General features: G+C 33.8%; 10 protein-coding genes and 1 long non-coding RNA gene across 23 annotated transcripts in view; 7 read left to right on the top strand and 4 right to left on the bottom strand.

Annotated features, from left to right (window-relative positions):
* The window catches only part of LOC142609483 (eukaryotic translation initiation factor-like), a 5423-nt gene extending 3649 nt beyond the window's left edge, over positions 1 to 1774 (top strand). The window contains exons 5-8 of the mRNA XM_075781079.1: positions 17 to 104; positions 208 to 558; positions 682 to 903; positions 1037 to 1774. Coding sequence (XP_075637194.1) covers positions 17 to 104; positions 208 to 558; positions 682 to 903; positions 1037 to 1588 — 1213 coding nt within the window. The 3' untranslated portion in view covers positions 1589 to 1774. The remainder of the gene's footprint in view (positions 1 to 16; positions 105 to 207; positions 559 to 681; positions 904 to 1036) is intronic.
* Positions 1775 to 2395: 621 nt separating this feature from the next.
* Positions 2396 to 21975, top strand: LOC142635499 (uncharacterized). Its single transcript, XM_075809645.1, has 15 exons — positions 2396 to 2605; positions 2984 to 3147; positions 3625 to 3711; positions 4376 to 4467; positions 13086 to 13170; positions 13320 to 13670; positions 13794 to 14018; positions 14146 to 14695; positions 16877 to 17034; positions 17682 to 17750; positions 18631 to 18722; positions 19861 to 19948; positions 20066 to 20416; positions 20899 to 21144; positions 21264 to 21975. The coding sequence occupies exons 1-15, from the start codon at positions 2587 to 2589 to the stop codon at positions 21837 to 21839; spliced, it is 3153 nt and encodes a 1050-aa protein (XP_075665760.1). The 5' UTR covers positions 2396 to 2586; the 3' UTR covers positions 21840 to 21975.
* Positions 21976 to 27630: 5655 nt separating this feature from the next.
* Positions 27631 to 54316, top strand: LOC142615529 (eukaryotic translation initiation factor-like). Its single transcript, XM_075788268.1, has 9 exons — positions 27631 to 27927; positions 30671 to 31071; positions 48833 to 49222; positions 49863 to 49931; positions 50815 to 50906; positions 51845 to 51932; positions 52049 to 52399; positions 53169 to 53411; positions 53524 to 54316. Exons 1-9 carry the CDS (start codon positions 27825 to 27827, stop codon positions 54085 to 54087), a joined length of 2301 nt encoding a protein of 766 aa, XP_075644383.1. The 5' UTR covers positions 27631 to 27824; the 3' UTR covers positions 54088 to 54316.
* A 4082-nt stretch (positions 54317 to 58398) lies between these two features.
* LOC142615538 (uncharacterized) lies at positions 58399 to 70280 on the top strand. The gene is made up of 3 exons (XM_075788278.1): positions 58399 to 58715; positions 59353 to 59753; positions 69234 to 70280. The coding sequence occupies exons 1-3, from the start codon at positions 58613 to 58615 to the stop codon at positions 70038 to 70040; spliced, it is 1311 nt and encodes a 436-aa protein (XP_075644393.1). The 5' UTR covers positions 58399 to 58612; the 3' UTR covers positions 70041 to 70280.
* Positions 70281 to 72688: 2408 nt separating this feature from the next.
* On the bottom strand, positions 72689 to 75621 carry LOC142619896 (uncharacterized). The gene is made up of 4 exons (XM_075793258.1): positions 74791 to 75621; positions 73707 to 73777; positions 73209 to 73602; positions 72689 to 73112 (listed from the first exon to the last, which is right to left on the bottom strand). Exons 1-4 carry the CDS (start codon positions 74917 to 74919, stop codon positions 72918 to 72920), a joined length of 789 nt encoding a protein of 262 aa, XP_075649373.1. The 5' UTR covers positions 74920 to 75621; the 3' UTR covers positions 72689 to 72917.
* Positions 75622 to 82701: 7080 nt separating this feature from the next.
* LOC142621630 (nucleoid-associated protein At4g30620, chloroplastic-like) lies at positions 82702 to 90108 on the top strand. The gene is made up of 7 exons (XM_075794940.1): positions 82702 to 82865; positions 84895 to 85049; positions 87375 to 87475; positions 87563 to 87602; positions 88233 to 88304; positions 89661 to 89717; positions 89808 to 90108. The coding sequence occupies exons 1-7, from the start codon at positions 82775 to 82777 to the stop codon at positions 89880 to 89882; spliced, it is 591 nt and encodes a 196-aa protein (XP_075651055.1). The 5' UTR covers positions 82702 to 82774; the 3' UTR covers positions 89883 to 90108.
* Positions 90109 to 92380: 2272 nt separating this feature from the next.
* LOC142622462 (serine carboxypeptidase 24-like) lies at positions 92381 to 95577 on the bottom strand. 3 transcript variants are annotated; one of them, XM_075795927.1, is made up of 9 exons: positions 95333 to 95577; positions 94664 to 94771; positions 94462 to 94557; positions 94278 to 94370; positions 94092 to 94177; positions 93609 to 94009; positions 93277 to 93372; positions 92656 to 92761; positions 92381 to 92524 (listed from the first exon to the last, which is right to left on the bottom strand). In XM_075795927.1, exons 1-9 carry the CDS (start codon positions 95562 to 95564, stop codon positions 92381 to 92383), a joined length of 1362 nt encoding a protein of 453 aa, XP_075652042.1. In that variant the 5' UTR covers positions 95565 to 95577. The 3 variants fall into 3 exon arrangements, with proteins under 3 accessions (XP_075652042.1, XP_075652043.1, XP_075652044.1); XM_075795928.1 differs by having other exon boundaries at positions 93277 to 93381; positions 93618 to 94009; XM_075795929.1 differs by lacking the exons at positions 94278 to 94370; positions 94462 to 94557.
* Positions 95578 to 98940: 3363 nt separating this feature from the next.
* LOC142635488 (serine carboxypeptidase 24-like) lies at positions 98941 to 103755 on the bottom strand. The gene is made up of 10 exons (XM_075809636.1): positions 103737 to 103755; positions 102710 to 102997; positions 102015 to 102122; positions 101814 to 101909; positions 101593 to 101685; positions 101406 to 101491; positions 100923 to 101323; positions 100597 to 100692; positions 99214 to 99319; positions 98941 to 99084 (listed from the first exon to the last, which is right to left on the bottom strand). Exons 1-10 carry the CDS (start codon positions 103753 to 103755, stop codon positions 98941 to 98943), a joined length of 1437 nt encoding a protein of 478 aa, XP_075665751.1.
* A 6268-nt stretch (positions 103756 to 110023) lies between these two features.
* Positions 110024 to 112393, top strand: LOC142621808 (uncharacterized). Its single transcript, XR_012841838.1, has 3 exons — positions 110024 to 110206; positions 111134 to 111201; positions 112053 to 112393. It is a non-coding gene; the product is annotated as an uncharacterized LOC142621808 (long non-coding RNA).
* Positions 112394 to 128231: 15838 nt separating this feature from the next.
* LOC142622192 (uncharacterized) lies at positions 128232 to 135566 on the top strand. Of its 11 annotated transcripts, none has more exons than XR_012841874.1 (11): positions 128232 to 128333; positions 128431 to 128504; positions 130019 to 130281; positions 131906 to 131990; positions 132383 to 132842; positions 132947 to 133176; positions 133254 to 133457; positions 133546 to 133638; positions 133805 to 133906; positions 134467 to 134849; positions 135215 to 135566. XR_012841874.1 is itself a non-coding variant. In XM_075795631.1 (11 exons), the coding sequence occupies exons 6-11, from the start codon at positions 132617 to 132619 to the stop codon at positions 134695 to 134697; spliced, it is 1086 nt and encodes a 361-aa protein (XP_075651746.1). In that variant the 5' UTR covers positions 128232 to 128333; positions 128431 to 128504; positions 130019 to 130090; positions 130172 to 130232; positions 131906 to 131990; positions 132383 to 132616; the 3' UTR covers positions 134698 to 134856. The 11 variants fall into 11 exon arrangements, 10 of the variants coding, with proteins under 10 accessions (XP_075651746.1, XP_075651743.1, XP_075651744.1 ...); XM_075795631.1 differs by lacking the exon at positions 135215 to 135566 and having other exon boundaries at positions 130019 to 130090; positions 130172 to 130232; positions 134467 to 134856; XM_075795628.1 differs by lacking the exon at positions 135215 to 135566 and having other exon boundaries at positions 130019 to 130090; positions 130172 to 130281; positions 134467 to 134856.
* A 1274-nt stretch (positions 135567 to 136840) lies between these two features.
* On the bottom strand, positions 136841 to 142285 carry LOC142635479 (serine carboxypeptidase 24-like). Its single transcript, XM_075809626.1, has 10 exons — positions 142271 to 142285; positions 141164 to 141452; positions 140522 to 140629; positions 140320 to 140415; positions 140135 to 140227; positions 139948 to 140033; positions 139465 to 139865; positions 139141 to 139236; positions 137114 to 137219; positions 136841 to 136984 (listed from the first exon to the last, which is right to left on the bottom strand). The coding sequence occupies exons 1-10, from the start codon at positions 142283 to 142285 to the stop codon at positions 136841 to 136843; spliced, it is 1434 nt and encodes a 477-aa protein (XP_075665741.1).
* Between the last annotated feature and the right edge of the window lie 1894 nt (positions 142286 to 144179).

Genomic DNA, 144179 nt, shown 5'->3' with positions numbered 1-144179 from the left:
TTCTATTCCAATGCAGGATAATGAACAAGCATACCCCAACTATGTTTGATCTGCGACAAGATCACCCAATTTACAGTGGAATTAAATCAGCTGAAACCTTAGTGGTTAAACAGCCCCCTCCCTTGTTTATTTTTTATTTTTAAGTTTCATTAATTTACACATTCATTGCCAAATTTAGAAACATGGTTCCTTTGACTTGCAATACAGGGGACTGTTTCACTGATATATAACAAGGCTGTGATGGAACCAGCATATTGTCACGTGTACGCTCTTCTGTGCCGCGATCTTAGTCTACAGCTCCCGCCTTTCCCATCCGATGAACCTGATGGTGAAGTAATTACTTTGAAGAAAGTCCTACTGAATAAATGCCAGGAGACATTTGAGCGTGCTGACGAACTGGGGGAAGAATTAAGCCATATGACTGCTCCGGAGCAAAAGATGGAGCGCCGGGTTAGAGAAAGAATGCTCAAGCTTCGTTTTCTTGGAAACATCCGTTTACTTGGAGAGCTTTATAAGCAGAAGATGGTATCTAAAAAAATCGTTCATCACATTGTTCAGGTTCCATTTGAACTTCCTTTCTCTGTTCTGTGGTTGGAGCCATTCACTGTTCATATATAGCTTTAGTTTAGAATATCTTGCTTGTTATTTATATTGCTCATGTCACTTGTATACGTGAAACAGAAGCTACTAGAACCACCTGAGGAAAATGTGGAAGCTGTATGTCAGTTACTTAACACTATTGGTAAGAAGCTTGACCGCCAAAAATCGCGGGCTTTAACTGATATATACTTTAGCCGATTGAAGGAATTGAGCACAAACCCGCAATTGGCCCCTCGACTGAGTTTCATGATTCGTGACATTCTTGATTTGAGAGAAAACAACTGGGTTCCCAGAGGTGAAGAGGTACAGATACGAATGTCATCTTTGTTTATGAAAGAAAACATTGTGTGATATCATATGTCTGTGCAATGTGCATGCATGGGTTAAGGTTTGGCTTGGATTATCTAACCATCTCTTTACTACCTTGCTTTTCCAGGTGAAACCCAAATTCATCCCTGAAATACACTCAGAATCGCAGAATCAAGGGAACACCAGCCAAGGGAAATTCATCCCCACGATCAAAAAAGCTGCAATGTTGAGTAATCTTCAGAGAAAAACAGTATCTCTTATTGAGGAATATTTCACTATCAGACTTTTGGACGAAGCACTACAGTGCGTCAAGGAACTAAATTTTCCAGATTACCACCCGGAGGTTGTCAAGGAAGCTATTTCCCTCGGACTAGAGAAAAGTCCACCCTGTGTTGAACCAGTTGTGAAGCTTCTTGAGTATCTGTTTGCCGAGAAAGTTCTTGCAGATAGAGACATAGAGCTTGGATGTTTACTTTATGGCTCAATGTTGGATGATGTTAGTCTTGATGTACCCAAAGCACCAAATGGTTTTGGTGAAATTATTGGGAAACTAGTTCTGGCTGGGGTCTTTGATTTTACAGTGGTGAATAAGGTGGTAAAGAAGGTGGAAGATGAGCGGTTGCAGAAAGCTATATTTGATGGAGCAGAGCTGATTGTTAATTCAACTTCGACTGGATAGAGTGTTTTGGAATCACAATTATGCATCTGATGATTACTGATATTTTGTAGAATTGTAAATGAATTGAACCGTTATAAACACAGGTTGAACTTGGTAAAAGTTTGCTTATCTAGATTTTATATAGGCTTTGAGATTGGATTGTGTGAGTTTGTAAAAAAAACTCATCAAATATCAACTTTTATTATTTGTTATTTATCGATAATATAAATTGACAAAATTGATGTACATTACCAAAAAGTACTGTTCCTTAAATTCTCCTCTTAAGAATTGAAAAAGAACAGATTCAGAAGATCTAAAGAAGAGAAAAAGAACAGATCAGGAGAACGCAGGAACTCAAGTGTTAAATACTCTAGTTCTACTTGAATTTTTTTCCACGTCAAATTGCCAACACTTGCAACTTGAGTTGAGGCTCAAGTTCCATATTTGAATTTGAGTTTTAGAATCTCAAGATACTAGGGGTCCGTTTGGTAATGTTATTCTAGAAATGTCGTTTGTATTTTTTGAAAATATATGTGAGTAAAAAAATTTGTAAAAATATATACAATATTGTTTAAATACTGAAAACTGTTATTTAAAATATATTACCAAAGCCTCTAGTCCGTCAAATAGTTTTGCAAAGATAAAACTAAAATGTTACAAAAATAATGTTAAATGCAAAAAAAAATTATCCCAAACCTTGTTACCTAAGTTTATTGTCCCCACTCCTTTATGTCACGAAGTCTGTCGACTGACTCTACTTTAGTCTCTATCATAGGCTATTCGTAATTGTTAAGGTTGCAACGCTTATTATCTGCCCACTTTATTTACTTTCCCATTACTCACACATCCAGTTACAACTTACATGCCCTTCCTCCATAGCCAGACCTCAAGATCCTAAAATTTCAATTCCTCTCTCTCTCTCTCTCTGCAATTTCGTGGAGTTCGTGTTCCTAGCCGTTGATAATTGACTTCCAACGTATATACCTCTCCAATATATTCTTCCAAACATCAGCTACTTCATGGAGCAAGCAATGATCGGTCCGTACACATATCAATCCTTTTTACCATATGTTCTGTTTTTTGGTTGCTGAGAAAACAAAATGAAAAGTACACAAAGCTTTTTTATTTACGTTTGTGCTGTTTTTCTAGTTTCGAAGCATGAAATGAATTTTTTTTTTTTTTTGTCAGTTTCAGCTCAGACAGGAGAGCAAGAATTCTTTCCTTTTTTAAAATAATGTGGTAATTTCTATGAGGTTCAGTTTCTTAAAAAAAAAAAGTCAGGGTTTTAACTTTACAACATAAATGGTTTCATTTGATTTTTATTTTTTCAACTTTTTCCCGGGAACCAAACAGATCATCATTACCTACCACCTCACAAATTTATTGATTTTGAGCTGCTCCTATATATGTTGTCAGCTGGTCTTTCAAGCATCAGTCTCCGACCAAACTCAGGGCTAAAGCAAAATCCAAACGACATCCGAGAAGCGACAACGCAGCAGCGAGAGCTTGATATGTTTCCGGAAGCAGTAGTGGAATCTGATGATGTTACGCCTCAGTTGGATGTTACTAAGAATAAGATGGTATTACATGTTATTTGTGAGTTTTTTCAGATTCTATACACTTTATTAGTATTTAGTGGAACTCTGCATGATTTTTATGCGTTCAGGATAAATCTAGGAAACACACTTTCATACCCAATTCCACTATCGATGGTTGACTATAAAATATAAATGCTGGATACTTTATGCCAACCACTCTTTATATGGACCTACAATATTTTTTTGGTTTTCGGGATTTGTGTACTGAACCTAATACAATGCGCCACATGTTTAACATTTTGTATCGGGTCAATGAACATGACACACTTCACCCAAACGAATGACTTGTTTAGCAAGTTATAAAATTTAAGTGTGAAATTAAATGGTGTATCGGTTGGTTGGGTCCCTAAAGTATATCAACCTGACCGTTATACGTTCTAGGAATCTGTTTTGTTAATGAGTTTGCTGTCAGGTTTGGGATACTCACCATTGTACTTATATATATTCTCATATTTTTAGGCACAATTTGATCAACCTTTGACAAATAATCCGGAAATCAGTCAGGTGCCCAGAAGCCAATTGTTGCCCCCGTTTAGAAGAAAAAAAGTAAATAAACTTTCAGCACTTTACATTACTTCGATGAATTTACTACATTCATATCTTGAAGTCAAATGTTTAACATTGGGCATCCTCTCAGGAATTAAAGAATGGATATATTATCATAGATTCACCTTCTCTTCTTTGATTTCCTGAATTAAGTATTATTAACAAGTATGTGTGTAGGTGATGCTTGAATGTAAACATGCATGAATATAATCATGATTGTATCATTTTATATGTGTGTATAACGCACACTTATGATAGGAAATAAGTTGATATTGATGCCAAGAATATGGGAAACAGGTCAAAATAAGTTGATATTGAATTATTGATGCCAATAATAAGCTAGTGTTTTAATTTCTTTGTTTACATCCATGATCCATCCCTTACTTCTGATAGGAAATAAACTTTGTTATACTATGTATTAAACAGCTTTAGAATGGGTATTTTTGGTCTCGTGTCTGAATTAAATTTCAACCTTTAATTTTGAGCTTATGAATGTGACAGAATTAGTTGGATGTGCGTCGGAGGGCATACAGTTTATCTTTTGCCTCTATTTTTGGATGTTTTTTACATCAAAATTATGCCTTTGTGTATTTGCAGCTTTCCCACGGCATTACTTCAAACACAGGGTTGAGTTTAATTGTTGCTGTTGTTTTTAAATTATCAGGGAGGACCTCTAGTCAAATCTAACTTACCATGGTCAGCTAGAAGGGGAAATCTCTCTGAACACGATCGTGTCTTGAAAACAGCAGCAGATAGGTAATATATTAAAATATCATAGTTGTGATGCTTCTGCAAGATTTATGATTCTTGCCTCATGTGCTGTTTAGTGCTCGGATTTTCGTTTGTTATATGAAGTTATGAATAGATCATTAGTTAACATGGATTGTTGACTCTGAGCTTTGTTAGCCTATTATTAAGTTTTAACAATCCAAATCTTGAAATTTTAAGACGCTATCAGAAAAATGCTCTATGTTCCTGAGACTGAAAACATTCTTTTGTAACAAGGTAAATGCGTAAATTGAAATGATTAGTGAATACTTGTAATGCTTGTTCTCTGCACAGACGTATTTAAATTGCTAATTTCCTCACTAAACAAAATTATGTCTTCCAACTCTCTCACACATAATAAGGGCTAAACCATCACTCTATTTTTACGGATTATACTACCTCTCTACTTTTTTATTATCAACATAGGAGTAACACTCTTAATACATAGGAATATTGCACTTCCTTATTATATTCTTCTAATCAATGTGGGATTCCAAACCCAACTAGAAAACCTCCGAACTTAATCCTTTAATGGACTAGATTTAACGAATCTCCACCTCTAGCCTTGAGAGCTGTCTTTGCTAGTATCCTTTGAGTACCCTCTTTACATCTTCTTTGTCAGTAGGAATGCTCTACCACACGTCCTTAACAAGAGATGATATATATTGAGTTCACACAATGCCTAAACTTCTCATTCAAACTCATTTGCACAACCATTTCATTCATATTGACCACAAATCTTACCCTTTTACATCCATGGTTATTTTTCCTTTGCTGTGTTTTACTCAAAGACTCATCTTTGCATTTTGCTCCACCTTTAACTGTCTCACCAATCAACTTGCTCTAACGGATTTGAACATTTGCTAACTTACAACTCCACCTTTTGTATAATATCCATAGTTCATAGAATACGGCCGATCCAAAGAAATCAAATTTCTTTCATGCCCAGGTACATGTTTCACATTACACAAAATTTTCACTATCCCATCAAACATCTTAACTTTTATATGTGGTCCCTATTCATGCAACATTACATTCTCTTCTATTAGTCAACATTAAAACTTTCATCACAAGTCCAGCACGTGTCAATCCAAACTTTATTCTAACACATATGAAGCAACAAGCAGAATCCAAAACTCCTGATTTTTTAAACTAAATCTATACTTTTACTAACCATCAGAACAGCGCCACAATCTTCATTCTCGCTATTAGTTATAGAATTCATTGCATATGCAAACTTCTTACAATCACAACTTTTCTTGAGCTCTTCTAACTTAGATCTTAGCTTCTTGCATAGATACTAATATTGTCTAATCTCATATATATATATATATATCTCTAAAAACTTAAGAGTAGCATTTATTGTTGCTACACTCTAGTTGAGCTACATCAGCGTTCATGTTATTATTATTTTTCTTTCCAATTTTCCTATAATTTTTATTAACATTTACTTTTTTTTTTTAATATTTACATTTTCTCTAACTTTTCTCTATCCCTTACTTTTTTATCTCTCCACTACCCTCTACCTTAATATCACTTTTCATATCCCCACTACCCTCTACCTTATCTTTTCATCTTCCCACTATCCTTTACCTTAATATCACTCTTCATCTTTCCTTTCATCTTCATTTTTTTTTGTCTTTTCTTATTCACACACTCTTACTATAGATTTGTCATTCTCTCTTCCATTATTTACAAACTTTTCCCTTACAAAAAAGGCTCTCTCTCTCTCTCTCTCTCTCTCTCTCTCTCAATTTTTTGGTGAATTTTTTATTTTTCTTCCATCTTTGCTTTAGGTTGATAATTGTTGTGTTCTTTAATTTTTAATTTTATTACATGTGTTTTTCTTTTATTCTTAGTTTAGGTTGCTTTGAATTCACCTATTTAGTTGTTCTATATATGTTATTTTTGAACCACATGACATTTGTTCTATGAAATTCCTTTTAGACTTGATACTTTATCTTTTCATATGTTTTTTTTTCCTCATGTGCAGTAATTGACTTCTAACAAAAACTATTCTATTTATATATTTAGAAATTTATTTCTTCTTAATTCCAACCATTTAAATTTTGTATGGGCCATGGATTCTGTAACGCCACAAAAATCATAAGCAATAAAATTCTATTTAATCTGAAAAATTCATAAAAATATTAAATAAAATAATCCAGTAACCTAAAAATTTCATCACAAATGTCAGAGCTCTAATCCACCAAAAATTAAAACATCCTCAAAAAAATTCTCCAGTACAATGTTTAATATCATAAAAGTAAAAATAAAATCTTCAGTCCCACAAAATAATTTGTAACTACTGACTTCTAGGAATCTCTACTCCAATAATCCATCTAATGTATCTGTGGGGAGTAAAAGGACTCAAGCAGGCATTTGGACTTTTGGGCTCTAACAAGGAGGGCCAACATGTTCTTGATAAAAGGCCTGTTAAAATTACAAATCGGCCCATGTGCCGAGAGTCCGAGGATACATCCGAGGATGAGTTTCTCCTCGGATAAACCCTAGAGGACTGGGAGTCTCACTAGAATGATCAAGACAAAGCTCCAGGAAGACTGTTGGTTAAAGGGGGGATCCCTGTACCCTTTAGAGGCGCCGGTGGTAGAAAAATATCTTAGGAAAAGGATGTTATCTCCACATTAAAGACCCTGCAACCACTTCCCAAGCCGCATTAATGGGGAAATGACCCTGAACAGTAGGACTGAAACTTCTAGTTACTATTCAAAAGCACTAAGAGAAGAAATATCTAGGGGAAGGGATTTGAGCAACACGTGGATAAAACATCAAGAGAAGAAGTATTTAAAGGGGGTGAAGGCCAAAGAAGAGGGGATCGGTCGGTGACCAAGAAAGAAATTAAGAATTGTAACCTTTAAGAGAGAAAGAGAAATAATACAGAAGTAGTCCTCGGCTTACGTCCGAGGAGGTCCCTTTGCAATTATCATCTACTATTTACAAGTATCTTCACACCTTAGCCTGTTATTAAGTTCTCAGTGCCTCTAAAGTAGATTTTAAACCCACACTCTACAAAATTTCATTGTTTAGGGCTCGTTGGGCCTGAGCCCATAATTGTCTTTGGGTCCAGGTGCAATTGTGCACTTACAGTATCTGTAAGGGGAAATAAAGGGGGTGAGATACCTCAATAAGTGGATTTCACTAACATTGGGGTGTGGGAATAATCTTTAAAAAAAATAATTCTTACAAACAATTCATTACTCATACCTCATCAATATTTTATCATTAAATATTTCATATAAAAGAAATAATAATCTTTATATAGTGAGTCATCATAGTGTATATATATATCGATACCATCACAAACACAATTTCCTAAGCTCTACTCGTGGTCAACGTTTACGCCTCGTTGACAAGGTTGTGTTATCCCCTTTTCTGGGACTGGAACCTCCTTTTCATTCTCTTTCTTGAGGATGATTCCTTTGGAACCTAAAGGTGCACTTCCTTGCTAATGAGCTTTTTTTTTGGATCCTCAATAGTATACTCCCTTGCTAAGGAGCTACCAAATGTGCACTATCCCCTTTTCTGAGACCGTCCCTTGCTAAAGACTAGCTGCAGTATGATTGTCCCTTACTAAGGACTAACACAATACTGAGCTTTTTAATCACGACTTGCCATAGGTTTTCAAAACATATTCAAGATGCTCACATAAATAATTCATTCATAATTCTTAAAATATCAATATATATTCACACATACAAGTTTAAATAAATTTAGGTTGTCTCACATGTTTTTCGTAAAATGAATATTCAACGTGCACATCAAGCATTTATAAAGTATCAATTTATATATAATATCAACATATTTATTTGATATAGAATAGTTTAATAATCAAACACTGTTTTGGAAAAACCCCAAAAATTAGCAAACACCACTTACCTCTTAGTTGCAAAAATAAAGGAAATCAACCTCCCTTGAATCACAACAAATCTGTAGAATTAGGACCTAGCAACACCAAAAATAGGTTCATCAATACACAATTTTTCACTTAAAAATCTATTTTCACGCTTAAACGGTTTTATCTTAGACAAAATTGTTATATCCAAAATCCTCTATTTATTTACTTAACTATCCAATTTAATATTGGAAGCCACGTATAGCCTTAATTTATCCGTCTAGTTGCTTAGCATTCTCATTTGATGCTGCTGGGTATTGACTCTAATATTATATATATACATCAAGTGGGATATCTATTGACTCTAACATTATATATATATATATATATATATATATATATATATATATATATATATTTATATATGTATATATATTCAATCTAACATGGCTCTCATGTACAAGCCTTAATTCATTCATCTAGTTGTCTATTCCCCCATTAAAGCTGCTAGACAAGTTTTAGAAAATAATAAAAGGGTGATAGTTGATTTGGTCAACAATGGAGGGTATATGTGAATACATATTAATACAAACACCCTTATCCCTTTAACATAGTCACAAAGTCCAAGCCTATCACTTTATTTGTTCAATTTCAAAGTCTATGGTGACCATACGACTATATAAACAATTCCTACTGCAATAATCATCATGGTCTGCTAGAGAAGCCAAAACTCCCTTTTAAAAGCTTTAAATCTTCATAGTAAAAAAATTATTATACATATATCTATTCAATCAAATATAGGAAGCCATGTAGAAGCCTTAACTATCAATCTAGTAGCCTATAATTCCCATGATGCCGTTGGACTTGTTTTAGCCAATAACAAAAATGTGATGGTTGATTCGGTCAATAATGGAGGCTGCACTCTTTTCTATTAGTATAGAGATAGTCTAGGTTCATAACAATTTATACATATGACTATTCCAACTTCTTAAATCTAGAGCATTAGAAAATCATACCTGTAGACTCCAACTCAATGCCACAGTGAAAAAAGCAGAGTGCAATAGTCGGCTGAAGCAAAATGAAATACACGTATAACCAAAGAGGAAGAAAGCTAGGGTTTTATTTATTTAATTTTTTTTTAAAGCTTAACAAGGCCCATATATATATATACTTATGTCACCTCACTTGGGCTTCATATTCCAAAGTATATATCTCACTTTTAATATCTTAGGCCCAGATCAATTTAATCAATTTAATTGTAGGCCTCTTTTATAATTTAAGTATAATAATGAAATTGGTATAAAAAAAATACGGGGTGTTACAGATTCTATTGAGCAATTAATATAAAAAATAAAATAAAAGTAAAATAAATTCTATAATAATTTGCTTTATAGGAATCAACTCCTCTAAATTATACATTGTTCCATAAAATTAGTGTGAGAGAAACTAATGTTTGGTCTGTTTATGTAACTAATGTTTCTAATCTTTTGAAAATTTGTGGAGCATATACCCTACTAATTAGGCCATCTAAATCATTTGAATTAAAAATCAACTGTAACATTAGGAACAAAGGGTTCATGATGCATTTATGTTCTCCTCATAGCGTAATAAATCTAAATAGTTGAATAGTATTGTTGTTTAATTTACCACTACTTCATATTTTTTCCTGAAAGGTACATACTATCGATCGTAACACTGATGGTCTGTTTGAATACCGCTTATTGCTAAAAACTGAAAAATTGAAAACATTGTAGCAAAATAATTTTTAAATGTGTGAATAGTACCGTAGAACCCAATTTTAAAGTAAAATTTGCTGAATTCCGTACTTGTGGGTCCCATGAACAGTGAACGGGACCCACACCAAAAACGTAGATGCGCGTTTGCTTTCCTTTTCAGTTCAATCCAAACCCATCCCAAATGGATATTTCAAAGTTCATTTTCATGATTACTTTGCTATGTGGTGAGTTAAAACACTGTTAGGTAATGATGTACGTTAGATTGTATATGTAGCCTCTTGACTTGCAAATGGTAAGTACTGATTTATGTTAAGTTTTTGTTATTGGTATTCTTTAGAGCTATAATGGTTTATAGGTCTAATGAGACTTCATTAATTTATGCGAGACTTCAATTTCACCCGAATGACAAATAATAAAATAAGACAATTCATGTTTAGCTTTCAGGCTTATTCTTTTTTATTATTTTAAAAATGCTTAACTTATTGGTAATCACCAATTCATTTTGTTAACTCAAGATCATAAAGTAACTTTAATTTAGTTATATGGATAGGGTTTATCATTTTTCTTGTTGCAAAAAAAAAAAAAAATCAAGCTAATATCAATAACACTACTATAATTGGCCATTTAGATTTAGCCATATCCTCGATATCATTAAATTATTAATATTTTCTGTTTAATTTTAAAAAAATTAAACATATGATGTTTTAATCAAATACAAATAAATAAAAATTTCCTTATAAAATCATACTAATTTTTTTTAACATTTACATATTCTTCAACATTTCTCATTCCTTTCACATTTTCATCCCTCTACTACCATCTACCTTAATATCACTCTTCATCTTTCCTTTTATCTTCATTTATTTTGTTTCTTCTTATTCTTATCCTCTTACTATAAATTTTTCATTATCTTTTCTATTCTATATTTCCATGCATAATTTTCCCTCACAAGAAAAAGGTTATGTCTCTCTCTCAATTTTTTGGTGATTTTTTTTTCTTGCATCTCTGCTTTAGGTTATTAATTTTTTGTATTTTTAAGAACTCTATTTTGAGTTGATGCAATTTAGCTGTGTTTTAATTTTTTTTTTTTCTTTTTTGTTCTCTCTGATTGTTGAATGTTATCCTATTGCATTATAAAGAATATAATATTATTTTATTACATAACATGATTTGAATAATTTTACCATATAAGAATTTTACATAAGTTACATAGACAAAAGTAAAACAATAATATATATATATATATATGAGATAGCTCTAAAAAAATTATCACGCACAATGCGTGGGTATGCGACTAATAATAATAATAAAATATTATACATCATCTATATCATTCTTCAGTCTAGAATTTGATATTTGCTTCTCCCTATAAGTCTTCCCGCATGACATACTACTATCATGACTTGAATAAGATTTCACCATAAATGCCTCATAGTCAAAATTGTTTATTCTTATTGAGCATCTTGATCTATAAAGAACTATTGTAACCTCTTCTAACTTTAGTGTTTCCTTGCCAACCAACAGTATAGTCACTAGGCAATCATAAGAAGGAGAGAGTGAAGTTAGAAGTAACAAGGCCAGATCTTGCTCCTCAATTTCCATGCTTGAAAATTGAGTAGTCAATCTACGAAAAGCATTCAAGTGATCCCTAATATTGGTATCTTACTCCATATTAAATTGATACAACTCTTTTTTCAAGTTTCCTTGCTTGGAGTCAGCACCAAGGAAACTACAAGGAGCCAGCACCTAGGATGGATCTGGAGTCATCACCAGACCAAAGAGAGACCAAACATCCATTTTTCTCATTCATCAAAATATCAACTATCCCTTCAATGAGTACAAGTGATTGCTTATAAAGGATTGCCAAGCTCTAGTTCTAATTGGCGTAGGAAACCTAATTGCCTTATTACAAAAATAACCCTGCTTCCAAATCAAATACTAATAGCTTAGTATACTACTAAGACCTAAAACATAAAAATACAATTAACTTGCCCACATAAATAATACTAAATAAAAATCTTCTTGCGCCTCTAGCATAAACTAACTATTTGTAAGCAACTTTGAAACATATATCTTCTCTAATTTTTCCATAATTAGTGGGAAAGAAGTCTCGGTCAATATGTTATAGCTTATCTCTAGAGCTTCTCAAACAGATAGTACCTATTACCTTCTTCTCAATCTCTTCTCCTTCATCATAGAAAGATTTCTTTGCTTTCCATATAATTCGTTATTTAATTAATCCTTATTGTGCTAGGATGTCTTCTCCAATCTCAAAACTTTGTGCTTGCAATCTCCTAAATGCCTAAGTAATAGCTCTTATCCCAATTTGTAGTGAAGACACGCAAAACAATATGAAGGCAAGTAGCAAAAGAAAGAAAAATTTATATGGTTTGGCAAACCAATTTATTGTGAAAACACACAAAACAATAAGAGGCAAGTAAGAGAGGATACAAAATTTGACAAACGCCAACCAAAAAATCCACCAAACAATCTTGTTGATTTCACGTTAGCACACCAGACAAAACTCAGTCTCTGATTTTCTCAATAGACAGTTTTCTCTTCTAACTCCTACATACATAGAAAAGGCTACATCACCAGTTTACAAAGACTATCGCACCCCCTACTTCATTTTCTTATCAATATGGGAGTAGCACTCTTCATATATAGTAATATTGCGCCTCCTTATTTTTCTTTTAACTAATGTAGGATTTAAAGTCAATTAGGACATCTCTCAAATTTATTCATCTCGTGGGCTAGACTAAACAAAATCATGTTTAAAATATTACTGCAGCATAGTTTAAGTTTATCATAGAGTGCGACCATATTGGTGTACTTCTTTTGTCTTTTTATATAAGTGATTGAACTGGGTTAGTTTCAAATGGTTGTAACCTTTCCTAAGATAAAGAGAATTAATGAGGATGATGCATTTGCTATATGATTAAATGTATCATTGCATTTAATTATAAAAGATGCAGGTGAATAGGCGATGCTGAATACAATTTTCTAATCCAATGCAGGATAATGAACAAGCAGACCCCAACTAAGTTTGATCTGCGACATCACCCAATTTACAGTCGAATTAAATCAGTTGAAACCTTGAAGGTTAAACATCCCCTCAATCTTCTCTTCTTTTTTCTTTTTTCTTTTTTCTTTTTTCTTTTTTCTTTTTTCTTTTTTCTTTTTTAAGTTTCATTAATTTGCACATCCATAAGCCAAATTTAGAAACATTGTTCCTTTGACTTGCAATACAGTGGACTATTTCACTAATACATAACAAAGCTGTGATGGAACCGGCATATTGTCCCATGTACGCTCTTCTGTGTAGTGATCTCAATGAACAGCTCCCACCTTTTGCATCTGATAAACCTGATGGTAGTCTAATTACTTTCAAGAGAGTCCTACTGAATTTCTGCCAGGTGACATTTGAGTGTGCTGACAAACTGAGTGAAGAATTAAGGCATATGACTGCTCCGGAGCAAAAGATAGAGCGTAGGGTTAGAGAAAGAATGCTCAAGCTTCATTTTCTTGGAAACATCCGTTTACTTGGAGAGCTTTATAAGCAGAAGATGGTACCTGAAAAAATCATTCATCACATTGTTCAGGTTCCATTTGAACTTCCTTTCTCTGTTCTGTGGTTCAAGCAATTCACTGTTCATATATAGCTCTAGTTTAGAATATCTTGCTTGTTATTCATATTGCTCATGTCACTTGTATACGTGAAACAGAAGCTTCTAGATACACCTGAGGAAAACGAGGAAGCTATATGTCAGTTACTTAACACTGTTGGTAAGGAGCTTGATCTCCAAAATAAATCGCGGGCTTTAACTGATATATACTTTAGCCGATTGAAGGAACTGAGCACAAACCCGCAATTGGCCCCTCGACTGAGTTTCATGATTCGTAACATTCTTGATTTGAGAGAAAACAACTGGGTTCCCAGAGGTGAAGAGGTACAGATACAAATGTCATCTTTGTTTATGAAAGAAAACATTGTGTGATATCATATGTCTGTGCAATGTGCATGCAGGGGTTTGGCTTGGATTATCTAACCATCTCTTTACTACCTTGCTTTTCCAGGTGAAACCCAAATTCATCCCTGAAATACACTCAGAATCGCAGAATCAAGGGAACACCAGCCAAGGGAAATTCATCCCCACGATCAAAAAAGCTGCAATGTTGAGTAATCTTCAGAGAAGAACAGTCTCTCTTATTGAGGAATATTTCACTATCAGACTTTTGGACGAAGCGCTACAGTGCGTCAAGGAACTAAATTTTCCAGATTACCACCCGGAGGTTGTCAAGGAAGCTATTTCCCTCGGACTAGAGAAAAGTCCACCCTGTGTTGAACCAGTTGTGAAGCTTCTTGAGTATCTGTTTGCCGAGAAAGTTCTTGCAGATAGAGACATAGAGCTTGGATGTTTACTTTATGGTTCAATGTTGGATGATGTTAGTCTTGATGTACCCAAAGCACCAAATGGTTTTGGTGAAATTATTGGGAAACTAGTTCTGGCTGGGGTCTTTGATTTTACAGTGGTGAATAAGGTGGTAAAGAAGGTGGAAGATGAGCGGTTGCAAAAAGCTATATTTGATGGAGCAGAGCTGATTGTTAATTCAACTTCGACTGGATAGAGTGTTTTGGAATCACAATTATGCATCTGATGATGACTGATATTTTGTAGAATTGTAAATGAGTTTACTGTTATAAACACAGGTTGAACTTGGTAAAAAGTTTGTTTATCTAGATTTTATATAGGCTTTTAAGATTGGATTGTGTGAGTTTGTAAATAAACTCATCAAATATCAACTTTTATTATTTGTTTTTTTTATGGATATTATAAATAGTCTATATTGTGCTAAAAAATAATATATAATTTTTAATAATAAGTCTATAATAAGAAGACTTAATCTGAAGCAGAGTTTGCAACACTGCCACTAGCAGTAGGGTTAAAAGAATCACCCTTTTTTTAACTTTTGTTTACACACAAGCCGGCAAAGTCTCTAACTATGAGGACAAGAACACAGGTTGGAGATTGATTTATTTGACCCTTTTGATTTCAATTTTGCTTTGGTTTGTTGTCTGTGAGTGGGATAGAGAATGTTTCAGCTGTGGGAGATATTTATTAGCATATAATATTTTATGATAAAATTTGTAGTAGTTATAGTATTTTTAATTTTTATTTGGACTTATTTATAGCCTAAATTTGGGGCTTTCTTGAAACCCTGGGGGCCAAAATGGCCAATTAGCCATAGATGCTGAAGAATATAGTTAGTAGTTAAGGTTTACAAACTATATTTTTTACTAGCATCTCGAGTCTTAGAGGGTCGATTTTGGGGCTATAAATCGAGTCTTTAATGCTCGATTTTTATGGTCTGATTCTGTCCGATGTGGCATTTTTTCCACGTGGCGACTACTTGAAAATCGAGTCTCTAAGACTCGATTTACAAGCCAAAAAAAATTTTCTCTAAGTCCATCCATTCCCAGAGCAAAACCCACCGCCAAAAAAAAAAAAAAAAAAAAAGCCCACCTGGGTCGCGCTGCCTGGGTGGCAACCCAGGTGGGTTTTTTTTTTTTTTTTTTGTGGTGGGTTTTGCTCTGGTCTGGGAAGGGATGAAGAAAAGTTTTTTTTGCTTGTAAATCGAGTCTTAGAGACTCGATTTCCAAGTAGTCGCCACGTGGAAAAAATGCCACATCAGACAGAATTAGACCATAAAAATCGAGCATTAAAAACTCGATTTATAGACCAAAATCGACTCTCTAAGAGTCGAGATGTTACTATTATATATACTTTCAAACCAATGCCTACTAACTATATTCTTTAGCATCTATGGCTAATTGCCCATTTTGGCCAACCCTGGGCAATCGCTTCACTTACCCCATAGGTAGAGCCGGCGTTGCGAAAGAGGAGTATGACGAAATGAGAGGAGAGATAAATAAAAACCAATAACATATCATCGTAGCTAGGTACTACATTTTTGCTATAACACCTCTGATGTAATCTATTTTTTGGCATTGGGAGTGTTAAAATAGCTATTTAAGTGGGTTTTACAAATTCCAACATTCAATAATGTGAATGTCCTTACTTAAGTTTATTGTCCCCACTCTAAAAACTTTATGTCACGTAGTCTGTTGATTCTGTTCATATGACTTGACTTTGTAAATAGTATCTGTTCTTAAAGACTTTACGTAATGGTGAAGGTTGCAGTGCTTTTTATCTTCTCACTTATTTACTTTCCCATTACTCACACATCCATACCCAGACCTCAAAATCCTAAAATTTCAATTCTGATCTCTCTCATCAATTTAGTGGAGTTCGTGTTTCTAGCCATTGATCACTGACTTCCAACGTATATACCTCTCCCATATATTCTTCCAACATCATCTACTTCATGGAGCAAGCATTGATCGGTCCGTACACATCAATCCTTTTTTACTATATGTTCTATTGTTTGGTTGATGAGAAAATGAGCGAAACGAAAGGAATAGTACGCAAAGCTTTTGCATTTTATTTTATTTTATCTACGGTTTGTGATGTTTTTAATTTCAAAGCATGAAATGAAAATTGTTTTGTCAATTTCAGCTCAGACAGGAGAGCAAGAATTGTTTCCTTTTTTAAATAATGTGGTAATGTCCATGAGGTTCAGTTTCTGAAATAAAATATCTGGGTTTTAACTTTAAGACATTAATTAAATAGTTTCATTCGATTTTTTTTTTTTAAACATTTTCCCGGGAACCAAACATATCATTAATTACCTACTACCTCATAAATTTATTGATTTTTGAGTTTATCCTTCCTATATATGTTGTCAGCTGGTCTTTCAAGCATGAGTCTCCGTCCAAACTCAGAGCTAAAGCAAAATCCAAACGACATCCGAGAAGCAACAACGCAGCAGCGAGAGCTAGATATGTTTCCGGAATTATTGGCATCTGATGTTAAGCCTCACTCGGATGTTACTAAGAATAAGATGGTCAGTACTCATCTTCATCAAATCTCATACTAACTAGTATTACATAACTATTATTAGTGGGTCTTTTAGATTATATACTCTTAAATAGTGAAACTCCGCGGGATTTTGTGATCAGGTCCCTAAGAATACCCTTCAAAAAAACAACCTCCTAGGCTTTCATACCCCATTTCATAAGAGTAAAGCTAAGCTCCAATGCGCTGAAGCCAACACTATGCGAACATATAATAAAAATAGGACACATGTTCGTATTGATGCTTTCTGGTCACTAATTTTGATATGGACCTATTATTATTTTTCTCGTACATGACTTGGATTTAGTATCCAGTATGCTAGACCCAATTATATGACACCACTTGCCATATGTCTCATATTAGATTTCATGAACAGGGCATTTTTTTTCCTCGCCACTTACATGATCCACCAGTTTACCAAGTTATAAAATTTAGTGTTAAATTGGTGTATTGGTTGGTTGGGTCTTTTAAGTAGGAAATTTACGTTCTAGGAATCTTTTACTTTTTGTTAATGAGTTTACTGTCACGATCGGGGTACACACTGTAGTGTCGGTTGGTTGGTTCCGTAACTTTCTTACTTGCACTTCTCAACAAAAGAAAAATCTTATTTACTTACATATATTCTCATTTTTTTAGGTACAATTTAATCAGCATTTGACAAATAATCCGGAGACCAGAAACCGACGGATGCCTAGAAGAAAAAAAGTAAATAAACTTTCATCACTTCACATTACTTTAGTACCAGTTTATTTAGCTTTTTGTTGATTGTTTTTATTGAAAATGTGCTGAGATATACTTGAACTTTGTGAAAAATTAGAAAGAATAAGATTTTAAAAAGTTGTACATAAAAGCTAAAAGTTTATCACTAGAGGCAGACGGATTACCGTGTGATTCTGTGTTGGAGAATTGCTTAAAAAAAAAATTGCCTTTTGTCTAGACATTATTTTTTTTTTGCAAATAATCTAACTTATTTTAACTTTTTTGTGTAACACATTTAACATAAAAATGATCAAAAATTGTATTTTTTGATAAACACTATGCAAATAAGTTGTCGAAAATAAGCAAAATCTAAACACACTCATAAAATTACTACATTTATATCCTGAAGTCAAAAGTTTAATATTGTAGCCGTTACTAAGTCTATACTGAGATTGGGCAACCTCTCAAGTATGAAGATTTAAAGGATAGATATATTATCATAGATTCACTTTCTCTTCTTTGATTGGCTGAATTGAGACTATGCATGTATGTATGTAGGTCATGCTGTAAACATGCATGAATATAAGCATGATTAATTGGATCTTTTTAACTTTGCTTACATCCTTCCCTTACTTCTGATAGGAAATAGACTCTGTTATACTGTATATAAAATAGCTTTAGAATGGATACTTTTGGTCTTGTGTCTAAATGAAATTTCAACATTTAATTTTGAAAGTATGTATGAATGTCAGAATCAGCAATTTATCCTTTGCCTCTTTTTCTGGGCAATTTTTACATCAAAATTATGCCTTTGGGTATTTGTAGCTTTCCCTTGGCTTTACTTTGAATACTTGAGTTTAATTGTTGCTGCTGTTTTAATTATCAGGGAGGACCTCAACAAAAATCTGACTTACCATGGTCAGCTAGAAAGGAAAATCTCTCTGAAAACGAACGTATCTTGAAAACAGCAGCAGATAGGTAATATATTAAAATATCATAGTTGTGCTGCTTCTGCAGGATGTATGATTCTTACATCATGTGCTGATTAGCTCTTTGATTTCCCTTTGTTGTATGAAATTATGAATAGATCAATAGTTAACGTGGATTGTTGACTCTGAGTGTGCGTTTGAATGCCGCTTATTTTGCTAAAAACTGAAAACTTATTGTTGAAAACACTGGAGCAAAATAGTTTTTATTGCTCAAATTTACTGTTCACCTGTTTTTAGCACTTGGCTGGTCCATGAACAGTGTCATGGACCAGCCAAAAAACACGACTTAGAAAAACGCAAACACAATAAGCCTTACACAAACGCACCCTGAGCCTTGTTAGCCTTTTCAAGTTTTAACTTTTAACAATAATCCAACTCTTGAAATTTCTAGATGCTGTCAGAAAATGGCTCTATCAGACTAAACCATCACTCTATTTATAGGGATTATCCAACCTCTCTACCTTATTAGCGTCAATGTGGGATTAATAGTACTCTTAAATTCTTAATATATAGGAATATTGCACCTCCATGTTATTCTTTTAGCTAATGTGGGATTGCAAAACTAACTAGAAAACCTCCAAATTTATTCCTTTCATGGATTAGACTTAACAAACCTCCACCTCCATCCCTTGAATCGTCTTTTGTAAAGACTCTTTACTAGTACTGTCCTTAACAAGAGATGCAATGTACAAGGCAAGTTTTAAATGATTGTAACTGTTAAATTACCAATCGTTCCAAAAGCTCTTAGGATATGATAAATTTGATCATTTAACCGCACAATTTTAACATAACCTTTCCTTAGATAGGATAAAATTGATGTTGATGATGCATTTGCTATTGCCTATATGATTAGAAGAATTGTTGCATTCTTATATCCTTACTTTTTGTTAGCTGCCGCTGTTGACCTTGACACTTGTTTCAAAACAGTAAAGATAACTTATATCATAATAATCTGGAACCTAATGACAGCATTGTTTAATGTCATACGGTGATTCCTTTTTATTATCAGTGACTTGCACATCCCCCACCAAAGAAAAACCCCAACTCAAATGCATAGCCTTGGTTTTAAAGCATTTAGTTATAAAAGATGCAGGTGATGCTGAATACTAATTTCTATTCCGTTGCAGGATACTGAACAAGCATACCCCAGCTAAGTTTGATCGGCTACAGGATCACCCAGTTTACAGTGCAATTAATTCAGCAGAAACCTTAGTGGTTAAGCTTTTTTTTTTTTCCTTAAGTTTCATTAATTAACACATCCAAATGCCACATTTTAGAAACATTGTTCTTGTTTACCTTTAGGTGAAAATTTTCCTTTGACTTGCAATGCAGGGGACTGTCACACTGATATATAACAAGGCTGTGACAGAACCTGCATATTGTCCCATGTACGCTCTCCTGTGTTCTGATCTTAATCAAAAGCTCCCGCGTTTCCCATCTGATGAACCTGATGGTAGAGGCATAACTGTCACGCGAGTCATAGTGAATAAATGCCAGGAGACATTTGAGGGTGTTGACGAACTGACAAAAGAATTACGGCGTATGACTGCTTCAGAGCAAACAATGGGTCGTAGGGTTAGAGAAAGAATGCTCAAGTGTCGTTTTCTTGGAAACATTCAGTTAATTGGAGAGCTCTTGAAGCAGAAGATAATGGTTGAAAGGATTGTTCATAATGTTGTTCAGGTTACTCATTCCGACTCCCTCTATCTTGTTAGAAATAATTGGACCCGATATTAGTCGAGTTCCAAGTCTATTAAGACGTCTAAACCCGATATTAGTCGAGGTCCAATGGTACTCTTAAAAAAGAATTGTCCAAATTGGTAAAATGAAAATTTTAAGGTTCCATTATGGAATTTGATAAAAGATGAATTTTATTTTATGATAAGATAGAATTTTTAAGAGTTTACTATATATACATTTTTTAATATAAACTTTATAGATAAGCAACAAATATATATTAAAAATGTAATTGGTAAAAAAATTCTGTCATGGATGTAGGCTGAACCATGTTAAATCCATTATGTGTTTTCTCTCTGCCTTCTTTATTTTCTTTCTAAATGTAATATTTTTCTATACAATTGGCTTATGCCATATATTGTTGAAATATATTGTAAATATATTGATTGTTATTTATATGGCTCATGGTTACTTGTGTACGTGAACAGGAGCTTCTTGGACCAGCTGATAGCAAGTTTCAACCCAATGAAGAAAATGTTGAAGCCTTATGCCAGTTATTAATCACTGTTGGTAAGCAGTTTGATGAGAGCTCAACATCACGCTGTAAAAATGATGAGTACTTTAGGCAGTTGAATGATATGAGCACCGGCACGCAACTGGCCCCACTACTGAGGTTCATGATTCGTGATCTGCTCGATTTGAGAGCAAACAATTGGGTTGCCAGGCCTGAAGAGGTGCACATAGCTAATTTCTTATATATACAAAACTTGTGTCCATAAACTTCGATTTGCTTCTTGTTGTACTGATTTGTAAATGTATAACAATCCCTTTTCTGTATCTTTATTTTTTGCAGGTAAAAGCCAAAAAAATCACTGAAAAATACTCAGAATCACAGAATCTAGTGGATACCAGCCCAGGTGGCTTCCTCCCCATGACCAAAACAACCGCAAGGTTGAATAAACTTCAGAGAAAAACAGTCTATCTTCTTGAGGAATATTTCATTGTCAGGCTTTTGGACGAAGCGCTTAAGTGTGTGAAGGAACTAAATTCTCCAGCTTACCACCCTGAGGTTGTCAAGGAAGCTATTTCCCTTGGACTAGAGAAAAGTCCGCCATGTGCTGAACCAGTTGCGAAGCTTCTTGAGTATCTGTTTGCTGAGAAAGTTCTTGCAGATGGAGACATAGAGCTTGGATGTTTACTTTATGGCTCAGTGTTGGATGATGTTAGTCTTGATGTACCCAAAGCACCAAATGGTTTTGGTGAAATTATTGGGAAACTAGTTTTGGCTGGGGTCTTGGATTTTACAGTGGTGAATAAGGTGGTCATGAAGGTGGAAGATGAGCGGTTGCAAAAAACTGTATCTGGTGCAGCAGTGCGGATTGCTAATTCCACTCCTGGACAGAGTGTTTTGGAATCACAATATGAGTGATATTTTAGTAGAATGTTAAATGACTCAAGATGTTATATAGACTTAAGATTGAACTGTGTAAACTGTAAGTTTATAATAGGTTGATAAAATATCTACTTATTAATTGTTATTTATAGATAATACAGATAGTTTATTTTATAGTAAAAAATAGTATATATTTTTTAATAATATAAGGTTGATGAATTTAATTTTTATAAATTATTAGTATAGGTTTGTGGGTGAAAAAAAAATGTAGTTGTAGTGTTCATTATATATGAAAAAAATAATAAGTTAATTATGTAGCTCATAAACAAGCTCAAACTAGTTTAGACAAAAAAAAATGAATCAAACTTGAACATGTTATATTTTTATTTTGGTAATTAACTTGAGTTCAACTCATATTCAAAATAAAATTAAATAAGCAATTCTAAACATATAATATATGGTTACACTTAGTTCATTTACAGCCTTACTAGTAAGTAGCCCTAATGTAATACTTATTAGTATATGTACATTGAGGTGACAATTTTGTCTGCCATTGAGGGCTTGACCTCCCTTGCCCCATCCCAAATTACATTGTAGTGGAGAAGGTTGGTGTAATATTATATTTTTATGGATTAATGAACGATGAAAAATGCTTTCCTTTTGAATTCAATGCGTTTTCTTTTAAGATATTTTTGGTACAATAGTTACCATATTAGAACTCACAATCTTACAAATTAGTCTATCCTTATATCTTGCCATTGTGATCTCAATTACCGAATCAAATTGGAAGTGAAAGGGCTACGCGAGTAGGCCTAGACAACCTCATCGACTCTTCCTCCTTGCCTTATTCTGATCTTGTTATTCATGAGCTCATGGAAGCCATCCACTATAACATCGTATATTGGTTCAAATCTGTTTTTAGTTTCAAGGTTGATAATAAAGAGTGATGGTGCCTAAGATAAAATCCTGTGAAGGATTGAAACCTCTAGGGTTTTGATTTGAGGACTTGGCTTGGGTCTAGGTGCTCCAATACACTAGATCCATTTTGATGATGACACAGATTTACTTTTGGCATTGCACTCAATCTTTACTTTTTTTTTTTTTTTTAATTCAAATATCTTTTACTTTGTTTGATATGGTCACAATTAGCATTGTTCATTGGTTAAAACAGTCGGATTTTTTTGGGTTTATGTAGTTGAACCGTTCTAGTTGGTTAGGCCCGAACCGTGCCAATTCCATTAGGTGTCGGCTTGTTGGTCTTGGTCAGGCGAGTTTTTTGGGCGCAAGTCTAAGTAATTGAATCTAAGAAAAAGGGTAGGTGAAGGTAGAAACAGTGGAAGATATGATGACTCTAACTTTTGCTTGAAGATCGAAGACAACATATGAAGTGGTGGTTGGTTTTGTTGTGGGTGTGAGGGAGGAAGTCTCAAATTTGACTTGGGTTGGTGTGGAAATCTCGTAACACAAATTTGAACTTTGGTTTTTGGGTATTTTTTAAAGTATTTTGTAAAATATATAGGTATATATAGTTGACAATTGGTTCAATGATTGTCGAGATCCAAAACATAGGACTAACATACTGGTTGACCAACATTGAAAAGGAGTGCATCAATCACCACCTTCACCCCCTATCAATCACCTCCTTTAGCAATTCGAGCTGTGTGAAACCCGATTGAAATGTTGGTGCAAAATACCTTCTACGCAATCCTAGTCACGAATATGAGATGTACAAATGAGGTTTTTTTAATATTTTTTTCAAATTCAAATTCAAATGTGAGTTTACTAGTATGAACTATACAAGTAAGACGAGGGATTATCAGGAAAAAAAAAAAAAATTACAAGTAAGGTGGAGGTAGAGGCCAGAGGGACAAAGTGAGATTTGTGAATAATGGGCCGTTTGGTAATGTTGTTCTAATAACGTTATTTATATTTTTTGAAAATAAGTATGAGTGAAAAAATTATAAAAATACGTGTAATCTATATTTATATATTACTAAAAGTTGAAGCGTAACATTTAATATTGCTATGTTCACGTTGAGCCACGTTAGCAGCCATGTCATTATGAATTTTTTCCCAATTTTTTAACATTTAAAGTGAATTAAAAAACTCTATTATATTACAATCAAAATATCATATTTAATTTATCTTATTTTTAACTATTCTTATTTATTATTAAATTTTCAATTCCATTTTAACTTTTCATATTTTCACTACTCTCTAACTTAACTTTTTTCAACCCTTCTCATTCCATTTTGACTTTTCATATCCCCACTACTCTCAATATTACTATTATTATTATTTTTTTTTTATCTTCCTTTATTTTTTACTCTTCTTATTCTTATCCTCATACTATAAAATTGTCATTCCCTCTCTTATTCGATGCATAATTTCTATCTTTCCACACACAAAAACCTCTCTCTCTCTCTCTCTCTCTCTCTCTCTCTCTCTCTCTCTCTCTCTCTCTCTCTATATATATATATATAGATTTTCTTTAGTTTTTGGTATATATATTTTTTATTTTAGTGTAACAAGTTGATCTTCAAAACATACTGATGCAGTATTGAAAGCTCCACCAAATGTATCGCAGAAATCGGTTTTAGACTACTAGAAGTCAATCAGTTTGCTAAAATTGGAATTGACTAGTAATCCAGCTTGATACAATTTAGTTTTGTGTTTTATGTTGTTATCTTTTTTATTTTCATTGGTTGTTAACAGTTATATTATTGAATTATAAAGATAGTATATAAAAATATAATATTTAGCATAACTAAAATAATATGGCGTTTATTGCTATGCATTTCATTTTTACTATTTTTCTTCTCATCTTATTTGATTCAACATTTAAATTTAGTAACATCCTCCATATCATAATTATTTATATTTTGTGTCATTTTTTTAAAATTAAACGTATAATATTTTATTTAACTTCAATAAATAAAAATTGTTCTCATAAAGTCTTCCCATGAAATGTTACAATGCATCAATGGAAAAATGAAATACAAAAAAAATATCAATTTAGAAGCACTCAATTAAAAAAATAGATAAAAAAAATTCTTATAATGTATTCCCATAAAACATTACAATGCATCAATAGAAAAAGAGAATACAAAACACATGCTATTTTAATATTGATAATAATAATAATAATAATAATAATAATAATAATATCAAACCAAGCATATCATAAAATAAACTAATAGTTATGGATATACTAACTTCATGGCAGCTGTGAGGATACTTTCCCAATTAATCGGATTTATCCGCTTTGGGGAGCCAGTCCCTCACGGTTTATCGGCTCAAGCGACGAAGGAGCGTACGGATCTTCACCCTCTGGGGGCTTTACACCGCAGTCCCACATCGGCAAGAGTTCCCTCCCACACATGTGTAGTGGTGGTACACACATGGTCGCTCTAGAAGCTTATAAACCATGTGTGGGAGGGAACTCTTGCCGATGTGGGACTGCGGTGTAAAGCCCCCAGAGGGTGAAGATCCGTACGCTCCTTCGTCGCTTGAGCCGATAAACCGTGAGGGACTGGCTCCCCAAAGCGGATAAATCCGATTAATTGGGGAAGTATCCTCACAGCAGCAAAATGGAATAAAATAAAAATAAATGATACAATATGCATATTTAGTACATTAGAATTATCATCAAATTTGGGGAAACAATAGGATGTTAATGAAGAGAGAGTAGTAAAAGAAATCAAATGTCAATTAAATAAATAAATTAGTAATTGTTAATTAGAAAACAAAGAGGCTGATGGCTAAAGGAGAAAAAATTAATTAAAATGGCCTCACGAATGCTATTAAAAACTTTACAATGCAAATAAATAAATCGTTAAATTCACTTAATTAAATCATATTATCAACAATTAAATACAATCATACAAAATTTAAACTTGAAACTAATCAAACTCTAATCTAGAAAATCATATTTATTATCAAAACTAAAAAGGAAGACGTTCTTCAGTAATAATAGAAATATATAAGAAATAAAAATGAAAAATTTCAAAATCCTTTTTTTGACATTTCATTTAACATTACTTATAAATAATAAATTATATAAAAAATTCCTTAAATACTTATATTCTTCATACACCACGACTTTTAAAATCTAATGAAAAGTTCTACGAATTTAACACTCATTTAATGCCTCTATTATGAAAATCACCAGCCAATAAAATATGATAATAGTAAGAAACGTTATAAATGAGATCATGAAAAAACTAATTAGTCACTATTGTTATGGAATTAATGTCTTTTTTTATGCATCTAAGAAAATGAAATGTATAGAGTTTACTAATTAAGGTATGTGTAAAGATTCACATTAAAAAAATATGTAAAGGTTTTTTTGAAAAAAAAAAAAGTATATGTAAGGTTTTTATTTACTTAAAAGATAATGAAAAACCAATTTTAATTACTACAACCGTCGCTACTTTATAAATCACACACAACACTTTATTCATTTTCCTAAACAACAGAGTTAGGTCCTCTAGGATATACACCACCATATTCAACTTATAAATTACAACTCAAATCAATCATACAATTATACAATCAAAGCATGAACATGTAACATGAATCTTCTAAATTATTGATTGGAATTTTCACAATTATTGAAAGAGAATCAACAAATTTAGTTTTTAGAAAACATCAAGACAAGGTGAATTTTAATTTTTTTAGCTTCCATAGAAAACATATTACCCACATTATTTCATCCCTTATGGAAAAGAAGGTTTAAATATAGCATGTAAAACATGTTTAATTGATTTAGAGATGTAAAAATTAGTCAACCGACTATGGTAAAATTAAGATTCCAAATTTTAAACAAAAACAATTCTACAATAATAAAAAATTATTTTATGATAAATATGATTATAAAATACATTAATTTTCATTAAATTAGTTCAAATTACAAAATAATAATAATAATAATAATAATAAAATAACCTTAAAAAATAATCACGCACAACGTGAGTCCGCAACTAGTATTATTTAAAAGTGAGAACATATTATTAAACCACGTAACCAAACGCCCAGTGGAATTTCTCTGCGGTGTAGACTCACCACTAGAACTCTCACTAGTACTCTCACTAGTTCCCGGGTTGGGAGTTGGGACACTCACACACAAGTACAAGCAGTGACGGAACTATAGTTGGACTAAGGGAGGCAGTGGCCCCCCTAAATTTTTTCAAATTTTTTTTAGTGTGTATATATATATATATGCGTGTGTATTAATTTTAGCAATTTGTTTCAATAAATTTGCACTTTGCCCTCTCAACAATATTATTGATATTTTTAAAGGCTATAACAAATTTTATTGATCTAAAATTTGAAATAAATTTAATAAGCTTAACAACAAAATTTACCAATAACAAACTTAACCCCAAACAACATCCCAAAACAAACTCACACAAGTCACAAACAAAAAAAAAAATAAAATAAAAAATTCATAAGCCAATTTAAACTAGTCCAAGTGAACACCCACACACATTTGACAACACACAAGACACCAAAAAAAATGTAAAAAAAAAAAAAACTTAACTTTCTAAATTGAGAAATGCTACGTCTACAACATTTTCACAACAAATCACATGCGGTAAATTATTATTGGTTCTAATTTGAATCCACAACTTAAATTACTTTTTTGCTCACTCATAACAACCAATAATAACCTATCACTTATGATTTATTGTGAAAATATAGTGAAAATATTGTGGACATAACATTTCTCTTCTAAATAAATGCTTACTTGGAGTTTCAAAAAAAAAATTTGTTTATACTTTTACCCTTAGTTTTAAGTCTTAACTCCGTCCCTGAGTGCAAGAGTACAGATTTGACTTCCGACACGACACTATTTCATACATATGTACGGAGATACCGATACGCACATCCTTGGCATCTCCAGTCACGCGCCTACTTTATCTTCCCTACTCCACTACTCACAGTCCCATCCTTCATTGATTCCAGTACTACCCACACACTCAAAATTTCAAATTCTCTCTCTCTCGATCTGTGTCTGTGATGGAGTTCAAGTTTAGAGCTGTTGATGACCGACCACCACCACCACCACCGCATCCCACTGCTCCTTCCACCTCCAACTACGTCTCCAAACAAGCTTTGAGAGGTCTCCTCTTTTCTTTATATGTTCCTCTGTACCTTTTATCTTTTTATCTTTTTTTTTTTTTTTTTCTGTTTTATATTTCAATATCCAAAAAATAATAATAATAAAAAGAATGTTTTTCCAAGTTTAAGCTTCAGAGAATAGCTTTTCCCTGTGAATGGAACTGTTTATTTATTTTTATTTTTTGTTTATTATGAAAAATTTATCAAGTGCTTCTCTCTTTCCGTTTGGTTGCTAAGAAAACCTCGAAAAATAAAGGAACTTAAATACCTGAAATTTAGATGAGGTCCAATTACTGAAAAAGCATTACTTTTTAGCTAACAGAGCATAACTTTAATTGAATGATTTTATTTTTAGCTAATTTTATAAAGCTTTAAGAGAACCTTTTTCCTATAAAATGATCTGTTTTTTGTTTTCTCTTATATGTGTATGTATAATGCTTCAGAGAATAGCTTTTCCCTGTGAATGGAACTGTTTTTTTTTTTTAATTTTTTAATTTTTTGTTTATTATGAAAAATTTATCAAGTGCTTCTCTCTTTCCGTTTGGTTGCTAAGGAAACCTCGGAAAATAAAGGAACTTAAATACCTGAAATTTAGATGAGGTCCAATTACTGAAAAAGCATTACTTTTTAGCCAACAGAGCATAACTTTAATTGAATGATTTTATTTTTAGCTAATTTTATAAAGCTTTAAGAGAACCTTTTTCCTATAAAATGATCTGTTTTTTGTTTTCTCTTATATACATGTGTATGTATAATGTTTGTTTCCAGTGGGGACTCCAAGAATTTTTTCTAGGGTGTTCCTATTCTACTTTGAAAAAATTCGGGTTATTTCGGTCTGTGTTTCGGAAAATACCGGCTGAAATTCAAAATTTGGCCGGCATGAAGTTTGTGCTTAAAAAAAAATATTCTTAAAACCAAAACAAATTTGCATTCTGTACACTGAAAAACCTTAGAAGGAAAAAAAAATGAAAAGAAAAGAAATGAACAAAGGTACCTATACAATAAACTATAAGTTCATTTGAAATAGTAATAAAATTATTAATTATTATTGTTTAGTTGTTTCATTAATTTGTTTGTGTTTTATAAACTATAATTTGTTGTATTATTATTTCATTAATTATTAAATTATTAATTGTTGTTTAGCCTAACATAATTTAATTTGTTTGTCTTTTATAATGTATTGGTTAATTAAATTATTAATTATTATTTATTAGTTGCTTTTCTCAATTAATTATTGGTTAATTAAATTATTGTTTATTAGTTGCACTAGCACACATCTATGTGCACACTATACTAAAAGAGCCAGCCATGTGCACATTACATATCCCATGGGCTGATGTGCACATTACATATCCCATGGGCTGATGTGCACATTACACCGATTTAATTATTGTTTACCCGGCCCTATGTGTTCATCCACCCCCACCCTACTCAATAGACAAGCCAGTCAAGCCTCAAGAAAATTTCCCCAATCACAAGAGCTAGCTGCCAATCAGAAAATTTCACAATCACAAATCACAATACACATTACAAAAAAAACAATTAATAATTTAATATCTCACCAACACAAACACAAACACACACACACCAACAACACCCACCAACACCAACTGACAAGATATTAAGATAAAGCCAAATTCAAAAAATCAAAAAACAGCCAAATATTAATAAAGATAAAGTTAAAGCTTCTGCAGTTCAGCGGCCCAATCACAAAATCAGATAAAGACAAAGTATTAAAATTAGACTTAAAGAATAAAGACAGAGAGAGACTCATAATTTTCATTTCAGTGATTCAAATAGAGAGAGAGAGAGAGAGAAAAAGAGAGAGAAGTTAGTTTAGTAAAATAAAATACCTTGAGGGAGGGAGCACCGCCACACCGGAGCAGCCGAGCAGGGAGGCCTGAAGGCTGAGGCCTCTGAGGCAATGACGAGGCAACGAGCGATCTCCGATGAGGGTAGTGGCGAGCGAGCCGAGCGACGATGATGATCTAGACTAGACCGATCTTCGACGATGAGCAAGCTGCAAACGACGTGACCTATTCGATCTCCATGACTCCGTTTGTTGCCAGTTGGCTTGAGCCTGAGGCGTTGCTCTGAGGGACTGAGGCGTTGCTTGCTCTGTCTTTACTCTTTAGGTTTACTTTAGGCCTTTAGGGATTTCTGATTTAGAAGTGATTTTTGATTTGATTTGCTCTGCAGCTCTGTATTGGGTTTTGGTTTTTTTTTTTTTTTTTGGTTGAGAATCCGTGGGATTGCTACCTGTAATCTGTTGGGCTTGCTTGCCGAGTTGCCAAGCGCTCTGTTACAATTTTTTTTTCTTCAAATTTTAGTTCATATTTATTTTTGGGCTTTCTTTCTTTTTTTTTGCTTGAAAGTATAACAAATAAATTTTTTTTAAATTGAGGGTGTTCCTAATTTTGTGATTGAGGGTGTTCCTAATACAGAGCAAATATAAAAAATTTTGTAATTTTTTTTTTTCTTCAGGTTTTTTTTTGTTTTGTTTTGTTTTGTTTTTTTTTTCAGGTCATGGTGTTCTTGGGAACACCCTGAGTTGCACGTGGCGTCACCACTGCTTGTCTCATCTGTTTGTTTGCTAAGAAAACCAAGGAAAAAGAAATGAAAGGAAATTTATGAAATTTTGATTAGGCCCAATCACGTACTGAAAGCATAACTTTCTTAGCAAACAGAGCACAACTTTCTCCTTAATGTAATTGACTGAATTTTTTTAACAAATCCTATATCAGTATCAGCTGGATTTTCAACCACCAGTCCGAGACCAAACTTGGAGCAAATTCAAATCCCTAATGACACCCAGGAAGCAATAGTACAACGTGAGTTGGAGAAGGCGCAGATTAGAGAGGAAATAATTGCAGCCGAGATAACCCGGCGTAGACTGCTCGAAGCAGAGGTGAGGAGGGAGCTTATGATAGAGCGAGAGATGGCATTGCGGAGGCTCTCAGCCGAGGGCAGGATTTCTTTTGAGTATGGATTGTCAATGCACACGTTTGATGGTGGCTTTGCATTTCCCAGTTGTATCAATGCATTCGATATGTTTCCAATGCTGCCACTACTGAGGTTACCAGAAGCTATGCCAGTTGATGTCAGGCCCCCATCGGAGACCAACAAGGATAAGTTGATCGTACTGGTTAGTTACCAATCTTACATCTCGCCTTATTGTTGATGTTATGTTAGATGTTGTCTTAATGTGTTTACAACTAGTTTCGGTGAAACTACTAGGGTTGAGTTGAAATCCTCCAGAGTTCCCATGTGACTCCACCTTGGAGTTCCTAAAATCTTATCCATTCATTTTAAAAGATTGGATTTTGACACATCATCAAAAGTTTAAATAAACTTTAACTATTCCACTATGGTATCCATTTAAATTATTGATAATGTATCAAAATTCAATCCATTCATTCAAAGTGAATGGATATGATTTTATAAACTTTTTGGTGTAGTTACTCTAAGAACTCAAGGGGATCTTCAATTGAAAGGAAAAAGTTTTCCTCTAACCCACGACATGGCAATTAATAAAACCATCCACATATACTTTTAGTCACATGACTTATTAAATGAGTTGTGTGACTTATTTAAATAAAGTGTGTGATAGTTTTATGAATCACCATGTAATGGATTAAAGGAAATTCCTCCAAGTTGGTATGGAGAAAACTTTTGTACAATTTGAAATTGCTATATTCACCTCTTGAAATTAGAAAGTTTGTCAATGTAGCTGTGACGTAAAGCTTTTCCTAATATGAGGAAAATATTGCTAGATTTAGGTCGTATAAAGAGTGTCAAATTTTCACTTATACATAACGAGGTTCTTGTCAAATAAATGGATCCAAAATTACCTTTTGCTCTAGGTTGACAAACAATCTTTTCAAACTTAATTGTAAAAGGCCTCCACTTCAAAAACATTTTGAGGCCAATAAATGCAAACAAATGCGTACCTAGGGGATATATTCATAGGAAGTTTGTTATAATTTTTTTCTTTACATTTTCCTTGGCTAATATGTACGTAGATGTATCTAAATATATATAAAAGTATACTAACATTACGTAAACATGTGTGTTTGCATGCATGTTTGTGTGCACATTTGCATAATGTATCCATGTTTTAATGCATGCTATATGTACGTGTTTGAGTCTGCAACTGCAGGACAGATAGTTGCACAGATGTAGATCGTTAGTTAGACTTGAATTAGTGGTTATGATCTCGTTTTAGCTAGAGCAGCATCATGTTGTCTTATTTAAGAGTTTTCTGTAGTTGAAAACTTGAAATGGCAACTTGTTCTTGAGAAATGAAAGAATTGTTAGCGAACTTTTGTGGTTTTTCGCTCCCTTTCAATAAGGGATTGAGTTTGGGTGTTCTTGCTAATTTGATAGCTTGAACTAGCTATATGATTTTCCTTTTTTTGTTTGAACTAACTAATTCTAGAGCAATGACATATGTAGCAAGCCTAAATACATGTGATGCGAAACTGAATATGAATGAGAGAAAAAAAAAGAATGGGCTTAAGAGGAAAATAATAGTTTTTTTTTTCTCATTCATATTTAGAATTGCATCACATGTATTTAGGCTTGCTAAATATGCTTCTTGTAGCCCTTCTACTTTGGAACATCACTTTAAAAGTCAGTCCTAAAGGGGCATCGTAGTCATTGATTAGGTAGATTATATTACTAGATCTTTGCATCTATGAATGTTTGCTATAAATTTTTTTTATAAAGATGTTATTGTGATCTAGACACAAAATAATCTAGATTGATGCCTCTGATGATCCTTGGTTATTGATTTTTCATGTGTGGGTTCACTTGGAGTGTTAATGTGTTTTAGTGTTGTGGGCTTTAGGCCCACTTAAATTACTTGTATAGCACACACTTGTACTACACTCTTACTTGTACTGCACACATCTGCCTCCTATATAAAGGCACTCATGTATATTCTTTTACTGTGAATACAATACTATTGAATTTGGTATTTCTAACGAGGTATCAGAGTCATTGCTTTGACCTTTTCTTAGCAGTCTTGTTTTTATTGGTGTTACTCTATTCTTAATATCGCTTCCGCTATCACAGCAACCACCGCAGCCTTTCGCTGTTGAACCTCCTACGTCTTCAAGCTATTGTCCTTGGGTTTTGAACTTGCAGCTACCGCCGTTGAGGAGTTCCACACTGCAAAGACCACTGCTCTTTTCATCACCACTGCGAATATTGCTCCGATTAATTTTCTGCAGGTACCACTAAGATCGTTTTGTGCCGATCTACACACTCGTGGAAGCCTCAAAGCCATCGGAGACTGCATGCGCCGCTCAAAGGATCTAGGTTGCAGCTTAAGCGCCCCACGCACATTCAACTGCTCCAGGCTGACGTCACCCATGAGGTCAGCAGTGCCACGTCAGCCCTAGTTTACGTCAGCATCCAGTCATCTGTTGATGTCTGCACCACGTCATCTTGCTGACATCATCACCTTTGACCGTTGACTGAGGGGACCGTTGACTTTGACTGAACCGTTGACTTTTCTCCAGAGTTGACTTTTTGCAGTTTAGGTTCTCCTTACCCAGTTCTTTGCGTAGATTTCATTTTTGCAGTCTGTTTTTGCATATTATGTCTCTAAATGGATAAAAAGGATATTTTTCATCCTTCCCCCATTAATACTATATTGGAGGAGAATAAGAATTACTTATCTTGGTCTCAAGCTATGCGCAGTTTTCTTAAGGGCCGCATGCTCTGGTAATATTGTACTGGTGCAATCACTATTCCTATCAAGGGGCAAGTGAAGAAGATGCTGACTTCCTCAGTTGTATGATTGAATAGGATAGTCACAACCACATGATCCTCACATGGATTCGGAACACTTCCATTTCCTTCATCTCCAATTTGTTGGGCAGCTTTGATGATGTAAAAATCTGCATGGGATATGTTGGCCAAAAGATACTCCACTAGTCACGGATCCATGAAATATTAGTTAGTGGTTGAATTGCATCAACTCAGGCAAGAACTAGGGCAATCCATAAATGACTATTATGATTAGCTTCGCTTCATTTGGGACCAAATTGACCTTTTTGATCCAACTTGGGCATGCTCAAAGGATGCTCAGCAATATGCCACCGTTAGAGATGAATTTCGTCTCTATGAATTCCTGATGTCACTTCACAAGGACTATGAGCCCATCCGAGGTTAAATTCTTAATCGCAGTCCTCCTCCCTCTCTTGATACTGTTGTAAACGAGTTGGTTGGAGAAGAAGCTCGTCTTGCAACCCTTCAAGCCCTAAATAAGCTTAATGTTCTGGCAATTGCTCCTTCTACTCCACCCATAGTGCAACCTTCGCAATTAGGGTTTGATTCCTCTGGCTCTAGCAATCGTTGTAAGCAAACCAACAAAAAGTTTTGCAACTATTACAAGTGTCTTGGCCACACTTTTGAGACTTGTTACTGTTGCAACAAATCTACTGTTGCTGTTGCTAATACTGAGTCTACTCTGCCGATGCCTTCCATTTCAGCTGAGTCCCAATCTTCTAGATCCATTATCAACCTCTCCCCTACTGAACTACAGGACATCATAGCTTAGGCTGTTCGTATGGCTGGTAATGCATCTCTTTCCACTGCTCTCTCAGTTTTACCTGGTAAATCTCACACTCTAGGTTGCACCGACACACCATTTTTGGCGACGTACTGGTGTCCGATACGTGACACGTGTTAGACACGAATACCGGCACAACTCGTCAGACTCTGGTATCCAAGCGGTGTCCCTTTTTTTCTTTTTTCTTTTTTCTTTTTTCCCCGCTTCTCTGACACAGTAGACACGCTAGCAATGAAAAAAAAAAGAGAAAATCACCGACTTTGACAATTGCCGGTGAAAGTTGAAACCCATAGACAGTCGCTAGTGCTAGATCGGGCCAATTGGTGAGTCAGCGAGCTCCATAGACAGTCGCCGTCGACGTCGTGCCCTCTATCCCTTCCGATCTCTCTCTCTCTCTCGGCGTGGACAGGTCCGAGTCTGACCTCTTCTCCTCTCTCCCTCTGTTTTTTTTTTTCCTTCTTCTTTCTTTCAAATATGCTATCTTTTAGATAACGCGTGTATATTGTTAGTGACTTTTTGGGGCTAAGTCACTGTTAGCCCCAAAAAGACAGTGACTTAGCCCATGATATAAAAAGATAGTGACTTAGTGTATTGTTAGTGACTTAGCAAAATTATATCACTTAAGTTATAGCTTTTTTTTTTTTCTTAATCCCTCTCTCACTACATATATATATATATATATATATATATATATATATATATATATTTTTTTTTTTTTTTAATCCCAAAAGTTTAAAGCTTGTTTTCCTTTTATGTTTTTAGTTTGGTGTTGAATATAGACTATTTAAACTTTTGGTTTGTACTCTAAATATTTTATGTGCATTATTGTACTATTTTGGGTGTTAGTTTATTTATTTGTAATTTTTACATAATTTAAATTCTAGACATAAACGTATTTTGTCTAAAAATATTAAAAAAATATGCCTAAATATAATATTTTAATTAATTATTTAATTGTCGTGTCCACACCGTGTCGTGTCCTTATTTTTCTAAAATTGCTGTATCGGCGTGTCCGTGCATCATAGCTCACACTTGGCTTTTTGATTCTGCTTGTTGCAATCACATTACACCTCACTTTGGCATTCTCATTCTCGTCATGCACCCTCTTCTCGGGTACAACAGTTTGCTTCTAATGGTCTATTAAGTTATGTGTTCAAAGACAATTATGATTGTCTTTCATGCTAGTTAGGAAAACAACCAGTTTTACCTTTCAATAATAGTGAATTTATCTCTAATAGTAATTTTGAGTTAATTCATTTTGATGTTTAGGGACCTTCTCCTGTTGCTAGTATTGGTGGATCTCAATATTTCGTTTTTATTGATTATTATTCTTGTTATAGTTGGATTTTTCCTATAAAATCTCGTTCTGAAATTTTACCAATCTACAGTAACTTTGCAAAAATGGTTGAAACACAATTCTCCAAACATATCAAGATTTTTCGAACTGATAATATTTTTGAATATACTCAATATGTTTTTCAAGTTTTGTTGCATTCCTATGGTACTATACATCAACTAACTTGTCCAAGTACCTCTCAACAAAATGGTCGAGTCGAACAAAAATTTCGTCATATTCTTGACACTGTTCACTCTTCTTCTCTCTGTCAAAGTTCCTACTCCATTTTGGGGTGGAGCTACTCTCCATGTTGTTTATACTATTAATTGCATTTCGAGCACTGTCATCCACAATCAAACTCCATATGAGCGCCTTTTTGGGTCACCGCTTGTTTGTTGAACTCTCTCACTTTCGCTCTTCCCTAGCTACCTCCTCTGTTTTAGAAATCTTTCCAAACGAGTCTCGTGTTCCTTCTACAAATACTCTTGATCCTCCTTTGGACTTCTCTATCTAACCTCCAAATATTTTTTATGCTTCTTCTAAACAGGTGAAAGATGAATAGGTTGATGACGAACTACCCCACTTTGAGCTTAGGTCCCCTATTCCTGCTCCACCTAAAGATCTGCCACAAGACATTCCACCTCGTCACTCAACCCGAGTAAGATTCATTCGTGCACATTTACTTGACTATCATTGTTACACTGCCCTTGCTACACTCCACAAGCCTCACACCTATCGTGAGGCCTCCACTCCACTAACCCGTTATGGCAGATTGCGATGAAAAATGAACTTGATGCATTATCCAAAAACCATACTTGAGATTTGGTTACTCTCCCTCCTAGACAGTTTGTGGTTGGTTGTGAGTGGATCTACAAGATCAGGACTCACTCTGATGGGTCCATTGAGGGCTATAAGGTTCGTCTTGTTGCAAAAGGTTTTACACAGGAGTATGAGATTGATTATGAAGATACCTTTGCTCCGGTTGCTCGTATCTCATCAATTTGTGCTCTCTTAGCTGTTGCCGCTGCTAGTAAAGGGGACATTTTTCAGACAGATGTTAAAAATGCCTTCCTTAATGGGGATTTGAGTGAAGAAGTTTATATGGGGATTTGTGGCCTTCAAAATGCCTTCCTTCGTTGAGTTCTTGGGTTACACTGCCATCTGCCTTAGTTCTTTGTCGCACTGACAAAGGCAACATTTTGCTTCTCCTATATGTGGACGATGTTATCATAACTGGTGATGACCTCAGTAGCATTCAAGAACTCAACGATTTTCTCAGTCAGCAGTTTAAGATGAAAGATCTTGGACATCTCAGCTATTTCTTGGGTCTTGAAATCACTCATTCCACAGATGGTCTTTAAATTACTTAAGCCAAGTATACTCCTGAACTTTTGTCTCAAGCTAGACTCATTGATAGCAAGATTGTTGACACTCCAGTTGAACTTAATGCGCATCTGACTTCCTCGAGGGGGAAACCATTGTCTAATCCCTCTCTTTACAGACGATTGGTTGGCAGCCTAGTTTATCTCACTGTTACTCGTCCAGACATCTCCTATGTTGTTTATCGGGTAAGTCTGTATCTGTCTACTCCATGATCGACTCACTATTTTTGTCTTGCGCATTCATCGATACTAGAAGGGCACTCTCTTCCATGGTCTTTGCTACTCAGCTCAGTCTCCTCTTGTTCTCCGTGCATTCTCTAATGCTGATTGGGCAGGAGATCTCATTGATCACAGGTCCACCACTGGTTATTGCTTTCTACTTAGTTCTTCTTTGATTTCTTAATGAAGTAAGAAACAAACCCTTATGGCCCGCTCCAATATTGAAGCAAAATATCATGCCCTTGCTGATACCACATTTGAGCTCCTTTGGCTACGATGGCTTCTTAAGAACTTAGGTATGTCCACATCATCTGCTACTTCTTTTTATTATGACAGCCAAAGTATCATTCATATTGCTCACAATGATGTCTTCCATGAATGGACTAAACACATCAAGATTGATTGTCATTTTACCCATTATCATCTTATCCATGGTGCTCTCAAGCTCTTCTCTGTCTCCTCGAAAGATCAACTTGCAGATAGCTTTGGTTGACAACCTCAAGTTGGTCTCACACCTACCTTGAGTTTGAGGGGGCTGTTAATGTGTTTTAGTGTTATGGGCTTTAGGCCTACCTAGATTACTTGTATAATACACATACTTGTACTACACTCTTACTTGTATTGCACACATCTGTCTCTTATTTAAAGGCACTCATGTATATTCTTTTACTGTGAAATACAATACTATTGAGTTCAGTATTTCTAACATGGAAAAAGCTACCATGTGCATATGTAGTAGGCTCTATTGGTTGCTGTCCTACCTTCGTCCATACATTTTTAAGTACTTTACTAGGGCTATTCAGGACCTTCAGGTCAGCAAACAAACCAACCGGCATTGACCTTCTTGCAGAACCAAAACTGATCGGCAAACAACAGTTTTCGACAAGTTGGTGGCGGTGATCAGTCACAAATTTTCCAAAACCAACTAGGTCGATGCAGTGGTTGGCAAGAGATCAAGAAAACTGCCTAAAATTTCACTGACCGGCCTTCTCACATATAATTTTTCCCAAGTCCCCTTCTTTTCTGTCAAATCTTGCACTCGGTCTCAATTTTCAACTAGGATAGAGAGAGGTAAATGTGATCTGCCAATCTGGCCTTGTTGTTGTGGTGATGCTGTGCACAGTCGTCGTTGCTTTGCTATCGTTGATTGTTTTCAACATTGCCACCCATAAAAGCCATTTTTGGCAGTGAGCCCTTCGTTCTTGTTTCCTTAGTTTTTTACACCACCATATTTCAAGTGATGTTTGTGAGGTTCTAATTTGCTGGACTTCTGTTTTGTAACTGAGTCAACTGACAAAATCAGTAGAACTATAGAACTGAGTCTGGTGCAGCTTGGCACCCGCCATGCACTGGTGCAGCTCATTTCCCAATTTTGGGAAATCAATGAGGCCGTTGTGGTGAAAAAACCTCGGCAAAATTTGACTGCATTGAACCATGTAGAGGCCTCTTCGAACAAGTCTCTTTTGTACGTAATTAAGTTTAAATTTAGCCTTTCAATTTTCTGTTAAAGTAGAATGCTCCTGTCATTACACTTTCCTAGCTAATCAAAAAGAAAAAACAATCTATCCTTCCTACAAAACACATAAAATGAAAAATTAGTATCTACTCCACTCTCTCTTCTTTCTATCCTCTCTGTCTTTTCCATCATTTCACATTTTCATTCTCCTTACTAAACAGAAAGGTAGAAACTGCAATTTTGTCTTCTTAAAATTTATATATATATATATATATATATATATAAAGCCTTTAATGGTATTCAAAATTCAAGCTAGCTTAAGTTCAAAGAGAAAACTGAAGGATTCTCCTACAACGGATTTATAACTGTTGTTCAAATTATTTTGGCTAAAGTTGAAAGAATTCTTTTTGCAAATCATAAGATTTTGACAAATATGATTATAAAATTATAATTGTCAAAATCCTATGATTTACAAATTGAATCAAATAACTTAACCAAAATTATTAGAATCTTAGTCATGAATCCTTTGGCTCAAGATGAACGCTGGTGGCATGCTTAACACATGCAAGTCGGACGCAAAGAATCTTAGTCATGAATCCTTTCTAATAGAAGTCTGCGGTTGTCGCAAAGATGTTAAGATTTATGATTTGAAATCCTTAATGCTGTCAAAAAAACTGACACCCTCAAATCCTATGTGAACAAGAAGTATGTATAAAAGTAATTGCTTCTTTTTTCTTTCTTTTTTTTTCCCCCTTTTTGTTTTGTTTTGTATATGTAATAAAGACGAAATTCGTAAAATAATATTATTTTAATAATATAAATCTAAATTAACATTGCTTTGAAGTTATTCGGAGACGTAGGTTTTTTTTAATTTATAAAATAATGTTTTCAAAACACATTTTCACTTAAAATTGTCCTCAATTGGATGAGCTTATGTGAAATTGTGTTTCCAAACATGATTTTAGGAAAAAGGCTAAATTCCTAAATAACTTCAAAACAATGGCAATTTAAGTAATTAATATTAAAAAAGTATTATTTTACAAATTTTTCCTAAGAAGTTAATTTGAGGAAGTGTAACTTATTCATTGTTGTGTAATAAATCCCTTATCTTATCAATTCATATGTAAATGTTGTGAGAGTTAGTTTTGGACAGTGTCCAAGCCTAAGCTCGAGCAAGGACCCTGGGGCCCCCTTATTATAATTTGAAGGGACTGGACTTGGTTTACCGCAGCTAAATGGGCTGTTTACAAACCAAGTGGTGCACAGGGTAAGGTTCCTACAATACGTATACGCTGGCAAGCAAGAATATATGTATTGAATGACAAGAAAACAACAAAGGAAGGCAATGTAATAAAGAAACACGTAAAATAAGTTTTAGGAATCCTCAAATCAATAAGAAATACTCCATTAGTTTTCTTAATTATGGATTACAATGCGCTCACTAAAACGTGATACAAGGTCCAAATAAGCTTAAAAATTATAGACTTAGATGGCTGTCTTAGCCTCTAAGATTTGCAAAGTTTGAATTTTTTTGAATCCAAGTATGTACTATAGTGGCTGATTTTGGGATACCAGGAGATATTTCTTTATTTTCTTAGAGTTTTTGACAGAGTTTTGTGATTCTATTATGATTTCACTATTGCTGAATCGTGTCCTTCACTGTTGCTGCTTCTTCCTTTTATAGCGTCACCTTAGGGCTTTGGGGTACCACTGGTTCCCTCTCTTTGCTTTCTTGGATAACAGAGCCTGTAATGTGCCAGCAACTTTGGTTGCCGACCCATTCCTTGTTTCTCATAATTCTCTTCTTTTGGTGCCTTTCCTTCAAAAGCCCCTTGCTGACCTTCCATTCTAAAGTGTCTTCGGGAGAGCTAACCTTCAACTTCGCTTCCTCCAAGGTTTCTCTATCTTCCCTTTTTCAGACCTAGCTTTTTTGGCCACCCTTTTTTTTTGTTATTTTCCCCAGTGAGTCACGTCCTTCTCTGCCAAGTCGAAGGTTTTCCCAGCTACTTCCCTTTATGGCTCTTCCTTCTGGGTTTCCTGAGGTACTGGCCTTTTGCTCATGAGTTGTTGCTCTCCAAGCCCTTTGGCTCCGTGCTGCATCACTGAGTGCTCGAGAAGGACATATCTGTCCTTCATTCCTTATGCCTTTTGGTTCCCCTTTTTGAGCTGTCTTAATCCCACTTTGGCTGTGCTACACGCCCAGAGATCCCAGGCCCTTGGTAGTCTCTGGGATCCCGGCCCAGCTCCTTCTACTGGACTCTCCTTGGTCTTCTGATCCTGACAGGCTGAGCCCCTTTTTTTTTCTTTGTTTCATGGATCCTAAAACTTGCCCCTTCATGGATTTTGGGCCTCAAATCCATCGGGCCTACCATCCTTTTCCTTTTTGTGAGCCTAATCCCTTTTTTTTTTTTTCAATTTTACTTTCTATGGGTTGGCCCAATGCGCTATTTCTTTGGGCCTTGTGTCATGATTTTTTAGATCTCAACAAGTGTCTACTTATAAAAATACATACATACATACATACACACACGCAAGACAACCAGAACAAAATTGAAATAACAATAAAATAAAGGGATATAACTTAGGAGTCAGCACCTAGGGTGAACCTGGAGTCAGCACCATATCAAAAGAAACCAAACGGCTATTTTTTCATTCATCAAAATATCAACTATTTTCTTGAGAAGTATAATAAATTGTTTATAAAGGATTGCTAAACCTTGGTTCTAATCGACTAGGAAACCCTAATTGCCTTATTACAAAAATAACCTTGCATCCAAATTAAAATACTAATAGTTTAATAAACTACTAGGACCTAAAACATAAAAATACAATTGACTTGCAAATATAAATAATACTAAATAAAAATATTCTTGCGTCTCCCGCATCAGTGTGTGCGCTAGCTCCTTAAAAAAAATTCCAAAAAAATTAATTCGCTTATGTGTGTCATGTGTCAAATTCCAAATGTGAGTGACATTTTCAGGCTCTATAGATTATGAAATGAACAAGATATAATATAACTTAATAAATCTTAAGGCTTATTTTAAATTTTAGGGTAATTATATGAATTTAAACAATCAACAATCTATTTTTATGTGCATAATGTTCTATTTTAATAGATTGAACATTTTAAAGTATCCTCCTAACTACAACTTGAATCACAATTTGATTTGAATTCACTTTATGACATTAAAAGTTGATATTGATGGAACTGTTACTGTATTTGCTTCGTAGTACATGGAAGTGATTAATGAAAATTATCTGTTGTCATTTTAGGCCTGACACAGTTATAGTGCTAGATGATAGAGGAACCCACTGTAAGAGTCATTGACATTTTCCATATTCTTTTTCCAAGCAATCCCTCAAATGCATTCCTTAGTTTTAAATGTAGGCAGTCAATGATCATATTTTCTACAATAAAACCTGTGAAATCCACTGTTTCTTCACTTTTACCTGTTATTTTTTATTGGTGATAACTCTGTCTGCATATGTGTTTTGTGTCATATATTTGGTTCACAGTTGGTCTTTAGCTTTAAAAAGGATAAAGGTTGCCATAGGTTGATGTTCGTCATAAAATGTAGTCACTCTATTATGAATGCATTACAGATACATGTTAGGGTGTCTTTTACTGAACCCCGGATGTAGTGAAAAACAAGCAAGGGTTAGTAAAAGACGGGCCAGAGTGACTGCACTTTGATGAATAGATGTGGGTAAGTAATTTAGTCCAAAAAAATAGGATGTATGCACTTATGTTATGTTTGGTTGGGGTGAAAAGGGTGAGGATGGATAAAGGGAAAAGGAAAAAGGAGATAAAAATGTGATTTTCTATTGTTTGGTTAGAGTGAAAAAATGAGAGGAAAGAAAATGGGGTGGATGGACTTTTCCACCTAGGCTCATTTCCTTCCAAATTGGGGGAAAAAGAGCTAGGAAAATGTTGTTGAGAAGAAAAATGGAAAATTATTCCCACTTTCCATCCTTCTACTTTTTATAATGAGGGCATAATAGTAATTTACTCTCAATCTTTCGACTTTTCCATCCTCTCTACCAAACACAAATAATTTTTGTTCTTCCACTTTTCTATCCTTCTAACATTTCCCATTCTCCCTACCAACTAGAGCCTTAGAATATAGGGTCTTTTATAAGGGAAACTAATGGAGATAGTATAAACAATGACTAGGTGGAGAAGAAATATAATGTCTTTTGGAGATTGAATGGGTAGGTGAGAAATCTACAGATTTTGAACATACAAGATAAGGTTGAAAATGTGGTATATATAATCATAGGTAAAAGTCTTAAAAAAGAACTTGTTCAGGTTAGGAGATAAGAGATAGAATTATGTTAATAAAACTTATCCTAGGAGAAGAGACCATGAACCTAATTAGTGCTTATGCTCCTCAAATAAGATTGGAAGAATACATAAAGAACAAATTTGGGGAGGATATGGACGAATTGATTTAAGGTTTACCAAATGTGAAAAAGATTTTTATTGGAGGAGACCTAAATATTTTTGTAACAGTGTATAATTGGATATTAACTAACACTTGGTTCAAGAAGAGGGAATCACATTTAATTATCTTCAAAAATGCGACAATCATTCGTCAAATATATTTCATCATGAGATGTTGTAATGATTTAGGTCTAAGGCTTAGTCCTATAGCCAACTCTAAGAATCTGGAACTAAAGATTGATGTTGTAACAATTGAAAGGTATACCAGAATAGATAATTACTTACCAAAGGTTTGTAGGGAATTTTCAAGAATTCCTAAACTTGTGAGAAACAAAAATAGAGAAAACAAACGCCAAAGAAAAATAATCACACGCACAAGACAGTACATACGTGGTTCGGCAATTTGCTTACGTCCACGGAGTTGCAGGGATTTCACTATTATCAGGAAAAATACAAAGTGCAGTTACAGTCTTTTTCTCTCTCACACATAGCCTGTTGGCCCAAGCCTCTGCTCCATGGACTAAGCCTCAGAAAATCTCCCATTAAAAAATCACACAACATTATTCGGGTCGGGTCGGGTCGGGTCAGGTCGTCAATCGAATCAAAGATAATTAGGCTCCACAAAAGCCCAACAAGGTTGGCGGTAATATTTGCATTAGAAGAAGGAAAACACAAAGAAACCCAAGGATGAGATGGTGGGGTTTGAAGGGGAAGAAACAAAATGTGTTTAAAGATAAGATGATCAAAGAAGGAAAGTGAAATTTAGACAAAGATGATGATAAGATGGAATGACATGTCTAATTGTATTAAAAGAGTGGCTAAAGAAATTTTTGGAGAATCTAAAGGATTTGGGTGAGCAACTAAGGAGACTTTGGGGTGGAGTAAGGAGGTTCAAGCACCAATTAGATTAAAAAGGAGCCATGGAAGCCTACCTAGATGTAGAGAAAATTTGGGTTGTGAAAATAATATAGTGGTGAAGAGTAAAGCAAAAAAAGTTGTCTAAGAGGCTAAGCAAATTATATAGTAAGTTGTATAGCAAGTTGGGGATGAATGATTAAGAAAAGAACATTTATAACCATGCCAAAACAAGGGAAATGAAAAGAAGAGACTTGAATGGTTTCAATTGCATAAAAGAGCTTTTTAAAAAGAGATAAAAAGTTATTGTAATAAACTTTTTAATTGAAGCAATACAAAATATTAGCGCGAATTGAGTAACCCAATTGAGAATATAAATCATAGGTTTGTTCAAAGAATTTTGATGAGCAAGTAGTCTAATGCCTATTTACGAGAGCAAGGAAGATATTCAAAACTTGCAAACTACCGAGGAATTAAACTAATGAGTTATGTTATAAAAATTTGGGGCAGTGATTGAATATAGGTTAAGACACCGAACAACGGAGAATCAATTTGGTTTAATACTAGGGCTATCTACCACGGAAGCAATTTTCGTATTTAAACTCCTAAGGGAAAAATATAAAAAGTAAAGATCTATATATATATATTAAGTTAATTAAAAATGTATGACAAAGCTGTAACTTGTGTGATAACAAAGGGAGGCATCACAAATGAGTTTCCTATGACTTTAGGTTGCACCAAGAATCATCATTAAGTCAATATTTCTTTGCATTAGTGATGGATAAGCTCACTAAATCAATTCAAGAGGAAGTTGCTTGGTGTATATGCCCTTTGTAGATGATGTAGTTTAGTGCATAAAAATAGATGGGAATTAATCTCAAGTTAGAATTTTGGTGAGACACTTTAGAATTTTGGAGCATTGATTTATGGAGCGCTGTCCTAATTGTGTCCTATGGTGTATTTGGTGAGAAGGGAACTCAAGACGTTTCAAAGTGAAGGAACGATCTATTTCAGAATTCACATCTCTTCTTCTTCACACCTTGCTGGAGTGGAGTTCTTCCTTTAATCTCTTTCCTTGTTCTAATTTTTTAGAAATGTTTTATCTTTGTAATTTATGTGTTTGATGTACTGTTATCTATGTAAATGGAGCCTCATAAATACCATTTATAGCACTACTGTAAGGGGGATTGGGGCGGATAAGAGATGTTGGCTACCTTGTAAGAGTAAGGGGTTCATGGTTAGTGCGTTCTACCATCTTCTAGTTGGCCATCATGAGCAGTTTTTCTCTTGGAAAAGCATTTGGAAGCAGAAAATTCCTTCTAGAGTGGCTTTCTTTGTGTGGACTGCTGCCTTGAAGAAATGTCTGACAATTGACAATTTAAGGAAAAGAAAGGTATGCATTTTGGATTGGTGTTACATGTGCAAGTGTAAAAGTGAAACTGTTGACCATCTATTCCTTCATTGTCCGGTTGCTTTGGAGTTGTGGGATATGATTTTTAGTTTATTTGGAGTTTGTTGGGTTATGCCAATGTCTGTTGTTGAGCTACTTGCTTGCTGGCAAGGTCAATTTGGTCGTCATCATAATGGAGATATATGGATGGTTGTTCCTCATTGTTTGATGTGGTGTATTTGGAAGGAAAGAAATAGTAGGTGTTTTGAAGACAATGAGTGTTCTATGTCTAATCTCAAGCTTCTATTTTTCAGAACCTTATTGGACTAGTTATCTGTGTGGAGAAACCAACCATTTTCTTCAATTTTAGATTTACTTGATTTATGTAATTTTTGTATTTGATTTGTACGCTCCTGTATACTCCCTATACTTGGGTGTTTCTCTCTTTTTGATATCGATAAATCTTGATTACTTATCAAAAAAAAAAAGTAGAAAAAAGATGAAGAGGCTGTAAGACTTGATGACCAAGAGATACCTAAGAGCGAAAGATTTTGATATCTTGGATAAATAATTTATAAAGATACAAGGATTTAAGACAATGTGAATTATAGAGTAACAGCAAGGTGGATAAAGTAGAGAAGCATATAGGGAGTATTGTGTAGTAAAAAACCTATTAAGTTGGAAAATTTTTATAAGAATGTTACTAGAATCTAGATAAGCTATGCTCAAGTATATTGAATGTTGGTTGTTAAGAAGTAACATATTCATAAATGAGTGTAGTTGAATTGAAAGTGTTCAGATGATAAGTAAATAAAAGTAAACATATGATTCAAAATGAGGAAATCCACTTACTGCGTATTTGGGCAAGGTATATGTAGCTAGAAGCCTAGAATTTGAGGTTAAGCCAACATTTTAAATTCTGTTAACTGAAAATTCTAAGATTAGCTGTAAAGGTGGAAAATTAAAATTTCCTCAAAAACTTTTGACCAAAATTTGTAAGGCCAAAATCCCAACCACAAATTCCACCTTAGTCAGGGAAATCCCAGCCTAAACACCCACAACAATAAAATCATGATTGTTCAAGGAACAAATTAGAACCACTCATATTACTGACTGTTGTAAGTTTGATTAACAGAACCCATCACAAAACATCACTCATGACCGTTGAATGCGGTTGTGAAAGCCCAAATCCTAGAATAAGCCCTCCCCAACCCAAACCTACTTACAGCTATAGCTAGGAGCTACTGCCAAACCACCCTGTGCCACCACCATCAATCAAGTAAGAGAGAGAGAGAGGTTTTTGGCCATGGAAGTCAAGTGAGAGAGAAGATTAGAAAAAGAGGAAGGGGGAGAAGGAAGATTTGGTGCAGAACAGATTGGAGCACAACCATGAGAGAAGGGTGGTTGTAAAAATGATGGGTTTAAATATGATCAAAGACGATTTGGTTTTTTTCCTTAATGGTGGTTTATGAAAAATGATGGCATGTGCAAAATGATGACTCTGTAGTATATGAAGTATTATTCTCACATAACATCCAAATAATGAAATTTGTAAATGATGGAGACGCAAATCCTGTCATTTGTAAAATTCTGTGTATTTAACAATTCCTTCATTCAAACACAACGTTAAAGATGGGCAATCCCCTGTTAAGGGAGAGTCGCTTGAGATAGTTTGGTTATGTTTAGAGGAGAGTGATTAATGTGACAATGAGAAAGAGTAGGTTAATTTAAGTTGAGGGAACAAAATAGTTATTGAAATACCAAAAGTTCTTTTAAAGTGAGTGAAAATGACATATCAGTTAAGGAAGTAATAGATAGTATAACTCCAAAATAGAATAGAATGCTCAAATGAAAGTGGTAAACTACAACTATTTTTTAAAAAAAATTACAATTGAGCTACAGTGCAGTTCTAAATGTAGAACCGCACTGTAGCTCAAATGGTATAAATTTTAGTCTATTTTATTCATTCTTCTCTCTCTCTTTCTCTCTCCGTCTTCCATCTCTTCTCTCTCCCTTGTTCTTGTTCTTGGTCTGCCCTCTCTAGATTGGCGTGGTGGGTTTCTAGATCGGCGAGATCGGCGGTTATGGTCCATGCGTTTTTCCTTCTCCAGCAACTCTGTCTCTCTTTCATTTTTCCTTCTCCGCGTGGTGGGTTTCTAGATCGGCAAGATCGGCAATGGTGGGTCTCCGCGTTTTTCCTTCTCCGGCAACTCTCTATCTCTTTCATTTTTCCTTCTCCGCGTGGGTCAACAAAATCAACTTCCTTCAAGCTTCCCAGCGGTGAGTCCGCTTCCTTCGAGCTTGAACAAAATCGAGCTACCCAGCGGCAAATTGAGCAATCCGGTTTTCATAAATTTTTGTTGTGTTTGTGGGTGAAGATTGTGTGGCTTTGCAGTGGTTAGCGATGGAGATCGCGGTGGGTTAGTGTTGGGTCGCGTGGGTTGTGTGAGTCTGGTGGTGCAGCAGCATGGGTTTGCTGGTGATGGCTCCGATGGTTTGTTGTGTGTGACTGTGTGTTGCTGTGTTTTTTTTTTTTTGTGGTGTTGATGGTTGGAGAGTGTGGTGTTGATGGTCTGGGTTTTTTTTTTTTTTTTTTTTGGTGTTGACTGTAGATTATGGGTTGCCGGTGGTAGAGGTGGTGTTAGGTGTCTGTGGTGAAGCGGTGGTGGTGATTGTGGTTCTTGAACAGAAAGAAAGAGAATAAATAATGTGTTGTATTGTAAATGAGGGTGATTGTGGGATATATTATTTTATTGTGTAAAAATATTATTTTAATGAGTAGGATAGGAAAATAAAAGTTTGGATGCTGGAAGTATTGTAAAATTGTATTGTATAATTGATAAAGTGGCTTTTTGGAAGGTAAAATAAGATAGAATTAAGAGAAATCAATGTTGATGCTCTTATTGTTGAATTGGGTGTGGTTGATGAAAGTGTTATGGGTAGGACCTGGATTTCCCCCTTGAGAAATGACATATAGCAACATTCCCCAACTCTATAATAAAAAATACTTCATGCTAAATCCTTAGTTCTCCTTTCCAATGTTCAGATCTGGTCAAATTTCCAAAACATTATATTTCTTGTTAAATTACTAAAAATAAGGTAATTGGAAGTTAGATTTATCCTATACTGTTAAATGTGGAGGGTGGGATTTACATGAGAAATGATGCTTGAGGTTTCACTATTCACCGGGTGATTATATACAAGAATTTCCTCTTATGTAATGTGTTTGAGTATTCTATCGCAGGCTAAGCCCACTCCAAATGTTTCTGGAGCAAAGCGGAAAGCTGAAACAGCATCTGCAGGCGGCACTAGTGAGCTCCCACCATTTGGTTTAAAGAAGAGACCCAAGGAGGAGTGGAGTTGTGCTATCTGTCAGGTTAGTGTCTCAAGTGAGAGAGCTTTGAATGAGCACCTTCAAGGTAGAAAGCACAAGGCCAAGGAAGCAGGGCTTAGAGCTCAGAGAACAGGCAGGAGTACCAGCTCTACACCATTGACAAAAAAAACTACAATGCCTTCAAAGCAAAATCCAAACGACATCCAAGAAGCAACAACGCAGCAGCGAGAGCTAGATATGTTTCCAGAATTAGTGGCATCTGATGTTGAGCCTCACTCGGATGTTACTAAGAATAAGATGGTCAGTACTCATCATCAAATCTCATGCTAACTTGTATTATTACATAACTATTATTAGTGAGTCTTTTAGATTATATACTCTTAAATAGTGAAACTCTGCAGGATTTTGTGATCAGGTCCCTAAGAATACCCTTTAAAAAAACAAGCCCCTAAGCTTTCATACCCCATTTCATAAGAGTAAGGCTTAGCTCCAATGCGCTAGAGCCAACACGATGCAGACATGTGATAAAAATAGCACACATGCTCATATTAATGCTTTCTGCCCGCCACTCTTTATATGGACCTATTATTTTTTTTCTCGAACATGGCTTGGATTTAGTATCCAGTATACTAGACCCAATATGAAACCACTTGCCATGTCTTATATTAGATTTCATGAACAGGGCTTTTTTTTTTCCTCACAACTTACATGATCCACCAGTTTACCAAGCTATAAAATTTAGTGTTAAATTGGTGTATTGGTCGGTTGGGTCTTTTAAATAGGAAATTTACGTTCTAGGAATCTGTTACTTTTTGTTAATGGGTTTACTGTCACGATCGGACACACTATAGTGTCGGTTGGTTAATTCCGTAACTTTCTTACTTGCACTTCTCAACAAAAGAAAAATCTTATTGACTTACATATATTCTCATTTTTTTAGGTACAATTTAATCAGCATTTGACAAATAATCCAGAGACCAGAAACCGATTGTTGCCTAGAAGAAAAAAAGTAAATAAACTTTCAGCACTTTACTTTATTATCAGTTTATTTAGTTTTTTGTTGATTGCTTTTATTGAAAATGCGCTAAAATATTCTTGTACTTTGGAAAATTAGAAAGAAAAATATTTTAAAAAGTTGTACATAAAAGCTAAAAGTATGTCACTAGAGGTAAACGGATTAATGTGTGATTGTGTGTTGGGGAATTGCTTTAAAAAAAAAAAAAAAAATTTGCCTTTTGTTAAATTTTATTTTTATTTTTTTTGCAAACAATCTAAATTTTAACTTTTTGTGTAATACATTTAAAATAAAAATTATCAAAAATCATATTTTTTTTTATAAACACTATGCAAATAAGTTGTCGAAAATAAGCAAAATCTAAACACACTCATAAAATTACTACTTTTATACCCTGAAGTCAAAAGTATAACATTGTAGCAGTCACAAAGTCTATTTTGAGATTGGGCAACCTCTCAAGTGCCAAGATTTAAAAGAAAGATATATTATCATAGATTCACTTTCTCTTCTTTGATTGGCTGAATTGAGACTAAGCATGTATGTATGTAGGTAATGCTGTAAACATGCATGAATATAAGCATGATTAATTGGATCTTTTTAACTTTGCTTACATCCTTCCCTTACTTCTGATAGGAAATGGACTCTGTTATACTGTATATAAAATAGCTTTAGAATGGATACTTTTGGTCTTGTGTCTAAATGAAATTTCAACATTTAATTTCGAAAGTATGTATGAATGTCAGAATTAGCAATTTACCCTTTGCCTCTTTTTCTGGGCAATTTTTACATCAAAATTATGCCTTTGTGTATTTGTAGCTTTCCCTTGGCTTTACTTCGAATACTTGAGTTTAATTGTTTCTGTTGTTTTAATTATCAGGGAGGACCTCAACAAAAATCTGACTTACCATGGTCAGCTAGAAGGGAAAATCTCTCTGAAAACGAACGTATCTTGAAAACAGCCGCAGATAGGTAATATATTAAATTATCATAGTTGTGCAGCTTCTGCAGGATATATGATTCTTACCTCATGTGCTGATTAACTCTTTGATTTCCATGTGTTATATGAAATTATGAATAGATCAATAGTTAACATGGATTGTTTACTCTGAACCTTGTTATCCTTTTCAAGTTTTAACAACAATCCAAATCTTGAAATTTCTAGACGTTGTCAGAAAAATGCTCCATCAGACTAAACCATCACTCTATTTATAAGGATTATCCAACCTCTCTACCTTATTATTATCAATGTGGGATTAACAGTACTCTTAAATTCTTAATATATAGGAATATTGCACCTCCATATTATTCTTTTAGCTAATGTGGGGTTGCAAAACTAACTAGAAAACCTCCAAATTTATTCCTTTCATGGATTACACTCAACAAATCTCCACCTCCATCCCTTGAATCGTCTTTTGTAAAGACTCTTTACTAGTACTGTCCTTAACAAAAGATGCGATGTACAGGGTAAGTTTTAAATGATTGTAACTATTAAATTACCAATTGTCCCAAAAGCTCTTGAGATATGGTAAATTTAATCATTTAACCGCACAATTCTAACAGTAACCTTTACTTAGATAGGATAAAATTGATGTTGATGATGCATTTGCTATTGCCTATATGATTAAACGAATCGTTGCATTCTTATATTTTTACTTTTTGTTAGCTGCGACTGTTGACCTTGACACTTGTTTCAAAACAGTAAAGATAACGTATATCATAATAACCTATTAATCTGGAACCTAATGACAGCATTGTTTAATGTCATACGGTAGTTCCTTTTTATTATCAGTGACTTGCACATCACCCACCAAAGAAAAACCCCAACCCAAATGCATAGCCTTGGTTTTAAAGCATTTAGTTATAAAAGATGCAGGTGATGCTGAATACTAATTTCTATTCCTTTGCAGGATACTGAACAAGCATACCCCAGCTAAGTTTGATCGGCCACAGGATCACCCAGTTTACAGTGCAATTAATTCAGCTGAAACCTTAGTGGTTAAGCTTTTTTTTTTTTCTTATGTTTCATTAATTAACACATCCAAATGCCACATTTTAGAAACATTGTTCCTGTTTACCTTTATGTGAAAATTTCCCTGTGACTTGCAATACAGGGGACTGTCTCACTGATATATAACAAGGCTGTAACAGAACCTGCATATTGTCCCATGTACGCTCTCCTGTGTTCTGATCTTAATCAAAAGCTCCCGAGTTTCCCATCTGATGTTCCTGGTGGTAGAAACATAACTGTCACGCGAGTCCTATTGAATAAATGCCAGGAGACATTTGAGGGTGTTGACGAACTGACAAAAGAAATACGGCGTATGACTGCTCCAGAGCAAACAATGGACCTTTGGGTTAGAGAAAGAATGCTCAAGCGTCGTTTTCTTGGAAACATTCAGTTAATCGGAGAGCTCATGAAGCAGAAGATAATGAATGAAAGGATTGTTCATCATGTTGTTCAGGTTCTCATTCCGACTCCCTCTATCTTGTTAGAAATAATTGGACCCGATATTAGTCAAGGTCCAAGTCCATTAAGACTTCTAAACCGGGGGGTGGGGGGGAACATTTTAGTAACATGGCCTACAAAATATATAGGAACCAAATATTTGGATTAGTCCAATGGTACTCTCAAAAAAGAATTGTCCAAATTGGTAAAATGAAAATTTTAAGGTTCCATTATGGAATTTGGAATAATTGGACCCGATATTAGTCAAGATCCAAGTCCATTAAGACGTCTAAACCGGGGGGCAGGAACATTTTAGTAACTTGGCCTACAAAATATATAGGAACCAAATATTTGGATTAGTCCAATGGTACCGTCAAAAAAGAATTGTCCGAATTGGTAAAATGAAAATTTTAAGGTTCCATTATGGAATTTGATAAAGGATGAATTTTATTTTATGATAAGATAGAATTTTCAAGAGTTTACTATATATACATTTTTTAATATAAACTTTATAGATAAGATAAAATTTCAACTTACTTCATGTTGATTGCTCATTATCATCAAGCCAACAAATATATATTAAAAATGTAATTGTTAAAAAAATTGTCATGGATGTAGGCTGAACCATGTTAAATCCATTATGTGTTTTCTCTTTGCCTTCTTTATTTTCTTTCTAAATGTAATATTTTTCTATACAATAGGCTTGTGCCATATATTGTTCAAATATATTGTAAATATATTGATTGTTATTTATATGGCTCGTGGTTACTTGTGTACGTGAACAGGAGCTTCTTGGACCAGCTGATAGCAAGTTTCAACCCAATGAAAATGTTAAAGCCTTATGCCAGTTATTAATCACTGTTGGTAAGCAGTTTGATGAGAGCCCAACATCACGCTGTAAAAATGATGAGTACTTTAGGCAGTTGAATGATATGAGCACCAGCACGCAACTGGCCCCACTTCTGAGGTTCATGATTCGTTATCTGCTCGATTTGAGATCAAACAATTGGGTTGCCAGGCCTGAAGAGGTATACATAGCTAATTTCTTATACAAAAGTTGTGTCCATAAACTTTCGATTTGCTTCTTGTTGTACTGATTTGTAAATGTGTAACTATCCCTTTTCTGTTTATTTTTTGCAGGTAAAAGCCAAAAATATCACTGAAAAATACTCAGAATCACAGAATCTAGGGGATAGCAGCCCAGGTGGCTTCCTCCCCGTGACCAAAACAATTGCCAGGTTGAATAGTCTTCAGAGAAAAACAGTCTCTCTTGTTGAGGAATATTTCATTGTCAGGCTTTTGGACAAAGCGCTTAAGTGTGTGAAGGAACTAAATTCTCCAGCTTACCACCCCGAGGTCGTCAAGGAAGCTATTTCCCTTGGACTGGAGAAAAGTCCACCATGTTCTGAACCAGTTGCGAAGCTTCTTGAGTATTTGTTTGCTGAGAAAGTTCTTGCAGATGGAGACATAGAGCTTGGGTGTTTACTTTATGGCTCAATGTTGGATGATGTTAGTCTTGACGTACCCAAAGCACCAAATGGTTTTGGTAAAATTATTGGGAAACTAGTTTTGGCTGGGGTCTTGGATTTTACGGTGGTGAATAAGGTGGTTATGAAGGTGGAAGATGAGCGGTTGCAAAAAACTATATCTGGTGCAGCAGTGCGGATTGCTAATTCCACTTCTGGACAGAGTGTTTTGGAATAACAAGCATCTGATGATGAATGATATTTAGCAGAATGCTAAATGACTCGAGATGTTATACCAAGCTTGAAGTGTGTAAACTTAAGATTGAACTGTGTAAACTGTAAGTTTATAATAGGTTGATAAACTATCAACTTATTAATTGTTATTTATAGATAATACAGATAGTTTAATTTGTGGTAAAAAATTGTATATAATTTTTAATAATATAAGGTTGATGAATTTAATTTTTATAAATTATTAGTATAGGTTTGTGGAGTGATAAAAAAAATGTAGTTGTAGTGTTCATTTTATATGAAAAAATAATAAGTTAATTATGTAGCTCATAAACAAGCTCAAACTTGTTCCGTCAAAAAAATGAATCAAGCTTAAACATTTTATATATTTAGTTTGGTAATTAACTTGAGTTTAACTCATATTCAAAATAAAATAAAATAAGCAATTCTAAAGGTGTAATATATGGTTACACTTAGTTCCTCCCTACTTGCTCTATCCTTAATAACCGTTTTCCCCTTCATTCTTTGGACTGCCCTTTATGTAATAATGCCAATGAAACATGGGAGCATCTTTTTCTGCATTGTGAGTGGGCTGCCCAGATTTGGCTTATGGCTCCCTGGCCTCTAGTTGCCCACAATTTAGCAAATATTTCGATTGTGGACTGGATTAAATCTATTCTATACCCAAGCTCTAAACTTGGTCTAGATGATGAATTGGCCAAGGATTTTCAGCTGTATGCAGCAATATTTTGTGACCAATTATGGTGGGGCAGAAATAAAGCTAGAATGGAAGGGAATAAGAGTAATCCAACAGAGCTTGCTAGACAGATCCTAAGAGTTTTTCAAGAACACAAGCAAGCTTGGAATGAGCAATCCATAAGGCCGAATAAAGATGTGTCTTGGTCACTGCCTCCTTCTAGTTGGATTAAACTAAACTTTGATGCTGCAATAAGGGAGGAAAAAACCACAATAGCAGTGGTAAGTAGAGATTCTATGGGTAATCCCTTGAAAGCTTGGTCTGACCAGTTTGTTCCTATTAGTCCTTTGGTGGGGGAAGCTAGAACAGCATGAAGTGTCATTAGGCTTGTTGCTAGTGAAGGCTATGAGAACATTATTCTAGAGGGAGATGCTTGGAATGTTATTGAGTCTATTCGTAATGCTGGTGTGGATCTCCACTGGAGTATTAAAAATTTATGTGATGATATTTTTTATTATGTAAAGTACTTTTAAAATGTAACATTTTCTTTTGTTTGTAGAAAAGGCAATGTCTCTGCCCATCTTTTGGCGCATTGGGTAGCTCTTGTAAATTGGACTGGGCCAGTTTCCATCTCAATTCTGTCTTCTTCAATTTTGTAGGCTTTGGATAGAGATGGAATTTGGTCTAGTTCTTTTGTTTCTCCCCTCCTTCGGATTGAGCAATAAAGTACTTATTCAGCAACAAAAAAAAAAAAATGTAAGGATAAAGTTTAGTTACAAAATTAGTTATAGTATAAGGATATAATCTTACTCAATAAAATAAACATTTTTGCATATTTTGAAAATCTAACTGGTGAGTTGCATTTTTTTTACACTCTTAATACATATGTCAACTTTTGTGTTAATCGGATGTTATTTACTATATAATTTACAATTTTATATTTTATGCATAATTTTAAATTACAAAAACTTGCAATTTAAACAATTTATGGATGACATAAATATTGATTTTTAATTTTTTTAGAAATTTTACAAGTATGGGGACATATAAAGAATAACTAATCCAACAGTAGATTTACCAAAATTCATATCTAATAAAAAAATATTAAGTAAGGTTGTAGCCTTAGGTTACAACTAATTTTGTAACTAAACTTTGTTCCTAGTGTAATACTTATTAGCATAAGTACATTGAGGTGACAATTTTGTCTGGCATCGGGCGCCCCTGCCCCATCCCAAATTACATTGTATTGGAGAAGGTTGTTGTAAAATTATATTTTTATGGATTAATGAACAATGAAATATGCATTCCTTTTGAATTCAATGTGTTTCCTTTTAAGATATTCTTGGTACAATAGTTACCATAATAGAACTCACGATCTTACAAATCAGTCAATCCTTATATCTTGCCATTGCGATCTCGATTACCGGATCAAATTGGAAGTGAAAAGGCTATGCGAGTAGGCTTGGGCAACCTCATTTGACTCTTCCTCCTTATCTTCTTCTAATCTTGTTATTCATGAGTTCATGGGAAACCATCCACTATAACATCCAATATTGGTGCCAATCCGTTTTAATTTCAAGGTTGATAATAAAGAGCGACAGTGTGTAAGATAAAATCTTGTGAAGGGTTGAAATCTCTAGGATTTTGATTTGAGGACTTGACTTGACTTGAGTCTAGTGCACTCCAATATACTAGATTCATTTTGATGATGACATGTGCTCACTTTTGATTATGTGTATTATTGCAACTGGTCCAATGCACTTAAGGCATTGTACTCAATCTCTACTTTTTTTCTTCTTCTTTTTTAATCCCTTTTTTTGTATAATTCAAATATCTTTTACTTTGCTTGCTATGGTCATAATTAGCATTGTTCATTGGTTAAAATGGTTAGATTTTTTTGGGTTTATGTAGTTGAACCATTCTAGTTAGTTAGGCTTGAACCGTACTGATCAACCCTATTAGGTGTCGATTTGTTGGTCTTGGTTGAGCGAGTTTTTTGGGCTCGATCCAAGTAATTGAATCTAAGAAAAAGGGTAGGCAAAGGAAGAAATAGTGGAAGATATGACGACTCCAACTTTTGCTTGAAGATCGAAGACAACATATGAAATGGTAGTTGGTTTTGTTGTGGGTGTGAGGGAGGAAGTCTCAAATTTGACTTGGGTTGGTGTGGAAATTTCGTAACACAAATTTGAACTTGGTTTTTGGGTATTTTTTAAAGTATTTTGTAAAATATATAGTTAGAGCATCCACACCAGCTCCTCCATTTTACACATTCACTTTTACACTAAAAACTCACTTTTTCTATTTTACACATTTAATTTTACAAAACCACCATATCAGTTCATCTATCCTACCACCCTTTTTAATTAAATAATTAATTTTCTTTAATATTTTATTATTAAACCCAACTACCTCTTAAATTCCGCTCTCTCTCACTCCCAGCTCATTTCTCACTTTTGCTCTCTCTCTCTCAACTCATCTCTCAGACTCTCCCTCTCCCTCTCCCTCTCCATCAACTCCTTCTCTGATCCCAGCTCAGATCACCATCTGCGAGCTCCGATCGCGATCTGCGAGCTCCGATCGCCATTCGCGAGCTCCGATTGCCGATCTGCGAGCTCCGATTGCGATCCGCGAGCTCCGATAGCCGATCCGCGAGCTCCGATAGCGATCCGCCAGCTCCGATCGCGATCCGCCAGCTCTGATCGCCGATCTGCCAGCTCCGATCCAGCGTCCGCGAGCTCCGATCCACGGCAAGACCCACGAGCTCTGACCAGTCAAGCACCGATCCATGTTTGTTTGTGTATGTCTGTGTTTTTTTTTTTTTAATAAAGTATATCTCTGTATATTCTGTGTTGAGAAAAAGATGAGAGAATGAGTCTGTTGAAAACGGATCAGAGAGAGAAAAAAAGGAGCGAAGGAGAAATGATAAAATATTGTATAAACGAGCTACAGTAACCGTGTAAATATACACGGTACTGTAGCTCGGGGATGGTTTTACACTATTTTATCCAGTTTTAGATACACTGATGTAGCTCAAAATGTGTAAAATTGAAAAAAATTTTTACATTATACATGATTTTAGATACACTGATGTGGATGCTCTTATATATATAAGGTTGACAATCGGTTTGATGATTGTTGAGATCCAAAACATATGATTGACATACTAGCTGACCGACATTGAAAAGGATTACATCAATCACCACCTTCGCCCCTATCAACCGCCTCCTTTAGCAATTTGAGCTATGTGAAACCCGATTGGAATGTTGGTGGGAAATAACTTCTGTGCAATCCTATTCATGGTTATGAGATGTACAGGTGAGGGTTTTTGTAACATTTTTATCAAATTCAAATTCAAGTGAGTTTACTAGTATGAAGTATACAAGTAAGACGAGGGACAATCAAAAAAAAAAAAAAAAATGCAAGTAAGATGAGGTAGAGGGGGCACACGTGAGACTCGTGAATAAGTGGCGGAATTTGTTATCACGCTTCTCTGTGGTGTGGACGCACCCACTAGAACTCAAACTAGTTCCCGGGTTGGGACTTGGGACACTCACACACAAATACCCAAGAGTACAGATTTGACTTCCGACACGACACCTTATTTTCACAATTTCATACATATGCACGAAGATACGCCACTCTCTTTCTCTCTCTCTTTGACCCAACTTTTTAACCTTCCCACCACGCACATCCTTGGCATCTCCAGTCACGCGCCTACTTTATCTTCCCCGCTCCTGTACTCACAGTCACACATCCTTCATTGATTCCAGTACTACCCACACTCTCAAAATTTCAAATTCTCTCTCTCAGAGTGTGTAGATCTGTGTCTGTGATGGAGTTCAAGTTTAGAGCTGTTGATGACCGACCACCACCACCACCACCGCGTCCCACCGCTCCTTCCACTTTCAACTACGTCTCCAAGCAAGCTTTGAGAGGTCTCTTCTTTTCTCTATCTATTCCTCCTCTATACCTTTATCTTCTTCTTTTTTTTTCTTTCTTTCTTTTTTTTTCTGTTTTATATTTCAATATCCCAAAACAAATAATGATAAAAAGAATATTTTTCCAAGTTTGAGCTTCAGAATTGCTTTTCCCTGTGAATGTAACTGTTTTTTTTTTTTTTTGGGTTTATTATGAAAGATTTATCAAGTGCTTCTCTCTTTCCGTTTGGTTGCTAAGAAAACCTAGGAAAATAAAGGAACTTAAATACCTGAAATTTAGATGAGGTTCAATTACTGAAAAAGCATAACTTTTTAGCTAACAGAGTATAACTTTCTCTTGCATGTGATTGAATGATTTTATTTTTAGCTAATTTTATAAAGCTTTCAGAGAGCCTTTTTACTATAAAATGATCTTTTTTGTTTTCTTTTATATATATATATATATATATGTATGTATATATATAATGCTTGTCTCTTCTGTTTGTCTGCTAAGAAAACCAAGGAAAAGAAAGGAAAGGAAATTTATAAAATGTTGATTAGGCCCAGTTACTGAAAGCATAACTTTCTTAGCAAACAGAGCACAACTTTCTCCTTAATGTAATTGACTGAATTTTTTTGGCAAATCCTATATCAGTATCAGCTGGATTTTCAACCACCAGTCCGAGACCAAACTTGGAGCAAATTCAAAACCCTAATGACACCCGTGAAGCAATAGTACAGCGTGAGCTGGAGAAGGCACGGATTAGGGAGGAAATAATTGCAGCCGAGATAACTCGGCGTAGACTGCTCGAAGCGGAGGTGAGGAGGGAGCTGATGATAGAGCGAGAGATGGCATTGCGGAGGCTCTCAGCCGAGGGCAGGATTTCTTTCGAGTATGGACTGTCAATGCACACATTTGATGGTGGCTTTGCATTTCCCAGTTGTATCAACACATTCGATATGTTTCCAATGCTGCCACTGCCGAGGTTACCGGAAGCTATGCGAGTCGATGTCAGGCCCCCATTGGAGACCAACAAGGATAAGTTGATTGTACTGGTTAGTTACCAATCTTACATCTCACCTTATTGTTGATGTTATGTTATATGCTGTCTCAATGTGTTTTCAAATAGTTTTGGTGAAACTACTAGGGTTGAGATCCTCCAGAGTTCCTTTGTGACTCCACCTTGGAGTTCCTAAAATCATATCCATTCATTTTTGAAAGATTGGATTTTGACACTTCATCAAAAGTTTAAATAAACTTTAACTATTCCATTTTGGTATTTATTTAAATTATTGATAATGTATCAAAATTCGATCCAACCATTCAAAGTGAATGGATATGATTTTATAAACTTTATGGTGTAGTTACTCTCAGAACTCTTGGGGATCTTAAATTGAAAGGAAAAAGTTTTCCTCTAACCCACCATGTGGCAATTGATAAAACCATCCACATATACTTTTAGTCACATGAATAATTAAGTGAGTTGTGTGACTTATTTAAATAATGTGTGCGATTTTATGAATCACCATGTAATGGATTAGAGGAAATTCCTCCAAATTGGTATGGAGAAAACTTTTGTCCAATTTGAAATTGCTATATTCAACTCTTGAAGTTATAAAGTTTGTCAATGTAGCTGTGACGTAAAGCTTTTCCTAATATTAGGAAAATATTGCTAGATTTAGGTTGTATAAAAGAAAGGTGTCAAATTTTCACTTATACATAATGAGGTTCTTGTCAAATAAATGGATCCAAAATTACCTTTTGCTCTAGGTTGACAAACACTCTTTTCAAACTTAATTGTAAAAGGCCTCCACTTCAAAAGCATTGAGGCCAATAAATGCAAACAAATGTGTACCTAGGGGATATATTCATTGGAAGTTTGTTATAATTTTTTTCTTTACTTTTTTCCTTGGTTAATTTGTACATAGATATATCTAAATATGTATAAAATTATACTAGCATGACATAAACATGTGTGTTTGCATGCATGTTTGTGTGCACATTTCCATAATGTATCCATGTTTTAATGCATGCTATCTGTATGTGTTTGAGTGTGCAACTGCAGGACAGATAGTTGCACAGATGATTTGAATTAGTGGTTATGATCTCGTTTTAGCTAGAGCAGCATCCTATTGTCTTATTTAAGAGTTTTCTGTAGTTGTAATGGCAACTTGTTCTTGAGAAACGAAAGAATTGTTAACGAACTTTTGTGGTTTTTCGCTCCCTTTCAATTAGGAATTGAGTTTGTGTGTTCTTGCTAATCTGATAGCTTGAACTAGCTATATGATTTTCCTTTTCTTGTTTGAACTAACTAGTTTGATAGCTAGAGCAGCAACATATGTAGCAAGCCTAAATACATGTGATGTGAAACTGAATATGAATGAGAGATAAAAAGAATGAGCTTTAGAGGAAAATAATAGCTTTTTTTTTTTTTCTCATTCTAATTTAGAATTGCATCACATGTATTTAGGCTTGATAAATATGCATCTGGTAGCCCTTCTACTTTGGAACATCACTTTAAAAGTCAGTCCTAAAGGGGCATCATAGTCATTGATTAGGTAGATTATATTACTAGATCACTGCAGCTACGGATGTTTGCTGTAACATTTTTTATAGAGATGTTATTGTGATCTAGGCACAAAATAATCTAGATTGATGCCTCTGATGATCCTTGGTTATTGATTTTTCATGTGTGGGTTCACTTGGAGAAAGCTACCATGTGCATATGCAGTAGGCTCTACTGGTTGCTGTCCTACCTTTGTCCATACATTTTTAGTACTTTACTAGAGCTGTTCAGGACCTTCAGGTCACCAAATACACCAACCGGCATTGATCTTCTTGCAGAACCAAACTGATCGGCAAACAAAAGTTTCCGACGAGTCGGTGGTGGTGATCAGTCACAAATTTGCCAAAACCAACTAGGTCGATGCAGTGGTTGGCAAGAGATCAAGAAAACTGCCTAAAATTTCGCTGACCGGCCTTCTCATATATATTTTTTCCCAAGTCCCCCTTCTCCTGCCAAATCTTGCACCTGATCTCAATTCTCAACTAAGATAGAGAGATGAAAATGTGATCTGCCAATCTGGCCTTGTGGTTGTGGTGATGCTGTGCACAGTCATCGTTGCTTTGCTATCATTGATTGTTTCCAACATTGCCACCCATAAAAGCCATTTTTGGCAGTGAGTCCTCCGTTTTTGTTTCCTCAGTTTTTCACACCACTATATTTCTGGTGATATTTGTGAGGTTGTAATTTTCTGGACTTCTGTTTTGTAACTGAGTCAACTGACAAAATCAGTAGAACTGTAGAACTGAGTCAAAAAACTGAGTCTGGTGCAGCTCGGCACCCCCCATGCACCCCCAATGCACTGGTGCAGCTCATTTCCCTATTTTGGGAAACCAATGAGGCCGTTGTGGTGAAAAAACCTCTGCAAAATTTGACTACATTGAACCATGTAAAGGCGTACTTCGAACAAGTCTCCTTTGTACATAATTAAGTAAGTTTAAATTTAGCCTTTCAATTTTATGTTCAAGTATAATGTTCCTGTCATTTCACTTTCTTAGCTAATTAAAAAAAAACATTCCATCCTTCCTACCAAACACATAAAATGAAAAATTGGTATCTACTCCACCCACCCTTCTTTCTATCTTTTCTGTCTTTTCCATCATTTCACCTTTTCAGCCTCCCTAATAAACAGAAAGGTAGAAACTGCAATTTTGTCTTTTTAAAATTTATATATATAAAAAAAAGACTTTAATGGTATTCAAAATTCAAGTTATCTTAAGTTCAAAGAGAAAACTGAAGGATTCTCCTACGACGGATTTATAACTGTTGTTCAAATTATTTTGGCTAAAGTTGAAAGAATTCTTTTTGCAAATCATAAGATTTTGACAAATATGATTATAAATTATAGTTGTCAAAATCCTATGATTTACAAATTGAATCAAATAACTTAACCAAAATGATTAGAATCTTAGTCATGAACCCTTTGGCTCAGGATGAGCGCTGGCTGCATGCTTAACACGTGCAAGTCGGATGGGAAGAATCTTAGTCATGAATCCTTTCTGATAGAAGTCTACGATTGTCTCAAAGATCTTAAGATTTATGATTTGAATTCCTTCTTTTATTGATTTACTAGATTCTTGCAATTTTTGTATTTGATTTGTTGACCCCTTGTACACTCCTTGTGTACTAGGGTATTCATTTTTTATATCAATAAAACTTATTACTTATCAAAACAAGAAATCCTTAATGCTGTCAAAAAAATTGACACCCTCCAATCCTATGTTAACAAGAAGTATGGATAAATGTAATTGCTTCTTCTTTTTTTTTTTTCTTTTTTTTCCTTTTTGTTTTGTTTTGTATATGTAATAGGTTAGTCGAAATTTGTAAAATAATATTATTTTAATAATAATTATCTAAATTAACACTGCTTTGAAGTTATTTGGGGACGTAGTTTTTTTTAAAAAATTTATAAAATCATGTTTTCAAAACACATTTTCACTTAAAATTATCCTCAATTGGATCAGCTGTGAAATTGTGTTTTCAAACATGATTTTAGGAAAAAGGCTAAATCCCCAAATAACTTCAAAACAATGGCAATTTAAGTAATTAATATTAAAAAAGTATTATTTTACAAATTTTTCCTAAGAAGTTAATTTGAGGAAGTGTAACTTATTCATTGTCGTGTAATTAATCCCCTATCTTATCAATTCATATATGAGTGTCTACTTATAAAAATGCACACATACATACATGTATGTATGTATGTATGTATGTATGCGTGTGTGTGCGCGTGCGCGCTTGCTTATTAAAAAAAAAAAATTTCTAAAAAAATTAATTTGCTTATGTGTGTCATGCGTCAAATTCCACATGTGAGTGACATTTTCAGGCTCCATAGATTATGAAATGAACAAGATATGGTATAACCTAATAAATCTTAAGGCTTATTTTAAATTTTAGGGTAATTGTATGAATTTAAACAGTCAACAATCTATTTTTATGTGCATCTAATGTCCTATTTTAATAGATTGAACATTTTAAAGTATCCTCCTAACTACAACTTGAATCACAATTTGATTTGAATTCACTTTATGACATTACTAGTTGATTTTGATGAAACTTTTACCTTATTTGCTTCGAAGTACATGGAAGTGATTAATGAAAATTATCTGTTGTCATTTTAGGCCTGACACAGTTATAGTGCTAGATGTTAGAGGAACCCACTGTCAGAGTCATTGACATTTTCCATATTCTTTTTCCAAGCAATCCCTCAAATGCACTCCTTTGTTTTAAATGTAGGCAGTCAATGAGCATATTTTCTAGAATAAAATCTGTGAAATCTACTTTTACCTGTTATTTTTTGTAGGTGATAACACTGTCTATGTATGTGTTTTGTGTCATATATTTGGTTCACAACTGGTCTTAAGCTTTAAAATGGATATAGGTTGCCTTAGGTTGATGTTCATCATTAAATATAGTCACTCTATTATGAATGCATTACAGATACATGTTAGGGCGTCATTTACTGAACCCCGGATGTAGTTAGTAAAAGATGGGTCAAAAGTGACCGCACGTTGATGAACAGATGCGGGTAAATAATTTAGTCCAAGAAAATAGGATGTATGCACTTATGCTATGTTTGGTTGGGGTGAAAAGGGGGAGGATGGATAAAGGGGGAAGGAAAAAGGAGATAAAAATGTGATTTTCTATTGTTTGGTTGGAGTGAAAAAAGGAGAGGAAAGAAAATGGGGTGGATGGATTTTTCCACCTAGGCTCATCTGTTTTTTTCCTTCCAAATTGGGGGAAAAAGAGCTAGGAAAATGTTGTTGAGAAGAAAAATGGAAAATTATCCCCACTTTCCATCCTTCTACTTTTTATAATGAAGGCATAATAGTAATTTACTCTCAATCCTTCAACTTATCCATCTTCTCTACCAAACACAAATATTTTTTATTCTTTCACTTTTCTATCCTCCTAACATTTTCCATTCTCCCAGCCAACCATAGCCTTAGAATATAGGGTCTTTTATAAGGGAAACTAATGGAAATAGTATATACAATGACTAGTTGGAGAAGAAATATAATGTCTTTTGGAGATTGAATGGGTAGGTGAGAAATCTACAGATTTTGTGAACGTACAAGATAAGGTTGAAAATGTGGTATATATAATCATAGGTAAAAGTCTTAAAAAAGAACTTGTTGAGGTTAGGAGATAAGAGATAGAATTATGTTAATAAAACTTATCCTAGGAGAAGAGACCATTAACCTAATTAGTGCTTATGCTCCTCAAATAAGATTGGAAGAATACATAAAGCAAAAATTTGGGGAGGATATGGATGAATTGATTTAAGGGTTACCAAATGTGAAAAAGATTTTTATTGGAGGAGACCTAAATATTTTTGTAACAGAGTTTGATTGGATATTGACTAACACTTGGTTCAGGAAGAGGGAATCACACTTAATTATCTTCAAAAGCGGGACAATCATTAGTCAAATAAATTTCATCTTGAGATGTTGTAATGGTTTAGGTTTAAGGCTTAGTCCCATAGCCAACTCCAAAAATTTGGAACTAAGGATTGATGTTGTAGTAGATGTTGTAACGATTGTAAGGTATACCAGAATAGATACCATAGGTTGGTGGTAATATTTGCATTAGAAGAAGGAAAAGACAAAGAACCCCAAAGATGAGATGGTGGGGTTTGAAGGGGAAGAAATAAAATGTGTTTAAAGATAAAATGATCAAAGAAGGAAAGTGGAATTTAGACAAAGATGATGATAAGATGGAATGACATGTCTAATTGTATTAAAGGGGTGGCTAAAGAAATTTTTGGAGAATCTAAAGGATTTGGGCGATCAACTAAGGAGACTTTGGGGTGGAGTAAGGAGGTTCAAGCACCAATTAGATTAAAAAGGAGTTATGGAAGCCTTCCTAGATGTAGAGAAAATTTGGGTTGTGAAAATAATATAGTGGTGAAGAGTAAAGCATAAAAAGTTGTCCAAGAGGCTAAGCAAATTATATAGTAAGTTGTATAGCAAGTTGGGGATGAATGATGAAGAAAAGAACATTTATAACCATGCTAAAACAAGGGAAATGAAAAGAAGAGACTTGAACGGTTTCAATTGCATTAAAGAGCTTTTTAAAAAGAGTATAGTAATAAACTTTTTAATGGAAGCAATACAAAAGATTAGCGCGAATTGAGTAACCCAATTGAGGATATGAATCATAGGTTTGTTCAAAGAATTTTGATGAGCAAGTAAAGGACGCATTGAGGAGAATGAAAATATGAAAGGTCATGGGACCATATGAAATTTTATTAAAGATTGGAAATGCTTGGATGTATGCTAATTGACAAACAATTTCAATGAGATCTTATGTGTAAACAAAAATGCCTTGTGAGTGGAGGCAAAGTAGTCTAATACCTATTTACGAGAGCAAGGAAGATATTCAAAACTTGCAAATTACTGAGGAATTAAACTAATGAGTTACATTATAAAAATTTGGGATAGTGATTGAATATAGGTTAAGACATTGAACAACGGAGAATTAATTTGGTTTAATACTAGGGCTATCTACCACGGAAGCAATTTTCATATTTAGACTCCTAATGGAAAAATATAAAAAGTAAAGATCTTTATGTATTAAGTTGATTAAGAATATGTATGACGTAGCTGTAACTTGTGTGGTAACAAAAGGAGGCATCACAAATGAGCTGGGAAGCACGGGTGCGGCGTTTGGGCTGCCGCACCCGCGTCCAACGTGGCGCGACACGGGGACGCGCAGGCGACTCCGCTGCCTGCGCGTCCGTGCCGCGTCGAACATTAAAAAAATATTATTTTCGGCGCGATACGCGCCGATTCGGCCAGAATCGGTCTATATTGGGCGCAACACCGATACCAGCCGAAATTCAAAAAAAAAAAAAAAAAACAACAGGTGCGAAACGCACCGTTTAACTTGGCTGGAAAAAAAAAAAAAAGAGTGCGAACGCACCGTTTGGAAAAAAACCAAGACCCAGCCCTCTCCCTCTTCATTTTTCTTGCGCCTCTCTGCCTTCACTCTTCAGCTAAGCTCTCTTCCATTCTCTGTATTCTAGTTATTATTTACTATTGCTCTTAAATTTGGTATATGTTTATATAATGTGAAAAAAGTATGTTTAGCAATATATTAAAAATATAAATAAAAATATTTTTAATAATTTTTTAATCGCCGCACCCGCACCCTACTTTTTCAAAAATTGCCGAGTCCTGCACCCGCTCCCGCTCCCGCTCCCGCTCCCGCACCCGCACCTGAATCCCGAAACGCACCCGTGCTCATAGCAAATGAGTTTCCTATGACTTTAGGTTTGCACCAAGAATCATCATTAAGTCAATATTTCTTTGCATTAGTGATGGATAAGCTCACTGAGTCAATTCAAGAGGAAGTCACTTGGTGTATATGCCCTTTGTAAATGATATAGTTTGTGCATCAAACTAGATGTGGAATTATTGTCAAGTTAGAATTCTGGTGAGACACTTTGGAATTTCGGAGCATTGATTTATGGAGGGTTGTCCCACATTGTGTCCTATGGTGTATTTGGTGAAAACAAAACTCAAGATGTTTCGAAGGGAAGGAATGGTCTATTTCATAATTTAAATCTCTTCTTCTTCACACCTTGCTGGAGTGAAGTTCTTCCTTTAATCTCTTTCCTAGTTCTAATTTTTTAGAAATGCTTGATCGTCGTAATTTATGTGTTTGATGCACTGTTATCCATGTACACCCTCGGTGTACCTGGACTTTTGATTAATATGGCCAAGAGATACCTAAGAGCGAAAGATTTTGATATCTTGGATAAATAATTTATAAAGATACAGGGATTTAAGAAAATGTGAATTATAGAATAACAGCAAGGTGGATGAAGTAGAGAAGCATATAGGGAGTATTGTGTAGTAAAAAATATTAAGTTAGAAAATTTTTATAAGAATGTTACTAGAATCTAGATAAGCTATGCTCAAGTGTATTGAATGTTGGTTGTTAAGAAGTAACATATTCATAAAATGAGTGTAGCTGAATTGAAAGTGTTCAGATGATAAGTAAATAAAAGAAAACATACCATTCAAAATGAGGAAATCCACTTACGATGTGTTTGGGCAAGGTATTTGTAGCTAGAAGCCTAGAATTTGAGGTTAAGCCAGCATTTTAAATTCTGAGATTGGCTGTAAAGGTGGAAAATTAAAATTTCCTAAAAACTTTGGCCAAAATTTGTAAGGCCAAAATCCCAACCACAAATTCCACCTCAATCAGGCAAATCCCATCCTAAACACCCACAACGGTAAAACCATGATTGTTCAAGGAACAAATCAAAACCGCTGCCTCCGGCATATTACTGACTTTTGTAAGTTTCCTTAACAGAACCCATTGCAAAACCATCACCCATGACCGTTGAATGTGGTTGTGAAAGCCCAAATCCTAGAATAAGCCCTCCCCAACCCGAACCTACTTACAGCTATAGCCAAGAGCTACTGCCAAACCACCCTGTGCCACCACCATCAATCAAGTAAGGAGAGAGAGAGAGAGAGAGAGAGAGAGAGGTTTTTGGCCATGGAAGTCAAGTGAGAGAGAAGATTAGAAAAAGAGGAAGGGGGAGAAGGAAGATCTAGTGCAGAACAGATTGGAGCACAACCATGAGAGAAGGGTTGTAAAAATGATGGGTTTAAATCTGATCAAAGACGATTTGGTTTTGTTCCTTTATGGTGGTTTATGCAAAATGATGGCATGTGCAAAGCAATGTCTCTGTAGTATATGAAGTATTAGTCTCACATTACATCCAAATAATGAAATTTGTAAATGATGGAGATGTAAACCCTGTCATTTGTAAAATTTTGTTTATTTGACAATTTCTTCATTCAAACACAATGTTGAAGATAGGGAGTCCCTTGTTAAGGGAGAGTCGCTTGAGATAGTTTGGTTATGTTTAGGGGAGAGTGATTAATGTGACAATGATAAAGAGTAAGTTAATTTAAGTTGAGGGAACGAAATTGTTATTGAAATACCAAAAGTTTCGTTAAAGTGAGTGAAAATGACGTATCAATTAAGGAAGTAATAGATAGAATAACTCCAAAATAGAATAGAATGGCTGAAAACAATACACGTGGCTGATCTTGACTAGTCTGTAGAGAATTCATAGCCGGTCCCAAAATTTTGGGACTAAGGCTTGGTTAATGTTGAATTGGGTGTGGTTGATGAAAGTGTTATGGGTAGGACCTGGATTTCCCCCTTGAGAAATGACATATAGCAACATTCCCCAACTCTATAATAAAAAATACTTCATGCTAAATCCTTAGTTCTCCTTTCCAATGTTCAGATCTGGTCAAATTTCCAAAACATTCTATTTCTTGTTAAATTGCTTAAAATAAGGTAATTGGAAGTTAGATTTATCCTATACTGTTAAATGTGGAGGGTGGGATTTACATGAGAAATGATGCTTGAGGTTTCACTATTCACCAGGTGATTATATACAAGAGTTTCCTCTTATGTATTGTGTTTGAGTATTCTATTGCAGGCTAAGCCGACTCCAAATATTTCTGGAGCAAAGCGGAAAGCTGAAACAGCATCTGCAGGGGGCACTAGTGAGCTCCCACCTTTTGGTTTAAAGAAGCGACCCAAGGAGGAGTGGAGTTGTGCTATCTGTCAGGTTTGTGCCTTAAGTGAGAGAGCTTTGAATGAGCACCTTCAAGGTAGGAAGCACAAGGCCAAGGAAGCAGGGCTTAGAGCTCAGAGAACGGGCAGGAGTACCAGCTCTACACCATCAACAAAAAAAACTACAATGCCTTCAAAGCTTATAGAGAGCACTGATTTTGGGTCCTCAGGACAGGAAGCAAAATTAGTAGGGAAATCACTTAAGCAGAATGAAACTGGGGGTGGTTCAGGCCAGAAAATGGAGATGACAGGATCTTTGAAGAGTAAAAATCAGCGAGTTACACTGGCAGAAAATCAAACTGCAGAAGATTCTGAGAAGACAAACAGCACAAAAGCAGAGCAGGGATCTGCCAAAACAGAAGGGTTTGAAAGGGACAAGATGTTTAAGTTTTGGTGTGAAATGTGTCAAAAAGGTGCTTACTCTCGAGTAGTGATGGAGACTCATATAAAGGGGAAGAAGCACCGGGCTCGGCTTCAGAAACGTGGTCAAAAAGTTGGAGTTGTCAGTACATCATCATCTGGCTCTGCTCAAAAGGCACAAGATACAAATTTGGTAGCTGAAAAAACAAGTCAGTCAAATGCTACTCAAAAGGCAAAAGGTGTAGCAGATGTTATGGCCAAAGAAGCAATTAAGAAGACACCTGTAATTGTTATTGTAGATGCAGATTAATCAGGTTCATATCCAGTATGAGATTCAGGTTTGGGGTTGCGACTATGGTTGTCTGTTTAACTTGTGAAAAATATGACTGTTCTATTTAGACCCTGTATTTTATTTGGTAGTCCCTAAGTTTGGTCAGTTTCCATTTAGGACAACTGTCATTTGTTAACCTGACAGACTAAATGATGATTACATTGTTTCTGACTCTCTCTACTCTCTTAGTAAGTCAAATTCCTACTTAGATTTCATGGACCCCTCCAGAATTTGTTCAGGTCAAGTTAAGCATATATGATGGCTCTAAAGGTAATTCAGGCTTGTCTAGAGCAAGAGGTATTATATGTGATCCCAATGGCACCTGGCTGGTGAGTTTTTAATTTAAAGTTGTATTTACTTCCAATTGCCTAGTTGAATTGTAGGCGGTTCCCGAAGCTCTCAGATTAGCATCGTTATTAGGTTTTGCAGACTTCAACTTCATATTGGTAGTTGATTCAATTGTAGTTTATAAATTCCTTCTATCTCCGCGTCAATTCCTCATTACTGTACTACTTGTTACAATACTTGGTAGGATATTACTTTGACTGGAGGGGATTGTAGGATATTACTCTAAAATCAGGCTAGTTGATTTGCTGACAAGCTTGCTTCAATTGGTAGCCAACCTGTGGGATCAGGGATCCGAATGCATAAAATAGACAAAAGTAATGCTAGGGATATAACATTTTTCACCATTATTGACATGACCTATTGTAATTGGAACATTACTTTGGCTTAAGTCTATCATTAATGCCACTTTCTTTACACATAATTGCATGGAAAACAGTTATGAAAAATGTTATAGCCCTACAGTTGTTTTGTAATGAAAAAGTCCTAATTGTTTTCTGGTTAGTCTTTTTGTTTGTTTACAATTAGCTGCTCAACGTTATGAGGCTGTAAACTTGGATTTTTTTTGGTTAATAATGTATTTCCCAATAGACAGAGCTGAATTTAGTTGCCGGCAATGAGGATGTTGTGAAGTCTTCTGTCCACTATAGTCAAGGCCACTAATGTGACTTGTCAAAGTTCATCAATTTCTTAATGGCACAAAGTAAATATTACTTGGCCCCATATGACATATCATTATCATTAGACTGCAAATAGGATCACAAGAGATAGGTTTGGGGTCTTTTTGCAAAATTAGAAGGACAAAAAAAAAAAAAAAAAAAAAAAAAAAATCCAGGGTGGTTCATTACCTCTGCTGTAAGTTCATATGGGTGTCCGTTTGGGATAGTTTATTTAAATTTTTGCTAAAATCTGTTTGCTAAGGTATGCTTGTATTTTAAAAAAAAAAATTTGAAAAAGTGAAAAAATGCTATAAAAAAAAAAAAGTGAGATTTTAGAAAATTGTACGTAAAAGTTAAAAAATAAAAATAAAAATAACCTAAAAAGACTAAAAAAAATAAAAAACCGAGCTTATAAGTTGATATTAAATAGACACATAATAATATACTAACCTAACAAATTTTATAAGCATGAAATTGTGATTAAAGTAACTTTATTTTCTTATAAAAATCATCATTAACTTATAAAAATCATCATTAACACTGCTTTTAGTATACTGTATATATCGATTACAATCTACAGCGTCAACTGTTATTGATAAGTTAGATATCAATTGAACCATAACTACCAATATTAATATTCCCCGATTCATTTTCCACCGCAAGACTTAATAACGTCGACCTGGTTGTAGTGGCCTTTGCTTTCCCATCCTTTTTCCACAAAACAATTTCCAATCGCTTAACAGCGAAGTAACATAACAGTGGTAGTTCCCTACGTAAGCTGAAAACAACGTTACTAGGAGTAGCCAAAGAATAAGAAGAAGCAACATTATTACTCCATTTGTTTCCACCAAGAAAACATTATTACTCCATTTGTTTCCACCAAGAAAACAAACATTCATCTGCTTAGTGGCCATTGCTTTCCTTCCTTTCAAACCGACGACTAACAATATCAATTACTTTATACAATACTACTAGGATACTCCAGAAATAGTTGGAAATGTAACAGCCCAAAAAAAAAAAAAAAAATGTAGCAGTTCCCACCCAAGCCCAAATTAATCATCTTTGTTTCTTGGGGAGGTAAGAGATTATTTTGTCACAGCCATAATTGGCAGAGGGGTTTTATGTTTTAGATAGAATAAAAAAGAAATACCCCTCAGTCAACACAAAATTATAGTTGTATTTTAACAGCAAAGGAGAGAATATTCATGTTACATGATCATGATTACGGAGGTTAAACAAAGGGTGTAGACATTGTTTCAACATAAATGGATAAAACTTTTTCTAATATGTTACCCCTTAAGTTTCACAATTAAATTCAACCTTACGACTTGAATTTAATTATTGTTGTTGGTGAGGAAAACATCTTTCCTAATACATTAGCCAATGTAGTCACATCGATGAATTTAATTAAGAACCTACAATACAGCAACCTACAATACAACACCTAAGAAATTCTGTCCAGGTTTCACGTCATATTATTATTTGTTGTGACATGGATGTTGAGACCTGAGAGCAGCTGCAAATACCCAAAGCCCACCCTCTCAGAATGAATAGAGTTGCAAGTTCCTTTTTGAAGCCACATGCATTCATAAACTAATTGGAGGAAAAGAATCATAAAAGAGATGTTTCAAAGATATATCAACACCTATTTGATTCCTGAGCATCAAATTCCATTGTTTCATCTATACGTTCAATATATATAAAACTATTTCGACTTTACACTGGAGGGAAGAACCCCAACAAAACTACAAAAGAAAAAATAAGATTTTTAAGTACACAACAAGATATGGCAACATTTTCTTTTTTACCCCCAAGAAAGTATAGGATCTTCAATTGCAATTGAAGAAACATCTCAAACTCTTAAAGCCACCTGATCTTGCCATGAAATCTTCCGTTTTCCTGCTCGATTTGACCCACTTCCAACATTCCTACAAATTGATATCTTCATATCATTGAGTTGCTCATCACTTCCACCTCTAAGCAAACTTTTCTTTGACTCCTCTGTTCTCAATGGCTCACAATCAGCCTGTATTTCCTCTTCCTCTGTCTACAGTAAAACAAAATCAACAGAGACCATTAGCTCACAGAAATAGCAAATGCTATAACTTAAGCTAATCATTCACAATGGTTGCTAAGTAGTTACCGAAATCTGGTTCAAGTCAAAAACTGGAGTACTGTTTCGCTTAGCGGCATCTTTTCCACTATAGATCCTTTCCTTCTGGTTCAGGTCAAATTTTGGGACAGAAGTTGGTAAGGCAGCTTCCTTTCCATTGAAAGCCCTAGCCTTCTGGTTTAAGTCAAAAATTGAAGCAGGTTTCCTCAAGGTGGCTTCTCCTCCATTGTAAATCCTTTCCTTTCGGTTTAAATTAGAAACTAGAACTGGGTGTCGCAATGCCCCTTCTTTTTTACTGTATTTCTTTCCCTTTGTAGCACCATTATTTCGTGTATCAAACTTCTGTGGTTGCACAAAATCTTGCTTTGGCTGTGGTTTTGGAGACTGGTTTGTAATCAAGTATTTGTATCGTTTCCTCAAAAATCTGCAATTAAAGAGATATTAAAATGTGGCCCCAGTTATTACCTTCTTGGATAAATGACTGTACATTATCCCAATTTACCAAATTTGAAAAGGCACAATTCATACCGGACTTCCGTTGAGAGAGTCAATTTTTTCTGTTTCATCATCTGCAGTTTATTCTTCATGGCTTCCGTTTCCTGAAATATGCTTCAATATTATATATATCCCCATATCTGGCTATCTCAAGAAAATAAAAGCCATACATAATTCACAGTAGCCAAGAGCTCATAAACCCAACAAGAAATATCTAATCAAGTTAGCAAGAGGAAAACACAAGCAGATGTAGGGGCAAAAAAAATTTTTAAGGAAAACCCAAAGGCAATTTTCTCAGAAACTACAAAGAAAAACCTACAAAATAAAGTTGAACCTTCTACACCATATAAGAATTTTACGGGAATCTAAAGCATATAATCAATGTAAAAGGACTGCCAATAAACAAATACAATAACCAGAAGATAGAATCTATCCCTCCCCTCAGCCAAAACTCATTCATCAAAAATAAAAAAGAACAAAAAGTCAGCAACAACAACAACAAAGGTGCCAAGCCAGGGAATAACAGATTGAACTCACGTGAGTACTGAATACTAAAAACAAAAACCTCCCCTTTGATCAGTTAGGATGATGGGAAAGATTGGAATACAAAGAAGATAGCAATATGAACACCCGAGAAAAGAAAATTGTATTAGGAATGTTGATGGGTGCTCATTATATTTGAAAAAAACCAGACATACCAACAGGAAAAATGTTATATAAAACTTCAATTCCACTTCTTCTTTATCAAATTTTCTTAGCAATTAAACAAAGGATAGGGTAAGAAAATCAAGCAAATAAAATTTTGAAACCAATAGTTTTAACACACAAAAAGAATCAATTTTTTTGGCTTTGCTTAGTCAGGATCTTTTGCTTCCTGGAATCAAAAGTTTAAAACTACAAAATCAAAAATAAGATCCAAAATATTAATTTTCTCTTTCAAGCACTCGATTTTCTAAGCAACCAAACAACATTAAAAAAAAAGCCTAATCAAAGAGAACCATAAAACCAGAAGAAGAAGAAGAAAACACTAAACCTCCAGAACATCAAACAAAACATCAGATCTGTTGAAACCCACAAAAGAAATTACAAATCCATGGAAACCCACAAAAGAAATTACCTTCTGTAGCTCTTCAAAGTCCAGTAAGAGACTCTGATGCCTCAACCTGGTTCTTGGGTCTTCACCCACAACATATGGAGAAGACTCCTTAGGAACAACCCCTTTCATCTTCATCTTCATCTTCTTCATCAGATCAACCCAGAAGCCAAGAACTAAAAACTAAAGAGAAAGAAAACAGAGAGGGAGAGAGAAACACAGAGAGAAGATGGGTAATGAAAAAAAATAAAGAGGGACAGAGAGAGAGAGAGAGAGAGAGATAGGTGATAAAGAATGAAACTTTGAAAGAGAGAGAGGCAGAGAAGGAGAGGAAGAAAGATGAGAGAAAGAAACAAGAAAGAGAAATAAGAAAGAGTAAAGATATAGAAAGATGGGAAGAGGTGAGAAGGTTCTTGCTTTCCCTGTTTTCTCTGTGAAAACTCTGACCTAGACAAAGAAACCCAAAAAAGCCCACATAACTCGGTGAAAAATAATGTTCTTTTGAGAGACAGTGATGAAGATGGGGATTTTTTGGGGGGTTGCAGAAGGGTATTGTTGGCAACATGGTTTTTTTTTATTTTTATGAAAGAGAGTGAGTATGTGAGGTGGGTTTGGTTGGAGGACATTTGAAGACATCTAAATCTATCTTCTCTTTCTTTTCTTTCCCATTCTTTCTTTCTTTCTTTTTTGTTTTTCTTCTACATAAATTTTGGTCCAGCTGGGCCATTGAAGAGAGAGAGAGAGTTGGGTGGTGTGGACTCTTCCTTTGTTTTTTGATAGGGAGGTGAGGGTGCGTGGAGTTTCCATGTTTCTTCTTTCTTTGTATGTGTTGTTGGCCTGTGTAAGAGAGAGAGAGAGAGAGATAGAGCCTTTTAGAGAGAGAAAGTTGAGGACTTGGCTGAAAAAAAGCAGAGAGAGTTAAATGGGTATGAATGATAGCCTGTTAATGATATATGTATCTGATGTGTGCTGTTGCAGTTGCTCTTTTGTTTTTTTGGTAGTACCCCCTATTTTTAGGCTTTGGGTTTGGTTTTGTGATGGTGGTGTTTTTTCTCAATGGGTTCCTCTTTTCCTTTTCACATTATTATAATTATACCAGGTCAATGAATGTGAATTTACTTTTGTGCCCCTTGTTTTTGGTCTTGCTTTGATGTCAAGGATGCTGTCTGTCTCTTTTCTGTTTTTACACCCAATAAGCTTTTCCAGCACTCAGCAGATAAAGGTAAGAACAATACCCAATTTCTGGTTCCAGCCAAAAACCTATACAAAGTTGTCCTTTGCCTAATTAAATTCATTGAGTAGTTTGGGATTGGGAAAGGGTATCCCTTTGACATTTACAATTTCTCTTTCTAGGGGGTAAACTAATTAAGTTTTGTGTCGCTGTTCCTATTGAATAGAAAGGTTTCCCATATCTACACCTACCTTCTGGACTTTGTGTGACACCACTCTACCTGCCTAACCACTAGGAATAATAGATGATGGAAAAAGCTTTTCATAGCCTCTTGTTGGGGCCAACTAAAGCTGAAAGATTCTACCAGATTTTACAAAGTTCACATCCTTTCAACCAAAAATAGTCATTTAAACCCAAAAGAAATCAGGAACCATTACCATTTTACATGAAGTAGTTGTCTTGTGCCACTGCCATAGTGGTAAACACTGTGAATACCCACCATGGTAGGAGCTTTATTATAAGTATGTAACATATATAATGTCACAGAACCTTGGAAGGAGCCTTCATAGAAGCTGAGAAGAAGGTGAAAGATAAGGAAAAAAAAAGCTGATGGGTCTCTCAATTTATGTAACAATGTTGTGGGTGACCACTCCTTAGTCCTTGATCCTTGGCCTTATTATGATTCTTTTAGAGAGAAAGGACTTGTATGTTTGGCTGTATTTCGAAGTTATTTTTCATTTGCTAGAAGGTACAGACGCGCGTTGTGTGACGTGGACATGTGAGTGTGATACAGAAGATAGGCGGTAACTGGTAATTAATAGTAGATCTTTATCCGTTAGAGAGAGCATGAAAGATGATATGCATGCTTAAATCATACATTATTAATTGTTTGGTTGGTGTGAAAGGAGGAGAGAAAAGAAAATGAGGTTACACTCGGCTCACCATTTTTTTACTTACCAAATTGAGAAGAAAAGAGAAAAGGAAAATAAAAAAATAAATACACTAACATTTTGATTTTTCTAATTTTTCATTCTCCTAACCAAAGAAAGCATCAAAGTTTAACGTGACAAAAAAAAAAAAAGACTTGAATAAAGTGTCCGGTGTAACACGGCCCTAGAGCATAACATGACTCTTTTGTGGTTTAGTGTTGAGTATAAATGAGTTCATGTCAAATGCAATATGACTTGCTTTGATACAATTAATAAATTTGTCAATTCATGTAAGTCACAATCAATTCAAAATGACATAATTCATATAAATAAATATTATTTTATCCAACATAAATTTAAATTTTAAACATAAAATTAAGTAATTAAAATAATTTTAATGGTTATATTGCTAAATTCTTAATTGAAACTCCAAAGTGCCTAAGGTGATTTGCCCATAACTATATTTAAAAAAATCTTTTCATTTAATTTTTAGGTTACGTGTTTCTGAATATGAGTGGAACTCAATTGGGTTGTAATAAGAAAATTTTGAAATGCTATTATACTTTAATTGGTGCTGTTATAAAAAATAATTTGTAAATAATTATTATAACTATGTGTTGACTAAATATAAAAATATATTAATAATTTTGGCTTATTTTTTATAAGGGAAGAAATAGGTTAAGTCTATGTTCATCCAACACATGTTAATTATATGAGTTGAAATAAGTTGTTTTGTGTCGAGCCGCTTAATAAATAGGTTGTGTTAGGATTGAGGTTGAGACGATTTGACACATTTATCAAATGGGTTGAGTAAGTGTTGAGCCATATATTTTATATCCTTACCTTGATACAACACAAACATAACAGCTCTTAATATTAATTGTCATCCCCACTCATGACAAATCAATTGATAGAGCATAAAAGGTATTACTTTTTTTTAGAAGATAAAATGTAAAACTTAAAGTGGACACAATTTATATATTCATTATACACTTCTTATCATTGCCAAACTGATAAAAATAATGTCTGGGTTTTCCATTGTATGCTTCATTAATTGTAATCTTGTCATGTTTTTTTTTTCTTTTCAAAGTAACTGAAGTTTAAAGAAGAAAAAATTAGGACATATGTTATATTGCAACTATGGGAGTATAAGTGGAACAATTTTAGTGGGATAAATAATTTTTTTTTATTTTATTAGACGTGTTTAAGAATAAAACCTTGTTCATTTTTGAGTGTTCCACTTTATGCTCTATTAATCGTAGTCTATTACATGTCCTTTTTTATTTCTTATAAAGTAACCAAAGTTTAATGAAATAAAACCAAATATGTCATATTGTAGTTGATAGAGTATGAAGTGGAACAAATTTTTTTAATTTTGTGTTTATTATAGCAGCTTTGATATTATGTTAATATAATTATGAGTAATTACGCAATACTCAAGGAGCAAAAAAAAATTCTTAATAAAGTAACCAAATTTAAAAATGAGAAAAAAAAATTAAACACACAACGTATTGCAAAAAAAATAAATAAATAAAAGACTTAAAAGTATGAGAAATAGGGTTTGAGAATTTTGGATCAATTGTGGATCAAATATTATTGATCCGCTGGATCATTTGAAAATTCTCAAACACTATTGGAGGCACCGCAAGCACTAATTCTTAAATGAGCAAGGTCAAGTATGAGAAATGGTATTAATGTTTAATTATGACTTGTAAGGAAAATTTTAAGGAAAATGACAAAGCAGCCCTCCCCCACAGGCATCATGGGGTACCATCTCCCCACGCTGATGCATTCAACAACGCACTAAACAAGGTGCAATACTATTTGAAACAACCATGGTTTATACCTAATGGCTAATGATATGCTATTTTATCATTGTATTTAATTGCATTTGCAGTTTTAGCTGCTACTCCAACCATGTAGTGTGTGATCAAAATGATTGCAAAGAATACTTTGTCATGTCGTTTTTTGTAAAGAAAAGTAAAACTCCAAAATGACCGTAACTTTGTGTAGGAACAAGTCAAGAAAGTAGCCGTCTGTAAGAGTTGACAACTCCCTCAAGCTAATAAGGACGCAGGACGTTTCATTGGCTAAATTTTCTTTTGCCTAATCAAACACTGCTTATCAAAAGAAGATAATTCGCAACAATGACTTTGTGGAGCAATAGTGTTTGAGAATTTTCAAATGACTTGCTTTAAAAAAATAAAATAATCTAAAGCCACCTCTTGTTAAGAGAGCTAGGACTACTTAAGACTATAATTATATGGGAATTATGATTTTTTTTCAATTAATTATTTAGTCACACATAGACATAGTTCCTAAATACACATGGATTGTGCTAGACTTTTTTTTATGAACAAGATGTTGAGCTGCATACAGATTGGCCAACACAGAAGTTTCAACAAACCTATGATGTTGAGCTACATACAGATTGGTCTTTTAAAGCCATAATTAAAGAGAAAAATGAAAATATTGTAATGCAGTTCTGAATGTCATCTGCTAAATTAATGTGGTTTAGAAAATCTTGCTCAATCCTCGATGAAAAATTTCAATTTAAATACATGCTTGCTTGCCCTATATATCAAAAGACTTTTTGAAAAATTGAATGTATAATGCCTTAGGCAGTAGTAAGTTACACCATGAAATTACTACACTCATATGAGATGTAAAAGATAATACAGTAAAAAAGTTATTATTATTATTTTTTTAATAACAAAATTCCATCAACTTTTATATATAACATAGTGTGGTAATTGCATGGTGTAGTAGCCCTTATTCTAAATCCCTCTTGTATTATTGTGTTAACGCATTGTTAGAATCTTTTGATGGTTGATTCATGCAACGCATTTTGTAACGTCAACGGTAGATTCAAGATGAGTATAATAAAATTATTGGCTTAGATGAAAGTGAGACCAAACATGTGGATTTTGTTTTTCTCTCTTCGGCTTATTACAAGTGAGGGTGGGGGAAATTTGAATAAGGTGGCAATTTGTTAGCAGGTGTTCCTCTTGCGTCATGGTAAGGTGAGTTGGAAATATATAGCTCAACCCTAACCCAATTCATTTAATAATCGTGTTAAAACCTCTCAACTCTAACATAACCTATTTATTAAGGACAAGTCTGGTATACTGAATGAAGATTATATTAGGAATAGTAATATTTATTATTAGGAATAGAAGATATTATAGTGGAATAATTATTACTACTCATAAGTTTGGTTGTTATATATAATAAGTTTGTAAAAGATAATGTATAAGGAAAATTTATATGTTTGAAAATATATTAATTTTAAGACCTATTATATGTACTAAGGAATAATTATTATATCCGTTTTAAAGTGGAATATCTATTCTTCAATTTAAAGAAAAGTTATTCATTTGTAATAACTAATTCATGTAATAAAAATACAACCAAATGACTGAATTGCTATTACACATAAATATTTATTCCATTACAGGAACTATTACACTATACCAAACATACTCTAATAAGTAGATTGACACAACATAACCTATTTCACCTCATTTAATACATAAATTTTTTAAAAATAAAGCGAAAAGAGGCTTTTTCCCCTTTTGTTTTACATAAAAGGGTTAAAGGACTTTTAAGAGTTTTAATGAAGAATTTATTAATTTAATCATTAAATATCTTTTATTTTACTCAATTATTATATTTAGAATTCAATTTAGGGGTGACAGTGCTAAGCCGAATTGAGCTATTTATTAATTGGTGTCTTTTTAGATTCTGTGCAAAGATGATTTTTGGGGCTAGCCCAGAATTCAATGTTGGGACCAAAGGAAAAGTCCAATGGCTATCGGTGTGCATGCTTACTTGGGATCAGCCCAATGCCCAAATCATGCTTGAATAACACTTGGCCCTTCAATTTGACCATATTAAGAGCAACCACGTCAGTTCGGTTAAAAATTCCGTCTATTTTACACAAAAAACCTCCTTCTAAAATTTTACACATTCACTTTTACAAATCACCCACATCAGTTCATTTATTCTACAACATCTATTAATTAAATAATCACTTTTTTCACCATTTTTTATTATTTATCTCAACGGCCTAATCTTATACCCGCGCACTATCTGTTCCTTCTGTTCATTTCTGATTCATCTCTCTCTCTCTCTCTCTCTCTCTCTCTCTCTCTCTACCCATTTCAGATCAACCGTCCATCTCGATCAACTCTCCGATCCACGAGCGCCGTCCTCCATTTCTCAATCTGACCGAGCTTCGATCCTCTGTTTCTCGACCCGATCCAACTCCGTCCTCTGTTTCGCGACCCGATCCAGCTCCGATCCAGCTCCGTCCTCTGTTTCGCGACCCGATCCAGCTCCGATCCATCTCCGTCCTCTGTTTCTCAAGCCGATCCAGCTCCGTCCTCTGTTTCTCGATCCGATCCAGCTCCGCTCCGATCCGATCCGAGCTCCGTCCTCTGTTTCTGGGTTGAGGCAAAGCGGGTTTTCTGGGTTTCTTTGAATTTGGTTTCTGTTTTTGTTTATTTTGGGTTGAATTTTTTGTTGATTTTAGTTTTTTTGTTGAGGCAAAGCTCCGTCCTCTGTTTCTGTTTTTATTTATTTATTATTTTGGGTTGGGGCAAAGCGGGTCCGTTCAGAGGAAGAGGGAGAGGGAGAGAGAGAGAGAGGCAGAGAGAGAGAGAACAGATGGAGAAAGAAGAGAGGTGAGAGAAAAAAATATAAAATAATATTTTACACCGCTACAGTAACCGTGTATATTTACACGGTACTGTAGCGATTTTGAACGAAATGTAAAATATAAACAGTTATGCATGGACTGATGTGGGTTGTTTTTTTATCAAAAATGTGTAAATTTAAGCATTTTTTTTATTATACACACTTATACACTAACTGATACAATTGCTCTAAGACCATATACTCATTTTATATTATCTTGTTGAAATGCCAACAAATATATTTATATTCAAAAAAATAAAAAAGTATGGATTAATATAAATCGTATATCAAAACGGTCACCATTAAATGATTCACTTATATTAAAAAGTAAGAATAATGAATTAAAAATTATAATATAAAATATTAACTAAATAATAAATATAAATATCATTTAAATGATATTTAAATATAAAAGAGTTCATTTAAGATATTGGTGTTCACTTTTAGGGTTTTAGCCCCCAATTGTGTTGAGTTGGCCTAGGTAAAAATCCTCAAATCACCGTATATTTTTAGTGCAATGGTTACTTTATAAGTATAAGTGTTTGTGGGTGTAAGGGGTAAGGGTCAGGGTCAAGGTTCAAGTGTCTAAGAGTGAGATTCACACACACATATACTTTTTTTTTTTGGAGAGAGTTTTAACTTATGACGTTCGTTTATGATGACAACTCTTTATCACCAGACCAAGACACCAATCAGTTTTTGGTGTAGGTGATAATTGAACCTCAGGTCTCTTATACAATCGTCAGATACTTTATTTATTGAGTTAACTAGAACCTACGCACACACACATATACTTAGATTAAGTTAGAGTAAAAATTTTATCGTGATTGTGTTTATATATATATCCAAAGGATTGTAATAAAGTGGACTTAGTTTGGTTCTAGTCTCCTTGAGTAGTACATTGAATTAGTTACCATTGTGATTCACTCTCAACAATGTGTTACTATCGCAACGTGTCACTATCGCAACGTGTCAGATTACTTTGCCCAAATAAAATAACCTAACCTTTAAGAATTTCAGTCCACGTGTTCAACTATAATTTGCCTGTTCTTTGTGTCAGCTGAACTGCAAGTGACAGTGATTCTCAACACTCAAAAAAAGAAAGGAAAAAAAAAAAAAAAAAAAACGAAGCAAAGAAATAAAAACCTATACATTATCCTCTCGAAGCAAAAACCAAGTAACTCTCTCACTTTTTTCACAGTGTTGAGCAATGGCGTCGACGATGTCTCTGGTTGGTCAGATATCGAACCTACAAGGAGTAAATGACTGGAGAAAGCCTTGCCCTTCATCACTCTCACTCTGTATCTCTCTTTCCTCTCTTTATTACCTGTTTGTTTGCTGAGAAAACTTAGGATATTAGGGAATAATGCTTTCAAATGGGAAACAAAATATATTGATATCAGTATTTCTGGGATATGGGTTTCTTTTGTGTAGTGGGTTTTAGTTAAGATCAATCATGTATTGCTCATTTTGCATTTGTTTTCTGGGATTGTTTTTAGAGTATGTAATTGCACTTCTATGAATTTGATAGCTAGTTCAAGTTGAGATTTTTATGATTTTGGGTACTTTTTTTTAGTCCAAAGTTATTAAATTGAGCCATTATGGGTCTAGGGAGTGTCTTGTTTTGGTAGATTAAAGCTTTTACACTGACAGAAATGGGTTAGGACAAAACTTAGGAACATTAGGTGCTGTTCTTTGGTTTCCATCTCTTAAGATTCAGCCATGTGTACTTAACTTAAATGCACTTCCATCAATGAGAAAAAAAGCCACATGGTTGAATCTTAAGAGGGGAACTTAAGGAACAACAGCTAAGTACTATCTAAGTTTTGTCCAGGGTTATTACTTGCACAATGAAATGGGACATTATAGTTTCACAGAACAGCTAATGTCTCTACAATAGTGTCTTTGAGAATAAAATTACCTTTGCACAAAGAATGTCGGACGAGGATGACCTAACAATCTTTGAAATGAGAAGAGGAAATCTACCATATGTGTAGGTATTAATTTTTAGGACATGCTACCTTAGATTTGTAAGTTGGAACACTTAGTAACACGGATGAACTGGATGCTGGAGAAGATGGACAACTTAAGATTAGAAGCAAGTGAAAAACTTGGCTTTTACTTTGGAGAAAGATATTAAAATTAAGGTATGCTATTAGACCTTTAATTATTAATGAGGTTGGCAAAGGAGATTCGATTTTACGGCTGAATAACTGGCACCCATGAGGGAAATCTTTATGAGAGATTTGGCTATGGTGTTGTATATGATGCTGCTGGCAATGTTAATGCTTGGGTTTCAAATGTTTTGCAGAATGGTTATTGGAGTTTTTTTTTGGGGGGGGGGGGGGGTTCCAGTTATATCATATGAGTTAATCACTGTTCAAGAAATTTTCAAGTTGATTTTGGTGATACAGATGGAGTTCAATGGTTCCCTCCCAGTTCACTTGTAGATCTGCTTTCAGGGCTGGGCAGTAAAAAGTGGAATGGAGCAAACTAATTTGGTTCTTGGGTTCTATGCCAAAGCATGCATGTATATCTTGGTTGACCGTTAAGAATCCTTTAACCACTCATGAAAAATTGGTTTCTTGGAGTTATCAAGGTGACTCATTGTGTCTCTTTTTCAGGGGGACAATTGAGTGTAGGGATCATATCACTTTGAATGTCCTTTTTAGGAGAATCTGGCTGTATTTGATGAAAATGCGTCTCTGTAGGAGGTTGATCTTCAGCTGGAATAATATTTTGTAGTGGGGACTGCATAACTTGAAAGGGAGGATTGCAAACTATCAGTAAAGTGGTCTTTGCTTCTACCATCTATCGTTTGTGGATCCAAAGAAATGGCAGATTTTATGGAGTGGAATACTTTCTGAAAAGTGTATTATGATAGCTATTAGGATTTTTTATAGTCTTGTTTGTCTAATAAAATCAGCTCATTCATAAAAAAAGGGTTAAAAATTTAACATTGTGATGAAAAAAATCACCTCCCCCCCTCCCTTCTCGGCCCCAAAGGAAAAAGGAAAAACAATAGGAAGATGGGATTTAGAAGATGAAAAGTAAATATGGATCTTACTTTTGTTATAACTAATTGGATATATGATGCTTTCTTGAGTTTCTTATATGTTTGTAGAATGTGGTATTGTGGCTTAGGAAACTATGCCAAGAGAAGTTTGGTATTCAAATTCTCTGTAATTATTCATGCCTATAACAATTCATTCTTTAATTTTGGCTTTTCTAGTTATTTTGCAAGGATTCTAGATCTCTGAAGCATGTACCTGAATCATTTATGATAGTAAAAGAGTTGGTGGTAACTGACTCTTGTCCTGCTCATTACAGGTAACCTAACTTCAAGCTCAAATTCAGTGGGTATGCAGATGTTTTCTCGGTGTGGTCGGGGAAAATATGGCCATAATCATAGATCTCTTCGTGTATGTGGTCTATTTGGAGGAAAAAAGGAAAACAATGAGAAGAGTGAAGATGCTCCTTCAAAGGTTGATGAAATTAACTTTTTCTTCTGGTCCTGAAGTATTCGTAGGTTTTAATTGTTTGCTTTTTTCTATATAGACAGTTTTAGAGATTCAAGTTTGCATTTTGCATGTTTAGACAGATGTCGTATCCATTTTTTATACTAGTTCAATATGCCTTGTTTATGCCTAAAATATTCATATAGTTACATTTTTTGTAAAGCTTCTTTGATTGACCATATTTTAATGTATTTCTGATTCTTTGTATTTCCATTCCTTCATATGAACTGCTACTCCTAGTTCAATTCATGTCAATATTAGAACACAAACTATCAAGGATCAAAATTTGTTTGAACATAAGTATTAATGATGAACATTTGGAGGAACTTTTTATTTTTTAATTTATTTTAGGTGCATCTTGAAGTTCTTGAGAAACGTCTTAACCAAATTTGATGATATTTTGATGTAGTAAGAAGTTTCTCTGTTGCGTGCCAATGAGAAATCCAAAAGTAATATATATATATATATATATATGTGTGTGTGTGTGTGTGTGTGTGTGTGTGTGTGTTTCCTGACCCTCATTTGATGCTATGGTATGTAGGACATTAGTCCCTAACAAAAGTGGTTATTGGGTGTTTGATGACATGGCACTTCAGGCTTTATCTGATCCCTATTTTGGAACTGGTGGAACTGTGTTCCTTTATTTTTTTTAAGTTCCATAACTGTTTTACACGAGCCTTTTCACTTGCATATAAACACACATCTATAGAGACATACAAAAGATGTGCACTGGAATAAAATCACAACCATGAGCTTATCTACCATGCCTGTGTCTAGATTTTGGAGAGTTGCTGTTTGTCCATGTCATGGGTTTTAAGTTTTGTGATGCAAGATAGAGCTTCAATGGGCTTTGATACCAATTTTGATATGGTATCCTTATAAATTCAATACTATTAAATTAGGATTTTTGATTAGATCTTGTAGGGTTCTTGAATAGGGTTTACATTTAAGGATTTAGGTAGGGTTAGGTAGTAAAAAGATTGGATATTGAATGAATTTGATGGATGTTTGGAGTCAAGACAGTAAATAGAACAAGAAACAAAGAAAGATAAACCTTAGGCAATCACACCCTTAACTTGCATTGATTTTATTGAATCCAATCTATCCGTCTCCATTATTGACTACATAAAAGCCTTTATATAGGCTAGTGCTAAACCCTTTCTTAGAATTAGGACTCCGAAATAACCTTTTCTCATAAAGTCTCGGACTCCTAATCACAAAAAAACAAAAAAAAGGGGAAACAAGAAAAAAAAGAGTATTTAAGAACTTCTAAACCTAATAGAAATAGAAAAACATAAAATTAGCCCCATGGGCATCTCTTCCATTGGGACCGAAACGTATATATAGGTCTGTGGCACAGCCAATCATAATCCCTTCTAGAAAATCTGAAGACGATCAAAATACCGCTGATTTTAGGACACCTAATTAAATCTGAACCTGCAACGTTCTAATCTAAAGAACTTTAACACTTTTCAGACTCAATAATAACTAAAGTAGCATATGAAAGCTGCCAAAAGGGACCCACATTGAAACTAGACCACAATTCTTGAATCTTGTGGTAGTTAATCTTGATTTTCACTTTTTCTAGAGCGCTTTGCTGGCTGCATCATTTTGTCCACCCAAAATTCATTTCCTTGTGGGCAACAGTGTATGAGGTCTGAAACCTAATGAAAAATAAATGTTTGAAGAAGTTGGAGCCTCGTATTTGTTTGTGACTTGAGTAAAAAATTCTGAATTTCTCTATCGTTGCAAGGCCATGAAGCACTGCATCCTTTTTTATTTTTTTATTTTTTTTCTCTAGATTTTAGAGTTAGAAATTGCTTTAAGCACAAACTTCTCATACTATGGCATGCATCTCAGACTGACAAGAAATGGCTTCTATTGCATTGTATTCAGTCATAAACAAGGCCTCAGAGGAGTCTCAAGTTTTGGATGATATCATAATACCTACGGTGAGAGTAGTACAAGTCAGGTGGTACAGTTATCGGTAGAGTAAGAGTACTTATTTTATCTGGACTTGGGACTTGCCCTTATGACCCTCATCCTCCCCTCCTCTCCTCAAATTATTTTTAGTGAAAAGTATCACTCTATACCTTGGTGTATCACGATGTTTTCCCTTGAAAGTGAGATATTGTAACAGATATAGGGAGAAAAAAATTTGTTTGCAACCTTAGATCAAATTTATAAGGACAATCAACTTGATTGGTTTTGGACATTATAGTTGCATGATGACCTGGAGTTGGAATTGTATCTCTAAACTGAAACTAATATTACTTTGCTAATTGATCGTAGGCAGGAATTTTTGGAAACATGCAGAATCTTTATGAGACAGTGAAGAAAGCACAAATGGTTGTCCAAGTTGAGGCAGTGCGGGTGCAAAAAGAACTTGCTGCGTAAGGCTTATATGTTACACCCATTACTTCTGAACTTCGACCTCTGTGTTGATGATTACTAATAGTTTTTATCATTTTGTTTTGCAGAGCTGAGTTTGATGGTTATTGTGAAGGTGAGCTAATCAAGGTAATTAGTCTCTCTCTCTCTTTGCTCACACGAAATGTTCATTTGTTAGATCAATTATTTGCTCATGTTTCCATGATGTCAAGATTTGTTTTTAGCTTTTTTTTAGCTTTACTTATCCCAAAAAAAAAAAAAAAAAAATATTTTTTTTTAGCTTTTGTTTTGGTTTGCCTTAACGAAATAGTTTGCAAAAAATGGAAAATTTATTTGTGTTATATTGTATTTAGTGGGTTTTAAGGGGTAAAGTTCTTTCTTTTGTGGGTAGAGTCCTTACTAATAAGATCGGAATCATTGTGGAAGGTAATAAGATCATGTAGGCATTTTAGTTGGTATCATTTGGATTTGGTATCTTTGTTATAATTCTTTACAATATATGCTGCCAATGTAGTGAAAATAAAGGGTCATCATTCTAAATGTCACTTTCTAGTCCTACCCTGTGGAATGATTTTGTTTTTCATGGATGTTTGGTTGCCCCCCAATATGCTTGCTTCTATATCTCTTCACGAATGGGCTGTACTATCCATCTTAGTGATGTTTGGAAATGCCTCTAATGATTTGATGACGTCTTAATATTACAGGCCTTAGTTTATTTATTCGATGAACTTCGCAATGATTCTTAACTGATGCTTTTAGGTAACACTATCTGGAAACCAGCAACCTGTTCGCACAGAGATCACTGAGGCTGCGATGGAATTAGGACCAGAGGTGAGTATCTTCAATTTACACATACTTCTCACTTCATCTTTATATCAATTTTAGTTTGGTAAATTAAACCTACCTCCCTCGAGGACTCTCAAATGACACTCCTAAACTATGGACGAAATGACACTCCTCCCTTGAGGATTGTATAAATGCAACAAACTAGTCTGTGCTCTCCCTTACTGAATTCCCTAATGGAATATTTCATTTTTATTATAATAAAATTCCTACTTATTTATACAAACGTCAAGAGGGTAGAAGTTTCATTTCTTCCATTGTTTGGATGGGAATCTTAAAAAAAAGAAGAAATATTCCATTAGGGAAGTCATTCATGGATTTATCTATTATATTTATACAAGCTTCAAGGGAAGGAGTGTGATTTTCTTCCATAATTTTTGTATGGCGGTGACATTTTGTAAAATCTTAAGGGAGGTTTGTGTAGTTCGGCTATTTTATTATAAATAGGTATGAGATTGAACTTATCACTTCATTCTCCATCCCTTATATATTGGGGAGATATGGTCTTAAAAAAAAAAATATGTAAAACGTATTCTTATAATAGATTGAATCACTCAAGCAAATAGAATCACTCAAATTCCACGAGACAACCAAATGAACCCTAAAGCAACATAATCTTGAATGAGGTGTTCTTGTTTATTGAAAACTTCTGTAGGCATTGGGTCTTTGCATTTTCACTATCTTGTCCTTGTACCCATAAGGACATGTTCATTGCTGTTACTGATCCATTGCCATTTTCACTGTATGGTTATGACAATTGACAATAGCATATATATATATTTATCTTTAGTTGAAACTACGTAAGTATCATATGATATAAAAGTTAGCAGTGTGGGGTGACTGTTAATATCCTTTAGTTTTTCTCTTTAAGAATAAGTTTTGGAAAATATATTAACTGGAAAATTGTTGAATAGAATTTTCTGGAAAGAAGGAATGGGGGCTGGGGGAGAAACCAGTAAATTTTTTTTTTAGGTAACACTTAATAAACAAAAAAAATTCTTGGTAACTACCTAATGATGCTCAACCATTTGATGTTTAGGCTAAGAAACATGCCTATCTAATGATCCAATTGTTAAGAGTGCATATCTTGGAAACATGTATATCTTTTTGAAAACATCTTGGAAACATATTTAGAAAAGAAGAAAACAATTTAATTAGTTAATATGCGGGGTTCCATCACCCTTAAAATTGTGCAGAATCTTCAAAGAATGTAGGAAATAGTTTAAAGTGTCCAATTGGTTTGAGGTTCTGATTACCGTGATGGATGGGATACTATTTAAGACTTACAGATATATGTTTTCCATACTTATAAAAAAAAACATACATGTTTTCCATTATGTGCAGAAACTTTCGCTTTTAGTTACTGAGGCATACAAGGATGCGCATCAGAAGAGTGTCCAGGTGAGAATTTCCGTTTTTTGTATTTGAAACTCTTCTCCCACCTTTGCTAATTGCTACAAAACCGAGAGTCTCAGCTTTTATATTTTTTAGGCCATGAAGGAGAGGATGAGTGATCTTGCTCAGAGCTTGGGAATGCCTCCAGGCGCTGGTGAGGGTTTGAAGTAATAATTTTTTCATCTCACACTGGTATCTGAGATGCACTTCAATTTTGTATACGATTACAAATCAAGGCAGGACTACTTGCTTGTACTATGACCTTGAATCCAGAAATGCTCTTTTCAAATTGATAAGCAGAGATCTTTGGAATTAGCGTGCAGCTAATTTATCTGCACGTCTTCCTAAAGTTGTAAAGGATGTCTTTTCCTTCATTCAGTTAGATTTGTTGTAGAAATTGTCGTTCATTTTCTAGGTGCTGGTAATGTGTTTTTTTTCATAATACGTGAAATGGCTTTAAAGAAAAATTAAATATTCTTTTGGTCCTTAATTAAAGATTGAATTGGGTTACTCAATTGGTTTCTAAATGGCATGCAACATTGGGAAGCCATTGGTAAAAATGCTGCAGTTAAGATTTTATTTATTGGAATTGTGACTTGAAATTGATAGGATCTTGTTCTGTGAATAGAGGCACTAATTTTGGATTTGTAATATATCAATCCGAATCATGAAACAATTTCACTTAATAAGTTGTTCAAAGATGATCAATTTTCTTTTGTTATCATCTCCAAATAATTTGTCAAGATTCTGGCAATTCCTTCCCCGCCAAAAAAGATTTGAAAAGAATGAATGCTCGCTTGGGTTGAAATGGTGGAACCTTGTGGCCAGCACCTCTCACTGAAGTAAAAGATGGTTCATTGTAGGCCTTTGGCCATCCTCCTACCTATAAAAAGGTTTAATTTCTAGATTATTGTAACACTTATTTGTGAATATTTATCTACCTATCTGCATATTTTTATTAGTGTGTTGGAGGTTTAGATTGATTTTTGGTAAGAAATTGTGGTTAATTACCTGCTCGTCTGCATACCATGGATACCACTTGGTTTTAATTGATGGCTGAGGGATAGCCTAGTGGTAGTCATTGGAACCACTGCATCTGTGTCCTCAATGCATCAACAAAGAAGCAATTGCCTGAAAAAAATTAGATCTTTCTTTTCGTTTGTACTTCATACTTTTCAAATCAGAAGCAATTGCATTTACCCTACTCTTTAATCCAAGTCACCGGCCTAAAATTGCTTACCACGTGATGCTAAAGCCAAGGTTTAGCAAGTGACTGTGACAACAAGTAGCAAAGGTACAAATTTTGATTTGTGGCAATTATTGCACAAAAGCCAAGAAAATTCTTCAAATTATTATCTAGAAGCTCCCATAGAACCTTAAACATGTGGACTAGTAGACAACACACAACTTGCCCTTCCCTTTTACTTCAAAGGAACACTATTTACACTAGCCAAAAATATGTTGGGGAAAAAAGGGGGGGGGGGGGGGGGTGGAGGGGAACAAACGACAGAACGGTGAAATTTTTGCTAAGTTTTATTGTTCTCATACATTATGAATGGTAGTTTATTTGTTCATATCTATTATAAAATCAATAATTATGAAAATTGTTATTCCTAGAATTTAAATGCTTTTACTTGAAAATCTATATTCTTAGACCAGTTGCAATCAACTTCTTATATGTCGGCAACATAGAAATTTCAGAATCAATCTAATTTCTATTGACATCATTACTGCACAATAAAAAAGTATATATAGACATTAGATGCATTCACCAGATGCCTAGGTTTATGTTTTCAATTTATACAAAAAAGAAAAAAGTTAATAGATTTATAGCTCAACTGATATATATATATATTTTTTATAAATTTTTTAAATATTTCTAACAAAGATGTCTAAAGTTCAAATCACTCTTTCCCAATTATCTAATTATTAAAAAGTAAATACATAAACAAAAAGTATTAAGTTATTAAATAGAAAAACTAAAAACAATCCAGTTGTGAAGATTTCCATAACATTTCTATGCATTGCCTTATGCACTTCCTGTAGATTATATATATATTTTTTGAAAGTCCCGTAAATTATAATACTTCTCCACATAATGTATAACACATGGATTGTACCCAGAAACCCTTCAATGTAATAGAGTATTTTTGGGCCTTGGAGCCCCCATAGTATTATTACACAATGCCACACAAGGTGGTGTATAAATACTGTATATATTGATTTATGTTTCTAAGCTTATAATTCTTGACGTATAACATTGCACCATCACATTCCTGTGATGTATGTACCTCCTTTAAATTGCAATTCTTGAAAATTGATTCGTAACTTGTATCAGATATCATTGAATGACTCTACCAATATATTATTAATTATCAGATATCATTATATCAGATATCCGTAGATGTATATATTGTTTAGGTATATTGATATAATTGGAGAATCTAAGGAACCATACCTAAGAATGCCATGGTTTATCTTCAATTTTCTCAAATATGGTTAAGATTTTACTTATTGGATTTGTGAGTTGAAATGGAGAGAATCTTGTTCCATATATAGATGCACTAATTTTGGATTTGTAATATACCAATCCAAATCATAAAACAATTACACTTAATAAGTTGCTCACAGATAAACAGTTTCTTTAGTTATCATATCCAAGTAATTTGTCAAGATTTTGGCAATTCCTTCCCTGCCAAAAAAGATTTGAAAAGAACGAATGCTCGCTTGGGTTGATATTGTGGAACCTCGTGGCCAGCTCCTCTCACTGAAGCAAAAGTTAGCTCATTGTAGACCTCTGTCCATCCTCCTACCTATAAAAAAAGGGATTAATTTCTAGATTATTGTAACATTTCTTTGTGAATATATATCTACCTATCTATATATTCTTGTTAGGGTGTTGTAGGTTTTGTTTGATTATTGGTAAGAAATTATGGTTAATTACCTGATCATCTGCATACCATGGATACCACTTAGTTTTAACTATAAGATTGAGATGGCCGAGAGATAACCTAGTGCCAGTTACTGGAACCCCTGCATCTGTGTCCCCACTGCATCAACATAGAAGCAATTGCCTTAAATTACTTACTTTTCAAATCAAAAGCAATTGCATTTACACCACTCTTTAATCCAAGTCACCGGCCTAAAATTACTTACCAAGTGATGCTCTAGCCAAGGTTTACCAAGTGACTGACAACAAGCACCATGGTCCATGAGTACAAATTTTGATTTGTGGCAATTAGTGCACAAAAGCTAAGAAATTTCTTCAATTATGATCTAGAAGCTTTGAACTTGAAACATGTGGACTAGTAGACAACAAACAACTTGCCCTTCCCGTGCACTTCCAAGGAACATTATTTACACTAGCCAAAAATACCTTGGGGAAACCATGATATTTGTATTCTCGTTTTCAAGGGGGAAAACCAATGTGACAATGGTGAAAGTCTTGCTAAGATTTATCGTTTTTCATACATTATGAATGGTAATTTATTTATTCATATCTATTATAAAATCGATATTACTCTAATTATAAAAATTGTCATCCTTAGAATTTAAAAGCTCTTGCCTGAAAACCCATATTCTTAGACCAGCAGTAATCAGCTTCTTATATGTCGGCAACATAGAAAGTTCAGAATCAGTCCAATTGCTGTTGACATCAGCACTGCACAATATAAAAGTATATATAGGCATTAGATGCGTTCATCAAACGCCTAGGTTTATGTTTTCAATTTTAAAAATAAACAAACTAAGTAAATAGCCTCATAGCTAACCTGACATTTTTTAAAATGTTTTGAAATGTTTTTAACGAAGATGTTTGTGGTTCAAATCACTCTCTCCCAATTATCGAATTATTAAAAAGTAAATACATAAAATAAGTGTTGTCATTAAATAGAAAACCTGAAATCAGTCCAGTAGTGAAGAAGTCCATTAACATCTGCATGCATTGATTTTTGCACTTCTGGTAGATTATAATACTTCTTCGCATAATGTATAGCACATGGATCATACCCTGAGACCCTTTGATGCAATAGAGTATTTTTGAGCCTTGGAGACCTCATAGTATTATTAAGCAATTCCATGCAAAGTGGTGTATAAATACTGTGTTCATTTATGTTTCCATGCTCATGAGCCTCGACATAGTGCACTGCAGCATTACATTCCTGTGATTTATGTGCTTCCTTGAAATTGCATTTCTTGAGAATTGATTGGTAGCTTGTATCAGATATCATTGAATGGCTCCACCAATATATTATTTTTCCAATGAAGTCATAGTACTCATCAATTAGAGCATTTCCCACCTACATAATTCGATTGAAATTTTTTAATTAGAGTTATGATCAATCTTGGAGTTCAAATTTGTGTTAGTTATGTATTACTTACTATAAATCCTTTAAGGTTGAAAATGGGTTGCAAGAGTGCCTTATTATATTCGACAATTTTCTCTGCCAATTGGGGAACATAATGCCCTATAAAAGGAATGAAAACATAAGCTTATATATGATTATTTAGAATTACTCATAATTATGTAATAATAAGTTATTAGTTATTTGTTGCATATATATTTACCAGCATAGCTCTCTCCAGCAATGTAGAATTCTCGATGTTTGTATTGTGGAAATCTTGACATCCATCTAATTAGAAATATTAGAGCATCCTTAGCTGTGTCACAAAATTGGTAACGCATAGGATTCACTTACAACATAAATTTATGGAAATTAAATAATAATAAAAAATCATCAAAATCTAGTACCAGTCCGTTTATCTCCGGAATCTTTAAGATTGGAGCTTGTATTTGCGTACGAGAAACCAACACCAACAGGCGATTCAAGAAATAAAAGATTCGCTTCTGTAAACACAAAAAGTAAAGACGTGACAAATTTTAGCCACAAATTAGCCAAGATAAAGGTTTACCAACTTGCTTAATATTAATTATTTTAAATAGTGGTTGTTACCTCTATTCCATGAATACTCATTGAGATAAAGAGATGAACCGGAACTGTTAATCCTAAATGGCCCGATTTCCACCGATGCTCCATATGCCACCGATGAAGCACCTGGCCCTGCACAATTACACAATGTATAATTATTAATAAGATGATTCAGGTCAATTTTTTTGAAGTTAAGCCATGCGGTAGGTACAAAATAGAGTAGTGATCATTTGCTAAGTAGCATAATTTTAGTATAGTTACAAGTTAGTAACGGAAGACGTGTTTTATTAACGAATTCCCTTAAGAAGATTGTTAATAGACCGTTTAAAAAAATTTTATATCACTTTTATAGGAAATATAAAACCTTGTCAACAAAATTAGTTATATTTTTCTTTTCCTATAAAAAGTTTTTAAATTTTTTTTCAAAACTAATTCTCTTAGAGCATCCATTAATTTTTCACACGAAGGATAACAAAATACGTATAACCGTATAACTTTTCTACTTAAAAAAAAAAAAAAATTATTTATGAGTTTCTATAGTTGTGTACAACCTTTTCACAAATATATTGAAGCACCTATGAGGTTATGACCTTCCCTTTTCATTGATAATTGTTATTATCCTATCACCCTAGAATAACAAAAGAATAGTAGTAGGTGGAAATTAAAAGAAAGTGAGAAAGAAGCTAAACTAACCTCCATTGAGCCAAAGAACAAGAGGTTTCTTTTCAGGAAAAGAAGTGGCTTCAGTCAACCAGTAGAAGAGAGCTCGTCCATGTTGCTCGTTGACCGTAACATAGCCAGAAAATTGAGAAAATGTGACTGGTGGTTGTCCAGGCAGTGCTGAAATTCGATCTAGCTCTTGTTGTTTTGGCAAGGTAGTAGCAATGGCAGTGGTGATGGTTGAAGAGAAAAAGAGTAAGAACATGATGAGTTTAAGGACTACACTTTGGAACACCATTGGTCCCTCCAGAAGGCCAACTGATCATACCTGGATCCGAACTTAGTTAATAAGCCAATACAATATCATAAATGCATCACAAGAGATCTCTTACTTAGGGTTACAATAGTAATTATCCAGTAATCTGTAAGACTGTAACTATAGTGACCTAGTATTTTCTTCCTCAAGTAATTGTGAATATTACTAATTAAGTTAAGGAAATATTATGTCGCTGTTTTTTGGGAATATGTAATGATTTTTTAGTTTACAAATACAACGTATCAACTCCCAAGCCATTGGTGCCACTCTCACTCATTTAATTGAAAGGTTGAGATAATTAAAATGAAAAAAGTTTACATTTAATTTTATAGGCCCATTGTTCAAAGCTTAACCAAGTTTTGGGATGATATATAGTAACTCAATTAATTGAGAAGTTGAATCAAACCAAGTTTTTTAAGTTTGGTTTAGAAAATCCGGTTTCATAATGGAATGTCACTTAACACCGGGAGGTTTGATTGTGGATGAAAAAGTGGGAGGATAAAAATTGGGGGAGATAATGGAAAAGTGAGTTTTTTTTTTGTGTTAAGTTGGAGAATGAAAAAGTGAAAGGATAGAAAATAGAGTTTATATAAATTTACTTTCATGCCTTTGCTACATAACTTTTTTTATATTAATATTTTATAAATGAAAAAAATTATTATTTTTTGGAATAAAATAAGCAAGCCAATCATTTTATTTTTTTGGAATAAAATAAGCAAGCCAGTCATTTAACAAAAAAAAAAAAAAAAGAAGAAGAAGAAGAGAAAATTGGTAGGCCAACCAATCTTTTTTCCCTCATTTCCTCTCCAATTTGGGGGTTGAAAAGTGGTGGGCTTGGGAAGAAAACAACCGAGCTCCACCATTTTCTAGCTCTCCCCCCAAATCACTTTGACCAAACACCCCACTTACCTAAAATCTCTCATATTTTCTCTCAGTCATTTTCTATCCTCCCTATTCTCACTTCAATCAAATGCACCAATATTATTATGTATTGTCTGCTAGAATCTTGAATTTTAGAACAAATAATAGAAAGCATACCTTAATGTGGTGATTTTGAAAAACAAAGTAGATGATCGATCTTGGGAAACCTTCGATCTTCACCCGAATTCTACATGGTGCTCAAGATGTGTGGTCAATTCTTTACACGTTCTATAAAGATCTTTCTAAAAATTAAGTAGTAAAGGAAGATAGTTTGGGTTGAATTTGAGCCAACCAGGCCTCCAAGAAGTGTTGAAGAGATAAGAGATTAGGAAATGGTTTGGGTAAATTCTTCAATGATTCATTATTGAGATCCTCGTTTCCCTTTATACAATTCAGTTGCTAGCCATATGTAGCAATTCTGGTGTTCCTAGGTTCCTAGCCAACTAATTAACCAAGTACTTTCAATTCAGTTGCTAGCTATTTGTTACCAATTATAGTATTCCTAACAAACAAACTAACCACTTTCAATTAAAACACATTATGACACATCAGTCTATTAAACATCAGCACAGCTTCGGCACATCAGCAACCTCCAAACTGAAGTACACTCATCTGTAACAGCTTCCCACAACTAACTTGCTAACTACTTATTTATACAAACCTCAAGAGGGTAGAAGTGTTAAGGGAAGGAGTGTCATTTCTTCCATAATTTTTGAGTGGCGGTGTCATTTTGTAAAACCTTAAGGGAGGTTTGTGTAGTTTGCCTATTTTATTTTTACTATAAATCAGTATGAGATTGAACTTAGCACTTCATTCTCCGTCCCTTATATACTGGGGGAGGAGACAGTCCTTTAAAAAAAAAAATTGTAAAACGTATTCTTATAGCAGGATCTTCTCACATCTATTAAATTCCTAAAAGGGTCTGTTTTGGTTCTCTTTATATCATTGTTCAGAATTTATGGAACACTGGTTTGGAATGTGGATTTATTGATTAGATGCTATACAAAAGCAAATAGAATCACTCAAGTCCCATGATAACCACATGAATTCCCTGAAGCAACATAGTTAATCTTGGATGAGGTGTTCTTGTTTATTGAAAACCTTTTGTAGCCATTGGGTCTTTGCATTTTCACTATCTTATTCTTGTCCTTGTATCCTTATGGGCATGTTCATTGCTGTTACTGATCCATTGCCATTTAGATGTATTGTTATCATAATAGCTTGTACACCTCTTGTAATAATTGAAACTACGTAAGTAGAATATGATGTAAAAGTTAGCAGTTTGGGGTGACTATTAGTGGAAATTTCTGGTTTGGTTTCATGGCCTGGCTCGACTGATGAAAGTTCAATTTGACCTTGTCAATATACTTTTGTTTTTTGCTTTTAAGAATAAATTTTGGAAAGATACTAACTGGAAAACTGCTGAAGAGAATTTTCTGGAATGAAGGAAAAGGGTGGAAAAATCAGTAAACATTATTCTGGGTAACACTAACTTAAACATACAAAAACAAAAAATCTTGATAAGTATCAAATGATGCTCTACCATTTGATTTTAAGCTAAGAAACATGCCCATTTAAGGATCCAATTATTATTGAGTGCATATCTTGGAAATATATTTAGAAAAGAAGGAAAAAATTTCAAACTATTTAATTGGTTAATAGGGGTTCTGTCAGCCTTCGAATATTGGAGAATCTTTAAAAATGTAGGAGATAGTTTAAACTTAGTGTCCAATTGGTTTAGGGTTCTGATACTATTTGAGACTTATACATATAGGTTTTCCGTACTTATAAAAAAAAAACATATATGTTATCCATTATGTGCAGAAACTTTCGCTTTTAGTTACTGAGGTGTACAAGGATGCACATCAGAAGAGTGTCAAGGTGACAATTTCAGGGTTTTTTGTTTTGTTTTGTTTTGTTTTTGTTGTGTTTGAAACTCTTTTTCCACCATTGCTATAAAACCGAAAGTCTCAGCCATTATATTTTTCAGGCCATGAAGGAGAGGGTGAGTGATCTTGCCCAGAGCTTGGGAATGCCTTCAGGGTTCGGTGAGGGTTTAGAGTAATTATTTCTTCATCTCATACAGGTATCTGTGGTGCACTTCAATCGCTTTTGGTCCTTAAGGATTAAAATTGGGTTACTCAGTTCGTTTTCTAAATTAAATGGCTTGACACATAGGGAAAGGAAGCCATTAGTAAAAGTGCGACGGTTTATCCTCTCAATTTTCTCAAACATGATTAAGATGTTATTTTTTGGATTTGTAACTTGAAATGGAGAGGATCTTGTTCAATATATAGAAGCACTAACTTTGGACATATCAATCCAAATCATGAAACAATTACACTAATTAATAAGTTGCTCATATATAATCAATTTTCTTTAGTTATCATCTTCAAGTAATTTGTCAAGAATGTGGCAATTCCTTCCCTGCCAAAAAAGATTTGAAAAGAATGAATGCTCTCTTGGGTTGAAACAGTGGAACCTCGTGACCAGCCTCTCTCACTGAAGCAAAAGTTAGCTGATCGTAGACCTCTGTCCATCCTCCAACCTATAAAAGAAGTTTGATTTTCAGATTATTGTAACATTTCTTTGTAAATATTTATCTACCTATTTATATATTTTTGTTAGCGTGTTGTAAGTTTTGACTAATTTTTGGTAAGAAATTGTGTTTAATTACCTCATCATCTGCATACCATGGATACCAATCAGTTTTAAGGGTGAGATTGAGATTGTTGAGAGCTAGCCTAGTGCCAGTCACTGGAACCATTGAATCTGTGTCTCCACTGCATCAACATAGAAGCAATTGCCTTAAAAATTAGATCTTTCTCTTTGTTTCTACATCTTACTTTTCAAATCAAAAGCAATGCATTTACACTACTCTTTAATCCGTATCACCACAACCTCTCACGTAGCTAAAGCTTCATAATATTTATTTTGCTTATTTGTTTGTTTCGATGTGGAACTGAGTATGTTTATAAACAAAAGCTTTTGGCTATAAACAGTAAGTTATCAATAATGCATGGGAGGCAAACACAATGGATCATAATATGCATGCAAGCTTTTATAAAAAAAGAAAAAAGAAAAAAGAAAATTTGCATGCAACAAGAAGTGTACAAGCTAGGAAGATGGCTAGGAAGAGGCCTACAAGTACTAGTAGAGTGCTTCTTTTTGTCGGAGAAGATGATTTAATGTGCCATAACCTAGTACAGATAGTTTTACAGTGCGCATGTTATTGAATCAAAAAGAAGGTTAGAGAATTGTTCTTCTTCTTTGATGGGTCGTATCAAAGAAGAAGAACAGTGGGAGAAAAGTTCAGGCATAATATTGTCTAGTACAGGTTTTCTTAAACAGTCTTTTTGTTCACTGTTGTAGTGTCTTAATGTTGTCTAGTCACTTGTAGTTGTACGTAGCCCAATCCAAGTTACCGACAAAAAATTACTTACCACGTGATGCTAAAGCCAATGTTTACCAAGTGACTGTCACAGCAGGTACCCAAGTACAAATATTGGGGTAATTTTTACAGCTTTAAGAGTAGTGCTTCCTCCCTCACATGAGGGGTGGGCTCTATGTGTAGGTCTTACCGTGGAGTCCACCCTTCATGTAAGAAGAGGAAACATTGCTCCCAAAACACTTAATTTTTTTTTCAAATATTAATGTGGCAATTTAGTGCACAAAATTCAAGAAAATTCTTCATCGAGATTGTACTATATTGTACCAAATTATGATGAAGCTCCCCAATAGAACCTCGAACACGTGGGTTAGTAGACAACAAACAACTAGCCTTTTCCTTGTACTTCCAAGGAACACAACTTACACTACCCAAAATACTTTGGGGAAATCATATTTGTATTCTAAGGAGGAAAAAAAAAAAAAGTGAGACAATGGTGAAATTTTTGCCGAGTTTTATCGTTTCTCATACATTGTGATATATAATTTATTTATTCATATCTATTTATAAAAAGTTCAAAGTTTAGGGCACATATATCGTAATGTGTGTTAATATAAAATCGATATTACTTTAATTATAAAAATTTCTATCCTAGAATTTAAAAACTTTTACCTGAAAACCCAGATTCTTAGACCAGCTGCAAACAACCGTTTGTATGTCGGCAACATAGAAAATTCAGAATCTTTCCAATTGCTAATGAGAACATCACTGCACAATAGAAAAGTATATATAAGCATTAGATGCATTCATCAAATGCCTAGGTTTACGTTTTCAATTTTAAAAATAAATGAACAAAGTTAATAACCTTATGGCTCAACTCACATTCTCATTTACGTTTTTAACGAAGATGTCTAGGTTCAAATTACTCTCTCCCAATTATCAAATTATTAAAAGGTAAATAAATAAACAAAAAAGTATCGAGTTGTTAAGTAGAAAACCTGCAAGCAGTCCAATTGTAAAGAATTCCAGTAACATTTGCATGCATTGCCTTTTGCACTTCCGGTAGATTAAAATACTTCTCCGCATAATTTTGAGTACATGGATCGTACCTAGAAACCCTTGGATGCAATAGAGTATTTCTGAGCCTTGGAGGCCTCATAGTATTATTAATCGATGTGACACAAGGTGGTGTATAAATACTGTATTCATCTATGAATCCAAGCTCATATTGCTCGGCATAGCTTTGTGCACTATCACATTCCGGTGATTCCTTTACCTCCTTGAAATTGCAATTCTTGAGAATTGATCGGTAGCTTGTATCAGATATCATTGAATGGCTCCACCAATATGTTATAACTCCAATTTTGTCATAGTAATGATCAAAATTTGCATTTCCCACCTGCATAATTTGATTGAAATATTTTAATTATAGCTATGATCAAACTTGGCGTTCAAATTTGTGTTAATTATGTATTACTTACTATAAATCCTTTAAGGTTGAAGGCGGGTTGCAAGAGCGCCTTATTATATTCAACAATTTTCTCTGCCAACTGGGGAACATAATGCCCTATAAAAAGAATGAAAACATTAGCTTATAGTTATTTAGAATTACTCATAATTACTCATAATAAGTTAATTATTAGTTGTTTGTTGCATATATATATATACCGGCATAGCTCTCCCCAGCAATGTAGAATTCTCGATGTTTATATTGTGGAAATCTTGACATCCATCTAATTAGAAACACTAGAGCATCCTCAGCTGTGTCACAAATATGGTAAGGCATATAGGATTCAATTACAACATAATTTTTTGGAAATTAAATAATAATAATAATAATAATAATAATAATAATAATAATAATCATCATCATCATCATAATCTAGTACCAGTCCGTTTATCTCCGGAATCATAGTGATCGGAGCTTGTATTTGTATACGAGAAACCAACACCAACGGGCGATTCAAGAAATAAAAGATTCGCTTCTGTAAGCACAAAAAGTAAGACATGATAGATTTTAGCCACAAATTAGCAAAGATAAAGGTTTACCCACTTGCTGAATATTAATTATTTTGAATAGTGGTTGATACCTTTATTCCATGAATACTCATTGAGATAAAGAGATGAACCGGTACTGTTAATCCTAAATGGCCCGATTTCCTCCGATGCTCCATATGCCACCGATGAGCAACCTGGCCCTGCCCAATTACGCAATGTATAATTATTAATTAGATGATTCAAGTCAATCTTTTGTGAAGTTAAGCCATTTGGAAGGTACAAAATAGAGTAGTGATCTTTTGTTAAGTAGCATAATTTAGTACAGTTACAAGTTAGTAAGAAAAGATGTGTCTTGTTAACGAATGACTTTAGGAAAATTGTTAATAAATCATTTAAGGAAACGTTTTACACCACTTTTATAGGAAATATAAAAATTCATCAAAAAAATTAATTATATTTTTCTTTTTCTATAAAAAGTTTCTAAAAATATTTCAAAACTAATTCCCTTAAAGCATATGCTACCTTTTCACATGAAGCATAAGTATAACTGTATAACCTTTCTACTTAAAAGGAAAAAAAAAAAAAAAAAAATTTATGAGTATCTGTAGTTGTATTCAACCTTTTCACAAATATATTGTTTGCCCTCTTTAGTAATCCACAATGAAGCACCTATGAGGTTATGACCTTCCCTTTTCATTAATAATTGTTATTATCCTACCACCCTAGAATTACAAGAGAATAGTAGTCGGCGGAAATTAAACGAAAGTGAGAAAATTGCTAAACTAACCTCCATTGAGCCAAAGAACAAGAGGTTTCTTTTCAGGAAAAGAAGTGGCTTCAGTCAACCAGTAGAAGAGAGCTCGTCCATATTGCTCATTGACAGTAATGTAGCCAGAAAATTGAGAAAATGTGACTGGTGGTTGTCCAGGCAGTGCTGATATTCGATCTAGCTCTTGTTGTTTTGGCAAGGCAGCAATGGCAGTGGTGCTGGTTGAAGAGAAAAAGAGCAAGGACATGAAGAGATTAAGGACTACACTTTGGAACATCATTGGACCCTCAGCAAGCCAACAAATACCTGGAACAGAACTTAGTTAATAAGCCAGCACCATATATATCATAAATGCGTCACAAGAGATCTCTCACTTAGGATTACAATAGTAATCATCCAGTAATTGGAACTAAAGTGACGTAGTATTTTCCCTCTCACCTAATTGTCGATATTGCTACTTAATGTCGATGTATTTTGGGAATATCTAATGATTTTTCAGTTTACAAATACAATGTATCAACGCCCAAGCCGCTGGTGCTACTCTCACTGATTTAATTGAGAGATTGAGATAAAATTACCAAAGTTTACATTTAATTTTATAGGCGCATTTGTTCAAAGTTTAAACAAGTTTGAGGATGATATATACTAACTCAGTTGATTGAAAGGTTGAGTCAAACTGAGTTTTTTTTTTTTATGTTTGGTTTAGAAAATCTGGTTTTATAAAGGAATGTCGCTTAGCACATAGGGTGGGTTTGGTTGGGGATGGAAAAGTTGAAGGATAGAAAATAGGGGAGAGGATGAAAAAGTGGAGAGATAGAAAAAATTTTATTTTTCCTTTTGTGTTTGGTTGGAAGATGGAAAAGTGGAAGGATGAAATATAAAGATTGTATAACTTTACTCTTATGTCCCTATTACGTAACTTTTTTTTATATAAATATTTTATAACTCAAAAAAAAAAAACTTGGAATAAAATAAGCAAGGCAAACATTTAGCAAATAACCCATAAAAAGAAAGAAAAAAAAGAGAAAAAAACTGGTGGGCCAACCAACATTTTCTCCCCTCATTTTATCTCTTTTTTTTTGTGGGCGGGGTAGGGGGGGGGGGGGGGAACAACCGAGCCCCACAATTTCCTCTCTCTTCCCATGTCACTCTGACCAAACTCTCTTCTCACCTAAGATCTCTCATATTTTTTTTCTTCCATTTTCTATCCTCCATATTTTCACTTCAATCAAATGCACCAATAGTCCTATGCATTGTTTGTTGGAAAACATAGTTTTGCAACGCATACAAAATAATGCATTGAAAGCAACACAAGAATCTAGTTCATTCATGAGAAATAATATACAATCTTGAATTCTAGAACAAAAACTAGGAAGCATACCTTAATGTGGTGATTCTAAGAAACAAAGTAGACGATCGATCTCAGGAAAACATTCAACCTTTACCCCAATTCCACACAGTGCACAAGATGTGTGGTCAATTCTTTTTACGTTCTATTATGATCTTTCTAAGGATTAAGTAGTAAAGGAAGATAGTTTGGGTTGAATTTGAGGCCAACCCGGCCTCCAAGAAATGTGGAAGAGATAAGAGAGGGAATGAGGGAGATTAGGTACTGGCTTGGGTTAGTTCTTCAATGATTCCATTATTGAGATCCTTGTTCCCTTTATACAATTCAGTCGCCAGCAATTTGTAACAATTCTGGTATTCCTAGCCAACTAATTAACCAAGTAAGTACTTTCAATTTAGTTGCTTGCTATTTGTATCCAATTCTAGTATTCCTAGCAAACTAACGAACTAACTACGTTCTCAATTACAATACATTATTACACATCAATCTATTAAACATCAGCACAACTTTGACACATATAGGTAACCTCCTAACTAAAGTACACTCATTTGTGACAGCTTCCCGCAACTAACGTCATGCTAACCTTAACAAGTTCTTTTTCTTGTGTTATGAAAAGTTTGTTTGAAGAGAGATACAAGAGAAAACTGTTTTCTTTCCTTTAAATTGTACACTAGCAACAGATTCACGCGATGCGTGAATATATGTGTGTGTGTGTATATATATATATATATATTATAACATGTAATGAGGTATAATATATAAAAAGTAACGCTTACTTCAAGTATTGTTATTTAAAATAAAAAGTTTTTTACAAATATTTTATTTTATTTTATCTTTTTACCTATACAAATGTATCATTCTATTATTTATTTATTTTTATTAATATTTTTTAAGGTGAACATCCTTCTAACTTCTATTATAGTGCGTTATATTTGCCTAATATACAACTAAACTTTATAAGTTTCGTGGGTTCCAGTTAGCTCAGCTGGTAAAGTCTCTGATGGTTGTATAAGAGATTTGGAGTTCAATTTTCGCTTACACCAAAAACTGATTGATGTCTTGGTCTGATAATAAAGAGTTATTATCAGGAGCGAACGTCATAGGTTGAAACTCTCTAAAAAAAAAACTTTATAAGTTTCAAATTAATTAGTCAAATTTCTCTCTCTCTTAAGGATTATGGAGATTATCATGATAATAAAAACTCATCACAAAATTCTCCCAAAAAAAAAAAAAAAACTCATCAAAAAATTACAATGTTATCTTAACCAAAATTAAAATGAAACTAAAAGAATAAAAGATAAACTTTATTATAATTTATTATTCAAACAATTGGTAGGCATATTCAAATTCATAGCCATGTAGATTGTGTTTTGATATTAACCCAAATTTCTATTATCAAAAATAACTAAGTATTAGCCCAAACCAAAATTTAACCAAAGCTATAAAAGGAAGAGAGAAGACATTGTAATGGAAAATTGAAAAAACACAATACCAAAACACATATCACTTAAAAAAAAAAAAACCATCAACCTTAATTAGAGTTATAAGAAAGAACAAAAATTCACCGAGAGAGAGAGAGAGAGAGAGAATATACTCATAGTTTTTGTGTGTGGAAAATATGGATTGAATGAAAAAAAATGATGTCAAATATATACAAAATAAAATGGGAAGAAGAAGAGTCAAATTATAAGAAAGAGGAAATAATGAAGGTAGTGTAACAGTGAAGTAGAGTGTAGTGGGGGAGGTAAAGAGGCAAAGAGGGAAGGGAGAGGTTGGAGAAAGTGTAACTATAGGTGTGAACTAATAGGGAGAAGAAGAGGTTTTTGTTTTTGTTGTTCTTTTTTTTTTTTGAGAGTAGTGAGAAGAAAAGTTTAAAAGAGAAAATGAGTGGATGATGTGTCTCAATGATTGAGTAGCAAAATTTATTGCATACATATATGTGTGTGTGTGTGTGTGTGTTAAGGACATGTTTTATGTAATTGGCTAATCCTTTGACAAAATACATTTTACTTGTAATTGGGTAGATTTAGGATGAGTTTAGTACTTCAAGAAACGAGAGTTCAAGTAAAGTGTTAAAGCCATGAAGATCTGACCAAGAAACAAGTAAAGAAAGAGTTGTTCACTAAAGCTCAACAAAAGTCTCGACAGGATCCTTTTTATTGAGATTTAATGTTGAAGCTCGACAAAAGCTCAATAGAAGCTATTTCTATCGAGACTTACGGAATTAGAATTTTCAGATCTAATTTTCGCTGATGTGTATGTGTTGGGTTTCTTTTCTCACAACCCTAGACATATATAAGGCTTATTTTAAAGGTTGTCACACATGCAATTGAGTGACCTTTGAAAGAAGTTACTGCGTTTTTACACCAAAGGGTTTTGTAACCAAGGAGCTTCCTGATCTTCATTGTGCATGAAGTGAAGAACTTTGAAGTCAACAACCTTCTTCAAGTTGCTGGAGTTAGTCATGTATTGGGATTCGTGCATTAAACGTAAAGAGTGCCATTACAAGATCAAGTCCAATTGGGCATTGGAGTGAAGATTCAACTGTAGGTTGGTAATTTGGGATAGGCCAAGGGTAGTTGGTAAGATTCTTTTTACTTGTAATCGCTTGATTATTGATTAGTGGATTCTTGGGAGTGGTGACCTTAAAATCACCTAGTGGAGTTTTTGCCTTAGTGGTTTTTTCCATTTGTAAACAAATCACCGTGTCAAATTTAGTTTCTGCTGCATTTAGTTTAGTTTGTGATTTGTTTGTGCTACCACGCCATTGCATTTAATTGAACGTAATTAATTAACTTGGGTAATTAATTAATTTGAAAGGGGTCAATACATTTTTGCCCTATCAATATGAAATAAATTATATATATATATATATTTATTTAGAAGGATGAAAAGAAAATGACACTCAATGTTTAAAGGAGCTTTCAATATAGATAATTGATAATTAGAGTTTATGATTGCATGTAGTGCATCACGTTGGCCACAAATGATTAATTTTGCAATAGACAATTAATAAAGATGGAAAACCAAAAAAAAAAAAATAGTGACATGGCCTTTGATGTGGCTCAACTGGAGTGCAGCAATAATAAATGCTACGCTTTAATTTTTAGATATATAATATACAGATTAGGGGGGGGGGTTCTTACATTTATTGCAGAAGATGCATGCAATACTTATTACCTGTGCATGGGATTCCCTCATGTGAGCCTGGGTTTTGGCCCAATCATTGTCCAGTTCTATTGTTGATTTGGCACCAATTTAGATAATTAAATGCTCTATAATTTCAATTTAGCTTTTGATTTAGTTTGCGTGTTTTTTTGGGGAAAAGTTAATAAATGCTCTAAGGGCATTAGTTTAGGAACTATTTTTAGAAACACTAGTCAGTAACCCGTGCAATGCACGAGAAAATTTTTCCTAAAAGTATGTTGGTCTCAAGCTTTTCATAAAAAATATAATTAAAGTATATTGGTCTCAAATTGAAACAATATATACTACAGGAAGAGTTTAAAAAATAAATGGTATGCATCTAACTAAAATTTTTTATAGTCCTCTCTAGTTTCTACCATATGGGATATCAAAATTAATTTTTGCATCATAGATTATATGACAAATATTTGTAGCTAGAATCCTACCAATTGTTTAGATTTTCAGAAGGGACAAATGCTGTCAGAATCTATGACCGCACTATCTCAATTGTTTGCAAATATTTGAACTTATGATCATCTTTATGCTTATGATGGATGTAGTACCATAGCATCCCAGACAACTCAAAATTTAATATGAATATAGTTGAATGTAATATGATTATTAGTGACTATGCCATATTGCATATCAGTTGACATTTTCTTTAACACAGCAAGAGAAGCACACATTATCTCTAGACAATCCTTCCAATGTATAACCCATTGGTAAGATTGAATATGGTCTTCAATTTGGGGAATCCTAATATACAACTCAAAATGAGAGAGAGAGAAGTCTTGGAGGAGGAAGAGAAAATAAAGTGGTGAGATTGTTGAGATTAGACTGTACATTTTTTTTTATTATAAATTTCTTAGAGTGATTGTATATTTTCCTTGACCGCATATCTCTATTAGTTTACACAGAAGAGTTGAATTAAACTTGAAAAATGAGTAGGAACGTTGGTATGATCAGATGAGATCACTAAATCCGGATTGTAAACTGTTGTTTGCGTAGAAGTTGAAGAGTATGTGTGTTGGATAAATACATGTTTGTATCGCATACAAAACATACGCAGCATAAAATTAACGGATTTACTTCATTCGCAATTGATAACATGTACTATGTAAATTTCAGAAGTACTTGGTGCGGCGAAATTCAAAACTAAATATTAGAAGTACTTGGGAACACTTTTAATCTTTACTCCAATTCCACTTAATGCCAAGAAGTGTGGTCTCTCAATCAGTTTTTAAGGGAGAATAAGAAAGTGACTTACACTCACATACACAACATTTCATTCCTTGTTCAATACACACATTAAAATCTGTATGTTTCTTCACTTTTATTTAACTGAATATCCAATTGGGCTAGTCTTTTGGGCCATTCCAATTGGGCTTTAGTGTGTGGCTTGGAGTGAGACCAAAAGGGAACAAATAAGACTCTAGCTCCAATGGGCCTTGAGTTTTTCTGTCAACTCTTAACAAGTCTAAAGTTACCATTAATTATATTTAATACCACTATATAAATATAATTGCACTCTAGGCCTTGTTAATAAATTATATCCTAAGACTTTATTATACATGCAACCCCTTCATAAGATATTTGTAGTAATACAAAGTCATGAATGTAAACTGCTACTTTGAAGATTACTACATCTTAATCCTTGAGTACCCGGTTTAATCCATATTTATGAAATCCAATTTCATAAATATATACTTTAGTAACCCCTTATTAAAGTGGTTAGGGTTAACACTTTGAATAACCAAACCCAATAAACTTATCTCAAGAGAATATTTTATATCTCGATTAAGAGATTATGAATTTCATCTTGAGAATATATATTCTATCAATACTAAATGTGGCTGTCCAACATACTGAGATTTTGATTTTGACTTTAAATCTCACTCCTGATATATCAAAGCAACCTACACCTCATGATCAAGTCTATTATTCTCTCAGGATTAAGAGTTCATTTAAATAGAAGTCATGAGATTTATTATTCATTTGACAATCGTTACAAGAATAATAAATCTCACAGCGGTCCAGTTCAATATGTCTTAACTCTTAAAACATATCAACTAGAAGTCTCCACTTCCATGATCAAGACAAATCATCTTAGTTGATATATTATAGTCTTCACAGATGAAATGCCCAATTTCATCATTGATTATGAATTAAAATTCTAAGTTAACAAAGAACTTGTGATCTATATCTTCTGTGACTAAATCACATAAATCACATACTATGCATCTTATGGACTATATGATAATGTCTAAATCTTCATGTTACCATTATTTTAGATAATAATAAAACAACTTTATTAATCTCAATATTAAGTTACATATAGCATCATACAATAGGATTTAAGGGTACTAATCCTAACAGTGTGTAGTTTGAAGGGAAGCTTGTACAGAGGAAGAGAATTTCTAAGTGAGTTAGGGTCTTAGCTTTCAAGTTTCATCTACATGTGGGGGAGGAGAAAGAGAGTTTGTGTAGCATCCCAACATAATGGCATAATTAATTTATGGGTTTATATGCTTGTTATCATCTTAATCGCTTTAAGTGCATAAAAACTTTGATATTGTGATATTATAGATGATATATGCTTTTTTAATGTTGTAGAAATGAGTTTTATAAAGGTAAGGATATATATGTAGAGTTATATTATTCTTTGGGCATTTCTAGAAATATAAGTTTTTAAGAGGTAAAAAGTAAATTTTTTAAAAAAGTGGAAAGGTGAGTCATCAGCTCACTCTCCCTTAGCTTACACGTGCCCCACCCCAAAAGCCCACTTTCCTTATCTTCTTGGCTGCACCAGACCAGAAAGTCCAGCTCCTTTTCTTCTTTCTCTCTTCCTTTTTCTTTGTTCTTGTTTCTTTCTTCTCTCTTTGCTCTTACACGGCAGCCCTCCCTCTCTCACTAAAACCATATATCTCTCTAAAGAAGAAATTAAAAGGTTAATACTGAAGTTTCAGCTTCAAAGTTTGTGGGTAAGTAATCAAAACCTCATTTGATTTTGGGTATGTTGATAGTATAATTTTTTTTTTCCCTTCTATATTCTCTAATCTGATTTTAGAAGTTGAAATTGTGTTTCTATTTTAGTAAGTTGAAATATTGATGGTGTTATGGTCTATTGGATGCTTAATAACTTATTTTAATATTTATAGTATTGGTATAAAATACCCAAATGAAATGAAGACCAATTGCATTTAGTTGATGATTTTGTAAGAACATGCATTGAAGCTGTCACTGTGACAGATTTGATGTTTACCACAAAAAAATTCTGTATTAAATCAATTACTGTGAATTAGGATGCTAGGAGTAGTTTTTATGAATTATAAGACACATATAGTTGTAATTGAAGTGGTCTCACTAAATTTGGATCAATATAAAAATAATGGTGTAATTTCTAAGTTGCATGAAATTCTATCAGGACAGATTTGAGCATGTTGCTTTGTACTATTTTTAATAAATCATGGTTTTATGATTTGACTCTAAAATTGATATAGTATATACTAGACATCTAGGAAAGTAGCTCTGTAAAATTACATGACATTTGGATGCGTTTAGATAGCCCATTTGTATTTTACAAATGAGGCATTTGCTGCTGAAATAAGCAGTAAACAGTGAAGGATAACTCTGACTTTGTGGATTTAATTTTGAAGTTAGGGTGAATGTTTTGAGTTATAATTTAATGTGCTTATCTTTTGGTATGTTTAGATCATAGATGAATTTTTATGCCTTGGTTTCTCTATGTTTCGGTATGTGTTGTGTTTGATGATTGTACCTTGTTTTTGGGGAAACTCTATGTGATGAGAATTAAGATTTTATTAAGTTTGAGAGTTAGGTTGTGTTTAAGGTATAAGTTTTTATATTTAGGAAGAGTTGTTAGTAATAATTTTTGATCTTTTATTTAGGTGACGAGAACGAGAACATGGACACTTGAGCTCCTCTTGTACAAATCTCTCGCGTCTTCTGTTTTCAGGTAAGGGATATATGACATGTGCGTTTGATAAGTATAAGGACTATTTAGAAAATTATTATGCATCAAAACCTTTTAATTAGAGATATTACATATAAGCATGATTTAAGTAAAGATTTATGTTCGTGACTTATTGAATCCTATATATATGATAATTTTAGCGTATTGATGCTATTAGTTATATCATGAATGTAATATTCAAAGAATGGAATGGATATGCTACTGTTATGAAGTATTTATGTAAAAGCATAATATCTAAAAAATATTTTTTTTCAGTTATTCCATTGTCATGATCTGAACTCAGCCAGTAGGGGTTATAGTACTAGTATTTCCAGGAGATTCTGATTGGCCATTAAAAGTGGGACTGGCTCGGCTGTACTCGCCCTTGTTGGTAACAGCCAACTTGTGGAGGATGTCAACCTACCCCCATGGTTGAAAATATGTATTATGACATGATTCTGGAATTACCTAGCATTGTGGGGAATGCTGGATGCCTGGCACTATGTGCTGAAAGCCTCCCAAAGTTGTGACAGATTTACAATCGGACTGACAAATATGTATTGTAAATGAGCTATTAAGTTATTTGCAAGTTATAAGAAAAGTATGATAATAATAAAAGTATGTTGAATTATGTTTAAGTTCCTTATTATGCCCTTTTATTATTATATGAAAGGAAAATGAAATAATTTCATCTGAAAGTTCATAAGTTATTTTAAGAACAATATGAATAGTATGAAGGCTATTTTATCAAAGCTGGCATATCCATAAAATATTTGATTTACATGCGTTCTTATTAAAGGCCTATGAAGCTTAAAACCTTACTGGGCTTCGCAGCTCACCCTATTATATTTCAGTGCACAGGTTCTTTTTTGGAAGCAGCGAGAGTATTAGAGGTGACAACGATTTTGTGATTCTCGTTTGTTAGATTGTATAGTCTTTTTTGTTGTATAGTAGTTTAGCTCTTTTGTTGTATAGGAGGAATCAAGATGTACTTGATCCTTAAGCACAGATGTAATTCAGAACCCTAGTTTGGTTTGAACCCCAGTTGTATGTCTTTGGGGTTGGGTTTGTAAATAAGAGTTTTTGCTAATTGTTTAGCTATGTAATATTTGCATAAATACCTGAAGTTTCAGCCAAGTGATAATCTTGCAAAGTTCAAATGAAATGAATTTTCAAGGTTTTCATTATTTTTGTATATTATGGTTTTTATGCAAGAAAATAAGCAAGAATACAGGAAACAATCCTTGATAAGCACCTTCAGTTTAGGTTGATTCGTGTTAGTATTGAGGTAAACTTGATATTAACATGCTGGTCATGCTCTAAATTATGAAGTACAGGTTTGGGTTCGTGACAGTTTGTAAATGGGTTAGGGTCTTGGCTTTCATCTACACACGACAATGGATCATGCTTGGGTCATAATATGTAAGGAAATAAGTAGGCTTGGGCTTTTCATAAGGTTTGGTCTGATTTGGTCTAATTTTCAATAGCAACCCATATTTTAGATAACAATAAAAAGAAGTTAGGCGTAAATGCACTTTTGGTCCCTACATTTTGGGGTCATTTATATTTTGGTTCCTACATTTTATTTTTACCACTTTTAGTCCCTAATCCAATTAACGCGTGACATTTAAGTCCTTACCGTCACCCAACTAACAGAAAATGCTGACGTGGCTAACGGCACAGTAAAATAATAATTAAAAAATCTATTTTGGTATTAAAAAATAACCACGTCAGCGTATAAATTAATTTTAAATTAAATAAAAAAAATTAAAAACCAAATTAAAAGCAAAATTAAAAACAAAAAATCGAATATGAACCTTAGTAACAACAAACCCAGAATAAGAACATGAACATCAAACCCAGAATCAAGAATATGAACCCCAAAGAACAACACCACAACAAATAAAAACAAACCTCTAAAACTCCACACCCAAAACACACAACACCACAAACATCAATTCACAAACCCAAACTTCAAGAACAAAATTTAGCAATGAAAACAAACCCAGAATCAAGAAATGAGTACTTTGAAGAAAAGTGATGTTGAGGTCACAGACTGGGATTATGAGGACGGTGCGGGAGAGATCGGCGCCGGGAGGGAAGTGGAGAGAGCCGGCGTGGTGGTGGAGCTTGGCGAGGCGAGATCTGAAGGGGGCGCCGGAGATGTTGTACTGGATGAGACGGTAAACGTTGACGACGGTGGCAGCGTCGCAGAGCTCAATGCAGGTCACGAGGAAGAAGACAACGGCCCTCTCTGCGTCGTCACTCTCAAGGCCAAAGCCGTCATTGTCGATGGTGTCAGCCGCGTCGAGGAGGACGAGGAACCGTTGGACCCGTCGATCGGAAGAGACTGCGTGGCCGAGCCGGAGAAGATTCTTTTGAGCGCGGCGGAGTCTAGGGTTTTGAGGAGGGCGAAGGAGGAGTTTGGGGCACTAGGGTTTGTGGGGTTAGGAGGGTTTCAGAATGTGAGGGAGGTGTATGAGTGGAAAGGTTTGAAATTGGAGGTGGATGAGACTGATTTCGGGTTTGGGACTCTGTATGAGATTGAATATGGGTTACTGTGAGTGAATTTTTGTTTTGTGAATTTCAGGTGAGTGAATGAGATTGATTTCAGGTGAGTGAATTTTTGTTTTGTTACTGTGTTTGTTTGAGTTCTGGATATGGGTTTTTTGTTGATGAAGTTTTTAGTTGGATATTTCCTTGATTCTAGGTTTGTTTTCATTGCTAAATTTTTTTCCTGAAATTGGGTTTGTGAATTGTAGTTTGTGGTGTTGTGCGTTTTAGGTGTGGAATTTTAGAGGTTTGTTTTTATTTGTTGTGGTGTTGTTCTTTGGTATTCATGTTCTTGATTCTGGGTTTGATGTTCATGTTCTTGATTCTGGTTTGTTGTTAATGATGTTCATATTCAATTTTTTGTTTTTAATTTTTTTTTATATAATTTAAAATTAATTTATATGCTAACGTGGTAATTTTTAATACTAAAATAGATTTTTTAATTATTATTTTACTGTGCTGTTAGTCCCGTCAGCATTTTCTGTTAGTTGGGTGACGGTAAGGACTTAAATGTCACGCGTTAATTGGATTAGGGACTAAAAGTGGTAAAAATAAAATATAGGGACCAAAATAGAAATGATCCCAAAATGTAGGGACCAAAAGTACATTTACGCCAAGAAGTTAATGTGATCTTTTGAGTAACAACAAAAAAATGTTAATGAGAAAAAAGTTAAAGAGGCTACATGCAAAATTAAAGTGCCACTTGGCAGAATCTCATATATATATATATATATATATATAGATTTGTACTTAGTTATTTTATTTAATAACTCTTTTCAAATAATCAATTGATTAATTAATTGGACTTGCTTTTTGAGCTAACATAATTGGTCATTAGAATGTGGCTTAAGATGAGACCAAATGAACAAATAAGGCTCTAACTCCAATGGGCTTCGCTTCCATTAGCTCTTGACAAGCCAAAAGTTACAATTAATTATATAACAAATACCACTATGAAAATATAATTGCTCTCTAGGCCTTATAGTCTTCACAAATAAAACATCCGATTTCATCACCGACAACGAACTATGTTTTTTAGCTTACGAGGAACTTGTGATTTATATCATATGTAACTAAAGCACATAAATTACATACAATGCATCTGAAGGACTATATGATAATGTTCAATTAGTTCATTTACAAATACTCTCATATAATTAAACACTATTATTTAAAATATGACAATAAATTGGATTTTAAAGCACAAATTCTAACATTGTCCTCCAAATGAACGAAGGTATAGGTTTCTAAAATTACATTGTTTAATTTAACCTTTAGTGAAAGAATGGTATTTAAATAAAGTAAAGGGTAATTTAGAGAAGTAACCAATTTTATGTCTATTAATTTTTCAAAGAGATATATATTTTGGGACATCCTAAAATAGAATACAAGACAAATGAATAAAAATCTTATGTCTCACTTTTTGTATTTCACTTTATACTCTACTAATTATAACTTCCCACATACTCCTTTTTCTTTTCCTTATAAAATAACCAAAACTTTAAAAAGAAAAAAGAAATCATGATACATAGGAATCATGATTGGATTAGTATGAAGTGGAATAAAAAAATGGGATAAAGAATTTTTGTTTATGACCAAAATATAGAATGAAAATAAATTCATAATATATCATACTTTTTGTATTCTACTTTATTTTTCATCAATTGCAATATATTATGTGTTTATTTATTTATCTTTTAGTTATTTTATAAGGAAAGTGAAAAGAATACACAGTGAGGGTGCAAAGGAAAAACAAATCGTTAAAAATTTCAACTACAAAGGAAAACCACTTGGACTTTTAATTTTTTGAAATTGGCTAGTTAATATGCTTTTATTCTAACAAATTATCTGTAATTAATTGGCTAATATCCCATGTGGTGGATTGTCTCAGAAAAACTTGTTTGTTCGGTGGTTGTGATTTGTAGTTTGGTCATCCTTCCACAAATATTAAATCCCTTTCATATTGGCTTATAATGAAAGTAGTGCACCAAATTTGATTGATTGATTTTTATTATTAATTCTGCCGGTTGAAAAACAAATTTCAATATATGACCTAGCTAATCTCATGAAAATGATTTAGTTATTCCTCAAAATGGAGAAAAGGGCATATTCATTATTAATCATATTACAAAGATTATTAGATGACTTATGAGTGACCTTGAATTTGTATGCTACCTATATATTGCGTACAATTTGATTGAACTTGACAAATGAAAAATGATTAACAGATGACTAATAAGTGATCTTATATTAGGTGCACCTGCAATTTGATTGAACTTGACAAATGAACGTAATTCCAAAGTGTTGTGTAGGGTTATAGATTGATCCTGGTTAATTAATTCAATTACCAAAGTTGATTAAAAAGGTTAAACTACATGTAAATTATGGAGACACCAACAAATCACCAAATAAACTAAGTGCAGCGGAAATTAAATTGACACGGTGATTTGTTGACAAATGGAGAAAACCTCTCGCAAGGCAAACACCCCATCGGCTGAATTTCATGTCATCACTCCCAAGAACCTACTAATCAAGAACACACGATTACAAGTATAAGAAATCTTACCACTATCTTGGATTATCCCAAAATGCCAACATATAACTGAGCCTTTCCTCCAATCTCCAACTGGATTTGATCTTGTAAAGAGTTCTTCCCTTTGCACAAATCTTCAATCTGTGACTAACTCCTTTGCACGGATCCTAGTACGTGACTAACTCCACAACAACCTTTTGATTATTGTAGTTGATTTGCAACAGCTTCACATAGAAATATCAATACATTACAAGAAATTTGAGTTTATGTGACATTTATAAAACGTCACTAAAAACCCAAAAAAGTCACTATAGACATAAATGGTTTACAATGACGTTTTTTTTGTGACATTAAAAAACGTTGCCATATGTGACTCTTTAGTGGCGTTCAAAAACTTTTAGTGACATTTTCTAAAACGTCACTAAATAATATAACATTTTCATATATGATGTAGGAAAATGCATTTAGCGACGTTTTTAAAATGCCGCAAATAATCACACCTATAGTGACGTTTGAAAAATGTTGCAAAAGCATTTGTCCTCTTGCTTTTTAGTGACATTTTTAAAACGTCGCTATAGGATTGATTATTTGCTGCGTTTTAAAGGTGTCATTAAAAAGGATTTCCTCTTACTTTCTAGTGACGTTTTTAAAACGTCGCAAAAACCTGCTTATTATTATTTTTTAAAATATATTAAAAATGCTATATAAACCTGCTTAAAATTCAACAATAATTAACACAAGCTTGTAATAGATCAAATATACCTATTGATCATCATTATTCCACAATAACACATTAACCATAGATTGAATATATATATGTTTAATACTGATACATGTATCATCTTCAATTGAACAAAACACTTGTCTACCTTAAAAAAAAAAAAAACCACCTAAACTATAACAATATTAGACAAAGTACAATACTTCCAAAATAAATGTGGTTGTAACAAAACAACCACCCAAACTATAGTAATATTATAAACAAACTACAATAGTTCCAAAATAATTGTGGTTGTTCAAAACAACTATGTAATAGCCCATGGAGTCCTTAAAACGCTGCATGTACCGCTATATGCTAGTTTCTTGATGGGATGAAGGTTGTGATCTATAAGGAGTTGGAGATTGATGATCTAAACCGAAACCACCCTAAATACAAATTAAGTGTATCTAATAAGTTCATAAACAAATCATTCCGAGTAACAAAATAATAATTTCTATACTTAAAAAATTTAAACACCAACACAACAATCCACTCAATACAATTATCATTATCACAAATATAAAATGTTTAAAAGTATTGAAATTGTTAGGTTCTAAGACCTTTAGGTTTAAATGTATTAGAACGCTAATTTGTAATGTTGGCAAACCATGATCAAAACGTTTTAGTCTTGTTTAGACTGCTCAAAGTATGTGTCTTTAATGTAAAGTTGGAATCGAGTTGGTGCAGAATTTACTATGCAATTCTGCCTGGCTCGATCGATCGAGAACTAGACTCGACCGATTGAAAGTCGTGCAGATTGTTTTTCTGCAGATTTTTCCAACTCAGCCCAAGCCCATTAAGGATTAGAGTTTCAGATCTACTTCTCCCACTATATAAAGGAATCCCTAAGCACGTTTTTAAAGGTTTCTAAGAGAGAGAAGAGAGTGGCTCTTTTTGGATCTAGGGTTTGTACCCAAAAGCTCTCTAGAGTCTTTTTGTTTATGCTGTATGTGTGAATCTCTTGTGAGATCTAGAGGTGTTTGCCTTCACATAGACTTAGGATTATCAAGAATCAAGATTATGTCAAGAACTTGATGATCATTCAGTTGCTGTATTAAGAGCTTAAAGATATACAAGCGGGAGTGCTTGTGCTTGCTGGGAATCTACGAAAGAAGTAGTCCGTGAACTTGGAGCTGTCACGTGGTCGTGGTAGTAAGTTTCCTACTCGAGGTAGCAATAGGATGTTAGTGGTCTAAGTCGCTATTGTGTAAACTTCAATTCTTTTATAGTAGATTCAGTTTTACCTTGAGGATAGCTAGGTTAAATCCTCCCTAGGTTTTTTACAGGTTTGGTTTTCCTGGGTCATCATATCATTGCGTTCTTTATATTTCCGTTGCTTTGCATGATATGATTGTTTTGTGTTAATCTAGATCTGCATAATTTACCTAAGTTAATCACTTGGCTAAATAACTAGGTTAATCTGGTTGTGTTACAGGGGTCTAAAAACGTTCAGAAGTCCAAAAAATAATCAACAAATATAACTAAAAAATATCCATCCAAATTTTCAAAAAATAATAAATACTTCCAATATGAATGTAAACCGCCTTATTGCACCATGCAAGCCACCCGGTTACTCCAACTCAATAATCCACCTCAACACAATTATCATAATCACAAATATAGAATGCTTACAAGTATTAAGTCCAAAAATTAATCAAAAAATATAACTCAACCATATCCATTCAAATTTCCAAATTTAATAAATACTCCCAATATCAATTGCAATGACCTTATAACACCATGCAACCACCCGCTTGCTCTAACACAACAATCCACCCAATACAATTATTATAATAAAAAATATGGAATGCTTACAAGTATTGAAGTCTAAAAGTTAATCAACAAATATAAGTTATTTATATCCATCAATATTTCCAAATTTAATAAACACTCCCAATTTTAATTGCAATGACCTTATAATACCATGCAAGTCACCTGCTTGCTCAAACGCAACAATCCACCTAATACAATTATTTATAATCATAAATATTGAATGCTTATAAGTATTGAAGTCTAAAAATTAATCAACAAATATAACTCAACAATATCCATCCAAATTTTCAAATTTAATAAACACTCCCAATGTCAATTGCAACAACCTTATAGCACCATGCAAGCCACCCGCTTGCTCCAACACAACAATCCACCCAATACAATTATCATAATCACAAATATAGAATGCTTACAAGTATTGAAGTCCAAATTTTTATAAAATAATGAACACTCCCAATATGAATGTAAACCGACTTATAGCACCATGCAAGCCACCCGCTTGCTCCAACTCAACAATCCACCCCAACACAATTATCAACATTTCAAGTACAAATTTTTAAGCAAAAATTACTTACTATGCTCAAGCCAAGCATGCACCTTTCAAAAAAAAAAAAAAAAAAAATCCAAACTTATCACAATAAGTGAGTGGTTAACCCGAAAAATAAAAGATGACAATTAAATGATGTGGAAGGCAAATAAGGGTGCCATTGCAAAAAACTTTAATGAGTCAAGACTTGGTACAATTAGGCAGAAAAATTAAAGACTACTTTGCAAATAATATTTGAAGTTTAATTATATCCAAACTTTGTCATTTGGTACACATAAGAAAACTCACCCATTGTGCCTAAATGTCTCAACTGAAACAGGTGCTCCAAATCAACTCCATATACAGTCATAAACAGCCTTTTACTGCATTCAATTAAAAAATCAAAACTAAAGTGCACGCGTGCGCACACACACACACACACATATGTTGAATAATGATAACACATTGAAGAGATAATTTTTAAGCAAAAATCCTCATCTAATGGAAGAATCTCCTTGTAGACATTAGTGGGCAGTAGACTCTTTTTAAAAATTAATCTCAAGCTAGCTAAACCACAAAACCAATAACAAAAACAAAAAAAAAAAATTCGATATCTACAAACTATAGGAAAATTAAGTAGAAAAAAAAAAAACAAGATTTACATAGTACTTCTTAACTTGTAGTCAGCCCCTATATTACCCGAATCATCAATTTTTTTTCTTCTTCTAATTTAATAGTTCCATTTAGTTAATGTGTATTAATAAGAGGGACTTTGTTGCAGATATTGAAAAAGAAGAAGCATCCTAGCTATTGATAAGGATCCATCCCCTGCTACTGCTAGAAGGTATAATATTGAAAAACAAATACTTACACTCTAAAGAAATACTTACAATGATTCAGCTCTTGATCCTCAAGTCCTTTTGCCCAAGAAGCCAAATCTGAATAAGAGTTTTCTCTACCAATTTCCAACCAAAATAGAAAAAGAGCAAAAATTAGCACAAAACTCCATGACCCATTAAAGAAAAACCAAATCAAAGAAAACCCTTGAGCCAAAAACAAATACTTACACTCTAGAGAAACTTTAACAAGAAAAACTTTCCAACCAAAACTGAAAAATAGCAAAAATTAGCACAAAAGCTCCATGACCCATTAAAGAAAAACCAAATCAAAGCAAACCCATAAGCCAAGAACAAAAACTTACACTCTAAAGAAACTTGAACAACAAAAAAGAGGGAAAAGAGTATGGTGGTGGTAGTGGGTCTTAGTGGAGGTCGACGATGGCCATGGTGGCTATGGCGGTGGCAGTGGGTGGAAGGGAAAAGATGTGTGGTGGTGTTGGAGAAAGTGGGTCACAAAGAAAAGACTATGAAGAAGAACACAAAGAAAAGAAGAATGGGACAAAAGAATAGTGAAGTTAAGAAAGAAAAGAACAATAAGTGGGACACGGAGTGGATAAAACAAAAGAAATAAAAAAGAAAAAGAAAAAAGATAGTGTAGGAAAATAAAGAGGGAAAAAAGTGTGGGAACTGAAAATAATGGTGGAATGTTAAAAGATGAGAACATATAGTGACGTTTTGAAAACGTCGCTATAGAGTATTTCTTTTTTCCAGCAACATGCTGAGTACATTTTCTTTAATCACTATAACGATGTTTTAAGAAAATTTCACTATAAACTAGATATGCACTGCTAAAACTATACTTGTTGCGGCGTTTTTAGAAACGCTGCTATTGTTTTGAATAACATTGGCGTTTTTTAAAAAATGTCGCTAAAAGCTCACTCTTTAGCGGCATTTTTCAAAAATGTCATAGTATACCACTTATAGCGGCAGATTTAAAAATGTCAATAAAAAAAACGCCACCTAAACCCAGATTTCTTATAGTGATAAGATCTTCAATGTTGATGCTAGAGACTTTGCTTGATTACAAAACCCAAAGGCATTCAAGAAAAGTAGCAATATTTCTTTCTTTTGTAGGAGGAGGCTAGGGTTTCAAGAAGTGTTGAGCTTGTGTTGAGAATTCTTCATTATGTCTCGATAGATGCTAGTGTCGAAACAAGGGTCGAGATTTAATGAAACAACTTTTCTTCACTTTCCCCCTCAAAAAAAAAAAAAAAAATTTCCTCTCTTATTTCTTAGATCAATCTTCATGCCTTTAATGATACCACTTGTAAAGTAAACTTCACACACTTGTTGATACATTAAACCCAACTTAGATTAACTCAACTACAAGTAAAGTGCGTTTTGTCAAAGGATAAGCCAATACATAGAAAATATGACCCTAAAAATCTCCTCCTTTGTAAATCCGTGACAAAACCACAAACTTAATTATGAGAGAAAATTAAACTAACAATCTCCCCAATTGATTACATAGAAAGTAAGCTTAGTCTAAAAGATTTGAACCTTGGAAGTTGCTGCAAGAAGAAATCTCGGAATCTTGACTTGGGTTTAACCTGTCTTTCCTAAAAGGCACTAAACAAGACGCATCAAGATATCATGTGGAAAACAATGACAAGTTAAATAAACAAGAAACATGTGTATAAAATGAGATAAGAAAAAAAAAAGTGAGATAAAGAGAGACACAACATTAGCATAGCTTTGGCACATTAGCAACCTGCAAATGTTCTTTTTCTTTTATAATGAAAAGTTTGTTGAAGAGAAATACAAGTGAAAATTATTTTCTTTCCATCTTATGTATGTTTGAACTAGTTGGACTTGCCTTTTGGGCTAACCCAATTGGGCATTAATATGTGGCTTGAGATGGGACCAAAGAGACAACTAGGGCTCTAACTCCAATAGGTTTTGGGCTTTCATCATCTCTTGACAAGTCCAAAGTTACCATTAATTATGTAACAAATATCACTATGGAAATATAGTTGTACTTTAAGCCTTATTAATAAATTATATCCCAAAACTTTAATATGATATCATTTGACCCCTTCATGAAATATCCATATTGAACAAAGTTATAATAAACTGTCACTTTGTGAATTACTATTTTATTCCTTGAGTCCTAATATTTTAGTTATTTATATATTTTATGAAATTTAATCTTTCATTAAGTATAAAATTTAGTAACTTTTTTTTTACTGAAGTGATCATCTTAGTACTTTGAATAACCAATTCTCATTAAACTTATCTCAATGGTATATTTCATGTCTCTATTGAAAGAAACTATGGATTCAATTTTGAGAATATGTGTTCCTTTAACACTATTTGTAGTTGCCTGGAATACAGAGGTTTTGATTGTTATATTAGATCTCATTTATGATAAGTCAAAGCAACGTATGTTTCTTGAAAGTGGTCACAATCGTATCAGGATTAGGAGTTTATAAAAATAGAATTCGTGAAATTTATTATTCATGTAATAATTGTTAATTAAATAGTGAATCTTACAGTGGTCCCCTTCAATTTGTCTTAAGCACTTAAGACACACCATCACATTAAATAGAAGTCTCCCAATTCTATGATCAAGACAAACCATCTTGGTTGACTTGTTATGGTCTTCATAAATGAAACACCCAATTTTATCTTCGACAACGAACTACGTTTTTGAGTTTACGAGGGACTTGTCTATTATATCTTTTGTAACTAAATTACATAAATCACGTACAATGCATCTTAAAGACTATATGATAATGTCCAATTAGTTTACATACAATAGTCTCATATAAGTAAATAATTTAATTACTTAAAATATGATAATAAATTGGATTTTGGGGGCACAAACCCTAACATTGTCTTCCCAAAAAAAAAAAAAAAAAAAGACATGGGTTTCTAAAATTACAATATTAATTTTTTTTGAGAAGAACAATATTTAATTTAAATTTAGAGAGAGAGAGAGAGAGAGAGAGAGAGAGAGAGAGAGTTGTGTTTAAATAAAGTAAAGGGTAATTTAGAGAAGTAACCAATTTTATGTCTATTAACTTTTCAAAGAGGAATATATTTTGGGACATCTTAAAATAGAATACAAGACAAATGAATAAAAATCTTATGTCTCACTTTTTGTATTTTACTTTATACTCCACTAATTAAAACTTCCCACATACTCCTTTTTATTTTCTTATAAAATAACCAAAATTCAAAATAGAAAAAAAATCATGACACATGAGAATCGTTATTTGTAGAGTATAAAGTGGAATACGAAAAATAGGATAGAGAATTTTTGTTTATGACCAAAATATAGAAAGAAAACAAATTCCCTATCATACTTTTTGTATTATATTTTATGTTCTATCAATTTCAATATGTCATGTGTTTTTTTTTTATAGTTATTTTATATGGAAAGTGAAAAGAATACATGGTGATGGTGCAAAGGAAAAAAAAAATAGTAAGAATTTCAACACAAAGGAAAACCACTTGGAATTTTAATTTTTAGAAACTGGCTTGTTAATTTACTTTTATGCTAACAAATTATTTGTAATTAATTGGCCAATCTCCCATGTGGTAGATTGTCCTAGAAAAACTTGTTTGTCTTGTTAATGTGATTTGGAGTTTGGTCATCCTTCCACAAATATTAAATTAGTTTCATATTGGTTTACAATGAAAGTAGTTCACCAAATTTGATTGATCAATTTTAATTATTTGATGTGCAAGTTTTAAGACAAATTTCAAATTCTGACTTAGGTGAACTCATGAAAATCTTGACAAATGTGCTACCTATATATTACATACAATTTGATTGAACTTGACAAATGAATGTAAGTCCAAATTGTTGGATATATGACATATGAGTAGAAGTCCCAACTAAAGAAAAAAAAAACAAAGAATCTAACGATTATTATCACTACAAAAAACTGGACCTATAGTGGCATTTACAAAACGCTGCTATAGGCCCTATTTTATTTGAAAAGGCTACAGCAGCGTTTTAAAACGCCACTATAGATCCATACCTTATAGCAGCATTTTTATCGTTTTAAAAACGCTGCTAGAAATCCTCATGTTTTAAAAAATTGGCTATAGCAGCATTTTAAAACGCCACTATAGCCAAAAACCACCAACAAAAAAAAAATTGATTACAAAATTTTTTTTTTGGTAATCAAAATTTTTTTTTTAATTTTTTAAAAGTGAAAATTTAATTTTTAAAATTTGAAAGCATTAATATTAATGGTTTCAAATTTTAAAAAAAAGATGAACATGAAGAACTCAAAATTTTTTAAATTTAAAAAAAGACTATTTTCTTTTCTTACATTCACCCGTGAAAACCGTCCACGGGCACGATTCAAGTTTGAGCTATTTTTATTTAAAAAAACTAAAAAAGCCTCTAATGAATTAATCATGTCTTAATGTTAATTACATGCCTTAATTTATTTATTCAATGAAGTTTACAATAATTCTTAATTGATGCTTTTAGGTTAGACTATTTGGAAACCTGCAACCTATTCGCATAGAGATCATTAAGGCTGCAATGGAATTAGGACCAGAGGTGAGTATCCTCAAGTTACACATACTTCTCACTTCATCTTAATATCACTTTTATTTGGATAAATTAAACCTACTTACCTTGAGGTCTTCCGAATGACACTCCTAAATTATGAATAAAATGACACTCCTCCCTTGAGGCTTGTATAAATGCAACAAACTAGTCCATGCTCTCTCTTACTGAATTCCTAAATTAAGAATAAAATGACACTTTTCCCTTGAGGTTTATATAAATGCAACAAAATAGTCCATGCTCTCCCGAGGTTTGTATAAATGCAACAAACTAGTCCATGCTCTCTCTCTTACTAAATTCCTTAACGGAATATTTCATTTTTATTATAAAAAAAGTTCCTACTTATTTATACAAACCTCGAGAGGGTAGAAGTGTCATTTTGTCCATTTTTTGGATAGGAATTTTTTTTTAATGAAATATTTCATTTGGGAAGTCATTCAGGGATTTATCTTTTGTATTTATACAAATTTCAAGGAAATGAGTGTCATTTCTTCCATAATTTTTGAGGGGTAGTGTCATTTGGTACAACCTTAAGGGAGGTCTGTCTAGTTTGCCTATTTTATTTTTATTATAAATCGGTATGAGATTGAACTTAGCACTTCATTCTCCGTCCCTTATATATTGGGGGAGGAGACGGTCCTTAAAAAAAAAAATTGTAAAACGTATTCTTATAGCAAGATTTTCTCACATCTATTAAATTCCTAAAAGGGTCTGTTTTGGATCTCTCTATATCATTGTTCAGAATTTATGGAACACTGGTTTGGAATGTGGATTTATTGATTAGATGCTATACAAAAGCAAATAGAATCACTCAAGTCCCATGATAACCACATGAACCCTGAAGCAACATAATTAATCTTGGATGAGGTGTTCTTGTTTATTGAAAACCTTTTGTAGCCATTGGGTCTTTGCATTTTCACTATCTTATTCTTGTCCTTGTATCCTTATGGGCATGTTCATTGCTGTTACTGATCCATTGCCATTTAGATGTATTGCTATTATAATGGCTTGTATACCTCTTGTAATAATTGAAACTACGTAAGTAGAATATGATGTAAGGGTCCGTCCGTTTGGGTGGAAAGTAGGGAGGATGGAAAATAGAGGAAAGAAAATAGGGTGAAAAATACTGTTTTTCACTGTTCGTTTGGGAAAGGAAAATAGGAAGGAGAGAAAACTGGGAAGAAAGTTTTCTCTCGGGGCTCACTTTTTTTTTCCCCTTTCAAATCAGAAGGAAAATCTGGAGAGAAAAGTGTTATGGTAGCTCTTTTATAAAAATACCCTCTTCCCATCTATTTTTTTTCAATGTTCTCTCTCTCTCTCTCTCTCTCTCTCTCTCTCTCTCTCTCTCTTTTTCATCGTGACCTGAAACAATTTTCTCCTCTTTTTTTTTTTTCATCGTGACCTGAAACAATGTTCTCTCTTCTTTTTTTTTTCTTTTTTTTTTTTCACGTGACCTGAACGTTCTTTTTTTTTTTTTTCAATGTGACCTAATCTAATTTTTACATTATAATAATAAAAATAAAAATTTATATATATGATGTGATAAATTTTATATTATGTAATAAGTACAAATAAGTCTATTTTTTACATATTATGTAACTAGGGTATAATAGTCAAATTATATAAATTACATTTTCCATCCTTCCATTTTTCTCTCCAACCGAACAAAAGAGTTTTTCATCCTCCCACTTTTCCACCCCTCCAACCGAACACACAAGAGGGAAAACTAAATATTTTCCATCCTCCCACTTTTCTATCCTCCCACAATTTTCCATCCTCCCATTTTTTCACTCCTCTCACCGAACGGACCCTAAAAGTTAGCAGTTTGGGGTGACTATTAGTGGAAATTTCTGGTTTGGTTTGATGGCCTGGCTTGACTAATGAAAGTTGAATTTGACCTTGTCAATATACTTTTGTTTATCGCTTTTAAGAATAAATTTTGGAAAACATATTCACAGGAAAATTGTTGAAGAGAATTTTCTGGAATGGAGGAAAAGGGTGGAAAACCAGCAAAAATTATTCTAGGTAACACTAACTTAATAAACAAAAACAAAAAACTTGATAAGTATCTAATGATGCTCAACCATTAGATTTTAGGCTGAGAAACATGCCCATTTAAGGATCCAATTATTATTGAGTGCATATCTTGGAAATATATTTAGAAAAGAAGGAAAAAAATTTAAACTATTTAATTGATTAATACGGTGTCTGTCAACCTTCCAATTGTGTAGAATCTTTAAAAATGTAGGAAATTAAAGTGTCCAATTGGTTTAGGGTTCTGATTAAAATGATGGATACTATTTGAGACTTATACATATACTTATTAAAAAAAACATATATGTTTTCCATTAGGTGCAGAAACTTTCGCTTTTAGTTATTGAGGCGTACACGGATGCATATCAGAAGAGTGTCTAGGTGAGAATTTCAGTTTTTTTTTTTTTTTTTTTGTGTGATTGAAACTCTTCTACCACCCCTACAACAAACTTGAGTTTTTTCAATATATTTATATCTACGGTCACCAAAAAAATGTAAATAAAAGTTTAATTTTCTACAGTTGAGTACAAGTAAAAATAAGGAAATTCATAATCTTATGTGGCGTTTGGTACGGGGTAATATTTTAGGATTCCCAGGAATATTTAAAGATTCCTATGTTTGGTTGCAAATCACGCTAAGAAATCAGATGCCAGGAGAATCTGGATTCTCCTCTCAGTAGGAATGTGGATTCCCTTTAAAACAGGTGGGAATCCAGATTCCCAAGTTTAAAGGAAATTGTATTTTTTATAAATTGACAATTTTAACCATTTTTCATTATCATTTAAGCAATTAACATAAAATATAAAACAAATTATTATGGATTAAACCCTTTTAAAATTATTATTAAGAATAAAAGCATTTGAGAATTTAAATAGTTATTTTTGTATTGTACCTGTCATTTTGAAATATTAGACTATAATTTTAATGAATTTTTCATAATTAATAGTTTATATTTGGTTTTTCATTATCTATTTAGAGGAAGATTTTTTTTTTTTAAGAACTTGGTACTTCACATTCAAATCTAAGGATATAATAGGAAAAATAAATAATTCATTTAAGATTCCTGGAAATAAACCAAGCGTTATCATCTCACATTCCTAGGAATCTTAAGATATTCCCAATGAATCACATTCTTAGGAATCTAGATGCCAAGAGTAATGTGGATTCCCCGTACCGAACGCCACATTATTTCTGCAGTTGTTATAACTGTTGAAAAAAATATTAAAAAATATTTTATTTTAGTTTTTTTTTTTATGCAGGCACCGTAGGAAAAGGGGGTCAAAAGAGAGAATAGCTTAATCAACAGCTTGATCAACTGTAGAGAAAATAAATTAAATTTTGTATCAACGATTGTAAAACGTTGAAAAACAATAACATTATATTATATAAAAGCTCATTTTAAACTCTTAGAAACGTTAAGGAGATAGATATTTCCAAAAGGGGCTCTCTCGCTCTCACTCCTGCTCCCGCTCTCGCTCATAGCTCACATCTCTCTCGGCTCCTCATAGGTTCTCAGCTCCTCACAGGTTCTCTCTCTCTCTCTCTTCCTTCCTTGTGTTTTTTTGTTATTTTCTCGGCAACCAAACATAGTTTTTGACTTTGGTTGATTTTTCTTTGCTTCAGATTCACCGAGTTGGTACAATCGCATCCAAACATTGTATATATTCACACTTTTCCCTATCCAAACCTCTGATTAGGTATCTTCTATAAATTGATGAATCCAATTTCACATTCTCCTTGAAAACCTAACTTTCAATTTTCTATTTCTTTGTTTTTCCATAGATAGCATAAACGTTTTGTTTTTGATTTTGGATTTTTGTATATAACTTGTATAATTAAACTGCAAATCTAGAATTATTGTTTATTAATATAATTACTCTTACTGTATAATTTAGGTTTGTTTTTCAATGGTCTTTTGGAATTTAGAGTTTGAAGCGTTTTTCATCAGTGTTTTTCAATGGTCTTTTGGAATTCAGCTTTGAGGCTTATAGTAATAGGTTTCTCTGAAAAAAAAATGCGGATTGTGAAAATATTGGAATAATTTTCTCTTTACCTTCCTAAGGTCTAACTGTACTGTCACTTCAACATTATTTTCTATATCTTTGTCTGTACAAATATCTGTATAGGTTTGCAATAATTTTTTAAAAATGTGGATTGTGAATGAGGCTGATAATGTGGTCAAATTTTAGAATATTAGCGTGGCTTGTGAAAATCGGGCGATAAGGATTGATGTGGGGATGTCAAAAGGGTGTGGTGATGGGTTCCCGGAGGTTTTGGAGATTAGTGAGAATTCAGGGTTAAAAGTTTTGACCTCGAACCCATTGTATCGGGATAAGTATTTGCATAGAGAGGGGAAGAGAGGGATTGGGTTGTTGATTCCAGAACAATGACTGAAACAAGTGGAAGTGAAGGGTTAGGAGTTTGGGTAATCTAAACTTTTAACAATAAATTGGAAATGTCTTCACGAATTATCAAAATGTCTTCACGAGTTTGGATAATTTAATATTATTAGGGCCAGTTCTCTGCTATTAGATTTTACATTGTCTGTTTGAATCCCTATCAGGTGACTTGATTGGAAAGGTTGTCTTGCCAATATATGAGTGTGGAAATTCTACAACTTAGTCATAGACCTGTGGTTGTCCTAAATTGCATAGTCAAGGAACTCATTGGCTTCACCTGACTAGAAATATGCCTGGTGCATTAATCAATGGTGACCTTCCTAGTATCTTTTTGATGATAGGACTTGAATGCCTTGGGGCTAAGTTTAGAAGGGGAAGAGAAATCCTTAATTGTGTTTCCTAATATTGACTTAAAGGAAAAAAAAAACCTATTACAAATCACAAAAAAGGGATTATTCATTATGCTATTGTACTCTCATTTCAACAGCCAATTTAGGTCTTAGTTATTGGGTTTCTCTTCTGATGTTGATGAACTATTAGCTTCTTCTTTACAAATATTGTACTCTACTCATCTTGCTCAGGGGTGGATTTTTCTACTATCCTTCTTTTCTTCCATTTTTTGATAACATGATACTATGTTAATTTTAATTTTGTTGTGCCAGACACCTTGGTTCTAATGCAGTCATTTGCTCCCCTATTACATGCATCCCATTCAATTATTTTTACCAGCATAGTGGTTAGCCATGTGACTTGTTATTACAGATCTTCATCTAGATTATCTTCAACTGATCAATATCTTTTTTTTCATGTAGTTTGAAAGTTTTTTCTGTTGCTGGAGTTCTTGGGGTCTTCATTTTTCTTCCAATTAATTTTGTCGAAACTTAGTTAAGTGAAGATTCTTCTGATTTGTCAAACAAGTCTTTGGACTCTTTCAGTATTTCAAATGTCAATGATGGCTCAAACAGGTGACTATCAGCTGGCCAGATGGAAACAATGTATTTCTTGATAGTGAAGATAAAGATTGTGGTAACTAAGGAGAAATATGACATGAGCTGGTGAAAGAATATATTGTCTGGTTGTTACTCATTTTTCCTGTTTCTATTGATGCCATGTATATCACTGCATCATATTTCCCAATATTATTCTAGATGTGCTGTTTTCCTCTTTAGATGCTTTCAATTCTATTTGCTCCAGAATTTTTACACCAGTGTAGATATGTAAAACTCAAGAATGTAGAGATAAGAGCGATCAAGATATCTTTTTTTTTACCATTCATAGCAACAATAGAGTTGATGGTTTTCTCCCTCTGTTTGTGCTTACTTATAGTCAAGGAGGTGGTGTTTAAGCTAGGATAAAAGTGAACAGCTGAGAAATATATTATGTCTCCCTTTCCTGAGCTACGAAAATTCAATCTAAACTGTGCTTGTGAGAGAGAAAAAGTTTATGCCTCAAGTATAATAAATTGACTGTCTTAGTATCATTGTGAATGTGTATAACTGATTTTGTTATTAGTTTCACGAATCCAGTTTTGCCATTTTGGTAGAATTATAAACCACTTGGAAATGTCTCATGACCTAAAACTCTTTTACCTTCTCCTCGTGGAACCATGATATCAGCCATACCACATTTTGATAATTTAAATGTGTGTTTCTAGGTTAGCTTCATGAATTTGGTCTGTTCATACATTCTGTTAAGCTTTTATTTGCTTGTCAATGGACCCAATGAGTTGCTCGAGTTGAGGGCATGATTTGGCGTAGTAGTCAACTGAGAGTTGGCGAGTGGTATTGGTTGGTTTGGATAGACAATTTGAGGAATGAAGGGTAAGCAAGAAAGTGATGAGCAAACAAGTGAAAACAAACATGGAAGAAGAAGAAGATGAAGAAGGGACAGGCATGGTTTGGACTGTGGGGCAGATTAGGACAAAGGAGGAATAGTGGGAGGAGAATATAAAAAAGTAAAGACCATGAGTAAAAGTTTGTTGTGGGGCAAATTGTCATGTAGAAAATTAGTGAGAACCAAGACCCGTGAAGGCCAAAATATGAAATAAATAAAATAATGCTGGAGAGAGACGCTGTTGTGTTAGACCAAATAGGGGGTGAAGACTGAGGAGTAACATAGGTATCATGATAGTGGAAATTGAGCAAGAGACAAATTAAAGAGTGTCTGTTGGAATTATTGAAATCACATTTAAGAGGATTGGATCCCAACTGATATGGCTTAACCAGGAACAGAAACCTGTGGTCTCACTTTTAGTATTCTACTCTATAATTATTCACCAATGCTACGTACTTGATTTGATTTTGTTTATTTTTAATTTTAAGTCTTATATATATATATATATATATATATATATATATATAGTTTGATATGTGGTGCTTTTAGGCAATAAGAAATACGGTGTCTAGCATCTAGATTCTTCTTGTCACATTACAAAATTTGATTTAGGACGCAAAATAACCATTCACGGGTATCACCAATCATTGTGAAAATTGAAATTGTTGAGAATTTAACTTAATTCTTAGAATTTGTGAGACCAAAATATGAGTTCTTAACACTTTTTAGTGTGTTAATTCCTCTCTATTAAAATTGCTGTCTTTCTCCAGGTCACACAAAGGTCTTGCCTAACATCAAAAGCATTAAAGTAAAAATTGGATTCTTTGCTCTTCTTTATGATTAAATTGCTGTGGTTTTTGTTGCAGTGTTCATTTGGTGGAATTGCAAGGTACAGGTGAACTATATGCTATGAAGACAATGGAAAAGTCAATGATGCTGAACCGTAACAAGGTATGAATATATAAGAGAATTTTTATTTGACTGTTTAAAGATACCTAGCCATTTCCTTTCTATCTGAAGTGGTTCTGCCTACTTATGTACTTTTGCCAGTTGGGTAGAGACACTGTTCAAAGCTTTAGTGGCCATCATTAATTAAGCCTAAGAAGTTGGTTACACATTTAAACTTTATTGTATTATACTACTTATAATATGTTCCTACAAAAATGTTTCATACCTATGAATGTCTATATATGTACACTCATAAGTACGTAGTTCATAAATAAAAAAAATTATTAATTAACTCTTAATGTCCTTAGATATGCCTACTTTTAATAATGGAATTGTTAATGTCTCTGCTCTTTTTGGGAAAAGTGACATACATGTCTTCATTATTCCTTCCCAAGTACGGAGCTATTGCAAGAAAAGAGTCAGTTGGAAGTGCTAGAAACAATGGAGCTATTGCAAGAAAAGAGTTGGCTAGAAGTGCTAGAAACTATGGAGCTATGGCAAGAGAAGAGTCTACTAGAAGTGCTAGAAACAATGGAGCTATTGCAAGAGAAGAGTTGAGTAGAAGTGTTTGAGACTATGGAGCTATTGCAAGAGAAGAGTCAGCTGGAAGTGCTAGAAACTATGGAGCTATGGCAAGAGAAGAGTCTACTGGAAGTGCTACAAACAATGGAGCTATTGCAAGAGTAGAGTTGACTAGAAGTGTTAGAGACTATGGAGCTATTGCAAGAGAAGAGTCAGCTGGAAGTGCCAGAAACTATGGAGCTATGGCAAGAGAAGCAGCTGGAAGTGCTAGAAATAATGGAGCTATTGCAAGAGAAGAGTTTGAAACAAGTGAAAGTGGTGGCTCACGAGTTGGTAACTAAAACACTACATTTTTTGACATGTCTATCAAATTACCATTCTAATATTTGCAACCATCTATAGTTGACATGTGTCTATCAATTTTTTTGACTACACAGGAAATAAGAAAGGGCGAGGGGCTACACGAAATCTAAAACTTGCAAAACTTTTTACAAAGGAAAGGTTCCTAATCATATGGAAAAAGCGAAGACCAGTAGGGGAATACTCTAGAGTATTCAAATCGGAGTGGACTGCCCTTGTTAGACGGATTAGTATAGTACCTTTACAAGTCAAAGATTGGAGAGAGGTGCCTTATCAAAACAAAAGAAAGCTATTTGATTATATATTGGTGCGTTAAAAGTGTTTTGAAATAAAAGTTTTCTTTATAATGCACAATTGTAATCCTTATTAGTTTTCATTTTTTAGGAACGCGTCATTGTTGAGGGTCAAGAGACTCTTGTTTGGCGGCAAATGAATAGGTCATACAAAAGTTACCGAAGCTCCTTGAAGAAAAAATGGTTTAAGCCATATGAGGAGGATCCTGAGGAGGCACTAGAAATTTTGCCACCTAACATGACGGATGATGATTGGAACTATCTTGTGAATTTATGGAGCAATAAGGACTGGAAGGTACTACTACATATGGAAATCATTATCTTGTGAAATTTTATGGAGAATTAAAAATATTTTTTAATCCAATGTATGTTTTTGAATGTAGAATATGTGTGATAAAAACAAGTATAGTCGTTCCAAAAACTTTATCATTCACATTACTGGATCAAAAAGCTTCCAACAACGAAGTGAAGAAGAGGTTTGTCTATATCATTTTCTCAATCTTTGAAACTTAATTTTTTTAAGATAAAATATTTTTGCATAGTTATTTATGGTGCTTGAAATTTTATGAATGTCTATACTTTGTGTTGTTTAAATGATAGACATTTTATGGAATGTCTATGCTTTGTGTTGTTTAATGATAGAGGGAGAAAACTGGAGAAGATCCTAGCCGACTTCAATTATTTGAGATCACACATACGAGATCTAATGGGCAAGCTGTAAATGAAACTACACTGGAACCATTGGTATGGAAATTCCTAAAACTGCTTGTATGTTAGGATTGGATTTGTGGATTTATTATGTAGCTGGGTTCGAGGTCAGCTAGGCCTCCAAAATTTAGAGAAGGGAAAGAACAAGAAAAGAAAAGGGATAGGTTGCATTGAAAAATACACTTTGCTTGATTACCCACTATACAACTCATTGGTCTCTTATACAACACCAAAACAACTGTCAATGACCATCGGTCTCTAACTAACTCTAACTGACTTACACAGTTACCAACCAACTCTGATGTACCTCACATATGAACACTTACGCACGTATACAACTAGCACACTATCACAGCCTGCACTAGTCACTGCTTCATCATAGCTCTGCATCACAACACAGCCTGCACTGCATCACAACACCCTCTTATTATACAACATACAAACTAGTACCCACCCTCTTATTACCCAACATACAACTATGCCTAACATTGTATAACTTTTTATTAAGATTTATTTTTATATGCTACTAGAAAATATATTTTTTTATGTGCTTTTAGCAAATGTAGTATAAAATTATAAATGCTCTTTTAATGCAGATGAAATTTAAGAGACTTACTACTAAAGTGGCTGAAGGGTCTTTGCAAATGTCTGATGATGAAATGTTTGTAGACGTATTTGGACCTGAACATCATGGTCGTGTTCGTGGTTATGGTGATGGTATTAGTCCTATAGAGTTATGGGGTTCCTCTTCATCTACTATTCGTGACCTCCAAATGCAATTGAAAGAATCTGAGAAAGACGTAAGGAGAATGATGCAAACCTTTTGAGGCAATTGAAAGAATCTGAGGAAAGAAGCAAGGAGAATGATGCTAACCTTCCAAGGAAATTGAAAGAATCTGAGGAACACCACAAGGAGAGTGACGCTAATGTACAACTCTTGAAGGCACAAGTTAATCGGGTTGAGAATTTTCTAGCACAAGTACTAACTTTACCAATCAAGTTAGTTTGTTAACTTTACTTGTTCTTTTAAGTAAAGGGTTTGTTACCTTTTTTTTTGTGTAACCTTTGGATGGTTGGGTTTGTTTAACACTTTTCTGTTTACATTTCAAGCTGCCATTTTTTTGTTAAGAAAGGGTAAAAAGAAATGGTTTTGGGGATATGTGATGGTTCAATAAATTTTCCAGCTACTAGCTATGTTTTGAATACAAAATGTCATGGTTGAAAATGATATTTTTCCAACTCATAATATCCATACAAGAAGAAGGTCTTGCTTTATTTTCTTATCAAACCACGATGGTTCTTGTGCTGTTAATTATTGAATCTTTTGTTAATTTCCCATTGCAGGTTGTTGTTGGAAGTATATAGAAGAGAACAATCAGTCAGTTTTGTAGAGAAAGTATGAACTTTCATTCTATTTTGGCTGGATACATCTTCTTGTAGATACAGTCTGAGCTATCAGCAGTCTGTCAAGTGCTAAGTTTTGCAAGTTTTGATTCACCCTTTGCTTCAAGTGTAAAACAGATCTCATGATGATGATTTCCAAAATTCTTAGTTTGTGCAAAGTAAACATGTGACTTCCTCTTTACTTTTCTAAATATTCTTTGGCTCACTATGATATCATATGAATGAAATTACTACCATATGTAATGATTAGAACGTACAAGTGGTAGAATTTACAGGAAAATTACTTTTGTCTTGCTCTACATCTACACATTAAATTGTGAATCTGTTACCCTCTTGGTGGTCTTTTTTTATTTATTTATACAATTCTTGTTCTCTAAGCTATGTAGCCATGTATGTTGGACTGTGATGATGGTTTTGAATCATAGGCCTAAACTATGCAGGAGTATCTATATTCACCACCACCAATGTATTAAAGTTTACAAATTTAGAGTTCACACATTGTGATCGTAGTGTTATTGCCATCTTTTTTAGTACTAACTACTAATACTAATACTAATACTTTTGCTTTATGGTGGATAAATAAGTTGGGTTAAGTACTTTGGTGTTACATAGTCATCGTCTTCCATTTTTCACTGATTTATGTTGATTTTTTAAACATAAATCAGATTCATGAGTTGGTGGAATTGCCTTTAAGGCATCCAGAGCCTTTTGAAAATATTGGAGTGAAGCCTCCCAAGGGAATTTTGCTATATGGGCCTCTTGGTACTGGAAAGACGCTCAAAGCGAAGGGTATTGCTTTAGTTTTTTTTATTTTTTATTTTTTATTTTAAATACTTATTTCAACGGTTTCAAACTGTTGAAATTTATCTCAAGACAACATATATTTCAACAGTTTTCAATAATATTTCAACGTTTAATAACTGTTGATAAAAGTGAATCACATTTTTTGACGGTTACATAGGGTGTAGAAAAAAAATTTCGACACAGTTTTTAGTGGCGGTTCTCAACGGTCACTTAAACCGTCAAAAATACTTTTTTGATGGTTTCTAATACTTTTTTCGACGTTTTCAACCGTTGAAAATAACAAACTTTCTTGTAGTGCACCTTTGCTATAAAACCGAAAGTCTCAGCCCTTATATTTTTCAGGCCATGAAGAAAGGGTGAGTGATCTTGCCCAGAGCTTGGGAATGCCTCTAGGCCTCAGTGAGGGTTTAGAGTAAATATTTCTTCATCTCACACTGATATCTGCGATGCACTTCAATTGCTTTTGGTCCTTAATTAAGGATTGAAATTGGGTTACTCAGTTGGCTTTCTAAATTAAATGGCATGACACATAGGAAAGGGAAGCCATTAGTGAAAATGCCACGGTTTATCCTCTCAATTTTCTCAAACAAGGTTAAGATTTATTTTTTGGATTTGTGACTTGAAATGGAGAGGATCTTGTTCCATATATAGAGGCACTAATTTTAGATTTGTAATATATCAATCCAAATCATAAAACAATCACACTTAATAAGTTGCTCAAAGATAATCAATTTTCTTTAGTTATCATCCCCAAGTAATTTGTCAAGATTTTGGCAATTCCTTCCCTGCCAAAAAAGATTTGAAAAGAATGAGTGCTCGCTTGGGTTGAGATTTTGGAACCTCGTGGCCAGCCCCTCTCACTGTAGCAAAAGTTAGCTGATCGTAGACCTCTGTCCTTCCTCCTACCTATAAAAGAAGTTTAATTTTCATATTATTGTAACATTTCTTTGTGAATATTTATTTACCTATCTATATATTTTTGTTAGTGTGTTTGAGGTTTTGACTGATTTTTGGTAAGAAATTGTGTTTAATTACCTGATCATCTGCGTACCATGGATACCACTTAGTTTTAACTGTGAGATTGAGATGGTTGAGGGCTAGCCTAGTGCTAATCACTGGAACCACTGAATCTGTGTCCCCACTGCATCAACATAGAAGCAATTGCCTTAAAAATTAGATCTTTCCCTTTGTTTCTACATTTTAATTACTTTTCAAACCAATAGCAATTGCATTTACACTGCTCTTTAATTTGTATCACCACAACCTCTCATGTAGCCAAGGCTTCATAATATTTATTATGCTTATTTGTTTGTTTTGATATGGAATTGAGTATGTTTATAAACAAAAGCTTTAGGCTATAAACAGTAAATTATCAATAATGCATGGGAGGCAAACACAATGGATCATAATATGCATGCAAGATTTTATAAATAAAGAAAAAAAAAAGAAATATTGCATGCAAGAGCCACATATAGAGTATAGACTACAGAGTGATAACGGATAACCAATTCTCTCATAATTACGATAAAGCATTCAATCTTAAGTTATTCAAAATATAAATTTTAGCTTAAGGACTGGCTATAAATTTGAAGTTTGGTACAACAAGAAGTGTACAAGCTAGGAAGATGGCTATGCAAGCCCAAGTTTATGGCCTTTCAAATCAAGAGATGAAATCTATAGTGAAGGAACTACCGACACTAATATTAGAATAATTCTAGTATTACATAAAAATCATAATTTTTACGATACTTATTATACATGATAAATTGTAATTGACTGCTTGTCATTTTCATATAAACCACCTTTTTTATTTTTATTTTACCACTCACATTTTGTTACATCACAATTATGAGGAGAAGTTGTGAAAAATTTTGTAATCTTAGACAGATTTCTAATGTTAAATTTTCATTGGGATGTTATGTGACTAGACATTGTGAAATTGTAGAGTGCCTCTTTTTGTGCGGAAAATGTATCAAATATCAGGTCAGGGAAGATGATTTAATGGGCCATAACCTAATACAAATAGTTTTACAGTGCGCATGTTAATGAATCAGAAAGAAGGTTAGAGAATTGTTCTTCTTCTTTGATGGGTTGTATCCAAATTTTATTCATACAGGTTTTTTTTAAATGAGTTGATTAATGTATACTCTTATGACACACATTAATTATTTATTTTTAATAGTATTTTATAGAAAATTAAAAAAACTATAAAAAATTTAATAAAATTTTCAATTTTTCAGTCTTACATGGTCTTTTTTTCTTAAACATAGTCTTTTTGTTCATTGTTGTAGTGTCTTAATATTATCTCATCACTTGTAGTTGTACGTAGCCCAATCCAAGTCACCGGCCAAAAATTACTTACAACGTGATGCTAAAGCCAATGTTTACCAGGATTCAGATTAGGTGCAATACCTTGATGTAATTGTAATCAATGACTGAAATTGAAAGTTGAAAAAGCAACTTTCAATTTCAAACATTAAATAAAAGATATTAAAGAAGATTTAAAAAGTTAGAGTTAAAATGTAAAAAATGTAAAAAAATTTGTGAGAGAAAGTGGGTGAATTGCTTCAGGATATTGCACCTGATCTCAATCCAAGTGACTGTGACAGCAAGTACCCAGGTACAAATATTGATCTATGGCAATTTAGTGCACAAAATCCAAGAAAATTCTTCATCAAGATTGTACTGTATTGTACCAAATTATGATGGAGAAGCTTCCCCATAGAACCTCAAACACATGGACTAGTAGACAACGAACAACTTGCCTTTCCCTTGTACTTCCAAGGATCACAACTTACACTACCCAAAATGCTATGGGGAAATCATATTTCTATTCTAGTTTTTAAGGAGGAGAACAAAAGTGAGACAATGGTGAAATTTTTGCCGATTTTAACGTTTCTCATGCAATGTGATATATAATTTATTTATTCATATCTATTTATAAAAAGTTCAAAGTTCAGGGCACAAATATCGTAATGTGTGTTAATATAAGTGATGTTAATATAAAATTAATATTGCTTTAATTATAAAAATTTCTATCCCTAGAATTTAAAAACTTTTACCTGAAAACCCAGATTCTTAGACCAGTTGCAAACAACTTCTTGTATGTCGGTAACATAGAAAATTCAGAATCTGTCCAATTGTTGTGGATACCATCACTGCACAATAATAAAGTATATATAAGCATTAGATGTATTCATCAAAAACTTAGGTTTATGTTTTCAATTTTAAAAATAAACAAACAAAGTTAATAACCTTATGGCTCAACTCACATTTTCATTAATGTCTCTAATAAAGATATCTAGGTTCAAATCACTCCCTCCCAATTATCAAATTATTAAAAAGTAAATACATAAACAAAAAGTATCGAGTCGTTAAAAGAAAACCTGAAAGCAGTCCAGTTGTGAAGAATTCCGTTAACATTTGCATGCATTGCCTTTTGCACTTCCGGTAGATTATAATACTTCTCTGCATAATGCACAGTACATGGATCGTATCCAGAAACCCTTCGATGCAATAGAGTATTTTTTAGCCTTGGAGGATTCCAAGTATCATTAATTAATGTGACGCAAGGTGTTGTATAAATACTGTATTGATCTACGAATCCAAGCTCATATCTCTCGACATACGTCTGTGCACCAGCACATACCGATGATTCATTTACCTCCTTGAAATTGCATTCCTTGAGAATATATTGGTAGATTTTATCAGATATCATTGAGTGGCTCCACCGATATGTTATAATTCCAATTTTGTCATAGTAATTATCAAATGATGGATTCCCCACCTGCATAATTTGATTGAAATTTTTTAATTAGAGTTATGATCAAACTTGGTGTTCAAATTTGTGTTAATTATGTATTACTTACTATAAATCCTTTAAAGTTGAAGGCGGGTTGCAAGAGTGCCTTATTGTATTCGACAATTTTCTCTGCCAATTGGGGAACATAATGCCCTATAAAAAAAAATTAAAACATTAGCTTAAGATTATTTAGCATTACTCATAATTATGTAATAATAAGTTATTAGTTATTTGTTGCATATATATATATATACCAGCATAGCTCTCCCCAGCAATGTAGAATTCTCGATGTTTGTATTGTGGAAATCTTGACATCCAACTAATTAGAAATACTAGAGCATCCTCAGCTGTGTCACAAAATTGGTAGCGCATAGGATTCACTTACATCATAATTTTATGGAAATTAAATAATAATAAAAAAATCATCAAAATCTACTACCAGTCCGTTTATCTCCAGAATCTTTAAGATTGGAGCTTGTATTTGTGTACGAGAAACCAACACCAGCAGGTGATTCAAGAAATAAAAGATTCGCTTCTGTTAGCACAAAAAGTAAAGATGTGATAAATTTTAGCCACAAATTAGCAAAGATAAAGGTTTACCAACTTGCTGAATATTAATTATTTTGAATAGTAGTTGTTACCTCTATTCCATGAATACTCATTGAGATAAAGAGATGAACCAGTACTGTTAATCCTAAATGGCCCGATTTCCTCTGATGCTCCATATGCCACCGATGAAGCACCTGGCCCTGCACAATTACGCAATGTATAATTTTTAATTAGATGATTCAGGTCAATCTTTTGTGAAGTTAAGCCATGTGGTAGGTACAAAATAGAGTAGTGATCATTTGTTAAGTAGCATAATTTTAGTATAGTTAGAAGTTAGTATCGAAAGATGTGTTTTGTTAACAAATTCTCTAAGAAAATTGTTAATAAACCATTTAAGAACAATTTTATAAAAACCCGTCAAAAAAATTAGTTATACTTTTCTTTTCTTATAAAAAGTTTCTAAAAATGTTTCAAAACTAATTCCCTTAGAGCATTCATTAATTTTTCACATAAAGGATAACAAAATACGTATAACCTTTCTACTTAAAAAAAAAAAAATTATTTGAGTTTCTATAGTTGTGTACAACCTTTTACAAATATATTGAAGCACCTAGCTAATGAGGTTATGACCTTCCCTTTTCATTGATAATTGTTGTTATCCTATCACCCTAGAATTACAAAAGAATAGTATAGTCGGTGGAAATTAAAAGAAAGTGAGAAACAAGTAAACTAACCTCCATTGAGCCAAAGAACAAGAGGTTTCTTTTCAGGAAAAGAAGTGGCTTCAGTCAACCAGTAGAAGAGAGCGCGTCCATGTTGCTCGTTGACCGTAACATAGCCGGAAAATTGAGAAAATGTGACTGGTGGTTGTCCAGGCAGTGCTGAAATTCGATCTAGCTCTTGTTGTTTTGGCAAGGTAGCAATGGCAGTGGTGATGGTTGAAGAGAAAAAGAGTAAGGACATGAAGAGTTTAAGGACTACACTTTGGAACACCATTGGACCCTCCAGCAAGCCAACTGATACCTGGATCCGAACTTAGTTAATAAGCCAGCACAATATCATAAATGCACCATAAGAGATCTCTCACTTAGGATTACAATAGTAATCATCCAGTAATTAGGAACTATAGTGACGTAGTATTTTCCCTCTCTCTCAATTGTGGATGTTGCTAATTAAATTAATGTAAAAGAAGGAAATATTATGTCGCTATATTTTGGGAATATCTAATGATTTTTTAGTTTACAAATACAATGTATCAACTACCAAGCCACTCCTTCCCAAAAAAAAAAAAAAAAAAAAAAAAAAAAAAAAAAAAAAAAACAACCAAGCCACTAGTACTATTCTCACTCATTTAATTGAGAGGTTGAGATAAAATTACCAAAGTTTACATTTAATTTTATAGGCCCATTTGTCCAAAGTTTAACCAAGTTTTAGGATGATATATACTAACTCAGTTAATTGAAAGGTTGAGTCAAACCAAGTTTTTTATGTTTGGTTTAGAAAATCAGGTTTTATAAAGGAATGTCACTTAGCACATAGGGTGGGTTTGGTTGGGGATGGAAAAGTTGGAGAATAGAAAATGGGGGAGATGATGGAAAAGTTTTAGTTTTCTTTATTTGTATTTGGTTAAAGGATGAAAAAGTGGAGGGATGGAAAATAAAGTTTACATAAATTTACTCTTATGCCCCTATTATGTAACTTTTTTATATATAAATATTTTATAACTGAAAAAAAAAAATTGTTTTGGAATAAAATAAGCAAGCCAAACATTTAGCAAATAACCCATAAAAAGAAAGAAAAAAAAAAAAAGAAAAGAGAAAAAAACTGGTGGGCCAACCAACCTTTTCTCCCCTCATTTTCTATCCAATTGGAGGGTGGATAGGGATGTTGGGGGGCAGGGGCTGAAAAATGGTGGGCCCAAGAAGAAAACAACCAAGCCCCACCGTTTATTCCCCCCCCCCCCCCTCCCCCCAAATCACTCCAACCAAACACTCTTCTCACCTAAAATCTCTCATGTTTCTCTCTTACATTTTCTACCCTCCTTATTTTCACTTCAATCAAATGCACCAAAAGTCCTATGCATTGTCTGTTGGAAAACATAGTTTTGTATCAAATGCAAAACAATACAGCGAAAACAACATAAGAATCTACTTCATTCATGAAAAATAGCATACAAACTTGAATTCTAGAACAAAAATAGAAAGCATACCTTAATGTGGTGATTTTAAGAAACAAAGTAGATGATCAATCTCAAAAACCATTCAACCTTTACCCCAATTTCACACGGTGCCCAAGATGTGTGGTCAATTCTTTGTACGTTTTATTAAGATCTTTCTAAGGATTAAGTAGTAAAGGAAGATAGTTTGGGTTGAATTTGAGGCCAACCCGGCCTCCAAGAAGTGTGAAAGAGATAAGAGAGGAAATAAGGGAGATTAGGTAATGGCTTGGGTTAATTCTTCAATGATTCCATTATTGAGATCTTTGTTCCCTTTATACAATTCAGTTGCCAGCAATTTGTTACAATTCTGGTATGCCTAGCCAACTAATTAACTAAGTACGTACTTTCAATTTAGTTGCTTGCTATTTGTATCCAATTCTAGTATTCCTAGCAAACTAACGAACTACTTTCTCAATTACAATACATGATTACACATCAATCTATTAAACATCAGCACAACTTTGACACAAAAGTAACCTCCGAACTAAAGTACACTCATTTGTAACAGCTTCCTGCAACTAACCTCATTCTGGCCTTAACAAGTTCTTTTTCTTGTGTTATGAAAAGTTTGTTTGACCTTAACAAGTTATTTTTCTTGTATTATGAAAAGTTTGTTTGAAGAGAGATACCAGAGAAAACTGTTTTCTTTTCTTTTAATTGTACATTTGTACTTATGTTTTAATTGTCTAGGTAGTTATTTTATTTAATAACTCTTATTGAATAATCATTTGATTCATTAATTGGGCTTGCCTTTTGGGCTAATACAATTGGGCATTAGTATGTGGCTTGAGATGGGTCCAAATGGACAAATAAAGCTCTAACTTCAAAATGTTTTGGGCTATAGTTCTTTAACAAGTCAAAAGATATCATTAATTATATAATATATACCACTATGAAAATATAATTGCATTTTAGGCCTTATAGTCTTCACAAATAAAACACCCGATTGCATCATCGACTATGAACTACGTTTTTTAGTTTACAAGAAACTTGTGATTTATATCATTTATAACTAAAGCAAATAGATTACATACAATGCACTTCAAGGATTATATGATAATGTCCAATTAGTTCATGTACAAATAGTCTCATATAATTAAATACTATTACTTAAAATATGACAATAAATTGGATTTTAAGGCACTAATCCTAACATTGTCTTCCAAATAAAAGAAGATATAAGTATCTAAAATTCCTTTTTTTTTTATTTTTTTTTTAATTTAACCTTTAGTGAAAGAGTGGTGTTTAAATAAAGTAAAGGATAATTTATAGAAGTAACCAATTTTATGTCTATTAATTTTTCAAAGAGATATATATTTTGGGATATCCTAAAATAGAATACAAGACAAATGAATAAAAATCTTATGTCTCACTTTTTATATTTTACTTTATACTCTACTAATTACGACTTCTCACATACTCCTTTTTCTTTTCCTTATAAAATAACCAAAATTTAAAATAGTAAAAAACACCTTGACCCATAGGAATCATGATTGGATGAGTATAAAGTGGAATAAAAAAATGGGATAAAG

Source organism: Castanea sativa, chromosome 1, assembly GCF_040712315.1.
Source record: "Castanea sativa cultivar Marrone di Chiusa Pesio chromosome 1, ASM4071231v1".
Taxonomy (NCBI): Eukaryota; Viridiplantae; Streptophyta; class Magnoliopsida; order Fagales; family Fagaceae; genus Castanea; species Castanea sativa.
This window is presented reverse-complemented; position numbering and strand designations above follow the sequence as displayed.

Excerpts from the sequence above, each read along its gene's own strand:
- LOC142635499 (XM_075809645.1), top strand. Across the intron at positions 13,171-13,319 it reads AATCAGTTGAAACCTTGAAG|TGGACTATTTCACTAATACA; the intron begins GTTAAACATCCC and ends CTTGCAATACAG. Across the intron at positions 18,723-19,860 it reads TTGAAAACAGCAGCAGATAG|GATACTGAACAAGCATACCC; the intron begins GTAATATATTAA and ends ATTCCGTTGCAG.
- LOC142615529 (XM_075788268.1), top strand. The coding sequence starts at position 27,825 with ATGGAGTTCAAGTTTAGAGCTGTTGATGACCGACCACCACCACCACCA. Across the intron at positions 31,072-48,832 it reads AGGATAAGTTGATCGTACTG|GCTAAGCCCACTCCAAATGT; the intron begins GTTAGTTACCAA and ends ATTCTATCGCAG. Across the intron at positions 50,907-51,844 it reads TTGAAAACAGCCGCAGATAG|GATACTGAACAAGCATACCC; the intron begins GTAATATATTAA and ends ATTCCTTTGCAG.
- LOC142615538 (XM_075788278.1), top strand. The coding sequence starts at position 58,613 with ATGGAGTTCAAGTTTAGAGCTGTTGATGACCGACCACCACCACCACCA. Across the intron at positions 58,716-59,352 it reads CTCCAAGCAAGCTTTGAGAG|TATCAGCTGGATTTTCAACC; the intron begins GTCTCTTCTTTT and ends ATCCTATATCAG. Across the intron at positions 59,754-69,233 it reads AGGATAAGTTGATTGTACTG|GCTAAGCCGACTCCAAATAT; the intron begins GTTAGTTACCAA and ends ATTCTATTGCAG.
- LOC142619896 (XM_075793258.1), bottom strand. The coding sequence starts at position 74,919 with ATGAAGAAGATGAAGATGAAGATGAAAGGGGTTGTTCCTAAGGAGTCT. Across the intron at positions 73,778-74,790 it reads ACTTTGAAGAGCTACAGAAG|GAAACGGAAGCCATGAAGAA; the intron begins GTAATTTCTTTT and ends AGCATATTTCAG. Across the intron at positions 73,113-73,208 it reads TTGACTTGAACCAGATTTCG|ACAGAGGAAGAGGAAATACA; the intron begins GTAACTACTTAG and ends GTTTTACTGTAG.
- LOC142621630 (XM_075794940.1), top strand. The coding sequence starts at position 82,775 with ATGGCGTCGACGATGTCTCTGGTTGGTCAGATATCGAACCTACAAGGA. Across the intron at positions 85,050-87,374 it reads GTGAAGATGCTCCTTCAAAG|GCAGGAATTTTTGGAAACAT; the intron begins GTTGATGAAATT and ends AATTGATCGTAG. Across the intron at positions 87,476-87,562 it reads GTGCAAAAAGAACTTGCTGC|AGCTGAGTTTGATGGTTATT; the intron begins GTAAGGCTTATA and ends TTTGTTTTGCAG.
- LOC142622462 (XM_075795927.1), bottom strand. The coding sequence starts at position 95,564 with ATGTTCTTACTCTTTTTCTCTTCAACCATCACCACTGCCATTGCTACT. Across the intron at positions 94,178-94,277 it reads TGCTGGAGAGAGCTATGCTG|GGCATTATGTTCCCCAATTG; the intron begins GTAAATATATAT and ends TTCCTTTTATAG. Across the intron at positions 94,010-94,091 it reads TCAACCTTAAAGGATTTATA|GTGGGAAATGCTCTAATTGA; the intron begins GTAAGTAATACA and ends CGAATTATGTAG.
- LOC142635488 (XM_075809636.1), bottom strand. Across the intron at positions 102,123-102,709 it reads TGTTCTTTGGCTCAATGGAG|GGCCAGGTTGCTCATCGGTG; the intron begins GTTAGTTTAGCA and ends GTAATTGGGCAG. Across the intron at positions 101,910-102,014 it reads TGAGTATTCATGGAATAAAG|AAGCGAATCTTTTATTTCTT; the intron begins GTATCAACCACT and ends TTGTGCTTACAG.
- LOC142622192 (XM_075795632.1), top strand. The coding sequence starts at position 132,617 with ATGGCAAGAGAAGAGTCTACTGGAAGTGCTACAAACAATGGAGCTATT. Across the intron at positions 133,458-133,545 it reads GGAGCAATAAGGACTGGAAG|AATATGTGTGATAAAAACAA; the intron begins GTACTACTACAT and ends TTTTGAATGTAG. Across the intron at positions 133,907-134,466 it reads AAACTACACTGGAACCATTG|ATGAAATTTAAGAGACTTAC; the intron begins GTATGGAAATTC and ends CTTTTAATGCAG.
- LOC142635479 (XM_075809626.1), bottom strand. Across the intron at positions 139,866-139,947 it reads TCAACTTTAAAGGATTTATA|GTGGGGAATCCATCATTTGA; the intron begins GTAAGTAATACA and ends CAAATTATGCAG. Across the intron at positions 137,220-139,140 it reads CTAAGAATCTGGGTTTTCAG|TGGGGACACAGATTCAGTGG; the intron begins GTAAAAGTTTTT and ends ATGTTGATGCAG.